Here is a 144,179-nt window from a genome sequence, read left to right as displayed (position 1 = left end):
CTAGATAAATCCTGTTCTTTTATTTTAAAACCTAAATCGGGATATTGAATCGGGCTACGTACTAAAAATTTTTCGTGGAAAATAAACCGCTATTGACCCCGAAGCCCTAGAGTCTTCAATTCTAAGAATCTTAAAACACGTGTTTACCTGCCGTTGTCTTTTTTAAACAAACGCTGTGTTTAATGCGGTATATACTTTTAATCTCAAAAATAACTCCACGTATTGAATTTCGCTTCGCAGTGACCCGAGTGTGTTAATAAAGTGAAGCGAACTGAACAAGCGCAGCATCTTTCATCATAACTCATTATTTATGAACAGCCCTTGCAGAGAGAGGGCAATGCCATTCAGCCAGATTAATAATACGGATTCAGGGGCCTACCACCTTCACTCGAGCTATATTACTCAAACTATTAATGTCGTTGAAGCGAGAAGACGCTCTACACTTTGTAGATTGTTTTCTCTCTTCCACAACGGCAGATGCTCGGCTCTGATAGATGACGGTAGGTCCACACTGTAAGGGACGTGCACAATATCAATACTATTCCCGTACTATTTATTAATTACTTTGCTCAATCAATTGTAACTTAAATTGGAACATTTCAGAACTTGATGTATCCTATAATTTGCATCAGACTTTTAAAACTATTTCAAAGCAAGGGCATTACATTTCCTACTGAATATGAATAATGTGATAATTATAATGTGTCAAAATACACAGAGAGATTAGAGGCTTTTCTTAATTTAGATCATTCGACATTTTTATTTGCAAATTGTCGCAAACTTAATTGTTTTTAAATAAAACGTGGAAAAATGTGGAAACTGAAACTGTTCAATTTCCATTGCTTTAAATAATTAATACACTAATTTAATTAAAAGATTTTCTCTACATTCTAAGTTAATTTTTTTTTGCTGTGTGAATTTTAATCGAATAAAGGGTGTTAATATCTTTACATATACTTATTATTGTATCATATAAGCTTTCTCAATAACTATAATAATTTACATGCTCAATTCTTATCAATGTGTGGTTCGAGGTCGGCTTCCTAACTCGCCATATTCATGATAACACGTCTGACTCATATAAGAGCATTATATTATACTAGCAGACCCGACACACGCTGTCCTGCATGATATTATGAGAGAGGAATAATGTAATAATATCATCACTATTTTTTCTATTAAACATATATTTTTTGTATACCTAAACCGACCGACCAGCTGTTTAAGAGGAGTTTTTAGTGAAATACACAAGTAGAATTATGTTTTTATAGCTAAGTCAGTAGATAAGTCCAATCATACTTAGGAATGAATTATTTCTTATTTTTCTTGTTCTCCTCTCTCAAAAGCGCCACCTACGACACCAACAACTGGCACAACGTCCAACGTTACCGGGAACACGATTTGTCTGCAGACATTGCTACCGGCGTTGTCACTCCCGTATAGGCCGTGTTAGCCATCAGGGCAAGTATGAAAATAAAAAAATACTAACATGGCTTCTAGTTCAAACATCTGTCATAGATGTTGAGGCCACTGATAATGATGATTCTCAAACGGAATGCTTTTCATCAGGATTATCAGGACCACGTCTCTTATTGTTTAACAAACTTCTCGAACAACTTATCTGAAATAATCTCATGTTTGGGAAATACCGTAAGTGGCTTTTTGGAACAGATTGTATCGCTAACTAGAAGTTCTTAGAGGCAACTTCGGTTTGTAATTACATTTGTAAGTTTGAAGTAGCAAAATGTAGACATTATTTGAATAAGTATCACTACACACAAATTTGCATTTTTACAAATTCAAAGTTCTTGTATTTTAATATTTTGCCTTGTTTCAATTACTTAACCAAGTACTGTAATGTGTCTTTTTGCGAAATATGAAAAACAATTAAAAAAGCTTCAAATAAATATAGGACCTATACTGAAGAATGAATGACTGATCGAACTGCCAGCGATATCTGGGTTGAAAGTGCTCTTCTTTCCGAATTTCATTCAAAGTTCTTACTTTTCTTAATGAGCTGTTCACTTAATGCGAGCTGTTTCCATCTGGTCTAATTATGGGGATCACTCGCGGAGGCCCTGACCAGCAGTGGATGACTTATCGCTGAGCTGATGATGATAATAGTGATGAGATAAATACAAACATTTATACAGGGTTTCGACTAAAAAACAACATTTCAGTATTGCCAAAGAATGGGCATTATATGCTGCGGTGATTAAGTTACTGAAAATATTTAGAATTGTATTATTATAATTGGCTTATTTTACACTAAATTGAAATTTACTAACACATTCAATGAGCCTAATTTTGGATCTGCTGCACGGCAATCATAATTTACAACATGTACGATGGCCGATTCATTAAAACTGTGTTTATGATATAAACGTTGAACAAACACAGTAAAATAGCCTTCGGGTATACAAATATTTAATAATGTGGTGATAAATGACATCTAGTTTGTTTGGCTTATCCAATTTTCGGGCGTTGTTAGCAACTAGCTATAATTCATATGCTGTTCATTATTATTTTGTTTACAACAATTGCTGGAGCGAAAATGCAGGATAAAGCTACGCCAAATGTTTTTGGCTGAAAATCATTGTGTGTGGTGCCAAACAGAACACGGTGATACGCCAGTTATAATATACGAGGTCCTCACAAAAGGTCAACGGAATACAAATAAATAAAGGTCTTTGCATTAGAACAGTTTTGGACACAATAAATCATAATTTTCCAAGTCTTTATAAACTCTATGAATGTAAGTCTTTACTTAGGTCATGAAACCTTTTAAGGTAACATTATATATACATTCCTAAAAACCTACTTTAAAATTAATAAATTTATTCGCACATTTACTTAATAATATCCTACTTCGGTTTAATGTAACAAGTCGCCGCATTAATACTTTCCAGAAAATTAATATGTTAATTTTATGGCGTATCAATTAATTACATGCAAAATAATAATATCTGTATCACTGTCCTCGTAGGCAGTTCATTGGGCGTAATTAAGTATATAATAATTAGCATTGTGCTGCGAATGGTTTATTCAGTGAGGGTTATTGCACGTTTTATTGTTTTCTTATTCCCGTTTCAATATTAACTTTTTAATTTAAATAAAGGCCCGTTGTTTTTTCATAATGGCCGATGACGTCCGGAGGAATACCTTTAATATTAATGGCTCGAGAAGTGGCCGAGCGCATGTTTCATGCATCATCACTACATATCATAAGTGAAGTCGCCGCCAGCTGTCTGTCGCTATAAGTAAATGTTTAGGTCTTTAGAATTATAATTATAATGGATTTTAATGAGAGTTTTTATGGATGAAATTATTCAATAGAAAGGTTTGGGGTTCCGTACTCAAAGGTTAAAGAGTTAGGTACAATAAGGCTCTGCAGTTTGTATGTCCATCTTCACTAAACTCAATGTCGCAAGTTCGAATAACAGCAGACGGGTTTATTTCTAACATGGTGTAAATCCATGTATGCTGAAGTTAGTGTTAGACCCGATGTAGAAAATCAAAATTTTGATTTTTCTAGTGCAACTTTAAACCAGTAGTTAAAAGAAAGAACAACTAACCATTTTTATTTAGATTTCAGATTGGGAGTTCCCATTTAAAAAATCCCACCACCCAGTATGCGTTTACGGAGGTCGACTACCTCTGGTCGTGCGCCTACGCCACTGTGACTACGGCGTAGCACCTGGCACTGATTTATTTCATTTTGTAGCGGCTGAGGACTGTCGATGCAAGGTAACAATTTTTCAATAATATAATTAAGTAAAGCTGCATGGCATTAATCCGGGCTTTGTAGCAGTCGGCTATCTTAAAGCTTAATTTTAAAATTCTGGCTCTCGTAAAATAAATCTATGAAGTTTATTTCCTCAAAAACGTTTTCGCTTTCTTCATATTTTATCAAATTAATAACTTACGAGACCATATCTTTATTTCTACCATTAACACTGGAAATAAACTCAATATGAAACCATTATTATTTTCCGAGCAAAAGTAGTTAAATAACAAAAAGTAGTAGATTACAAATGGCCTCTCGTACCGCCATCGTAGGTGCCATAAGAAGCGACTGAGTGCTCGTTTATAGTAACGACATGGTCGCCATAATGAGGTCTCGGAAACCTTCGCTCTGTTCAAGTAATGTCAATAGTTGCAAACCTTACACCTGAAAACCCTTGTCTGCATTGCGGCAACGCGAAAGAAACCTGCAAATAAACGCGAGCAAAAACTTCGAACATACCTAGATAAATTCAGATTTTCTATATTTAGAATCAGGATTGACGAATACGCTTTGTAAACAAAAATCGTAATTAACCTTAATTTTGATCCGCAAGCCGCGAGCGAACACATGTTACTGCCTAAACAACGTAAGCTTTTTATTGAGCTTTGATACATCGCGCGAACAAAAAAGTACTAAAATTAGCACATAAATCGTAAATTTGTCGAATAAAACAAAGACCATATAATTCAAACGGAAAAACATCGGTAAATTACCAATAAAATCCTCCTTTTGTCTCTGAATGGGCCGCGTTTTTACGTTGGCGTTTTACTGCATACAAATAGGCTGCTGAGGGAATTTTGCAAATAAACCTGTTTTATATGAAACAATCTTCCATTGAGAACATTCTGCAAAATCTTGCAAAATATATTACAAAATAAAAAGGTGTAAACGAAACTCGCATTAGATATAACAAAAAATATTTCTTATTCAAGAAATAAATATAACAAGAATTTAAAAATCGTTTTATTTTGTTCAAATGCTTCTTCACTTCGTAGTATAATACCAAACACACAGCGTACAAAATACACAGCGAGTATATTCTTACCTCAAAGAGCTTTTTAAATATAATCGACAAAGATTAAGGATAGGATTAAGGATATTTATTACGTCTGTTCAATATTGCTTTTTAAATTAATTTTAAATGACACGTAGCGTAAGGTTGCATTTGTTTTTTTTTTTAATAAGTATCCCACATAAAGGATTTTAATCCTCGTGTCTCGGCCCCTGACGATAAAAGGATTAACATACATTCAAGTCAAATCCAGACTCATTGTAAATTTTAATTTAATTCATTGAAGTTATTAATTTCATAGAATTTCTCCACGTTTTTCCACAAAATATACAAAATATCAAAACATGTACCCTTTAGTCACTTAGCATTAGAAAAAGATTAAAGATAGAGTTATATATTTAATGACTAGGTGCTCTACTACCATCCTAATGCGCATTCATTTCATAATGCATGGCACTCGTCGAAATGGACGGCGTGATCTTGACTCAAAAGCCAGATATGAATACGAAGGGAACTCAGGGTCACTGAATTTGAATAAAGAGATCGGCACAGGTCAAAGACGGTTTCGAAAAGCTGCAAAGCCAGTAAACAGAAACTGTGACATTTATTTGAAAAAAGCTTTTTAACATAAACATAATTATCAAACATATCGGGTATAGAGGGTTACCTAATAAAGGGACAATTGCGCTGGTGCGGTCACGTTGTCCGTATGGAGTCCTCCCGATTACCCAAAAACTTATTTTACTCCGAGATTAGTACCGGCAAACGTCAGTCTGGAGGGCAGTATTTACGATACAGAGACGTACTGAAGCGCAATCTTAAATCAGTGGGCTTGTCACCAACCTCTTGGGAGCAGCTATCTACTCAAAGACCTGAGTGGCGAAGAGCTGTTCATCAGAGCATACAAGACTTTGAACAGCGGCGTCTTGAAAACCTAGACGCCAAACGCAAGCTCCGAAAATCCCGTCCCAAGCCCTCATACAATTACACCTACAATGCGCAAGGACAACTCTACTACGCTACTTGTGACCGCGTGTTCAAGACCAAGTTTAGTTTCGCAAGTCATATACGAGCACATGATTGAAATCAAGCTGCCAGTATATGCTAGGGTGTCGCCGTCGACGGAAACGTCTAGGAGGACATCAACATCATCATCATCATCATATAAACATAAAGAAATGCTAATATAAACATAAGCATATGAAAGTTTACGTAAACAGATTTTGTTATGGTTCACCATTTTTACTTGGTAGCTACATATATACGTAGAAACTTGTAATTCTCAAAGAAAAAATGGCAGCTATTAAATTGAAAACGAAATCCAGGAATTTATTTTGCTTGTCAATATAATAAATACCTACCGAATAACTAATTTAATTTTGTTTATTCTGAGATTAGCCGGCGCCATTTCTAAACAAAGATACGGATTAAATTTTATTATACAATTTAGAGCCCAGAGAGGTTTAACGTTGCTTCATATAATTTCAAGTTACTGTTAAGTCTTCTCATAAAATTGGCGTCGCAAGATTATGACGAAAGTTTGTAATTGCTACCTCATAATAACATGTTACAACACATCGCTGGATGTCAGTAGACGCTTAGTTTCACCCTGTATGCATAACATCCATAGACGAAATTATGTAGTGTAAACAAAGATTGCTAATGTAGTACGACATGAATCATGCGGATGGAACGGTTCCATTTGCGTTAATCACTTTCATGTTAGAAGGAATGCAAAACTGGGAACAGATGCCTACCAATAATATTGAGGTAATAAGTTACTTTATAAACATAAACATTTTGAATCACTTGTTAACAACAAACGCCTTATACAGTTTAATTTGATTATCGTGTCTAATAATACTAAAATGTTGTCAAATACCAGCTGTACACAAGGTTGTAGGAAGTTAAGACGGTTTGTGTCTACGGCGAGTATTAAGTTCGGCTATCCGAGGGTAATGTCCTACGTTAAATTAATTTGTCTCAAGCCCGCAAATAATAGCTTGCTTTATATTTTGGCTGTTGGAATAAACTGGCGTTTAAGGCGCTGTTAGCTAAGGGATATTGATGACGGGGTGAGGGAGGCATAAACCCTGATTTGTCGTGCCTTGCAATAAATGGTCTAGACCTAGGAAAACAGACAGAGCTTCATGCTATATATCTTAATCGTCAGGATCTTCGATTTTTGGCTGTTTTCCACTTGGGAAGCGTCAGCGCTTTTATCAGACTCTTTAAGCCTGTCGAAGTATCATGACTTTAATGGTTAGAACGAAGTATTTAGTTTACAAAGTAGCTTTGCGGCACTAACAACAAACTTATAGTAAGTTTTACATACAGTACTTGTTTAGTATTAACATACTTCGATTATGATACTGAAAGGTGTAAGATTTCAAACGTGATGTAACAAACTCTACAAAAAAAAACATAAAAATAAAATTTTAAACCCTTTTTATAAGTTACAAACTCATGACCAAAATCTACGATAGATGAATTGTTTTAAAACGGACTTATATCCAGAACAACTGAAACGACGATGTTTGACTCAAAGCGCCATATTAATTACTGTTATCCATCATAGCTATTCAAATATCTTGATATTAAATCTGAGTGCAGCGCGGCTTGTACATAAAGCACCGAGATCTCAAAATGAGCCAATGTAGATAGCTTTGATGCATAGTTGAGTTATCATATCTGATTAATCCCACTGTTGTACAACAAATAATATATAATTAGGCGCAGTGATATATGAGGGGGATGACCGGAACCAACGACAAGATTAGACTGCTACGAACAATTACCAGCTACGCCTTTATGCCTAAATAGACCTCGTTGTTTTGTCATAAAAATTACGTTCTTTTTCAAAACATCCTAAATTTTACACTAATTTTTACACACTTTAAAAAAAAGACCTTATAAAAATTTAATGATTTCCTAATCGGCTTCAGAAGAAGGAAAATTCCGCTGAAGCCTGGCCTGGTGTAATAAAGGTAGTCCATCTGTCCGCTCATTCAAGATAACACTACAACTGGCTCGCACCCAACACATCAGGGAAGCTCACCTTTTGCGTGTAGGATCAAGGAAAGAATAAGTGCGTGCCTCTGCGAACTGCCCTGATATACTCAAGGTACTATAGGTACTAAAGACGCGAGGAAAACCAACATTTATGACTCCTAAGCCTCATAACAAAAGACAACCAACAGACTGCAGCGTGTAGCAATGATTAAGGCCATACGAACAACACACAAATAATTTATATTAACCTGTAATCTGGGCTAGATATGAACCGAAACTTGAGACTCCGCTTAACCTAATCCATAATCCTAATAATTTAGTATTGCAATTATGAAAGAGTGACTTTCTTAAGCTACATAGCGCAGGCATAAGTGAGAAGGTGAGTAAAGCATGTTACGTTAATATCATTAATTCATTTTAAAATTTCAATCTTAAAAAAAGACTAGCCCTCTCATATCAAATATTAAAAAAAATACATTCCTCAATGCGGGATTCTTTTTTAAAGTAAAAACTACATACATTAAATTATAGCTCTACCGATAAAAGCTGTATGAAATCGTTCTCTCATTTTGTAAGTTCATTTCTGCAGTATCGAAACTTGAGTCATTGTTAAACTTGTTAAAACTTTCCTTTAATTAATGTACGAACTTCAAGGTACTTCTTTAAATTTATTTCATTCTATTAAATAGAATAGTCATTTTTCCAAGACCTCGAAGTCCGAAGCTAGGTTTTACGTTAAAGACCTGTATGTGATTAGTGAATGCAAGCGTCTGTTCGTAATTCTTGCCGTATCCGGGGAAAATCTACATACCGTACGTCCGTACCTCGTTTGGCAACGCTGGATAGAATAAATGTCGCTCGTTGACCGAATAGAAATTCCTTTTTTAATGTTCAAAACACAGCGAACTGTTTAAACGGTTTAAAGCCAAGTAATAACACACCTAATAAAAATTTGTTGTTTACGCTTATGGCCAAAAGCCAGCTAAAAACCTCTTTAAAAAAATGAAACCACTTTTTTTAACAGCTAATTTCACAATATTACCCAGTATCCAAACATAAAAGAAGTCTTCCATCATCAAACTATATAAGGCATGTTAAATCACTCTGCGTTAACCCATGGCCACCTTTTGGGAAATGATTTATTTTATGCCTTTTTCCTCCAACGCCTCTTGTATGGACTACCGTGACTGATTGTTCATTGCCCAATATATCTTGTTGTTGACGAAATAAAAGATAGTAGAAGTAGCCCGTTGCGAAAACCATTGACTATGTACTTGAATTTGAAAAACATATTGAGATTTAATATGTTTTTATCTGTATAAATTAAGTGTAATGATGCAGTTACTCAAAAGGGGTTTCTTCCCTTTTGCAGTGATTCATTAGCATGCAAAGCTATGATTTAAAATTAATATTCCAGTGCGACGAAGAAACAAATTTATTCTATTCGCACACCGTTATGTCGGACATAAAATTTAGTATTTTATATCCTACGATGTCTTCTCTGTAAACTAAAAGTGCAGTAAAACTAGACACGCTCAAAATATTTTACTTTGCAAACTCCTATGACCGCGACTTTGTTACAGTATATGGCCGAGTTGCTTTAGGACTGACTTTTCATTGAATTATATTAAGGACTTATGAAATAAAACTTACAACGATACTGATTTTATTAACATAGTAATTGCATAAATTTTATAAAAATCTCTCTGTGGGAAGATTTGGATCTGATTTTTGAATACCGACTCTTTATTTTCTAACCCACTCCAAAGAAAAGTAGAATCACAATGGGGATATTTTACGCATATACATCGATTGGTCCGATATTTCTGATCCGATTTACGTGATTTTTTGTTGAATGCGGAGTAGCTGTAATTTGGTCCATAAAAGTGTCATTAAGTTCGGCCCAGTAGTTTTTAGGATTCTCTACCCCAAGGGTGAAAACAGAATCTTAATATTGACACCACTGTTTGTCACCAGGTTGTGCCACGTGAACCGTAATAACTAGAACGTTGAAATATTCTGTACTATATTAAAAAATATTTTTACGATCTTCAATTTGAGGTGGCCTATTTGGTTAAAAGATTCATTTCTCTTTGTCCTATGTGTACTAAATCCTATATGTGACTTGATCGGTTAATACTTTATGAGCATTATTAATGTGCGAGACAATCTTTTTCATTTAATGCAAACTTTTCGTCCATCTATCTCTTTTAAATTACGTTACGTTGGAATAATATTACAAGGCAAATTTAAAACATAAAAGTGGATTTTTTAAGAGGCTTTAATTTTTTTGTTAACAATAAAACATTTACTCAGTATAATAAGGATTCAAAAGTTAAACATTTTTAAAAATCAGTTTCTTTAAAAAGTTCACAAATGTCACATTTTCTTTCAATTATTAAAAGTTACCGTGCCTTACAAAGATCAAGCACATGGTTCATAATTACAAAATGATCTTTATGGTAAAATGAAGAATGAAAAATAACGTAGGTGGCGCCGGCACTGTAAGTATTTTTCTATTCGCCAAAGTAAACATGAACTAAATGTTTTATTCAATATTTTGATCCAAAAAAGTTATACGGACTTTTGTCGTTGTTACTCTGTTTTATCAGAGAATTTTTTGTATAGCATGGAGGAATATTGTGAAATACATATACGTCGTGGGGTTTGCTAGTGAATATCGTATATTTCGAGAGGGCTTAAAAAGTTATCTTATTAAATATTCGTTCAAATCCCCTTTTTATCGATAATGTTTTGTAAAACTAAGTGTCTTATCTCTACACAAAACTGTCGCCTTTATTACCATTTTTGATACAATTAACTGAATAAATATCCAAATATCTTTTACATTTATTCATACGTAGATACGAGCAATACATATTCTCGATAAACTTGCAAAGTATCGGCAAGTTTATACAGAAATAGTAGTTCTACTTTATTTCATCTGCACAAATCTCTTAGTTCCTAACTCTGTACCGTGAAATATTTTCCTGCAATCTATAAATTGTATCGTAAAGTTCCGTAAGCTACTAAAACAACAAACAAATTTACAAATTTTGTAGATACTCGTACATATGACAAAAGGATATACCATTTCTCGAACTGATTCATAAAGATCTGTTTAAAAAGATGTGTGTATTAAAATATTTAAAATGCGTATAATATCCAGAAACAAAGCCTTATCCGGACGCAACTAAGAGCTGAATATAAACATACTTTCAATTTTTTGATCACCCAGCCTTTCAGTACTTTTTAATAACACTCACGATTTGGCCTAAATGTAAAATACCTTTACTGCAATAAATAGATAAGTGTGTAGGTACATTCAACAGTGGGCACTACTGGATGGTTGATAAATCACGTCTGCGAGGTGAACCCATCGCCGGGCAAAACGTGACGTCACTAACGCCAATCCAATCTATATACATTTCGTATGCCAATATATGAATACTAGAAGACCTTAATAAAATTGTCGTATTAGAAGAAAAAAGATTAAATTTGAATAGTATTTCATTCCATCATTCATAAAATTTTCGACAAGTTGTCAGTTCTATGCATTTGAGCAATTCGTTGATGTTGGCATCATTCACTGGCCCTTATGTATAATGCAATAAGCCAAAGAAAGAAATGCTTAATAGTTCCATACCGTAAGGGTAATACAAAACCCTTTACTGAGTCCACACTGTTTGTCCATCATATTTATTTGTGACTTGGGCGATTTGATTTTCTTTAGCTTATTTGTACGGAACCTCAGTGTCGTTATTTCAAAACACACTGGAGAAAAAATAAAAAAACAAGTTATCTTTTAGAGTAAATTTATTAAATTGAGATAATCAAGGAAAACTATTCGATAACTTAATTATTTAATTTACAATCTATTTAAAAAAGAAGCGTAGGTAGGGCTCATTTATAAATAAACTTATTTTCACGATTACGAAAAAAAAGGAAACGTATAAATGGATTAATAGTACATAAACTTCAGAGAAATTAAACTGAAACAAAAAAAAATACAACTGACATTGTTCGAAATACACTGAACTGAATCCGATACGAGTGATAATATTTGCTACTATTAATCCAATAAAGCCTCAATTTATTAAAAATCCGAACGTAAAAGCATTAAAAAATCGCTGCCGAAAGCCTACTCATCGGGTTATAAATTCGACAACCATAAATCATCGGCGTCAATGAACGACTGAGCACAATTTCCGAGCGGCCGCCCGCGGTACACTTGCCCACTGGATTTAAGCTAATATTTATCCTTAATACCACAAGCTGTGATAACCAGCTGATTCCGGCTTTCAGTACTCCTGTTTACTTTAGAAAAATGAGTTTAATGAGTTTATTCTCTTGTGTACCTTGGCGTTTTATGTGTTGAGCTGAAGTTGGGAAAAAATAGGATCGGGGGACCAAGTATGGACTGTTTAACTGCTCGACTCTAGATTAAAAAAGGTGCAATACAGTTATTATAATAAAACTTGGTATATCGAGTAATAATCAAGTCTCAACAGTTTTTTAAGTATTACAACATATTATAACCGTATGTACAATATATTTTTGAAATGACCTCACTAATTTTATAAATAACATGTTCGTAGGTAGTAGAGCTGAGGAGTGCTAGAAACTTAAATACAATAGTAGCATTCCGGCTAGGAGCTCAGTACAAAGGTTATAATACAATGGAATGTGTCTTTCCAGGTATGTTCATCTCAATACACCAGCTGCGAGTGGCTTCCTCCAAACTCCACGCTTCTTGATGGAATTTACGACGATGTCGAAGGTCTCGGAAACTTCTAATTACATTGGGATTATCAACATAAAAATTTGGATATAAGTAATTATCTATTTCTGTACAGTTATTATTATCATAAAATTATTAAAACATTTACAAATTAATCAATGTATTACTTATTTTCTTTACTTTTTGAGCACACTCCAGCGACGGTAGGTAATCTGGACGAATGTTTTTTTATGAGCTTTTTTATTTATTTATGTTATTAAGTACTATTTTAAAGGTATGTATTTAAGTAACTACGTTTATGGCATTGATTCGAGTTGCAGGTTTGAGAGACTTTTTACTACTTTGTACTTTCTTCATTGTTCTAAAACAGTGAAAGAAAACATCGTAACGAAACCTGGTCTCCTAGTATTTGAGTCACAGTTAGTTGTCATCACACTGTGTTAAATAGTGATCGATGCCCTGCATGGGAAGAGGCTGTGTCAAGCAGTAGGCCACTTTTTACCCGACTGCCAAAGAAGGAGGGTAATGTTTTTCGAGTGTATGTAAGTATGTATGTATGTCTTTTTGGCGGGGACCACCTTGACCGCCACCAACGAAAATTCTGCTAAATGGTGCACAACCGAAATGACTATAAATAAGCCTCTGTTGGTCCCCGCCTGCGATGCTTTCCATCAACATTTATAAATTATATTCAGTAAATTTGTATTCAAAATAAGTTTCTGTTTATTTAACTATCGATTAAGAACACATATTGTAGTGTATTTTAATATAGGTATTGTTTAAACGGTATTACATAATTAGTTTTTAGCATTTGATTGATCAATATTATTGTGGGGCTTGTTTTACTCTTTTTTTAGTGTGCAGTCGGGTATTTTGTTTTTTTAATAATAATTTTTTTATTTCTTTATTAAAATTATATTTTCTTATTGGTACTTAAGATGTTGAAATTTCATACAGTCTCGATCTAATTTAACAAACTTGATTAAGTACCTACAAGTTTATAAAAAATAAACAATATATATTTTGGTTAAATATTATTTCATCAGTAAACCATGCTTACAATGAAACGTTGGCCATTTGTTTTAAAACTATTTCCCCTAGCCTTTTTAAATTCAAACAGTATCGGACTACATAAATACGGGGTTCCTTAAGTTACCACCATGCATCGGAATCGCGATCAACCGCAATGTTCCACAAAAGGATATATTTAAAGTCGTGAAAATGTTAAGGAGTTTCCTTTTACGGTAAAACCAGCTGTTTGAGGGCTGGATTAAGTTTGGCCGAAAAAGGAAAATATTTTTATAGTAATCCTCAACTTTTGTACATTCGGGATCGGGTTTGGAAGAACTGCGCATATTATATCGTGTAAGGTTATTCTAAAACTGCTTAACAATTTAATACTCTAGTTCCGTTTTAGTTGAACAAGTCAATAAATGAACCCGGTACTGTTTACTCGAATATAAATAGGAGATCTGATATACTTAGTTAAACATGTAGTTCAATTTCTTGCACTAAATGGGCTTAATTTCATTATGTACATGAATTGTCGGCCACGAGGACGTTCAAATCATAAATTAGGGTTACATAACGCAGTCCAATCCAAGTTGTTCTCTAACCTCGACATAACATTGTTGCACAATGGCACCTTCCGGATTTCGTTACCTAGCTCTCAAACATACACTACTAAACTACGCTGAACGCACCCAACTTAGTTGCATCACAACCACAGAACATGCTTCTCTAAATTGCCTTTGTTCTAAATGCAACATTCACGGGATTATATTTCAAGATGTTTAACACCTAACAATAGGATTCTCTTAAATTAGTTTGCGTTTTCGTAGTCTTGCTTTTATTAAACTTATGTATTGAAGGCAGGACTGTTGATGTTTCAGGTTAAGTTATTATGCTGACCTTTTGTATAGACACGTAAGTGTGTTGTGTTTTCAAAGTTGCTAGCCAGCTTTCAAATAATCGGTATAACACGTAATGCTCACGTCGACGAGTCCAGGCAGAATAGCCGGCAAGGTGCAGCTTCTGGGCACGTTGCCAGCCGTAATCCCATGTCTTCAATAACGGCCAATAAATAAACATGCCTTTGCAACGTTTTCCTACCAAGTTAAACGTTTAGGAAAAGGAAATAACAGATTTTATACCAATATTTGTTTGACTTTTAAAGGTCACAAGCGAGGGCTCCGACAGCTGCGTTAGTACGAATCGAATGTGTATGTTGCACTTAATATATTGTTTACATAAAATTTACCAGCTATTTAAAGGTCTAAATTAAGGTATAAAATGGAAAAAATGGGCAAATATTTTTTTGATTACTAATGACTATTAATTCCTTAATTTTTGAGAACAATGATACGAGTTTAAAATACTTCAATTTTATAAACGAAGACATAATAGATTGTAGCAAAATAATAAGTAATACATTACACAATCATCAAAACAGTCAAAAGATAAAGAAGTACTCACGCCCGTTCAGAACCCATAATAACAAATTCACTTCGTTCTTGACTTTTTCATGGAGGAAATGAAACACTTACGTTTCGTCTTCAATCAAATGAATGACATCAAATAAGTACAATTCAATCAAATAAGTTCTAATCTGGGATTGAGAAAAAAAGATTGTCTCCACGCGGAAATTTCTCGCGCAAATTGTGAGTTGACTGAAAGAAATGTCACTTTGATGTTTGTAGGTTAGGAGTAATTTGTCTTACTTTTTATGAGCTCTTTCTTCTTTTTGCTATTCACGATGAGCAAGTATGCGTAAACAGGAAGACATCAAATGGTAACAATGAAGGGAAGGCCGATAGATTATGAATTGAAAACGATCACAACTGAAGGGACATAATATCGTGAAAAGTTTTGCAATTGTGTTCAATTTCTGCTCTTCAGTTTCGGGGTTCTCTAGTGACAATTGACTACCCATAAGATAAGGTAGGTAAATTGTTTCGATCCTGGTTAATCTTGGAAGTAGTAACAAAACAACTCAAATTAATGCTTTTTTATTTGCTGACCAAATGCTGTGGTACAATGAATGATTTCCAGTTAAATTCTATTCTCTCGCGGCACACAAATAACATCGCATTTCACCAGCTGTTACGGTGTGATTAAGTAACAAACATCAATCGTAATTTTGCATTTGCCTTATTAGTGTATTTTACCGCAGCATTTACCGAAATTACAATTTTGCAAAGTTTTTCCAATTCCAGATGTCCGTCTGTACGGCCATCATAGCTAGGTATAATAAAATATCAAAATCAAAAGTTTTTATTTCAATCAGGCAATTTTAAAGCGTTACGATAAGCACTGTAGTCACGTCTTGAAAGTTGAAATTTTCTCAGATTTTGTATATCTGTCTGTTTTGGTACCTGCGGTCATAAGAGTAATTGGTGCTATGTTTCACAGAAAAATGGAACGTAACCCTCAGTGGCATGACTCCGAGACTCCGAGTCCGAATTTGAATTTGTTTTTTTACCTCATTTTTTTGATCGTATTTTGGATAAGCCCGAAATATGCAAATGCCCAAAAATTTACAATTGATGAAAACGTATGATAAGTTATAATGTATTATTCTTATTCATGCATAATTTATGCATTTTTTATTTCAAAAAGTAAGTAATCGGTTTAAACGTCACAATTGCACAATTTGCTCGAAAAGCGAAACAATTTTAATTAACACTATTATTAATTAATAGGTATCAAAAACGTAAATTAATAAAAACAATCTTTCAAATAATGAACATTTTCACTGTATTAAAACAAAGCACTTATCTTCCTTTTTTGGCGGACTAAATATATTTATTCTTTTCATGATAACTGTAAACATGTTCGTTCATCCGTATTAAAGTAGTTAAAACATATTTTCAGAGGCAAACAAGCCTTTGAAAATGAAATGTTGTTCTATATTTATCTCTCTCATTATTATTTACATATCTTTCTGAGCTTTTTCATTTTTGTACAGCCTATGTTTATCGATCTTTTTTATTAAAATGCATCACCATTTCATAATATTGAATAAAAATAATATAGACTGAAAATTTTAAAAAATGCCACTGTTATACACTACGGACTTTTTGCGTATTCTAATAGAAATTAATCCCTCGCAAATTGAATATAGCCAGGTTTTGACAACGGTGAAAACAACAACTCCATTCTCTGAAATTAATTATTTATTATATTTAGTCGTAAAGAATCCTTTTAAACAATAAAAAAAACTGCATACATTCCGCGAGGCTGAAATCTAGTTATTGCTATCATTAACGTTTTCGTCGAACGAGAGTTAAATTGAGAAATGTAATTATTCTTAAAACTTTTAGTGGAGGCCGTTTAAATTTAACATGTAGAAAAAAAATCAAAATAAGGCCAAAATTGCGTTATTCAGATTTTAAGTTAAGTTAAAAAAAATGCAACTCTCGGGCCATATGAAATACGTCTCATTTCTTATAAGATGTGCTAAGCATTTTTAAATTATGCAACGGTTTACTCACGCGTATTTATCGGGATTGCCCGACTAGTTTCGGACCCAATCGGAGCCCTTAATAATGAGCTGACGCAGCATCATTCAATAATGAATCAGTCTCAAGATAGTTACTATCAAAACATGTACTAAACATCCTAAAGAAATGTGTCCACGCCGTTTAAGTTGAACACTTTACTTTAGCAACATTTATTATCTCCTCCTTTTTCTGGAAAGGGCAGTCCTTTTATTTTCGATATCTATCTACTATCGTTTTGTAAAAAAAAGGTACGATACATTGTACGAGTATGGTCATTTTATTAAAAAGAACCTAGTATAGTAATTGTTTTCTTAAACTAAAAACGAATACTTAAAATTAACTTCGGCCGACCACAATCGATCTGTTCCTCGAAATATTTAATAAGCTCAGCCCAACTTCGGATCGCACTCACTTTTCACAACTTAAAAAGTTACAACTCTCACGAGACGTAATTTTTATACCAAATAGATTATAATTTAAACATAAGTGGAGGTATCTCATGTGGTGGAGTGGAGTTAACGTACGTACGGAATAAACACAAAAATGTTGAAGCAGAGAGCAAAGCAAACTCCATCTCATTACGGGCAAAGCGAACACACGTTGGATGCCGGGTGTCGGTCGCACGAATGATCACACGCCTCCAATTTAATTTCGTAGAGGTATAATGAGATCCGCTCTGAATTAATATAGGTTTTTGAATAAGGTATCTCGCGTACAAGCCTCGTTTACACGCCTCCTCTGAGCACGTTTTTCCCTTCACACAATCACGCATTATATATTAACTGCTATCGAAATGTTGCTAGGCAGTTGAAATTTCTTGAGGTGCTACTTTCGCTCGTTCTCGCAACCAAACTTCACCAGTATGTACGTAAATTCAAATGAGAAAATAACTTCGGCAATATAAGTATGCAAATTGTGTATCAAACAATGCCTGGCGCAGATCAGTAAGTATGTGATTATACTTTGTGCGACTTAAGTCATGACCTTAGGCGGGGCTCGAGAACAAACTCCTGGGAACAAATGGGTCCTAAAATAGCTTTGAGGTAATCTTCTTGAATGAATACTAATAAACAGTAACTAAAGTAGCATAATTATATAGTATCTGACGGGAAATATTATTTTTATGACAACTTGTTCGTGTTGTTTAAAAATATACGTCAACCGAACAAACAAGGAACTTATACTCGGAAAACGAAAGATTTCGTTCGGAAGTAAATTATTTCTTGGATCAGCACTTAGGTGCTTTTCATCTTGAGCATTAAGTATTTTTCTCGCAACCGTAGCCGCGGGTACATCGAGCTATTTACATTTACGCGGCTGGTTGCAAATGGCCATATATTTTATGGTATATTTTGTGACGTAAGGTTTTTATCGCTTTCTAAATACAGGGTTGAGCGTATGTGCATAAATATTAATGTTTTCAGAAAACAGACGGTTTATCTCTTGAGCCGTAATGAGTCATGGGAGTTTTCTTTATGCGTTAACTTGCTGGATGTTGGTACATATAATTATATAAAGAGGGCACTGTAGTATCGTAAGTATATTTTTTAAAGAGTTTTTTTTTCTGGGTTATTCTTAAAGCATTAAAGCCCGGGCAGACAGACTGATAGCCGAGGCTCAGGGTTCGGTTTTATCCTTTGAGTACGTAACCCCAAAAGTATTCATACTTTGTCTTAGGTGAGCAAACTATTCGTTCTTGCAACTAAAAATATATCTACAATAACAGTTTAAGGCAACATTTGGAACGTAATACGATGTATTACATTACTTTTATTCAAACAGACGTCGTAAACGTATGCAGTTTGAATAAATAAAATAGTACCCGCATAAACTTTAAACGTAGGTACGTTTAAAAAGTACGTAAAACAGATTATTTATATGCAAATGTTCTATAAACATTTACGTTACTGCTTGAAATGTACTACGAGGCAATTTGCTCAAAAGAACTTAAAGCTTTATGCTCTTTTTTTGTTATTTATTGATGTTTCTCAGTAGAGAATATAGGTTTATATTTTTTAAGTAATAATCACGGCACTAAGGGCTATCTACAAATAGGCTTAAAAACTCATCATCACCTCTGCCCTTATCCCAATTATTTTATTTGCGGTCGGCGCAACATGTCATCTTCTTCCATACTTTCCTATCGGCCGTCATCTCACAAGAAACACTCTTTACAGCCATATCGTCTTTCACACAATCCATCCATCGTTTCTTTGGTCGTCTTCTTCCCCTATATCCATCCACATCCATGCTTAACGCCTTCCTTACCACATGATTTTCATTCCTCCGCATAACATGCCCATACCATGACAGCCGGTTACCACGTAGTTTCTCTGTAACCGGTGCCACTTTTAAACTTCCCCTTATATACTCATAGGCTTAAAAACTAACTTGCAACAAAAATTGGTTTCCCATCAAAATTATGACCGTAAGTGTATTAAAGATATTAAAAAAGATTCTTCTTCTTTTTTAATATCTAGCTATCATAGTTGAGATGCAGGCTGGTGACAGACGGACTGACAGACAGCGACAGCCGCAGGGTAGTAGAGTAACACTAAAACAATAAAACCTAAATTATTGAAATCCTATGCAAAATTGTATAACAGGGTTGTAGTATACGAATATGCGATTTTCCTTCAAATGGAGAAAAACACGAAACAATTTATTTCAGTAACTTTTATTAGTAGCTATGGAGGTAAATGTATCGTTAGAAACAATGGGTCACAAAGCTTGCCTCATTGACCCGGCAATGTGCCATATAAGGTAACTCGCTGGTACCGCAACGTCACTAGGAAACTGTTTCGTGGTACCACAAGTTACTCAACTTTTGTTTTCTGGAGTTAGTCTCAACCTAAAATCTATATAATTACAAATTAATTGCCGATCGTTAGTCTCGCTAAAACTTGAGAACGACAGGACAGAACTGACTAATTTTGTTACGTGAGTAACGCAATTCGTATATTAGTTTTCATCGATTCGGAATTAATATAATTACAAAAAGGGCTCGTGCTGACATGGCACGTTTAGGAACTTAGTGTATATTTCAAATACAAGAGATACAACGGAGTCGATCATTTTGTTAGCCGTCACATACATTTCATTTGTACGATTTCCATAATCTCTCCATATCTTAAGAAACTCAGGGAGGCTCACATACAGAGGTTAACAAACACAATAAAGCTGAATTGCACCAGTCTCTATCGTACCGTGAGCTCCTTGAAGATAGGAACGATGTTTTGACACTTATGTATGCACAAATCCTATCTAAGTTTACAAGACGCCTAAAGAATATTATTAAGCTATCTAGGTTAGCAGCGCCGAGCTGATTGATGAAGTTCTTCAAGCGACCTGCATACTAGTGTCATAACAATAACTACTGCCTTATAGAGCCAGTAAAATGAATAGTCTTGAAGTATTTCCAGACAAAAATATATGACGGTCGCGTACCAGGGGATCATACATCACGTGAAAGTTGCCACACTCACAGGTAAAGTTGGAATATCACTACGACTCTCCCGTGACGTGCCATAATGTGACTTTCGTAAAGAACTTTTTGCGTTTTTTGTTAGACACGCGTAAAATGATGAACGGAACCATGTAATGTAATGCTGTTGTGTGATTATGTCGTAGAAGAAACAATGTAATAAATATATTCGTGATCTAATATATTTTTGCCCAAGTAAAACAGCAAAACGTGGTTTTTCCGTTCTTTTTCCCCGAGTTGCCCGGAACATTTGTCATTGTGGTATTCGTACGATACGTGTACCGTGGGCCGATAACTTGTTAAATATAACACGACTTAGCTGTGACTTTGCCTGCGTGGGCTTAGTTATAACACCAAGTCTATAACTTAGTCCTGTTGACTTTGGCTTCCAAACTTAGCGAAAATTGGTTTAACAGGTATGAATAAATGTCAAAATAATAGCATAATTATGCATTATAAATTCAATATTTTGTTGCGTAATGCTTATTATCTTATCATTTTTAGAATATGCTCACATATAAAAAATGAAATCTAGTTGTTGTTATAAAAGAGGTGGGTTCAAATAATGCACAAAGATCCGCAATCTCATATTTTACTTGGATGGGGTCTAACGATATATCTTCGCTTTGTGAAGCATTGGTTTTATTTCACGGCGTTGGGTTTACGCATTCTCTGTTCGGAATAAATATAGTTCAAAGCTCTACAGGATAGCGTGAGTGAGTGTTTATGGTTGTCAATAATGTAAGGGTGGTGACAGGTTCCTTCCCTAAGCACCATTAAGTAACCCGACCCAAGATGCCCGATTTTTATATATTGCATAGAACAAGGGCAAGAACAGCTGGGACATACAAAGGTGTTTTATTTCCGGGCGTGTTAACAATACATCAATCGGTTTGTTTTATTTAGAACTTTCAAGAAATTTTTATTGTGTCGCTCACTGACGTCTGACATGCGTTATAGATATAAGTTTAAAAATTTACGAATATCCCTTTCATTTTCATTTGAACTATTCAATATGTACATATTGCCTATACAATATCAACATAAATTACCTGTATCACACTCAACAGGCGAAATTCTTTTCAATACCTATCCAATTACGCTTTCACCAATAACCAAACAGTAATATATCCGGTGCGTATAAATTGACGATTAAGCTCGAAATCGATGGTTCCGAATCATATCTGTTGAAAGGCAAATTAATCATTACGTATTGACAAAACTAACTAAACACCACTTTGCACAGTAAATGTGGCGAACATCACTATATTTTGTAGCGATAAATTTTGAATCGATGTTTGTACGTTCAGTTTGTATGTTTGTTATCAATTCGTTATAGTAAAGTCGAATCAGCTAACTGAATCGGCTTTTCGAAATGCAATTGTATTTGTTATGAAATATTGACGGCGTCAACTAAACTGGTTTCTTTTTTTATTAAACAGTTTTGTTCAAAATGTGATATGATAAAGTATTGTCAATTAACATTATCTATTTATAAACTTACACCTTCTACCATTATAAGTATGCTTAAAAATTTCAAACAGTGAATATTCAAACTAGTTTTTATTTCGATATCTTTACATTTGCATAAACTTCAGAAATCATTATTCTGATTCAGTTTCTGTACTAAAATCTAAGACCGAATAGAAATGGGAAAGATCTAGCCCCGAATGTTAAAATAGTGATGTTTCGCAAGTAATGGGCCATTCACTAAATTGGCCCTCGTTTTCTTTCACTTGTATGCGTGTTATGGCCGCTTGTAATGGATAGAAAACTCTAGCAAGACTTTTTGAGACTGTTTTTATCTACTCTGTTGGAAATTATAAAAAGAACATAATAATAAAAGTTCAGTATAATTTAAAACATATCGTCAAACTTTAAACCAAAAATTGTTATGGGACGTCGTTGATTGCCCCACAGTCCGTGAACGTTAATACGAGAACCCAAAAACTTATTTTCCGACCAACAAACAGAGTAAATCCTAACACCAGGTGCTAGTTACTGCCAACTTGAATACAAGTGGACTTTTGGGGCACATAACGACATCTTTGAACTTTACATTTCTCTTCAGTTCAGTTTCGCAGTAAAAAGTGTCGCAAAAAGATTTAAGCAAAAATATAATAATAGCCTAATATTCCTATGCGGGTCGTTATGGTCCAGGAATCTGATGATTAAGCACATATTACAAAAACAAGGTAGGTTCGGACGAGGGCACATATCATTGACACTTTCATATTTTATCATTCCTAGCTTTGAAACTTTAATCTCATTATTAGGGAAATAAACACACTATTACTCCATGTAGATACATTTTTTTCTATAAAACTATTAACCAATGTAAATCAACAATAAAGCTTACAAAATCAAATATACCACTTTTTATTACTTAATAAAGAAAGGTTTGCATAAAACTACACAACATATTATTTCCTTTTTCTAAGTATCTAAACCAATTATTATTGATTATTCTAAATCGTTTGGTACTAAAATACCTTCTCAATTCGAACCACAGAACCTGTGGTGTATAGAACAGTAACGTCATCATTAAATCTAGCCCAACTGCACTTGAAACTTGGTTTTACTTAGCTCTGCAAAGTTTTATTGTTAAGTGGTGGCGCGAACTTGGCACCTAGCTGAGTTTACATCAACTCTCTGATAGTAAGGTCTTGTGAAAGAGGCTGTTAGAGTAACACAGCCTTATGAAAGCAGGCGTTAATCCTTGTATGTGCCTTTCTACATACAATGTATAATAGGTGGAGTCCGGATAATATATAATAACACAATTGTGCATGGATATAACAAGAAGCAAATCCAAAAAGAAAAACAGGTGAATAAAATTTATTGCGTGTATACCTAATGCACGAATAAAACAATACACAATTTATTTTTCTTTATTTAATTTCAAAAGAATTGCAATAGGTCATATAACCGTTGTTCTTCTCTTGATAATATTTGTGAAGTATAGTAAAATGACATCATAAAAATGTCTTTGCTCGTTTACAACCAAATTAAGCAAATAAATACAACGAAAATCAATTTGTCCGCTTTTACGATTCTTTTCCAATGTTTCTTACAACTTTACAGCTTTTCTCATTTCCTCATAAAAATCGTAAATCTATTTACATAACGACTGTCGTTATCTCTACAGTTGGAAGCTGAATTACCTAATTGAGTTTTATAAAGAAAAGTTGTTACCAAAGCATTGTTAAATAAATAAACTAGATATGACTGTATCGTTAATCTGTCCTCGTATATTTGAAAACTTTGAACATAGGTGTGTTCTAAGTTTCGGATTCGTTTTATACGATTTGGCTTGGAGGAATCTGACAACCTGGATTAAACTAGACTCCTTTTTGCAATTATACGCTAAATCTACGCGGACGAAGTACAGTCAAAAGCTAGTTTGATACATAGGGTTTTATATGAGAAACCTCGAAGTAATGCAACACATTTGTACTGTTTAAACAAAGATGTTGTTGGTATTAACTACAAAGCAAGGAGTAATTAAGCTAAACAGCAGGCATAATACACATTTACTTAGTATTGTGACTTAATGCATTATATTGTCACGATACCTGCTGTCTGGGATTAGCTATGTCAAGCCAGCTATATAATATTTTCATCATTTTATCTCATAATTTGTTTCATCATCAAGGATCATCAAGAAAAACTGTTACTTAATAAATATTGACATAGTGTTACCGTAAAAAAAAGCTGAATTACAGATGATTAACATCATAGAAATCTAAATAATTATTATTTAAATAATTCAAATTCTATGATTAACACCAATAACAAAAACTTAACACAAGCAAAGAAGCTAGATTTAATTAGGGTGACCTTATAATTGGCGATAGAAGCCATATAAGATGCACCGCGCGTAATGCCATAGACAATCCCCTTACAACCGTCGCAATATTTGGAAATCATTTATTTTCTTTGACGATATTGGGTTTTTTTAATATCTGGCAGGCGTCCTGTGACAGCTCACACCTTTTTTTGCTTAAGATTTCATTGACCTCTTAATGTTTCATATACTAGTTATCTACCTGAGCTAGGAGCTACTTATATCACATTAGTTACTTTGAGCAGAGAACGTTCGATAACTCAATCCCACGTAATGTTGAAGTTAGTTCGGCAGTAATTCGGGCGCTCACTGGCCGCAACTCGCAACGTAAATGGTATCTCATACATTTTCGACGTATAGTAACTAATGTGATTGTGCTGTTCAGTTCATTAGTCAAGCAAGAAGTTTTGCTAAAGGACGATGCAATAACTTTAATGGCTTTTGAACTTCACTGTACGAGTGATGCCCGTCTCCGCTCTGTTGAAAAGCGAGCGAGTCGAGTTCTTATATGCTCAAAGATTAGAGAATCTCTTAACACATGCCTTACTAGGCCTGATTCGTTCAGCTGACTACAAAGTTTGATAAATGTTAAATTAATAAAGTCGATTCATCAAAGCCTTTTAAAAAGTTGGCACCTAATTGATTTGAAATATTAGACTTTAAAAATCAATCAATCAATCATTGTTAGATTGAAATTTTGACAGACTGTTTAAATTTAATTAATTTATGGATCCTCCTGGTATATTGATACGGGTGGAGCTAATTATACTCGTAGGAGGCAATATCGCTGAACACGTACGATGTAATCGGTACAATGGAAGTGTAATCGAAGCACATCAAGGGCTCATATCCAAGCGCTCGGCTCTGCCTGCCTCGATCTATGCATGGTGAATATTGCATACGTAAACTACTAAGATGCTAAGGGGATTTCTCTCCAAGGATATTGTTGACAACGCACAAGACCACAGCGGGGGTGCGGGGTCCGGGAGCGCGGAGGCAGTGACGACAGCGCCGAACCAGACGGCCAGTACGAGTTTACTCACCGACGCGGTGACATTTCACGCGTCAAATAAATAAAAAATGTAATACAAGGCAAAAATGTAATACAAGGCAATAATAAAGACATTTTTGCAGTTTACTCGTTTTAACTTAATAACGTAGTAAACATTTGGTGACCCCGACGTGATCGCGAAGATATATCCGAGAAATCGACGAGTATTGTATCGTCGCGACGAAACGACGTCTCTGTTCGCTTGGCGGCCATTGCACCGCAAGCGCGACGGACAGTTATTGTGACGGTGTACAATATACCTGCGATCGCTGCATTGGAGCTCGTTCAAGGAAGTAGCCATTTTTTTCCTTATATTTCAATTTAAAATTCGTAAAATTTATTTTATAATTCCGAGTTCAACTTGCCTCGCTTTGCATGCGAATATAATGGTTTTGCACACAGATTTCAGGCTTGTCTGCACGTATTGTCTGTCTGCAAATATACCTTATATGTGTTATGGTTCTGCTCGATAATTCTTAGGAATTAGTTGAGTCATTTATCATACATAACCTGCATTCGTAGTCATATTGCTCGCTAGCTTGGGTTTGTTTATGCATCTATATACAGCTAGTGACAGCGTTAGCTATTCGAATTGCAGGCGGTTGCTTTGAATAATAAGGATATACGCACGAATGCGCTAAGCAGTTAGTTTAAAGGCATATGCCGACTATTTCAGCTGCCGGCACTGCGACAGCCACCAGAATCTACGAGCCACGAGACGGATCAGCCTGTCCGGTGCACAAGTACGCTGAGCTTCGCTACGTCATCGCGGCGCCGGGATCAGCTGGCGGGCAGTTTGCGGTCGTTGACCCGCTTTACATAGCTATAGCGGTGTGCACGGTTTGGCTTTTTTCATATTGCTGTGTTCTGCATAACGCGTTATTCGCTAGAAGTTACGTTAGGGTATTTAACTTATAACTATGGCAGACGATTTAAAGGCTTTAATTCATATTCGCGGTACGATTAAAGCGAGAATTACTACTTTTTCAAAATACTTGAATAATGTTCAAGTTATTGACCTTAAGGTCGTTAGTAAAATTCAAGTTGACGAACTTCAGTTGAAGTTAACTAGACTTCAATCGTTATTATCGCAATTTGACGAGGTTCAGGGCAATATAGAATCATTATCTTCCGATCCTGAACAACAGGTCAGCGAGAGAGAAGTAATAGAAGACAAATTTTGTTCATTAATTGCTCAAGCGCAGGACTATATTGAACGTTATTCGAAGGCGCATAAGGAGAATGAAAATAACTTTGAAGATAATAATTCTACCAAGTCGTCCAAATTATTCAATAATGTAAAATTGCCAACCATAGATTTGCCTCATTTCGATGGAGATGCATTAAAGTGGTTGGAATACCGCGATACGTTTAATTCATTAATAAATGAGAATGAGTGTATTCCCGACATAAATAAGTTCCATTATTTACGTTCGTCGTTGGAAGGGGGCGCCACTGTCGTTATTAAATCAATTTCCTTTTCGGCTCAAAACTATAAGGTAGCTTGGGAGCTTCTTTGCAACAGGTATAATAATACTAGACTTTTGATTAATAATCATTTAAAAGCGTTATTTTCGTTTCAATCTCTTGCAAAGGAATCTTACAAAGCATTGCGTTATATGATTGATTATTTCACTCGAAATTTACGAGCTCTTAGTACTCTAAATGAACCAACTGATGCGTGGGATACGTTGATTATTTTTATGATGACAAGTAAACTAGATGGCGCCACATGTCGCAAATGGGAAGAGCACAGGAATTCTCTGTATGAGTCGCCTACTCTTAATGATTTTTATACATTTCTACGTAATCGTGCGGATGTTTTGGAAACTGTAGAATTCAATAAGGTTGATACTTCTAAGTTTGAAAAAACTTCTCACGGCAAAGAACATAAAGTCACTAAATCTTTTGTTGCGTCAAATGAAAAGAAAGGCAGTAAGTCATGTGTTATATGTAATAAAGATCACTTCTTGCATGAGTGTGACAAGTTTAAAAATATGAGCCTGGAAACGAGATCGAGTGAAGTAGCCAGATTTAAACTGTGCTCGAACTGTCTCCGGCCAGGCCATCGTTCCACTCGCTGCTTTAAGAAGGGTTGTCAGCACTGTAATTCAAAGCATAATACACTATTACATGCACTGTCAGATAAAAATAATGAGTTCAGTAATTTACCAGGTAGCTCTCAAGGTGACAGTGACAATAAAAATGTGTCCCTGTCTGCCGTAATGCCTTGCCAAGTGTTACTGTGTACTGCTCAATTAGAAATCTTAGAACCAAAATCGAAGAAGTCTTATACCGTTAAGGCGCTACTAGATAGCGGGAGTCAATCATCTTTTGTATCAGAAACTCTAATAAGAAAATTGAGTTTGCCTGTCTCTGAGATTACTCCTATAAATATATTGGGTATTAACAAAAATGTAAATGCAACTGCACAGAAATGTAACTTTAGAATTAATTCTCGAATTAATTCGTTTCAGTTGACAGTGTCATGTCTTGTTATACCACAAATTACAGGTAAATTGCCTGGTGTTGAAATAAACACTTCGAAGCTAAATTTACCTGCTAATATTGAGCTGGCTGACCCGAGTTTCTTCAGTCCCTCCGATATTCATGTCTTACTGGGGGTAGATGTGTTCTGGGAGATCGTGCATGGTCGTCAGATAAGACTCGGGCGAAATAAGCCTACTCTTCAGGAATCTAAGTTAGGCTGGTTGATTTCCGGCCCGACTGGTAGGAGTTCTGGACCACATATTAAAGCTTGTCATTTTTCACAAAATATTGAAGCTTCGTTGTCTAGATTTTGGGACATTGAGGAACTACCTCCAGTTAAAAAATATTTCTCAAAGGTAGAACATTTCTGTGAAGGTCATTTTCTTGAAAATGCAAAACGTACTAAAGCAGGCCGTTTCTCAGTAAAAATTCCTTTGAGTGAATCACCTGAAGGGTCTTTGGGTGATTCTTATAATATAGCTAAACGTCGTTTCTTTACTATAGAGAAAAAACTTAATAAATCAACACTTCTTAAGGAAGAGTATAAGAATTTCATTCATGAATATGAACGGTTGGGTCATTTATCACCCATCAATCGTCCTGTCTTTGGTTATTATCTGCCGCATCATGCTGTGATACGTGAACATAGTGAGACAACACGTTTGCGCGTAGTTTTCGATGCGTCGTGTAAAACTACCAGTGGCAAGTCTTTTAATGACATTCAGCTCGTAGGGCCGGTGGTGCAGGATGATTTATTTTCAATTCTGTTGCGCTTCCGGCAAAATGCGTTTGTCGTTACTGGTGACATTGAGAAAATGTACCGGCAAATTGAAGTGGATGAATCACAGCGACACTTGCAGTTAATAGTTTGGAGGGACAATGTAGATCAACCACTAAAGGTTCTGCAACTGAATACAATAACTTATGGAACAGCCTCGGCTCCATTCCTAAGTACGCGATGTTTGCTAAAGTTGGCAGAAGAATGTAATAACCCGGATGTCGCGAATATTATTCAACACGATTTTTATGTAGATGACTTGAATACGGGTTCAAATTCTCGGAAGGAGTTACAGCAGAACTTGAAAGAAGTGATCTGTAAACTTTCGGAAGCTTGCTTGCCGTTGCGCAAATTTCGTACTAATGTACCGGATATTTTCGATGATATTCCAACAACTAATCAAAGCCAGGATTTCTGTAAAGAATCTACGGTCTTAGGGTTAAAATGGTCTCCTCAAACTGATACTCTAAGGTTTTGTTCCACACTTGAGAGTGTTCCAAAGGTGACCAAACGGAATATTCTGTCGACTTCGTCAAAATTATTTGATCCTCTTGGACTTTTGTCGGCCACTATAATCATTCCTAAAATGTTGATTCAGAAATTGTGGTTGCTAAAAAATGGCTGGGATGATCCTATTCCAAATAATATTTCTAACGAATGGCAGGAGTTTCTATCAAATCTGCATTTTTTATCAACTTTAGAGGTTCCTAGGCACGTTGTTGGTGAGGCTCCAATCAATATAGAAATACATTGTTTTTCAGATGCTTCGCAAGCAGCTTACGGTGCATGTTTATATCTTAGGTCTGTCAATAAGATAGAAAACGTTACAGTGCATCTTTTCTGTGCCAAGGCAAAGGTAGCCCCGTTGAAGCCAGAGCTAACAATACCTCGGCTGGAGCTAATGGGCGCTTTATTGGGAGCTCGCCTACTTACTAAGGTTATGCAGTCGTTACGTCTTAAAGGTTTCGATATTTCTCGTTGTATGCTGTGGACTGACTCGACTATAGTTTTAGGATGGATTAATTCAGAGCCAAAGACACTAAAAACTTTCGTGTGTAACCGCATAGGGGAGATTCGTGAACTTACCTCGAAATATGAGTGGCGGCATGTACCTACGAAGGACAATCCAGCTGACCTTGCGTCTCGAGGAGTTCAACCGCAACACCTAATAGGAAATAAATTGTGGTGGAATGGTGCGCCTTTTTTGACACAACCTGAGGAAGAATGGCCAGTACATAAGGTGTTACATACGATACTACCTGAAACAAAGGTTAGTTTGACTGTACAAAGCGAAGATAATTCTAGTTTCAATTTGTTTCTTACTTGTTCTAACCTTTATAAAATGCAAAGAGTTTTGGCGTACATATTACGGTTTAAAGAAAATTGTAAATGCAAAACAAATAGAATTAAAGGCAATTTAACAGTTAGTGAATTAAGGACGTCATTATCTATGTTGGGCAAGATGTCACAACGAGAATCGTTTAAAAACGAAATCCAATCTTTAGAGAAAATGGGATGTATTAATCGTAAATCGAGAATTTCGTCTTTAAATCCGTTTCTAGACGACAATAAGGTCTTACGTGTAGGAGGTCGCATTCAAAGGGCACTTGTATCCTATAGTAAGAAACATCCGATTATTATTGATTCCAAACATGCGTTTACGAAGCTTTTATTTAAGCATGAACACCTACGTCTTTTACACTGTGGACAAACACAATTATTGTCACTAATTCGCGAAGAATTTTGGCCCATCGGAGGTAGAGTTCTAGCAACACAAACTATACATAATTGTGTTCCGTGTACCAGGTTAAAGGGTAAAAATGTACAACCAATAATGGGTAACTTACCTATCTCGCGTGTCAATCCGGCTCCTCCATTTGAGACGTGTGGCACCGACTTCGCCGGTCCCTTTCTAATTTCAAGTCGCAAGGGTCGTGGTGCGAAAACAAGTAAATGTTACTTGTGTATTTTCGTTTGTTTTGCCACTAAAGCAGTGCATTTAGAGGTTGTAAGCGAATTGAGTACTAACGCATTCATTCTATGTTTACGTCGATTTATCTCTAGACGCGGTAAGCCACAAACAATACATTGCGATAATGGCAAAAATTTCGTAGGAGCGAATAACGAGTTAGGCAGAATGCTGCGGTCCGCCAACGGCTCCGTCACTGATTTCGGTGTCCGTGAGGGCATAGATTTTAAATTTAGTCCGGTCTATGCACCCAACTTTGGTGGCATCTGGGAGGCTGGCGTAAAGACGGCTAAATTTCATTTAAAACGTATAGCGGGAAATACAAGCCTAACTTTCGAAGAGCTCTGTACTCTTTTTGCGCAAATTGAGGCAATTTTGAACTCGCGTCCGTTGACACCTTTGTCATCGGACCCTTCAGATTTTACGCCGTTAACACCCGGGCACTTCCTTATCGGGCGTCCTTTATCGTCATTACCGTCTCCAACAACAACCAAGATCTCCATAAACCGATACCAGCAACTGGAGCGAATGAGACAACACTTCTGGTCTCGATGGTCAAAAGAATTCTTGTCTGAACTTCAGCAGCGAGTTAAATGGCATCGATCCTGTGGGAGCAATGTAAGAATTGGAGACATGGTCGTAGTCAAGGATGATCAATTACCGCCGATGAAATGGCTCCTGGGGCGCATAACCAAAATATACAATGGACCTGACGGAATCTGCAGAGTTGTTGACATTGCTACGTCAAAGGGCATCATCAAAAGAGCGTTGACAAAGGTCTGCGTTCTGCCCACCGGAGATTCCCGTGAGCTCCTTGGAACCTCAGCTTCCAAGGGGGGGGAGTATGTTGACAACGCACAAGACCACAGCGGGGGTGCGGGGTCCGGGAGCGCGGAGGCAGTGACGACAGCGCCGAACCAGACGGCCAGTACGAGTTTACTCACCGACGCGGTGACATTTCACGCGTCAAATAAATAAAAAATGTAATACAAGGCAAAAATGTAATACAAGGCAATAATAAAGACATTTTTGCAGTTTACTCGTTTTAACTTAATAACGTAGTAAACAGATATAGAACCTGACTATAGATACTATCTAGGTATTCGAATTCATGTGTTGGTATATCGCTATGACGTTTGATAAACATTCATTTGTTAGAATTGTAAAACGAATGATGAAGTGCGAATAACATTTTTTAAACGTGAGGAGAGGCTTAAATTTCCTTGTAACGGTTTTCTGTAATGGATGACATGTGTGTATGGAACAATTGACTACTTTATGACGTCCAGGGTTTGATTATGGCAAAAGGTGACGAAACATTATAAAGTCACGTGGCATGGAAATGAATTGAGAGAAGTCAATCAGTTTTGAGTATCCTTTAAGAATTTTCCATTAGTATATTTATTGAGTTGACAAACAGTTAACAATTGTTATATTATTATTGATAACAAATTTTCTTCTTCGATTTACCTAATAATCATTGTAAAATTTTAAATACATGATCAATTAACAAAATCGAAGGTCTCGTTTCATGAATATTTATTACGAACTTATTCTTGAATCAGCGATCTTTTTATAATCAAGACATTCAAGACTCATTAAAAACCGTTCAGTAGGACGAAAATTCAAAGGTTTTTTCTTTTCGGCTTGGATGTTGGATTGAACTGTTTTTAGAAGCGATATCTATTTACGGAAAACAGTTTATCCTACCTTACCATATCTTTATCTAATAAGTTTATGGTAATTATGGGGTTTTGTTTAGAGTTTAGAAATCAGGAAAATGTTGGTACTATTTTTGCAAAAAAAGGAAAGAAAAATAATCGCCTGTTTATACTGCAGGGTAACCCAATATACTCATACTGTTTTCCTTGTCGAATCCATACGACATCTTAGGGAAATATTTTTATATTACTGTTCGTTATAAAACTTTGGTACGAAAATAATAATTTCACCTATTGTGTTGTGTTTGAAATACAAATAATAGATTTTGCCGTTCAGAAAATAATGGTTGGCAGTAATTAAGCTCGCTGTTCATAAATAAGTAAGGGTGCGTCCACATTAACAAACGCGAGCGCGCGTGCTTATTTATGATGCATGTAAATTGCCTGTAAGCCTTGCGTGTGCAGCAAAATACAGCAAATACAGTCGCTGCGGCAGACTCGTGTGACGTTATGAAATCCTGTATCGCGCAAACGAAGTTGGCAGACACAATTGTACGAAACTGCAGATTTCACCTGCCCAATTTGTCTGAAAACTGTTGTTAATTGTCAAGTGTGCGAAAACTACAAAAATCAAAGAATGATATTGTATATTAACTTCTATTCTGACTCTACTGCCCTGATGTGTAAAGATTAACAATACATTATCTTAATATACAGAATTACGCGATGTATTATGTTACAGATGCGATAGGATACGTTTACCCAGAATTCCACCCTTTCAAGTATAAATACATTCAAAAAAACTGATAAAGTTGATCTATTATTATTCTGAAGCTAAGATTAATAAGTTTCTGGGCCATATTGCATTTGGATTCCAAGTGAAATTTTGACGAGCATTTTAAAACTGCTACCAAATTATCGCAAAAAAGCCACAGACGTAACATACGATAATCGTTTTCTTGTCAAACTCCGACACAAACGTGTCCATATATCGCAGAGGGACGAATATCTCGGATCAAATGGAGCAAAAAGGCTGAACACAACCGGCAGCCGAGGCATACTTTTTGTCCATTATCCTTCGTCGTAAAGGTGGTATAGTGCTGTGACACTATAGGACTATAAGTTATATAACAGGGCGATCCCAAGCTTAGAGGTTACGTGATGGGATTAGCACGGCAGCCTGTGTTCTAAAGCTCAACTAATACTGCGAAGTAGCGGGGATCGCTCAGAGTGTATTCAAGAGATTACGCCATGATCGGCCGATGTTATAATTTACGGCTCAAGGATTAATGTGTCCTTAATTATGATTAATAAATAATTTCCTTTGCTTTCTCGTGAGTAGAAAGATAGACGAAATCCGCATGAAATGTCGTATTTGTTATCGAAACTATTTGTATAGGTAATGGTCCATTTAAAAGTTAAATTACTCTTCATTTATCAAATTCAGCATTTGTTATAAGCCTCCAGCCATGTAAGTTGTGGGAAAGGAAAATAAATAAACAAACTAAGACACTTGTAAATTTTCTACAAAAAGCAACAAATATCACTTTTTATTGCGATAGGTAAATCATATTTTCTAACTCAAAACTAATTTTATCCATTTTTCAACATAGCGGAATTTCCCTAAGGGTGGCACAAAAATGGCTATAAGATTTCGATACCATCCCCTATGCATCCATAAAAAAACGCTGACTTTTAAAAACAAGATTAGGCCTTTTTTGTATCATTTCAATGGACTAAAATTATTATTACCGTTGTATCAAAACAAACACATTCAATGTAAAACAAAAGCGGGCACCAAAGAATCGCAGTCAAAATTAAGTCTTGATTGTTATCAAAAAGTTTTGCTTTGGTCAAATGTTTTGTTTTGCAACCCGATGAACAAAACTGACACCGCTACATACATAGATACGTTTTCTTAGAACTTTCAACTCACTCAATGAGGGTGAAAAAGAAAGCATTCTCAAGCTTCACCTCGTTACCCGTGTGTTTTGCCCTGCTTTTTGCACGAACGTGGAAACAGGATATTTTAAATTCTTTATTTAACTAACATCTGGAGCGCTTTATAAACTTTTGAAACTGTTATTTTTAAGTCGCATTTTTACTTTCTTACTTGCATGACTAATTATTGAGCCAAATTGGTTTTCAAATATTTATTTCAAAGTTTAAGAACTTCACTGGATTACCAAAACATTTGAAACAAAATTCCGCAGTTATTTCGAAATCGTTAACGAAGTGTGAACTCTTGCATAACCACATTTTAAGTAACTTTCCTTATAATTGAACGCCATAACTAAGTCTTGACTGTTATAGAAGCATATTTAACAGTTTTTCAATTTGATAGTTAACGAACTACTAACGAATTTGACTGTTACCAACGAAGTTGATTACATTACAGACAACAAAACAAATCTGTTTTGCTCTAGGTACTGTTATTCACCCTGAAGCAAGGGTATCAATATAATTAAAACCGGTCAACTGGTCAACCGGTGAACCCTCAGTGTCACGACTCAATCGTGACACTGAGGGTTCGGTACAAAAAGGTTAAATACACAATTAGCAAAAAAATGACCGTAGCAATCACCATCGTTTCTCCCCAATCTTTATTTTTTGTTACTTGTTACAGATGCAGCAGAATTATATTATATGCGAAAATCTATATCAACTTGTCCAGCTATTACCTATGATTGATCATATACTCCTGGGGACAGGCACACGAAAGGATGAACGTTTCTGTTTTAAACCTTTGGGTACGGAACCCTATCATGAAACCGCAAACAAATCGAAGTTCCTGCGTACTTAAGCGTTTATTTTATACATGAGCAGTCAAATTATTATTTTGACCCCTAACAAATCTTGATGCTAAGAACCACTTTGGCTAACAATATAGCCACTTCTAACTATAGTAATGGCTTCTTACGGAACTATTTCGGGTCCCGAAGTATTTTATCACATAGCTTGTTCTGTGCGAAACATATTTTGTTCCTTGCAGAAGGATATTTAGTTAAGGGGGAATTAAAGCAGACTTGTTATGTTTCTGCACAAGAATTCAGGTGAAATGGTACGTATATCTTAAGTCTTATGTGTAACTTCCTTCTAAATTCTAATATTCTGAGAATTCCAGAATTTTCCACAATTCTTATATTAAGTTTTTAAGCGTTTCACTCTTTATAAAATACACTGACGTTGTTCGAGGAAACTTAATAGATTGTAGTAATTATCTTCAAATAAAACATTATCGCCTACAATATTATAGTTACATGTTGAGGAATCCAGCATATGTGACGTTTTTAAGGGTCTGATAGTTTTTCAAGGGCAAAAAAAACCTCAAAGCCAGCGGGCATTAACACAACTCTGACACCTGACTAAATCAACAATACATAACGAAGCACAAGAATATTATTAATTAGATTATATTATTAAAAGTAATTAGTATCCCTAGATCATGGATATAATTATTTAATTAATAGTTCTAATCATCTCGAGTTCTTAGTAACTAACTCAACAAGCAGACAGAAATAAATATCGGTAGTTTGCTAGTAATTTAGGTCGCTCTCTAGGCAATAAAAATAAGTATCTGCTTTTCTTGCGAAAGAATAATTAGCAACAATAAATGCTACTGGTAAAGTCAATTATTTATTTAATTTGAGTACGCAGTGAATTCAATTTTCTCATCACACATTCGCCGACATACTTGTCTTATAAACAACTTTCCTTATTAATTAAATTAGTTATGACCATTAAAATTCAATAATATCTTTCACTGAAGACACAATATTGTAGTCAGCACTATAACAGATACAGCTTCGGAGTTTTTACTACTCCATGATATATGAGCAAGCGTCCCGATACATACAAAATTTGTCACGTGATGACACCCGTTGCGTACCAGTAGTAAAGTCGCGTTTTTATTAAAACAATCACACAAAATAAATTTCAGCACAAACAGTCACAGAATACTAATGTACTAAAGATAGGGGAAAGTAGAGTCAAATTCCAATACAGCAGGTTTTTATTGAGAAAAAATCATGCTGGCTGTGACAATACGTGTCTCAGGCCGCTTTTGATGCTGACTCTAGTCGCTGTCACAAATGCCAAGTGATATCCGCACGTGGAATGGATATTTGCTTTCTGTATAAGGTACTCACTCCTGCAGATCATAAATAATCTCAGATTTTTTTTACTTTGCCAGCTTGTTTCTTACATTTCTTTTCCGTGTTCTATAAGAATGAAACCAAAAAAAAAATACAAATTGCGGGGGTGAAAACTGAAACTCACAAATTAGCTTACAATAGTCAGGGCCACTGCCCACTAGACCAATAATTTTATAAAAAGAGAAAGAAAACTATCATAGTAATAGGCAAGTTTTCATGACCAGTACCGCTTATTTTGTCCCAAATTCCTGCCAACTGTATCCCTGTACGTGTTTCTTAATAGATCCTAAACAAAGATATACGAGGCAGAAGCGTGTCTGTGACTTAGTCAAAACATACCGAACAACAAAAACCTAATTATAATGTGCAACCTCGAACTACCCGCTGCCACCGCACACAAAGCTCACAAGACAAACTAATCTAACTTGAACTACTCCAAATTGTTACTGTCAACACGTGTCAACCGCGTCAGACAACATAACTAACCGGGGATATACGGAATGAGGAAGAAACACCCTGAAATATTATTTGACTCGCATATGACGTGAGGACAACAAGTTTCGTGGATGGTTAGTGGGATGTACTTTTTTTTTAAATCGTCTCCTGAATTGAAGAGAATGTTTGAGTCGCCAGGAGTAAATATATAAATCACGTGCACAAAGATATCCAGACGAAGTAAAAGCCTTCGTGGATCACACAAATCCTTGTCCTCCGCGGGAATCGAACCTGCGACACAACGCGCGCAGTGGGTTTGGCGTAATGGAGGCTATCCGAGCAGTCACAACTTTTTATTAAGTGTGTTATTACTAAACGAGTTTCTCAAGTGTGCGTGTCAGACCTGTGAGCGACATAAACTCTGAATTTAGGTTGTACATCAACAATACCAAAAAAAAAAGAAATGAGTAAACTAGTTCAGAAATCAAAAAAATTAAACATTAACTATAGCAATTAACGTGTCACTCAATAGGTTTCCCTATGACAGCAACAATTCGGTGAAAATAAAGCTCATGTAGACAAAGGCGTAGAAGGCAGCATTGCCAGTGTTGACATGGCAATGCGCTTTTTAATTAGTGATACTGTTTAGAAAACTAGGTTACGCGAAACGAACAAGTTGAGAGTTGTAAGGTACTGTGAAACTGGTTTGTTTACGCGACTCTTTCTAAACTTTGTTTTTTTTTTCCTTTCAATTTTATTGTTTGTACCTTTCAATTAACTCACATAAAAGAATAAAAGTCTACAGGTTAGGTTAACGTTAATTAGGTTTAAAAATAAATGGGAATGTTCTTAAAATTTTATCACAAATAAAAACAAAGATCCAACACCCAGCCCACGAAAACGATAACATTTATTAAAAACTGTGTAAAATACTTCAAAAAAAGGTACAAAATAGCCAGGTGTATTAGCGTTATCATAACAATTAGCTTTTTCACTCAATTTGCAGGTCTATATAAAAAAGGTTCCGAGCCAGGCGAAAAGAAATTAGGTGAATTTATTTCGACATGATTCAACTCCCAAATCACAATGGAGGTTGGCCTAGCAATTAAGCCAATTACCTCCATTGTACTTAACAACCAAAAAGAGGTTCCTTTATTGCGAGCTTTGGGAATAATAGTGAACTAATAACAAGCACACTAGTAGAATTTTTGACTTTTAATTAATTTAAGTGACGGGCACTTTATAAAATGTAAATTTGATTGCATGACCGCTTCAAATTTACGCACTGATAAAGGGTTATTGCGATCTACTTAAAATTTTAAATCAGTATCCCCAACCACAGAACATATCGCCAAAACTACCGACTAGTAAGTATTATTAGTATACAATTATATGCATCGTGAAAGTCGTTAAGTCTCATCTGCGCTAAGACTCAGTTGATCGATAGCGCCAAGGAAACTAAAAAAGAGTTCCGTGTTAAGCCCACTGAAACTCTATAACCCATTTTGCCTTTTTACAAAAACTGGCTGGCGCTCAGCCAAGATATTGCGAAGTGGAAAATCTTTTAGTGTTCATTTTCAAAAGATTATCGCAATTACTGCTAATCTATGGGAATCAATATGTAGCAACATCTGTGCACTATAAAAAAAAATGTAAAAGTAACACCTACGAGGAAATCATAAAAAAAACTGAAACTTATTTGCTTATTTGCAATCTCTGCTACGTGTCTTAATTGACTGGCACATAGCATATAATTTCAATGGCTTGAACTAAACGGCAACCGAGCAATTGATAAGGATGGTAACATGTTCGAGTGTCCGGCATCTCACTGCAATACATGTAGGTGCCTGGGAGAGCTCATTGAGCCTGCCATTCAGACTAGAATGGAAACCTGTACCATTGTGACATAAATCGATGGGCCTTTACTGGACAAAGCTGTGAAGCTTGTCAAATGTTAATAGGAAATTACCTCTACTGATTAATTTGCGTTCACGTGCAGACGACTGTCGATCCAATTTTGATTGCAGAATTATTTTTGTCAAGGGTTAGCGTTTGTTTTTATGTTATAACATTTTTTGCAGAAGTCATTTATTCATACAACCAAATTATTTAAAGTAATAATAAAAACTAACCTGAATGTATTGAAAAAAAAATGAACTTAAGTGTGGCGTAAAGTTTTCTAATTTTGTTCAGGTAGAAGTATTATGAAAGGAGAGAACAATCAAATTTTAAGCAAGGAAAAATATAAAAATTAATAGATTAAAAATCTACATACATACCCACGTTTTTAACAGTCACTCCATACAAAAACGTATCAAAATTCGTCCAGCCGTCTGTTAGTTGCAAATTTTATTGTCATCGGGTTTAAAGTCTGGAAGTTTCAGCTGGGGTTTATCGGGAAGTGCCCTAAAATTGAGTTGCAAAGCTCCAACCTTAACGACAAAATTTACACTGTCCAAATGATTGTACTTTATTTGAGAATAAATAATTATTACTACAAGTAAATTTAATATAAAATATTTTAATCAAATGGTAACTGTTTTTGCAAACGTGCGGCATGTTGGAGTAATTTGATAATAGAATATTTGTACCAATTCCAGTAATTAATTTTAATATGATAATACGTATGTAGCTATTTTGATAACATTATTTAAGCGTTTATGATCGTTTGAATAATTTTTAGGTATCAAATGACATCATGCGAGAGACCAGAATAAATTATATTTTATGTGAGTAATTTTCATTATATTATATTGGCTAAAAATTATTCTCTCTTGTTGCAGGTGCATGATATATAATATTATGTCATCATCAGGACATAATAAGTTTTCCCTTTGTTTATGCCATTCTCCTCTGTCTGTTGCCCTTCCCGGCCTAATATTCATTCTCTTTTCTATCGTCTGCCATCTCATCCTCAGCCAACAGAGATTTTGTCACACATAAGAGTACATATACGACACGACGGATTTCTATGTACATACAAAGTACACGTTTGGAAATAACGCAGGCAAAAACAAATATGACTTTAACTCATTTATATGTGTTACCTGAATTGTTTTAAGATACAGGATTCCAAACATTGAAATCTGAAATTATCAACCCGCAGACAACTATAGTGGTGATAAAGGTTTAAACCTTAAATGTTTCAAAAAACTAAGGGTGCGTGCGAAACAGTAGTTGTAATGTAGGCTGGTCTTACTAATTGGAAGTTAAACTATTGATAGGTAAAAAAATCATAAAGAAAAAATGTTACCGGTAAAATTACGAGTCAGGTTTGCGACATTGGGTTCCATAGCATGTAAGCAAACAAAATTGCAAAAGAAAATGATTACTGTTTAATTTTTTTGTTACAGCGTACAACTTGCCTTCTGCCTACAGATTTAAAGAATACGTTTATTTCGATATCAATTAAAATTAAAGAACGATACGAAGCGATAGGGTTGTTTTGATGTATTGTGGAGATCCTATGGCTACTAGGATTACAGACAAAGAACAGGAAAAATAAAGCTCGTAAACTTGCTATGTATTAACGACATTGTTCTATAATAATCCGCATATAAAATTTGTACAAAATAGTACTAAAACGTTTTTTCCCGCAGTAAAATTTATCAGATCATAAATAACACAATTCGAATAGAAAGGATCACATTTAAATGTGTCACACAATAGTAATTTACAAGAATTTAATTCACGAACACTTAGTAACATTTCGTAGTAAACTAGGAGCAGCTCACGCTTCAGTTCATCCAAAAAGTTCCAAGCCAGCGTCCGAGTTGGGTCATTATTACAAACAGTTTATCTCGTTGTTAGGAGTATTAAAGTTGCGGATATATTGGTTAAACAAAACAAAGTACTAAGCATTTCGCAGCTGGCTGCTTTTCCTCTTACAGTAATCAATGATTGGAGATACAGAATAGGATTAGCAAGTTTCGAAAAAGGCCTGAAGACCCACTTCTGATGAGGTTTGTTCGTACGAGAGCATTATCAGATAATTTTAGAAGGAAACTCTTGTTTGTTGTAATGAGTAATGTTTGAGCTGACTTTCTTACTTAAAGTTGCCTCTATCGAAATACTCTTAAATTGAAATAGAATTTTTCGACGTGTACTGGATTGGGTATTGCTGTTGGCGATGAAGTTTTAAGAAGCAGCAAGACTATAAGTCTTGACAAGTTTTGACAAGTTGATTAGTCTTCATGCTAGTTATTTATTTTTAGGGTTCCGCATCCAAAGGTTTATAGCGCAACCCTATCAATAAGATACTATTGTCACCAGGCTCTATTTCATCTTAAATATAGATCGAGGTTAAGCGAGTACGCAAGCTCAAGCAATTATCATCATGTATTTCCTATCTTGAACTTGAAGTTAAAATAAATCTTTTCATTTTAATAGTGTAAAAACCAAAAGAAAAGAACAAGTCTTTAAAAATAATAATTAATAAAGATAATTTCATGTTAATTTTTATGTAACAAGGTCAATAGATAGGTCAGCTAGATAGGGTGGGGTCCAGCCACTTTAGTTTTGAAGGGTGGCCACTTGAATGAGTTTCAAAATTCACGTTAATAGTGCGATAACTATCAAAAAGAAGAGTTGTTTGTGGCATGTCTATAACAATCTGAACGAACGCAAGGATTCATTTAAAAGTTTTGTAGAAAACCATTGAAAATCGAACAGTCCGAAAACCAAATATTAAATCTATTAGATTTCAGGATACCTACCTAGTTTTATGATGGAATATAAAAGAAATGAAACTCTCATCTGGCATTCTATCAAATTTCCCTACTCAAGGCACAATTAATCAATAAATTCGTTCTACCATATCGCTTACACCCTCCCCATTTCTTGACGTCAACTGTTTCCGCCATGAAATTCCTTCAGCCATTAATTTAACGTTAAAACGCTAATATTCCTACCTCGATTTCGCTCTGACGAAATAAATTCACTGATTTGCTATGAATTTTAGGAGCCTAATGAGATTTATTTCATTTACGTATGAGTGAACACTTAAACGTAATTAAATAGGTATATAAAGCATGTTAAAGTATTCCGTTTGGGTTCAATGACCCGATTAGTCTGTCTAGGTATTGAAGTGCGAGGTTCCGATTCCAGGTTTGTATCAAAATTGCTGCAACCTATATAAAACGTTCCAAAGTCATATTTCGATCTTCTTGCATACACTTTCAGAGACTTTCAATTAAAAATTTCGTAAATATTGATCAATAATTTTAAAATTTACATAAAGAATTTTTCTCAATGGGCCAGATCAGTTCCCTTTTACTTAATTGAAATTCCATTTCACCTTTTATGAAATGAAAAGATTAAATGGCTTGAAATTGTTTTAGGTACCTTTCAACATTTATAGTCAGGGTGAAAATAAATACTTTTAACATAGATAAAACATATTAAGTACATTGTTAACTACTTATGTATTTTGGAAAAGAGAATATTATCAGAATTTTGATTCATAAGTTTGTGATTTAAAAGATCATATGAATTAAATTCGAGTAACTTTAATAGATAAAACTTTTCTGTACGAGTGGATGCGCAAAATAACTAAAAGCAACAAGGAAACATGATTATAGAAATTCTAAAACAAAATGTAGTCTAGTTTTATATTCCAGCGTCTTTTTACAGCGAAAGTTTAATATTATAACTTGTTAACTCAATTCTGCACCTTGTTTTCGTAAAAAGGAATAAAAGTAAATATTAAAAGTATATTATAAGTTAGGCGTCAGAAACAAATTAAAAAAGGACGTTGATCCTTCATAAATATACAAAATTCCTTATTTTTCATAGCCCACATAAGGGTAAAAAACATATTTGAACAAAAAAGAAAAGGATTAAAACGAAACATGCTACAGATATTTACTAGTGATCTTTGAAAATTTGCCACAAGGTGTAGAGTTCTTATTATCGTTAAAATAGTTAAAAGGTTTCCGAAATTAGCAAACGAACGACTGTACTTATATTTGCAGTAGTAAATGATAAAGAATAGGGTTTTAGTCGACAAGACTTCACAAGTTACAATACTATCTACAGGCTAGTTGTAAAAGCAATACAGCCAACGAAAGTAGCCTTGTCGACAACCTGTAGTAAAACTATACTATTAGATGTTCTAAAGTTACGTTTGATATAGGCCTGGATTTACGTATGGCAAAGTAAATTCTGTGAATAATAGGTATACCTAATGTCACATACTTGAAAGTTGAAGGAACATATCTGAGACAAATTCCTTGACCCACTTGTGTAAGCGTGACGGTTTGTGATCGCGGAATAATGTGGAGTCACCGTCGTAAATAACTTTGCAAGCCTTCATAAACATAGGGACAGCAAAGGGTTTAATCTGTCACCCCTCAGTTTTACAACGAACACAACACAATTTTGATAATCATCGCGTTTTCTCTTATACAGTAGCGGCTAAGAAATTAATGTTTTATTATATTAATGCGGTCTTCGTAACCGAAATAAACAGACTGATAAACATTGTGTATAAATTTTCTTTGTCAGAGGTTTTTGAGCTTATCGCAAGGGTTTTTCTTCATAGGTTGCTTAATCACTTATTATTAATAATAAGAATTAATTGTTTTGTTTTGAAAGAATTGCGGATTCATGACATATACTCACCTTCATAATGATATGTTTTAATAATTTGGGCGTTGATTAATTCACACATATTTTCGCACACCACCGATGCCGACTTAACTCATGATTTAGAACTCTTTCAATGAGTCAGAAAGTAAAGATCATGAAATACTTAAAGAAATATGATTTATAACACGAGAAAAAGCTTTATTTTAATTTAGAGCCCCGTTTTTAACCCAATGTTTTTTCAAAGGTTTGAGTTAAAATACGGGGCTCTAAATGACAAAAATGTAGATTACATATTCCTTGATCGATATGTAAACTGTCAACTCTTTTATTTAGAAAGGACTTACAGATTAGATAGTATAGTTCTAAACAAATATTATGTAACTAAGATAGACCACGTCACCCTAGATTAAACTAGAACAACGCTTTACTCAGCTTCATTTAATCATAAAGCAAAAGCTCAAAGTAACTGCTATTAAATAAGATCGCCTGAAATTTTGGTACTGAATTAGTCAATGAAAATAAACTAACTATAACTTTTCTTCTGAATCTTTAAGCTTAATAGAACCTAACCTGAATAAACACCGCAAATCATTTATATAAAACTTATTTGAATAATAAACATCCAACATTTAAATACCCATTTATTTGTTAAACTTCACAAAGAAACGGGATGTACACCGCATCTAATTTTGAAATAATGTAATCCTTTGGTAAAACATTGTTGACCAAAGTTAAATTGAGTTTGACGGCAGTAGTTGTACAAAAGGGCCTTTCTCTAATTTGTAATCATTTGGCGCACAGAAAAACAATATGGTTCGTTAAGGGCTTCGTTGCTGTGGAAATCATAGCTATGCCGATTGAACAGAATATTATTAATCCAAGTTTTTAATTCGATGAACTTGTTTTGTCTGTGGTTATTTGTAAAGATAGATAATGATGATGGATGTTTTCTTGCTTAATCACATTTTTCAGTTTTAAGATTTTGAATTTGAGGCCCACCCAATGTAGTAGCAACATCGCGGCATCGGTGTGTTTTATTTTTGTTAAGTAAATGAATTTATTTCAGTAAACAAAACTGCAACATCGCTTAGTACCATTTGATGTTACCCAATAGTTCGGCAGCTAAATTCCAAATTTAATGTTTGGTATCTGGATGATGGGACCCTAGGAGGTGATGTAGATAAAGTTCTAAATGACTTCCTTTTTTAAAAAAATAAATTTAATTCCATTGGCCTTGACCTGAATATATCCAAATGCGAAATTTTCTTATGTGATGGTACAGACAGACAACAGACACTTTCAAAATTTAATGCCATAGCTCCCTCTATTAAAATCGTCGATGAAATTTCTCTCCGCCTCCTTGGGTCTCCAATCTATGATGATTCATTCCAAAATTTTGTTAACGAAAAAATCCAAAATTTCAAAAATATTTCAAATAGACTACTCCAAATTAATATGCATTCGGCCATTACACTGATTCGTTTTTGCTGTTTCGGTCCTAAATTGACTTACTACCTCCGTGCGTCTCCCCTATGGAAGTACCCTAATCTGTTAGACCAAATGGACGAAATTATTAAACACACTCTTTGTATGATTTTAAACATATCCATGGATGACCGGGCTTGGTCCCAAGCCACGCTCCCCATTCGGATGGGAGGGCTCGGTATCCGCAAAATTTCAAGTACTAGTTTACCAGCGTACCTATCCTCGGTCCACGGCACTGATAAATTAACCAGGAAAATTCTAGCTCCAATACCGGTTGATTTTGAAGTGCCGTGCTTCTCCGAGGCTGTGGATGCCTGGAGACTCGCCTGCCCTTGTGCAAATTTACCTGGTTGCCCATCATCTCAAAAGCTGTGGGACGAGCCGCTTTGCAGAGTAGTTCAGGACCATCTGATTTCTACTTCTGCCACTCCTGCGGAGCGGGCGCGCCTCCTGGCTGTGAGTGGCTTTACGCACTACCGTCGTCGAATATAGGCACCTTGTTCGACGACACAACTTTCCGTCTCGCTGCTGCCTTAAGACTAGGTGTTTCATCTTGTTCTCCGCATCGCTGCCACTGTGGTGAAGTAGTCAACAGCCTCGGACACCACGGTCTATCATGCAGCCGTAGTGCAGGTCGCATGGCTCGTCACGCGAATATTAATGACATTATCCGTCGAGGTCTTGTTGCCGTCGGCGTACCTGCTGTATTAGAACCTAATGGTTTGGTACGCGATGATGGCAAGAGACCGGACGGAATGTCTTTGTTCCCTTGGAAGATGGGTAGGCCTTTAGTGTGGGACGCCACTTGTGTCGATACTCTTGCGCCATCTCACCTTCCCGGTTCTTCGAGCTGCGCTGGCTCTGCTGCCGCGGCTGTTGAAAACCTCAAACGGCGAAAATATGGTAATCTAGTTGGTAGTTACTTCTTTGAGCCGTTTGGGGTTGAAACTTTTGGGCCGTGGGGGCCGAGTGCCAAAACGCTTTTTAAAGACCTAGCAAAGCGTCTCGTTGACACTTCTCGTGACCCAAAGGCTGGCTTTTACCTCGCTCAGAGGATTAGCATAGCCATTCAACGTGGCAATGCTGCCAGCCTTTTGGGCACACTCCCAGTCGGCAGCGACGCCGATGAATTTTTTGATGCTTTAATTTAATTTAATATTTTTTTGTTTTTTAACTTGTAAATATTTAACTCTGTAAAATTGTAAATAAATTTGATGTTGGATACATTTTACAGCTTTTTCAAATTAGCCTTAAGCGGGATGACATCAGATCTGCTATTGCATGTTTGATACAATTCTCATTCCACCGCAGCTTGAAAATAAACCGTTATTTTAATTCCTGTTTTTAATACCTACTATTGGTGGCATTATAAAGCAATTGGTAATTGGTATATCGAAGTAGATCACTAAATGAATAACTTAATAATTACAAAACACAACCAAATCTCTAATAAGCTGTCGATAAACTAAACTAACGAACCAACACTAAATACCCCCTTATAAACAACCCTTATCCAAACAAGTCAACAATGTTATTAAACATTGCGTTTACACGCTAGCTAACAGCACTTATGACCAACGAGAGTACTCAACAATCAACCGACAGATATACAAAATTCGTGCATCTTTACACGTATAATTGTACTGTATGTGTGTATGTCATCGACGCCTTCCTAAACGGCTGGACCGATTTAAATGTGTTTTGTGTGCCTCTAGATGGCATAGAATCAGAAATCAGCACGGGAAAATCAAGGCAGAATCAGCTAGCTATACATATTTTTATTCCGGCTTATAAACGTCACAGGATATGGCCTATTCTTATTTAGGGAAGATTCCGATTCTGATATTTGGAATATAGTAAATGTTTTTAATCGCCTCTTGACAGTTGTCAAGTGTCTTCGAGTAATTAAGGAAGAACATGCTTATTTTAAAAGTCATATTGGTACATGCTTGTGTTGGTATCTAATTGCAACGTAGTGCATGCAAATCGGGACATTATACTAATTCAAATTAATGATTTGGCTTGATATAAGTCAGGTCAAATTAAATACAACTTTCCTGCCAAATAGTTTGCTACAGTAAGTATAGTCTACAGTACATTCCAAGTTTCCCGAGTAACATCTTCACCCGGACAACTGTCGTATTGATTTAAAACTTAACGGATAGTAAAGTTTAATGACAGACAAACAGCGAAGTAGCGAAACTAATTTGTAACAAATATAGTTAGATGATGACCGAGAAACAGTTGTGAATTGTATATTTGAACTTCTGTAGATTTAACCTCCTTTGGGGCACCAAAGTAGGTTAACTCTACAGAAGTTTGATTGTCAAAAACTATGGTTTGATAAAGCTTCACGTTTAATTTTATCATTTAGCAATTTTGTCTAAGCTAACTAATTATTATCTAGAAAAAAAAAAAGCAGTGGATTTTTTTAAGTTTATAAGTGCCATAATCAGCGGAGATCCTTTGTTATTATTTTTTTTTTATCTGTTAGTATTATGCGCTATTATTATACTATTAGCATTATTTTTGCTCTGAAAATTAAATCGCGCCAAGCGCTTTGTCAGCTACTGGGGATGTCACTGATATCTAAAGTCTCAACTTGGTTATTGTATTGTGACTCGTTTTTTGGTAGACGTCAAGATATACTTTAAGCTTAAAAATTCACCTGTTTAATGCAGCTACAGCCAAAATATAAGGAAAAAAATAACAGAGGACATTTTCTGGAAAGGTAAAACTAGCATTTTATATATCCAGGATTTTATTACCAGCTTTAACAAAGCTTCCGGTAATGTCGCCTTTTGGCTTTGATGTAGAATTTACGCAATTCGTATTCCGACTACACAGCTCATGTGACATTCAAGGACGACTGGTGACCTCACCTCATTTATAATATAGGGCCGTCAATGAAACTCCTCTTGACCCATGTTAAAAACCTTTTTATATATTTTTGAAAGGAAGTTGTGCAAGTAGAATGTGTAAGGCGACCGGCAATTAATATGTGCGGACATCCCTACTGTATTATTCAAGAGTCGAGCAATTTGAATACTCTTGAAAAAATCGAGGGTTCATACGTAGAGTGGTATAAGTTATATGTAATCTTAATATACGTCATACGAATAAAAAGAAACCTATGAATCAGGAATCAACCAAGGTTCTGTTGTTCAGCAGTCACAGTCACGAACCCGTTAGCGATTAGAAAACGGAAACATTTAATGCGTTTTAGTTTGGGAAGTCCACGTGCTACGTTAGAAATTAGCAAGTCATCAGTTTCAAGGGAACTCACGCACTGCCTCAAGTGGGTCAACTGAGCACAACTCCTTAGTGACCTACATGCTTATTCCTATTGTTTTATAATGGCTAGCATGGTTTGCAAATTACAAGGTTCACAGACTTATATCAATAACTAGCTGTTGCCCGCGACTTCGTCCGCGTGGTTAGAAGATATACATATGTTAGGAAATTTTGAACGGAAGCCCTCGAAGATGAATAATTTTCCCTGTTTTTCCACATTTTCTATTGTATCTTCGCTATTAGTCACAGCGTGATGGTATATAGCCTAAAACCTTAACCTATTTTTTCAATTTTAACCAGTAGTTCCTGAGATTAGCGCGTTCAAACAAACAAACAAACTCTTCAGCTTTATATATTAGTATAGAAGTATACCTAGAAGTATAGAATATATTCCTTTTGAACACATTCATATTTGTATTCTTGTCGCTATGTCGGAAATATCAACTTATAAGTAGTATTGATCATACTTAATTCAAGTACTGAAATTGAAACAGGGCAGTGTATGTCTGTATTTTCCCCAAGGGGCGTCAGGTATACAAACATATAAAACGGTTTCAGAGACATCAAAGTTTTTCTCACGTTATGCCACGTAAATAGCTCATTAATAAGGGCTTTGGGTTAGTTCGAAACTAGCCTTACCCAAAATATAGGTAGATATAGGAACCCCATAACCCGGAAAATTAAAAACTTTTGCCGGGCATAGCGGTGAGAACTAGTTTGCAAATATACCTTTGATAGAAATAAATCTAATAACAAATTTGAGAACACTATAGAGTGTATTGAGAAAGATGTTATGATACAGATGGACCTGCTTTGTTGTTTAACAAAATTGTCGTAACTTATTTTGCGAAAGGAAATTGACGTTATATCATTTATATACTTTGAAAGGTATAGAAGTTTGACAGGCAGACTACTTAACGAAAATTGTTCACAAGACTTACGCTTATTTCGTAATTTTGTCATAAAGGCTACTTAGAACATTCGCTTTCTTCTGAATAAGATATTTTTTAAGAGAATATTGGAAATTTATCTGATGAACGAATTAGATGTTTTTAGTCCAAAACCCTGTAAGCAATTGTGAGGATTAAAACACAATAAGTCTTTAAAGCATGAAATGGAATACCACTGTAAATTGCCATAAGACGAAGTATGTAAGTGAAGTTATCACTGTTTGATTTGCTACCACTCTCATAAACCAAGGAAATAAGTGCTATATTCTTATGATTACCTTGTTGAATTTTAAGAATCGACTGTACTAAGAATCCTAAATGATGTTAGCGTAACAGATAAAAGCGCAAAATCTTTTTATTCTTATTTTCCACAATCCAATTAGCTTCCACCGCAAAAGTTTATAAAGCATCCATGTTTTGTTGTGCGTAGTAACAGAAGGAAAAACTATACAGCAAATTGCCTTTTGTTTTTATTTTGTAGCGTTTTGATTAACCAATGTTCTTTGTAGACGGCTCCGACAAATGTTGGTTAAACATGAAAAACCTTTATTTCCGTACCACAAGAATAGTCCTTAATTGTATATTATTTCACGTTTAAACGTAATTGTTTGCGTATAACTCATTTCTTTACTCATTTATGTTGTTTCAAGTGTTTCTTTTATTGCAATTAAATAGCTTTTAAGAAGGGATCACTTGGTTTCATTTTAACTTTCTCGTTTTTTTCGTAAAAACACTTTTCAATTGAATGCCGACAAACACATGCACAGGAAGCCTAGGTATTTAAAACAAACTGGAAGCAATGTAATTAGAAAATTATATTATACTTTAAATGAAACTGCGTCCTAAACTGGTAATTCTCTTACTTATAATCTGTGAAACGTTTGGCAAATCCTAACTAGGTTGTTATTTATGTAAAGCCACATTCGAGCTTTTGCTCAAAATAATATAAAACAGCTGAAACCGAATCGAAAGGATCTACCTACTCATAAGATACGCATTAAGAAAAATCTACTTTATATAACAAACTTTGTTTCAGACATAATCTTATTCATACATAAACAAGTAATTGAATTAATTTCCATATTCTTAAGACATGACAACAAATTACTCAGCAAACACCAAGAACTTTTCAAACTCGAACGTATTATAATAAGCCCTTCTTAATTTAATTTTTTGGCAAACATGTCGGTTTCGCGATGAAACGAAGGAATCCTCAAATTCCTTACAAAATGTAATTGAGTCAAATTTTGTTAATGAAATAGTAAGCAAGGCTTGCCACTGTTATCCGCGAGCATTTCCCTCTGAAGTTTAAACAAGAGTCAACCAACTTCACGGGGTATCGGCTTTGTGCCTGTCTCTACAAATTAAACTCTATAGACATAGCTTGTATAGTTCCAATACTAATTTACCCAAATTATTTTAATGTCGACTTTAAGCCCACAGCTTTAAAGCTCAAAATATTTTATTTGCTTATGTTTCTTGAAAAGGGTTAGTTTCCTGTTTTGGAGTGTGCGTTAATGGGGTAATGTAGGTAATTTTAATGACATTAATGTCTTAAAATCTTAGTTAGAGAGACACAAATGTAAGCACAGATTAGCTGGATCAGTGATAAGCCTCACCTTTCGTCGCGGTATTAATTTGCTTAATTATTCATCTTAAAACTTATTTTACAACTTCGATACAGTGCTAGTATGTTACCAAATAAAACTAAGACTTGGAAAACTGTACCAATATATTAAAAATAATACTTAGACGAGATCTACTATACTCAATTTCTAATGATCCTTGATGAATTCTTTCAAGCGTTCTATATTACAGAACAGACATTAGGATATTACGAAATATTTCAAACACGTCAATCAGATGTCTCATATTAAAGCCATATATTTGCTTTTTTTTTGGTTTAATTTTACTTTACATACAAAGAATGGACTTACGTTCTTTATACTTCAGTAATAACTTGTTTTATGAATTATTTGATATTTTTTTCGAGATTTGATATGAAAATTGAAAGATGTATTCGTGACTTTCGTAAAGCCGTATTATTTCACGAATTAATCGGCCAGTTTACTAGACTTCTCTCTAGTATGCATCATATTCTTCATTACACCATAGTATACGTGAATAGTGCGTAGTCTACGATCAGTAGAGTCCCACCACATACCTACTTACACTGAATAAATGCATAAAATTTCAGTTTTTGTTTTTGCGTCACGTCTCACCATAATATTTGCATTCGCCGAGCATTGGAGAAGGTTCAATTGCATAAATTATATGAATACTTTATTACATTAAATCGATTCCCGGACGAACCACTTAGCAGATATACACAGAAAAGTTAACGCAGACTAAAACTGGGATAGACTTATAGACACGGAAGAAAAATAGAAATTATTGATAACTCCATTTTCTAAAATGTAACATCTATCATGTCAAAATGTTTCAATCTGTTTTATACGATTACAAAAAGAGCATCCGAAAACAATAAAAACACATAATCTGAAACCTACATCATTACATTCAAAACATTCATACTAGTTTTGAATGTAATACAGAAAACAAAATTTTGTTTTTCTGTGCATACCATTTCTCATGTAACAAAGAATACCGGGGAGCCGGTAATCGATTCCCTGTTGACTATTTCTCAAGGATGGCTTCGAAAAATGAGCGTCACTCCTGGAAAGGATATTACAGTGATGGTTCGATCAAGAGCACGTCCTTTCATTCGACAAACGGAAATCATCTGACTATAGTTTGGAGCTTTTTAAACAAAAATACGTGTGGAGTATGTTACGCATAAATCTGAGTGATTTTACCACCTTTTATTTGGTTCATCCTGTTCCTTTGTTTATCAAATGAATATTTTTGAGAAGACTGTTTGTATCACTTGTAAGTGTCAGTATTAGTCTCAAACTCACAACAGAAAATTAAACTGAACCTTAAATAAAACATTTCATTTTATTTATTTATGTACACGCTACATTAGTTTTGACAGAAGTGTGTATAATTTGCAAAGAACTGTATGAAAGTTTATATCAACAATATGTATTTACTACTACACCTACTATCATAGATCCTGATGTAGGTTTCAGCCCATAAAGTTACATCTAAGATAATCTTCCATTCCATACCGCTACAGCCGTAAGTTTATTTCAATAGCACAGGTGACATGTCTGATTTCTATTTACGATCTGCAACGTAATTTCAATATTGCTATACCTAACCTAAATGACTATACGCAATATTTTTTTGATTAAAGACCAAACATTGGGGGAACAGCTTTCTTTAAACGATTTTCGAAAAAAATATTCTTTTTCCTATATACTCGAATATTTAAATCACAAGATAAATAAACAAAAGCTACTTAGATAATATTAAGACGCAACCAGCGTTTCGAAAGTAAAGCCATTATCAACCCTAAGTTGTTATTTTGTCATCCTTTTTGTAATTAGCTACGAGATACTTCCTTGATCTACGCAGTAAACGAAGATAAACGACAAACTAAGGACCAAGGCTCACAAAAACACTTCAGCCGGCACTTATTCCATTCAATCAAACTTGGCTAATTGCCGCCGAGCGAGCGGTCATTTTACTTTGCCGACCATCAGACATCACGCGATCGCATGATTAGAACCTTTGAACAAAATATTACTTTACTAAAAAAATCCCAAGCTAATGGACCTAATAGATTTAGAACAAAATGTTGTAAGATATCAATCTACGAGCACATAAAACCAATTACGTGGTACTTCGAGAATTGCTTTGTCGTGTTACGAATTTTATGGATTCAAAAACATTTTTGTTACTCTCGGTTACGTTTGCTTATTCATAATATTTCTGCAAATATCGAAGAGACATACCTGTATCTTAAAAAAGAGACGTATGCTATAGATGTACACAGCTACAGACACCATTTATTTGCATTTATTTATTTATTTAATAATCACACTAATCTACCATTACAGGTTACTTAACCTAATGCGGTAGCTAGGACTTAACAAAGGTTTTTTTAAAGGGTATTTATGTGAACTAGGGTTTCAAAGATTGAATTATTATGCACATAGTTGCAGGTCAACTATGAAACAATGAAACACTTTCCTTTTAACTATAAATATGCCATTTTTTTAAAAAGCCCACCTCGCGTATGCGTTTTTTATTGGCTTTTCCCAATTACAACTCCTGTAAACCAGGATCAACAATGATATTACTAATTACTGATTTGAAACCCTTAAAAATAATCAGAAGTTACATATAAAAGGCGTAGTAAGAAATATTTTGTACTCTCCTCTACTGCAAACAGGAGGCAAAAAGAAGAGAAATGCTTTCGTAGAAAAAAAGGCATTAGCAAGGTCAAAATTAATAATTATAAATTGAATTAAAATATATTTTGACATATCGTTTGACATATATGACAAAATCGTTTGAAAGAGCGAACATTTGTTCAGAGCGAAACAAGGTCCTCACAATAAATGACACCGGATATCGATTGCGAACTTAGTGCCATTGTAGCATTGTTTAGCTACTAGCATCTCGTCGAACCATTGTTCATAACAACCTATCATTAGACATCTCAATCACCCGGACCTAATCAATGCTGTGACATTAATTGACTTCGACTAATGCGGCATTATGCTAATGCATACAAAAGAATAATCTACATATAATGATGTACAAGCTAATAAATTCTAGGTTTAAAAAGGCTTTAGCGAGCACTTTAGTTTCCTCCGATAAATTTTCTTACAACATTTACGGGATTCAATGATAGAGCACTTTTTTTAAGAACATAACGTATCCTGTGTAAGTATCGTCCTAATGCAATACTCTTTGATAGCTCCAACAAAGTAGCTATCTCGTGTTAATGGACATGCGGGCGAGTGGCTACGGGCATGCTTGATTTCCGCTATATTAGACCGTAGGTGGAAAAAAAGGGTAACCGCGGCTATTCCGATAACCGCAGCGCCCGTTATTGGCTAACGAGTACCTTATATGAGTTTTTTTGGTTTCACAACTCATTTTAGTATGGAAATCAAGGATTTTAAAAAGATAATTATTTTCAAATCTTCTGGTACTCGTCTCCTAACTCAAAAAATGTAATAACAGTAAAAACATTTAGTAACTTGTTTCTCAGCCTTTTAATAGTTATGTTTTATTCGAAACATAAACGAATGGTAAATAACGTATTTTAAGAACATAATACGACATGATCTTGGCATCAAAACCGAAACCGTGATACGTTACTGCATAATATATCTTGCAGTGACATCATAAGTCACACTAGTCAGAAATGTTAATAACGCGTTATGACTAAAATCTATGAAAAGACATGTACATATGTGTAGTCTAGAAAAAGGAAACATCAATTTTTTTTAACTAACGCGACGAGCGAGCAAACTTAAAAATTACTTATCTAAACAGTCAAAACACAACTTGAGTCCAAAAGAATTCTATACAAAAAATTAAGATCCTTAAAACAACTTCGAGATATCAGAGAGGCCTTGGGGCCCGCACAATTTAGCCATAGAACTTGAACAAGCTACAAAACATAAGCCAGTCGGCTACACAATTGAACAATCGGACTAGCACTAATGAAACAAGATCAAAGTAAGAAACAACTGGGTATGAACATTTCGAAATTCACAAGAGCCTGTTATTTCAAAGACCCTAACAATATACACTAATATTTTACGAAGCAATTTTCTGTGCAGCACAAACGCTGAACACTGGGCAAAAGCTAAAAATAAAATACTACAAAAATATGACCACGTGAACGATAAACACAATAACAATGGCAAAGTATCAGCTATTATCATCATTAACGAGTCACAAAGGTCGAGAAAAGGAACGAAAGCTTTGACACGGTCCACAAGGCACTTGGCTTTGATTTCAAACGTCGACCCACAGTGAGATCACTCTGGTCTCGGCCAATATACCTACAGAATATATATCTTCCTTTTACACTCCAAAAAATCGGTCGAGGGTTACATGATACATAGTAGAATAGCGAGAGCAGTAGTCCTATAGTTTAAAAAAATACGGCGATATTATTTTGTTTCAGGTTCATAATAAGGAATCGGAATTCAGAATTGGTTTTAAAGAAGGATTATTAAAATAAATACATGAATAATTATTTATACAAAATTATGACTTACACTAGTACGTCTTTTTTTGTATTGCTTTTAGTTATTATATTTCTTTATAATTATTTATTCTATTACTATGTACATTTATTTTTAATCATTCTTGCACAAGCTGTATTTTAATCATGGTACATTTTAGTAAATCGATTCTTGTATTTTGGCTTCAACCTTCTGTCGTTTACTGCTATCAGCAACAGTTCCGGAGAGTACATTTTATTGCTTTTTTATCTTTGTACTTTGCCGGGTTAACATAAAACTTAGAAACTTCGTAGGTTAAAAACATTTAACTTGGGAGCGTAGTAAAATATTGGCCAATTAGCGTTTAGCTTTAGGAAAAGGGACGCGTAATTACTACATGAATATTTTAGTACAGGTCTGCAGGGAACAAAGCATGCTTACATAATTACCTACTTTATTTTTACAAAGTGTTTACTGAAGAATACATATTTTTTCGCTTATTCCGCTCATAAAATGCGTAAAGTTTTGTTTAATTATTTTTACAGCTGTTTGTAAGTATCAAATTTTAAAGGATATTCCTACTTTCAAGAGTACAAATTCTGTATAAAATACTCATGAAATCTTTATCGCCCCCCATATATGTTTGATTTGGAAGTATGATCTCACAATGTAAAGTGTTTCAGATCATTTTCCACATGAGCTGCCTGTTAACAGGGGGGTGCTGTGTTATCTTCCACTTTATCTGTCATCAGATAGTCTCGCTTTTACTCTACATTGTGGCTCATTTTGTTAATTAACGTTCTGGGACATCAAAACTGACCATCGTAATCTTGCTCACTTCAGGATCAATACAAAAAGAGTTCTAAGAAATAAGGCAGAATGACCGACTATTTCATAAAAAAATCAAGGGAGTGTTATTACTAAAAAGTATATAGTTGATAATTTTAATACAATTTTAACATTTGAGTAATATTTTTTACTGTGTGGAATTTGAAGTCCGAGTAGATCAATAGACAATTATTAACGAAATCCTTCAAAGGAAATCAGATTGTAACATCACCTTTTCCGACAACATAGAGAGCTTCGATCTAACTATATTGTCGAAGGTTTACAAAAGCTTTGAAGTAAATGGCTCGTGAGAAAAGGACGCAGCAAAAATGGACCCGAGCGGAGTTTCTTTATTAGATGTATACTTTTTGTTTCAAAGGTCGTATACTGATGATTTATTAACAGAATTCCTAAGAGATAGAATATTCACAATGTAATGTCTACAAAAATATATGTGAAGTGAAAGTACTCATAAAAAATATCCCCCATACATCTTATTAATTTTATGAGTATCAGTAATAATAGCAAGCGAACAATGAACTTATTAAAGCAATATTATTTGTCAATGTTTACCTGTCCAAAATATCTTCTGCAATATTTGCATGATAACCATGATTAATCATATGCTTAACCTGAGTAAAGTGATTACAAGAGTGGTAATCACCAACTTGGTAATCCAATATAAAGCTAATTCAAATGATTGCAATGATAAATATATTAAGTACGGTTACAACCCAATATTATGATACGCGCTATTTAATCTATTTACGTTTTTTAGTATTCTAACCTTTGAATGGTCTTCATACTTCTTAAGGGGCAAGATGCAGGTCGTGCGTTGACAAAAACCGCAAAGACAAAAATTTATTATGTATTGTATTAGTAAAAATATAATTTAGTAGTAATTTACACAAATTATAATAATTGCATGATACTTTATATTTATACTCATAAAATATGTGCATACATGATTATATAAACATTTGTATATCAAAATACTTACGAAAGAATGTGAATAAAAAAAGTGGGCGGATATAGTTACCAGAGGCTATGCCACATGAAAAGGTAATGATTTTAACTATACTCTTAAATATAAATTCCATTATTGTTTCAAAATTCCAAGACCATGTCTCAAACGTCACCTTAGAAGATGTTCTCCAGGGATACAAATCTATTATAGAACCTACAACTTTTTATACTGAACCCTTGGTACTAAGTGCTTCTGGTAAAAGCCTATGTCGTGGGTTCAAATCCCATGTTAGACATGCGTTTGTGAGATCTATGAATGAATGCTTGTCGTCTTTGTGTATATGATTTCAATGTTTCTCTATTCAATACGCCGCGACACAGGGGTTAAATTTCTTAGTCCAGGAGAAGTTTTCAAAATAAAGAAAATAAATCATAGAGAAACAATGCCTTACTTCTAACGCAGTTTGGTATTAATTTTCATGCATTAATAAATACGTGTGTCAGTGAACTTTTCACCTGCGTGTATCTACAAAAATGTATTAAAAAGCCAGCATTATTTGCACTTCATTCTCTGGTATTAATTAATACGCATAAACTCATGTTAACTTTCTGCATTGGCTTGTGAATAAATTCTCCGAAAAAAAAACCCTTTTATGCCTGGTATAATCAGAATTCATTATACTCATTTTCACATCATCATCACGTGAGAGTATCATGCGGTAATTTCCAGTTAATTATATTTCCATAATAAGCATTCAATCATATTGTCCATGTAAATTAAATCTTTGTTGTTTTGGGTTTATATTTAAAATCGTTGATTTCGATACGGTCTTAAATATTGGAATAGTATCTTAAGGTGTTTAAGAAATCCAAAGTGTATCGTGTGTATGTAGTGTATTTGTACATTAATAAACGCGGAATTACATTGCAAAATGTAATTAAGTGTTTCAGATTCTTTGTCAGGTGTAACCCACATCATCTCTTAATATCATTTAATCGTTTAATGGTTTTTATAAAACCGGTTACGTGTGAGTCGGACTCATGACACTGAGGATACTGAAAATAGGCTAAAGATAAACAAATCGGTTGGGTGACAAACTTTATCCTTTACAATCGTTGGTTACCACGATCTTTTTCATTCGTTATAGTAGCGGCAACAAAAATACATCATTCATGAAAAACAGCCTAATGTTGAACGGACGGTCAGGCAAACGGATAGCGAAGCCTCTAAACTCCAAAAAAGATAGGCATTTAAATTCAACAGCTTCAATAATGAAACATTAAATAATAACAGACTATAAATGTCCTACTGCGCAGCGAAGGATTTTTAAATAGTAAGATTATCAAAATCAATAATATCCTCATCTTTTTATTGGGTACTTTATCCAGTCACTCTTTATCACTGGACTCCATTCATCCCAGTCGTCTCACATTTAAGATATTGCATTTTGACTATTTATCGGAGTACAACTTAAGTTTCTGAGTCAAGTTACACAAGTAACTTGTCGAGGACAATTCGTTTAGTTTCAGTTAAGTACTTCAATAGAAAGTATTTAAACAGCTACCAAACCGGCAGAGTTGGACGAGATTTGTATGAAATTAAATTAATGAGATTAATAAACTACTTTGACAATTTAAGTTTTGTGAATTTATTCACTCTGCTTAACAATTAAGGTACGTATTTTGAAGTGTCTTATGTTATATTTTCATGAATCGTACTTGTTATGGTTTTATACTCAAAGGATAAAAAGGAAACCGGTACCTAAGGCTCCACTGTCTGTCCGTCCGTCCGGTCATCACATAAGGCTGTTTTTCACCATGATTGAACAATGATATGTAATTCACACTATGATGTATTTCTGCTATAACAACAAACACTAAAAAAAGATCTAGCTTAAGTAACAGTTGATACCGTCGTAAATTTGCTGGTGGTTGACAAATTAGCCGATTTGTTCATCCGTAGCTTCATTTGTCCAATTCATACTTGACGGATTTATGGCACAAACAATAGCATAAGCAAGCGCAAAATATTTCCCATTTATTTAACTTTCCTTTCATAGAATAATGTTATCGAACATAAAACACAGAATGAATGTCACCTATTACCTAGTCCTTGAAAAATTAAAGCCATTATCGTCTTGGTGCATTATCTATTCCACTTATAGAGTAGGCAGTTCCATTGTCTATCAGTGTATAAGACACCGGACACAACCTTAATTTAAAGCTACGTTAATTAACTTTACTCCTGGACATACTATTTTTTCCATTATGGGCCAACTAGGTCAGAGTCATTGGTTCATCCATCCTGTGAGTCAATGTTTCCGCTAACTCAACAACCTGTCTGTTACGCAATAATACAAATCAGTTGAAACTGGTACATTTTATATTCTTAAAACAGTTCAAGTAAGACGCTTTTGTCAGTAACACTATGAAAAAAATCATAGTATATATTCTTCTTTACTGCTGCTAATATACGAGTAGTTAACTACGTATTTTTGTTCAAGTCTGACTTTATCTCTTAAATGTTAATATTTTTTGAATAATTTATGTTCTATCCAGTATTCTTCCAATTGTTTTAATATTTAATAAGTAGTTGTGTAAATATTAAATTTTCTAAACCCAAAGTTAGCTAAAAGTACTGAAATATTTAATTAACATGGAACTCTAAAGCACAATAGATATACAATTCTTTAGACTAGTCTGCGGTGTGTTTTTTAGATAATAATCCCAATATTGCTTTAATAAGACAAACAATTGTTGAGCATAAATCTTTATTTTGCTTCAAAACGAATTTTGGCACAGAAGAAACGCAATTTTCCTCGAACAAAATAATGTAGAACATGTCTTTTGTCATAGAAATAGAAAGTGGCGTACCCTCCGTCGTTTTCATTTATTATGTCTGTATTCATGGCAAAATGAGTGTATGTAGGTCCTGCTATTGTGATTTATTTATCTATGGACCAGAACAAAGGATACTGTAGCGAGGGATGTAGGGAAATTGTTACCCGTCTGCGGGTTCAAGTAATATAACATTTTATTTTCCGGGCATTTCGGCGAGTTAATTAGTTCCTTAAAAATGTTGATGCAGTTATGAAGCCAATTTGAGCTCTTCGACGGTTCATTGTTACAGAACCCAAAAAGAATAAGGTGTCTCCCCATTTAAGTAGATAACAGAAATCTTGCTTTTAAACACAGTCAAAACCCGAAACAAAGAATAAATAAAACAACAACTAAAGTGAAACAACCAAAAAAATACGTTTAACTTCGTATTGACTGCCTTTTTGTGAAATATTGAATTTAACGATAACCATCCATAATACTACACGAGCTGACGACAAACCGTGAACCGCAGAATAATGATCGAAAAGGCTTAACCTACATCTTCCTTTTAAGCTTATTCTAAAAATCTTAACAACAGCCTTCCACAAAACTGATTAAGTCCGGATCCGGATGTTAGCCTTTTGTTAAATCGCTTTTCACCAGTACCAAGTAAAACGGTACACACATACCTACGTATGTATAAGCAGAGCATGTTTAAGCTCCATTTGCGTCATCGTATTTAAAGAATAAACTTTGAGCTAAAGCGCATTAGTGTAGCAGAGCTCAAAGCCATAAATAACCTTTCGCTCTGTGCATCAGGATGACCTATTTCCGTTCCTTCACAAGTATCGCGAAACAAACAACCGTTTCCAGAAGACCGACATCTGAAATATTATTGTTGAGACTGTGGAACATTTGTAATGTATGCAAATATAAGCTTTTATGTCTAAAGACAACTTAAGATTTTAAGGTCCCAGGTTAAGAAATACTTAATATTAACATCCATTTCCAATATTAATAGAAACCTACTCAGATTTCAGAAATACTTAAAATTGCCATTTACAACATACTTTTCTTAAAGGCTTTTTTTAGTATGCCTGGAATTGCCTCGGGTCTAAACTGCTTTAAACGGTTACTTAAGCAATTACAATCTAAAACAAAATTGTCTAATAAATAATTTAAATTGAACTTAATTCGCTTACACATAGAAGTGAAGGAGTTTGTATGTGCTCAATAATATTGAGAGGATTAAAAAAAACATGTACATAGTCGTTGATTCTGTGAAAATCATACTTCTCAATAAGATCCTCTTGAAGAGAAGTGGTAAAACACAATCAGTCTATACAGGTCCGGACAAAATTCGAAGGAGAAATCTATGCGACAGTTTCGGCTTCATCATCATCATCATCCACAGCCTTTATCCTCCCACTGCTGGGCATAGGCCTCCCCTTTTTCGTGTTTCGGCTTACCCTGACTGGATTAGGAGAAGTTTGTTCAAGTTTATCGATACAGAAACGGTTCTTAATGTTCTTAGCTATCTTAAAGTTGCGGTTACTATTTGTTGAAATTACGGTTTGCTACTCAATATTTGAAAGATTACGTGTACTAAGATAAGCAGGTAGGCTACCTCGAATCTCAAATTCAAGCAGACTGAAGTTTATGGAATCCGTTTCGAATGTTCTACATGCAGCAGTTGAATTTCTATAATTGATATTCTATTCTATTATTTCTATCATACGTTTAGTATGGTGTAGATTACTATAGATTATGCAATCCTTAAAAGAGAGTTTTACTCCTATTTTGCCTAAAAGCGATACTAAATGGGTGATATTATACCAACAACTTCGATATATGTATATCCGGAATTTTCGAAATAGCTGTAAAAAATTAAACATCATTCATTAAACATCATCATCAACACAAAAAATTCAAACATTTAGTATTCCTGATGGATGATTACGTACTTAATCCGTATTCAACCCACATAACGGGGCTACGAGGATTATCCTTCAAGGGCTTATTTCTAAGCAGGCCAACATACAATAAATACGTTTTCCTAAGATTGCTATATTTGTACCTCAATCATATGTTATTATTCAGTATCGGAGTGAAAGATTTAGACCCACACATACATTGTTAAGAATGCTGGCTATAAATATTAAAGCTTTTCGAATAATGGTAAGCCATTACCATAATAGGTACATATGTAGATGTGCAGACACACCTACATAGGAATTTATTCTCATAAATGAAACTAATTAGGTGAAAATTACTTAAACATAAATATAACGAGAATGTTTGGGAAGGGATAAGAAAACCTTTTGAAACCGGGAACAAATATCAAATAAAATACACGTGTCTAAATAAAGAATGTTCTACGCACACGTTTGCCATCTGCGGGTTGCGCCGAAATTCCCGTAAAAAAAAACTTGTATAAAACATAAGCTTTTCTTCGGATCCAAACAAAAAGTTGAAGATTTAGGTTGCACAAAACATGATGTGAATAGCAAAGGTTTTCGTAAAAATAGGAAATAGGAACAATCGTGTTAATTACACTGTATGTATAACGTTATATCGAGCTATTAAAATTAGTTGTTTATCCACTTTATTTTCGTTTAAATGATAAAACACATGACGATAGTTTTGACGTGGGTTACATCTTTACACGGAAATAGAATGTTTTAGCAATCGCTTTTGCTACTTTATTATAATTACTCAATTACGCTTTTAATAGCATTCTCTTTGTAGAAACATATTAATACCATTCCACCATTGATAATTATAACTCACTGCTGCGGTTTAATATACAATTTAAAGTAAAAAAAAAAGTTGAATTTGAGATTAGAATACATTTTCAAAATGAAAACTCTTCTGATTTTATGCTACAAGAATATATTCAGGAAGAAGTACGTTTCCATATAACAATACTATTTTATACGCATATTGATTCTAGTGCAATTAATGATTGCGGAAAGTCCTAGGAATACCGAATGGTATTCGATAAGAAATGCTCATATACGGTCGGCGTAGACTCGTCGGCATCTTAAGTATCGCGGGAATATCAGAAATGTTTGGCTTTATCATAGCGTGTGAAATTTATTGCGTGCCTACCGATCTTCTCTTCTAACTTGGTTATAAGTGAAATAAGTCAACAAATGGTCCACACGGTATCAGTAATTCAACGCTCTACAAATTAATGGGAAAACGAATGGCATTACAATGAGCATTAGCGATCGCATAATATTATTATTTGTAACTATTTCAGAGACTATGGGATTTTATAATATGTCGATGGATTTTTTTTTTGTTACCGGTCAAGTATGTTATAGCGGCATCGCAAATACATCAGCTGTAAAAAAAACCTTCAACTAGAAATCACGGTTCCAGCCTGGTGGCGGACGGACGTACAGAAAGACGGACTGACAGCGGTGTCTTACTGAGAGGAGTTTGTTTTTCTGCTTAAGGTGGAAAAAGCCTAAAAATAGAAGCAGACATAAAATAGAAGACGAACACTAAAACAACATAACAAAAATATGTTATGTTTTGCAATAAAACTGTGGAATCTTTCTCGCTGCATAACTCAAAGCTGAGTCAGTGTAAAGAAATGTGTATTCAAACCCGTATTTAAGCAACAAACATTAAAAGGAAAAGTGAAGGTAAGTGCGTCGAGAATTTGTTTGGAAATACGATAACTACATCCACGAGGCAATTATTATTTCTTGTTCAATGTTACAACTTCCTCAAACCTTCGCTTCCTTTATAGGTCAGAGGGGAAATTGAAAAAGGAATTTCAAGATAATATTTATTGTCACTATTTTTTCAAAAGAAGGTCCGTTTCTTGCTTTATTTTATTTTCTATTCTAATAATAAATAATTCAAGAAATAGCAAAAAAAATTAAAAAAAAAAAAATAATAATAATAAATTCAAGGCACTTCAAAGAAAACTCTGTAAAGATTATGCTGCTTCGCCACTTCATTGAGTGGCTACTTTATGAATGCACTTAAAGAATATCGATTAAGTGTTGAAAGCTCCTTGCACATATTTCTCCTTTACTAGTAATAAACAGGCAATAAGCCGATTCGGGAAGTCGGCTTCCAACTGTCTGCCGTAAGCCGCGAGGCGGTTAAGTGGCTAGTTAACGTGCATCGTGCGACCTACCGATTATACAGTAAGACATAGAAGATTTGGCTATAGTTTAACATGGTGATGAATTTTGGACACCGATAATATTGTTTTGAGAAAAATAAAGCTATCGAATTCAAATGAAAACCAGCTGAGTGAAACTTGATGATTTTATGGTACCAAATGTCAGCTATTTCACAAAATCGTTTTTTTCCAGTCCGAAATTCTGAAATTAACAATCATAAAAAAATACAGACGAATCGAGAACTTCCCTTTTAAAGTCGGTTGAAAAGCGAATACAAATGCGAACTTTATTTAATACGTGATATCCAAACCCATATTTCTGATATTCAGTTTCCTTTATATTCACACCCAGACCCATTTGCTAGCACAACCGAAACTGTTAACATTGTATACACATGCCCAGCCGGGTTAAACTAAATCCAGGTAAAACACGATAAAAGCCACGTGTATAGAGATTACGGGGTAGGCTCGAGTCCTCGCCTACCTATCGCATTCACTCTATTGAAGGGAGCTGGGTCAAGTGTTGCTCACAGCTGAACACTGCACCTGAATACGGACACATTTACAACGGAGCTCTAGGTATTAAAATGTCGTCTGTTACACGAGTTGCGTTAAACGTGGAGGGAGGTTCGGATTTTTGAGTCTGAATAAGAATTTCGGCAGAACCAAACAAAAAAAAATCCTATTGGAATATTAAACGTTTTCAGTTCGCGATATATGTTATGTATATTTTTATATGTGTGTGGGTCTTGGATTTAAGCATATGTACAAAATTAATTTCGCTTATCAACTGTTAAGAACAAAACTACTTACAGCTAATATGTGTGTTTAATTCGTTTAAACTCCACCGAATGTTTTCTTAGGCATTAAATCAGATTACCGAGCTTAAAACTTTCTTGGACAGTCATCGAACAAGTAAAACTAAATGCTTAACTTATACATATTTCTAAAACAAAACTTCTAAATTCTAGCTGATCCACTAGAGTTTGCTGAAGAGTAAACAAAAAGATAGAAGTTTAAGCTTGTGAGCGTGTATTTCGAAAGCGACTGTTTCTTTAGGTATCGTAAGTAACTCAGCATCTAGATTTTCCTATTCAATCTTTGCTTATAAAACAGGCTAAGTTTTTTACTTTCAATGAATTAGGTAAATAGTCGAATCTAAATGTGTTTCTTTATAGGAATCTCTAAAGCATACTTTTTCCCCCATTCTATTTTACTGTCAGTTTCTAGTATTGTTTTTTTTTTATAACAAAGTCGTTTCTTGTTACGATAATTGACAGTGAAAAATAGGTTCTAATCTAAAACATATTCCTAATGAAACAAAAGTAACGAACACTTCTTTGCTATAAACTACGTGTAATACTTACAACGCTTAGAAACTTAACAAGAGAATCCATCATTCATGTTCCTGCCAAGGACTTCACGTACCGCCATTTTACTTGAGAAAATATGGAAATTTTACACATGTAGATAATTAAGATTTCAGAAAATATGACTACGGAGCCGTAATAAATTCGTAATTGATTTCACGCGCCCTCCATAGATTCACATCAATAATATTAAACGTATTCTCTCATTTCCTTCCATTTCATAACCGAGAATGGCCTTTAAAGATTCAATTAAAATCAGGTACCTAAATTTTAAATGTATTTTACGAATGAATTATTTGGATTCGGGTCAAAATGGTCTTAGAAAGGAATTCACTTTTACCTCACATAATTCCTATTCTATTATCCATCGTTTTGTTATATATATTATCTACTTCAACGACAAATTACCTACAACGGAACTTCTTGGGTATTCAACTAGTTTTCGAATTTAGTTTACATATTGTAGAATATGTTGTTATTGCAATGTGGATAAAATATCAGTACTGCAATTCTAAAATAACTATATATTACAGAAACAATAACATTCTTAACAGAAGCCCGTAAATAGAAGATGGCGTAATGAAATGAGGCATCTATCAAAACTTTTAGTACTTACCTTGTTGTCGCTGATTCTATTTTTGCATCTGCCACTAATTAATAATAAACACACCAACACATCAAATAACACACTTTTTTAAATTAACACTTATAATTCGTTACCTAATTTAATTAGTAAATTTATCGAAACGAACAAAGCGTGTCACTACATTTGAATTAAGAATACATTTTTATTTTATTTTAGAAAAACCGGCCAAGCCCAAGTCGCGCTCGGATCAAACAAATTTTTGACAGCTTCGACTGTCAAAAATTTGTTTTAATTAAATGGAACCGATTCTAAATTTAAAACATTTTAAGTATACTCGACATGTTACTAAAAATGTGTTGAACATTGTTATTAAAATCAATTTAATATTTTCCTCATTAATATTTTTTCATTTTTATTGCATTCTTTTTAACATCATTTTATATTTCAGTTACAGAGAATGAAAACTTTTTTTCATTAGTTTATCATTCATGGATTGTTTAGGCCACTGAAGCGTATTAAATGGTTCGTCAGCGGAGTATAAAAAATGGCGTTACATTTGTTCGAACAACACTGACAAATGACCACTGCAGCAGCGTTTAATTGCATATCAATATAGACGTATACTCTAAAAATACTGTTTCTATTTTAATGTTGTTCTAATGTTTTACACAAATCTCAAAGCCAGAGAAATAAGTTGAGTATTGTTTTCTACAGTTGTGTTGACTGTAGATACTATTTTAAAGGAATCATTTTATTTAAGAATCATTAGTAATAAGATATTTGACAAAAGATCTGTAGATTTTCAGATTCTTTTTCTTTTATCTCGTAAACACAAAAATGAAGGGGTACAGCAAATTTCAAATCTAGTGTTTAGCCCCCACTGTATTTTTTATCTTTATTATCTACTTTTTAATGATGAGATAAAATGAAAAATACGTAGTTATCCAACATTTATTGGAAATCGTTTGACGGACTTAACAGATTTATATTATTAGATTTAGTCAAAAGCCCTCTTCTTATTTTACCTAGAATTATTTTTAATTAGGTAGGCGCAGTGAAGAAAAAACTGTTTATTAATTTTATTATAATTTAGCCTTGCTAATAAGGCAAACACTACGACCATGAGTAGGTAGCCATTGGAGCTTAGCTTGAGGTCTCGGTTAACATTTCCTAGTACGGCAAATGTTATTCAATTAAGCTATCAGGAAATTCGTTGCAGCTGCCTGTGGTTTAGTTTGATATCGATTTCGCTAGATACGATGCAAGGCTAATAAACCTTGAGACTTGCCACTTCCAAAATTTCAAATAAGTATATTTACATAAATGTAGTTCTATTGAATTAAAATATTCATGAAGGATAGCCTAACACACTGTTTACGAAAGTACTAAAGTTAAAACCTTAATTTGAATCAAGGAACTCATACAAAAGAAACTCACATTTAAATTGCCCTAAAACTTTAGTTTTCTATAAAAGCCTAAAAGCAACTTATTCCAAACTCTGAATACACATTACTTACGTACAATAAACAATGCCCGCAACAAGTAAAAGCACCTGACCAAAACTTTTCAATATAAACAGAGCATACATTTCGCGAGCCGTCAAATATTTCCATATTTCTCGAAATCCGAGTTTTATTCGTATCGAGAGAGTAACAATGCATCAAGAAAGTTTTGCAGATAAACAAAACATACTCGTAAGTCGTAAATACACGTCGCGTCGTCTCGGGGGCCCGGGGACGCTTACAGGCCCTTTCAATGAACTCTCAAGTCAACTGAACTTTTCTTTTTTTGCTGTTCAAATGGTGTTTTAGTTCATGTAAGCCAGTGCGGTCTCTGAGGTTTGCTGCCAAGAATGTTTTTTAAATTGTCATACAAAACCTCGTTTGTATGAAAATTGATTATACATTTTAAATACTTACGGACATAAAAGTTCCCATTCGTTTTCAGATTTAGCAGTCCCAAGTTTAATGCGTTTTTGTAGCGTAAAAAGCTGACAGTGGGTTTATGTAGTATTTAAGTTTTAAGTTATGTCTGTATTTTGTGTAAACCTGTACAATATTTATGAACAAAATAATATCGATCTTAGTTTTGTATAAATATGTCGTGACGATGTACATATATGCGTGTCCTTGTCTAAACGACAAAAGTTTTTTTGAAATCTTTTCCGGTTGAGATTGGAAACATTTCATCAATAATTCAAGCCGACTATACCTAACTACTACTAACTATACCGAAAAAAACTTCCTTATAAAAGCATGTCGGTAAATACTCTAAGAATAGAATTTATTCAAGGAAAAGATTTCACTTCTTATGTTCTGAAAATTGAGTATCAAAACATTTTAATTTCAAAAATTACTCCGCATAACATTGGAATTTTAAACAAAAATAAAATGTAAACTAGTTGTAAAGTTCGGTGAAGTTTTGCATTATTGAGCAAGGTAACAAGCTCTTGCTCGACTTAACTTTATAAAACTCTATAAATAGGGCTATAATGAGATGATCTTGTTTGTGATCGGGCCTGCGTCTATCGTAGGACCGATACGAAGTTGTGCCTTGGAATATTTCCTTTACATTTTCTTTTTGCATGGCTTTGCAACACTCACTTCTTTTTCGTGTCTGCATGCGGTTAATCATATAAAAGTCAAAGCAAGTAGGCTACACTTAAGGAGTTTTAGTATACTAATACAAAGTTTTCATAATCGCCATTATTAAAAGTAAAACAATGTTACGTGAAGCATTATATTTCTTATAAATTTATTTTTAAAAGCCCACGACGTCTTACCTTCTTCACGTAAGACATAATCATAATGCAAAAATAAAGCGAAGGATGCCAAATCCGGCTGGCAGATAAAAAAAAAAGTAAAACGGATTAACGATTTGTTTTAAAGCTGGTCTTTGAGTTTATGAAAAACGAAACGCTATCTACTTTCTTTTAGAAGAAGACATGCTAAGGAAAAGAGCAATACATTAATTTCTCGTATTTCTCTCGAAACAAAGAATTATAATTGACAATAGAAGTTACCCTATGTTAAATACCTTATTATTTATCTTTATTATTGCCATAAGATAATGTTTCTTGATTTATTTCTAAATTCGTGTTCGACTTTTTAAAACGAATTTAGAAATAACAAATTTAAAAACAATTATTAGCCAACAAGAAAAATACAATTGCAGTAACGTAGAAGGTTTCAACGTATTTATGAATTGAGGTTAATTTAAAACGTTTTAAACACCAAGTTGTCGTAACAATCAAAAGAACGTTGTATTTTAGAAAAACATTTGATTCAGCATTACACAAACTTAAGTTACAATAATTTGCTGTAGTTACAGCATTTCTAAATTTCCGTGTCTTAAGTGAATCGCGGCTGTCCTTTCCGGCATTTTCCCGTTCAAAGACTTCTGAGCCCGTTCTAAAGAAAAGAGATTAGTGTTTGTTCAAGCAAAATATATGGTCTGATATACGTTCTAGTTTTTATTTTCTTTTGCCTTTTTTGTCAGGAGTAATGATCAGAAATCCTGCGGATTCTTTTTCGTCAGGATCGACATTGTGAGCTGTTTAATTTGGTAGTTTCTTTTTTGTTGGTCATTTTGGGTTAAAGCCAAAAACACTTGCCTTTTTTGGGAAAAAACTGAGACACCACGTAACATGATTTATGCGGATATGCTGATTTGCCTACAATAATGAACTATAGCCAGACTTCGTTTAAAAAAAACCCCTGGCAATGTAAGTACTACTTGGTGTTTAAAAGACCAAAGCAATCCCAATAAAGTACCTACAACAGATTGACATTTCAAATTCTCCAAGACAAATTTCATATTGTTTAAGGGTATTATGGACAGTAACGTCCAACTTTGTTACTTTAACATCATCTACTGTATAAACTTGAGACCCTTAGAGAAAAGAAGACTTATGAACTTAGTCCGAGAGCATTTTATGAACATTTTATCCAACATCATGCCTTTTTATCATTACTTAGAACGAGCTGACACCGCTTAGGTAGTCTTTTAGGTAACGTAGGCGTGATTTATAAATTTCACTTACATTAATAAGACAGATTTGTAGGTCACACTAGATACTTACAAGAAACGTATTTTGTTAAAATAACTGCCCTTTGTATAATCATGCCGATATCTTGAGTAATTGAAATGTGTGGGTGGATGACAAATTGACAATATACATTTTGGGACATTTTTTAAATCGACTTTTCTGGATGTCCATCAGTGGGTAGATACCTCCTACATATATTAAAGATTATTAGAGAGTAGACAATAACTGGGAGAAAGCCTTGCCTGCCTGCCTGCCTTGATTCATATTTATCTATACAAAATCCTTCATAAAGCGTATCAAAACATAGAATTTGTAATTCTAATGCACAGTTTAAAACCAATCACCTTTGATCGAGACGAGAATATAGGAAAATATAAAGAAGAATATGAAATTAACAGCAACGCCTCCAGGCTTTTAATTAAACATCACAGTGCGTACGTTGGGTACTTACCCACGTGTTTCGCATCCTATTATAGGAAACCTAATTATTTTCACACAACGTACAAAATTTTAATACATTTTTCGGCTCACGAATTTCTGTAGACTTCATTAGGTATAGCTTCGTAAGTAATCAATAGATTTTTGTAATCGCGAGAATGTTGTTTTTTTATTAATACAATAATCATTAAAGTTCCTAAATAAAATAAGCTGTGCTTGGAAGAAAAAGATTAATCTTACTTACTTACCTTGTAATATTTCGCTTTTATATTTGGATTCGAATAACAGTGACAAATTTTATAAATGTTAGTGTGTCAGTGATCGAAACGTCGACGTATCATAGTCCTGCTAGGCCGGAAATTTGGGCCCAACTCGGCGTGCGGTGTATCCTGTCATCATTCACAGAGAGTGCCTTGTCAGTGAATGATTTGAACGAGTTCCAAACGAACCTGAATGTGCACGTCTAACTAATCTAGATGAATCGCCTCACGTTTTATACTCAATACCTTATTCATTACATTTTTGATGAAGGTTCGTTGCTACTACATTCTTTCATAGAACAATACCGGTCTGCTAACTCCCAGAGCTCCCCACTACGTCAAAACAAGTTGATGACGTACTTAACTAGCTACACAGGATAGCCGCACACAATCCCTGTCTTCTTTCGAGCTACCTTTAGGGGCCGTTAAAAAATTCAAAGTACGAGCGCGGCGAGATTAAAACTCTAGTTTCAAAGAGTAATAGCTCTGTATATTGTAACAATGAAGCTGTCAAGTTTCACATGAAAAGCAATAAATCTGTGCAAGCCTTAACATTTACCTTCCACGACGGCGCGAGAGAATGCTACGAATGAAAATAAATCGCCCCTAATTCAGAGCCAAATCGGCGAGATGAAATTGAAATTGAGATTGGGCTGTGTAATGGTGCTCTATAGTGATCCGAACGAGCTCCTGGCTCTCGGCAACTCCGCAGCGTAATTAATATTTTGAGAAAATTACCACACACCTGCACTTCCAATTTGTGCCATTACTTTGATCGAAACCCGACGTTGTAAGATTAGGTCGATCTGGCATGTCAAAATAATTTGTTAAGTTGGTGGATATTAAAAAAAATATACGCATGTGACTAACTGCCTACATACATGGGTAAGACTTGCCTACCTACACACAACCTACGTTGTACTGATATTCTGTAATAGGATACTTAAGGTTAATCCTCACTAAAAGACCAACAGCGCGTAGCGGCCGTTAGAGCAGTGACAGCAGCGCAAGGCACCGCGACTCTATAGAAGGCTCATGCAACCTCGCGGCGTGCCTTCAAATGACTGTGAACTTAACTCACGTTATAAATTCAAAATTATTTTTACTAAATATGAAGACGCCAGCAGCCGTTGCTCTCTCGGTATAAACTAAAACTTACATGTACCTTCCTAAAACTAATTAGATACCTAAAGTTACAAATAAAACTAAGGCTAACTCTTAAACAACGGACGCAAAAAAATCAAAGTCACTGAACAATAACAGCTCAACTGTGCGAAAGAACATTTTATTAATTTGAAGAAAAATCCAAGGTGAGATTATTTGATCCCAACAAAGCTGTTCGCGAACATGGCACGATATTTTAAAATGATTTTACTCAACGTTATTAGGTGAGCGATAAAGTATAATAGGACCATTATTTTGCTGTAGGTCAGCAGGTCAAACAATTATGTACTTTCTTGTTCGCCTGTTGCTTCGGTTTATAAGCAATGGCTCTTTTCAAAATAAGAGTCGAAGCTTTCTCCAAGTGAAGTGATGCATGCACGTTGCACATACATCATTTATATTTTTATTTGTATTTTAAATAATGCCAATTTTCAGTTTAAAGGCGGTTACTGAAATCCCGGGAAAGAGATAAATGGGAATCTTTACAGGAGACCTATGAGAAAGGACAAGCTAGAGAAAAAAGTACCATTCCATAATAAACAAGCAAGTAAAATGACCTCAGCCATACAAAGCTTACTTTATTTTATGTAAATCACGAATAAGAAGTCAAAAAATATATTCCTGAAAGATCGGCTTATCGCCCCAAAAACCGCTATTTACTAAAATTCATGAAAATCCTTGGAGCCGTTCCTGAGATGCAATATAATAAAATAAAATATAAAGGAATTGCTCGTTTAAAATGATAAGATTTATAAACATGAGATTTTTAGTTATTTGAAATAAATAAGTACAATATAAACTAATTTTGCAAGTCAAACGGAAAAGCTACTGCCATCTATAGGGTTTATGGATGAACCACAAGGCCGAGTGTGTGAGATAAACTTTAAATGTGTTTCAGTGATCTATATAACAATACGATTCGTCAATCGTCAATTTGAAATAATAAAAAAAAAATTGTAATGATCCTAGTTTTTTTTTTTGTTGTAATTCGGTGCAATTCGTATTCTAGTTTACAAAGACGAAATTAAAAAGAAAATATAACCTCAAAAAGTGACAGATAAGACAGATTGCATAAAGAGACAAATACAGATGTTTTGATTTTCCAAAGGTTATTTTTCTGTGAAAAATATACTTTTAGTTGCAACTGATAGCCTAAAATACTATTAACATGACTTCGGCACTGATAAGTGCTATCAAAAGGCTGCACATTTCAGTAGTGCCTCAAATTCGGGTATTTTCTTCAAATGCCGTTTCTGTGAGCTCTTTGGATCAAAACACCTTAAGTATTACAAAGAAGGATTGGGCTTTTAAACCTCAATACACAAAGCCCCGCGAGGTATGGATTGAAAACATAGATACGATCGAAGAACAAAAATTGGGGTTATTTGAGTTGCATCCATTGGTCTATGCTGCCTCGCCCAGAATTGACATTATTCATCAAAATGTTATATGGCAAAAGAAAATAAGGTTTGTATCTTGGGCTCACACGAAGACTAGAGCGGAAGTAAGGGGTGGTGGTAGAAAGCCGTGGCCACAGAAGGGCTTGGGTCGTGCTCGTCATGGTTCCATTCGCTCCCCACTATTCCGCGGCGGTGGTGTCGCCCACGGCCCTCGCTCCGGCAAAACCCACTTCTTCATGCTACCTTTTCACCTTCGCCTAAATGGACTAACCACAACATTATCAGCAAAACTAGCCCAAGATGATCTACATATAGTAAAGGACTTGATACTGCCCACAGATAACCCGGAATATTTAAATGATCTTATTGAGAAGAGAAATTGGGGCCCTTCAGTGTTGCTTGTTGATGAGTAAGTAATCACATTTAATATCTGGTCTTTTTCAATAACACTGCATTAATTAATGTATTATTCTCTATAATATTGTAACATATTTTTCTCTTTCTCGAGGGTTTGTTCTCTAAAACCCTTGGAGTCAATAATTTGATTCAATAAAAATGTCTTTTTTTCAGCACTGATTATGCACCAAGAAACATTACAGTGGCTACAGACAGCATACCTCATGTCAACATTATACCAGTCTATGGTCTGAATGTATTCTCCATGTTGAAACATGATACCCTTGTGCTAACTCAAGCAGCTGCCGAGAGAATTGAGGAAAGATTATTGAAATGGCTCAATGCCGATACAAGAAGACAGCAACAAGCTTACAAATTAAATCAAGTTTAGTAAAGAATGTATGGTTTCTGAAAGCTGTATTTGTAAGGCATTTGTAGACATGATGAACAGAACAAATGTAATTAACAAACCTATATTAATTTCTGTTTACCACTTTGTTCAATTATGAAGTGTAAGTCATTTTGTGGGCTTGTTTTATCCATAAGGCATCAGCTGTTATTGTATAGTAGTGTAAAAAATATAGCAAAATAATAAAATAATGTTTTTATTTATAATAACTATCAAAATGAAGCACATTTTACAAATTGATTCAGTAAAATAAAAGGTAAAGCAATGTCACTGTCAGGACTTGGCTGGTTCTTTGTTTCTGTGAGAATCAGGAACCTGAAATAAGAAAATCATTTTTTTTTTTAATTCATGAAAATTAAGAGCAAGTCGTAACAAATAAATATTTGTCATGGTCATCAGTTTTGAAGTCAGTAATGAATATGCTAATGAGCACACAAGTACAAATTGATAATGTACTCATAGCCAGTTTCACAATTAACATAGAAAAACAGTCTTAATGTATAGGAGGTATTAAAATTAAAAGCTAGGCTGATTACACAAACATAGTTCTTCCTTCCCGCCCTAAACAGATGTAACTCAAGTTAGTTTACACCCAAGCCGTATTATAATTACTCCATTTATTAAGATCTGAAAAACAGGAACACAATCTTGGTATCTAGTTTACAAAGATTTAGGCTAAAAATAAACCAACTATAAACAGACCTGTGAACAAATAAAGTATAGGTACTAAATATATGTATTACAAAATCCAACCTTATTAGACGACATCTGTTTAACAACATTTCCCGCCATTTTCTGCCTAATGTTCCACCTGAGGTCTGACCAGTCATTCTCTCCCGGTACATTTGACTTGTACTTACTCCATAAAGAAGTATAATAATGGTACAGAGAGACTGGATCACACTTCTTCTTAACAAGTTGTTTAGGAACTTTTATTACTGAAAATTGAAAGGTAAATAAGTTAATTATGAGATAGACTTTCACTAAGAACATGTTATTGAAGGTAATAGAAACTCGGTGTTCACTGTCTTCTTAAGGGATATAAAATAAATCTATGAGAGCAAAAACAGGTCAATTATAAAATTACTTTCTAAATTATGAAAGAGTAAAGAACATTCTAATCTAATCTAATTATGCAAGAAACTATCTAAACATCAAATTACCTTTTTACCAGTTTAGTAATTGGTTACAGTGCTATTATGCTATATACTAAAATGAAAATTGTTTAAAAATATAACAAAAATTATGTTCTAACAAATACTTACAATTGTTACTAGTACACATTGAACTTCTCTCCTTAACTAGTTCTGGTTTCTTTTCAACTCTAACACATGAGCAAGCTCTTCTGAGGGGCTTCTCCTCAACTTTGGGTGGACCCAAGTTAGGCGCAGAGTGGACATTCCTTACATTAACAGGTTTTCTAGTCTTTTGACATTCCCTTGTACATTTCATTGATGTTGAATCTTGACCTTTAGATCTGATGCGTGAAGAGAATGTGCTGGCACTGTGTAACCTTTCAGGCCCTTGTACTTCATGTTTTTCTACGTTACTAGGATCCCTGTTCTGGAGGTCGTATTTAATTAGTTTCTTTAAATCTGAAAATAGTATTAGTAGTTTAAGTTTAGAGTATAATTGGTAAAATAAACAGTGAACTTGACAAAGATTAATGCCATATTTTCACACTTCACAGGGTTTCTTACAGCGTCAATATTTTGATAGACAGCTGTCTTGAAAAATCCTATGTCAAAAAATACCACAATGATTCGAACCTTTTCAAAAACAGGTAATTTTGTAGCCGTTGGTTTCCCAATGTTGCATATTGTCCCTATTTAGATCGTTTTCCTAAATAATATAAGTATAAAACAATTAAAATGTAGGTTAACAAACCTGTAATAAAATACTTCAAAACTTCCCCGCTTACATTGTGAATACCAAGATTATTGAGGTATCTTAATATTTCTCTAGCATCTAATTCAGCCGTGACTTCATAATAATTATCATTCATCGTAAAATCTGAAACAATAATCCGAACCAACTAGACTTCAATTACCTACTTTTTGAACTATTCAAGTAACGTAACGTCTTTCCAAGTCAGTATTTACTAATAAATAATTATTTGACTTTTGTTTGAGCTGACAGACGAAGGTCAAGTGATGTGCCAATCGCCATAATCACTTTAGTAAGTCGTTCTGTTCATTATTTAGTAAATCGACTAAAGCATTTCATAGTACTGTTATTTTATTTGTTAGTGTAATTTTGACAAAACTTAACATCAATACTTCCCATTTGTTTATATATTAAGCCAGATTAGTTATTAGAGACTACCTACTCGACACATCAGCTGATACGAGTGCTGCCGGTTAATTTTATAAAAATAGCAATACAGCTCCATACACTCTGTGAACTCTGTCAAATCATGTAGCACTCAGGTGCTAGGATTTTCTTTGGTTAAATTTTTACCCTCGAATGCATTAAGAATATAACTAAATTTATGAAATGTGACAAAACTGTGCAGTATATATCAGTAAATTAATAGGTACCTAAGCATTATTATTATTATTAACTATACCCAACCGTTAACTAAATAACTTCGCACTGTGGGTTCTGTTTAGAAAATTGATTAAAAAGAAGCCGAGAATAAGTCAAAATAATTAACTACAATAACAATGTTATTCTTTGTTATATGGACGTTATCCTTTGATTTCTTACTATTAATTTCTAATCAGCTAATTGTTTTTCTGAAATAAAAATACGCACCGGTGTTTTCGTACAACTTCTCCAAGATAATCTCAAGGTGAAGTTACTGCTGAGGGATATCTGCATTTTCATTTCATGTTAATATCTTTTTCTATCTCTTTTATTGTCACCAACAATTTCAACAAAAACTTCTGTTTATTTTTGTGCCGAAGGCCCGAAGCAACCAATTGACCTTGACCAAAATGAACGAATGATTTTTCCAATGGAATCTTTTTATTGGCGGGAAAATTAAACCTTTATTTTCCTGAAAATAAAACCCAATGAAAAAAATGAGTGCATTATAAACTTTTAATATCGAAATGAGTTTTGAAACCACTCTTATACATTTTTGCCTGAAAAGGATAACAAAAAGTTTTTGCGTTCTAAATGTATTAAGCGGTTATTTATTTTTATATTTTTCCAAAACCTATTATTACAATAATAACTACTTGTAGGTGTACGATGTTAATGTTGTTCTTGAAACAGTACTAACTAATTGCTTGAAAACAAAAACAATCCATTAGCGAACATAACTTATAGCTTTATTTGTGTTAGTATAGAGTTTGATATCATCGTGCTTGCGGCTCACCGTCCGATGTGAGCGATCATTATTACTGCAGTGTTTGCTGCGAAACGTTCTTACCATGTCAACTAAATACGATAACAATGAAGCTGTGGCGAATTTCGTCGAGTATTTAAAAATACCAAGTGTGCAACCAAACATCAACTATGGTGAGTAGATGTTTTCTTTTAAAAATTAATTTAGTGGATATTCTATAAACTTTCCGCGTTTGTACCTATTTTTATAATTACTTTAGCAATAACACATATTTATAAACACATTTTTTCGCTGACGATATTTTTAGTTGCTTCACATAGGTAATTAATTATAATTTATTTAGGTATTATATTAAGTGGCGAATACATTAACATTGACCGATATAATTATTAGAAGCGCGGTTGTTGAAATGAGTATCTGGGATATTTAATTTCCATCTTATCTTATTAAAAACACAGTCGCCAGGGGAGTTTTTTTTACATAAATTAGATAATTTATTTATATTGTAAATACTTTAAATTGTATGAATGACTCAGAATGTGTAATAGGTATTTTAATTCCGTTAGAGATTAACACTCGTTATCCTTACCTGTAATAACATAAAGATATTTTTAAAGTCTGAGCTAGAGAGGCCTTAGTTTTCCATTCATGAAGAGGTGCATATATTGCATATGTATGTTTATAAAATATCTGTGTTCTCACACTTTTAGGTAGGTACCTAAGTAACCATCACTGCCGCAGCGTCACTAGATTTACTGATATCGAGCGGCATTTTTGTAATTAAGTATAAGGTTAAGCGTTTTAACAATTTATTGATCTTCGTTTAAATGAATAATGGTATAAATGTAGCGCAGAACAATTGTTTAATTATTTTTATTGCATACTTATCAGTATTGTTTACGTACTGTCTGTACTAAGATAGATTGTGTTTGCCTACTACTATTTGTCTACTTTATGACAATTATAGTATTATCAACAGAAGACTGCTTCATTTTCATGAAAGATAAGATACGTAATATGTATGCATAGGTAATATAGTTTTGTATATCTGTATGCATGTCCCTTGTACGGCATAATCAGGATACAGCGGATTGTATCATTGACGTATCTGTAACTCGCAATTGCCTACCCTACCCAGTGGAATTGGATAATATGGAACCTCAGCCCATGTACTAAAGTATGAATTGGCCTTGTTTCATCGCCGGTGGGGACAGGGGCATAGTGCCAGGCCTATCTTAGTACTTATAATATACCTTGGTTTTGTTACTGGACAAACTTTCCGCAGCTTAATAGTCAGAAATAAGGCATAGCAAATTGTACACAAGTAATAAATTGCAATTTATGTCTAATACTTGAGTATGTATTTATAAACATCACATTATTAGGTATACGCTAGAATGTCAAGGTTTCAGGGTCAAGCTCGTTTTTCTATACACGCTGTTTTAATACAACTTTAATGACGTTGCAGACGACTGCGTAGCATTCTTAAAGAAACAAGCTAATGGACTTGGCCTCGCCGTGAAAGTGTATGAAATGGTGCCACGCAAACCCATAGTGGTATTAACATGGCCTGGCAAAGATCAATCGCTACCTTCCATTCTTCTGAATTCCCATATGGACGTCGTGCCTGTTTTCGAAGTGAGTATTACAAACTGAGATAAAACAGCTCAAGCAAGTACAAAAGATTTGTTATCATGTCAAGATAAGTTAACGTCAATAATACTGTAAGATGATTGTCAGTCTGACTTATGTAATTCTAGTTCTTTAAGAACTAACACAATAATACCTACATGACTCTACATTTTATTTCCGAAGCACTAAATAAATTAGGCTAGTCCCGTGTCAGTAAATACTTAATTCTTGTAAAAGGATCGAGGTGCAGCTTGACACAATAGTAACGGCTAATGAATATTCAACACGGAACACTACTTCTTACTCGAAGTATTCTGTACTGGAGAATATAAATGAAAATGTATTTTACTGATGAAACTATTACATATAGAAACTTTTTGATTGATGCAAAACCAGCATAGAGTCAGTAAATGTTGTTACCGAGAGCATTTTACAGATTTTATTCACGATAAGAGATTCGAAAATAATTTTATCTTCTTGTATTTGATACGGACTGTTTACAAGTTTTACCCTAAATAGTACTTAAAGAATGGCTCGCTATAATGTCGTATAAATTTCAGAATAGTTGGACATATCCTCCATTCAGCGGTCATATCGACAAGGACGGCAAGATCTTTGCTCGAGGCTCCCAAGACATGAAATGCGTCGGTATTCAATATCTTGAGGCTATTAGGAAACTGAAAAACTCAGGAGTGCAGTTGAAGAGAACTTTACACGTTTGTTTTGTGCCTGGTAAAAAATAACGATATTACATCTATTATGAAAATCGAAGTTCAGTAAATCAAGCAAAACATTTTCTAAATTATGTTTTAATTGCAGACGAAGAAATTGGAGGCCATGATGGAATGGAAAAGTTTGTCCTCCACAAGGATTTTAAAGACCTAAACGTGGGTTTTGCGTTGGACGAAGGGATGGCAAGCCCGAATAAAGATTTTATTTTGTTCAACGGTGAACGAAGCATTTGGCGTGAGTTATAAAACTTTTCAATAAAAAATCTAGCCTTGCGCAGACTTTTGTTAAAGAGGTGGTTCTACATTTATGCAGCTCCTAGATTCGTTGTTTCCTTTTTTTACAGAAATTCATGTTCATTGTACTGGCCAACCCGGGCATGGTTCATTGTTATTCCCAAACACCGCTGGAGAAAAGGTAAAAACCAAACTGCGATTTAAAATGTAATCGATACTTAGTGGAATAATAGTAATTTACCGAAAACAAATATAGGATACCACTAAAACAAAAAACCGATCGATATTTCGTGGAGAAGAGATACCTAATGCCGCATTTTTGCATAGTTAATTATAAGCGGCCGTTGTAGTATTTTTCTTTTTAAAGCTCATAATACGGCAACACACTTATACTTTACAGTAATAAAAAACTTTCTCCGTCTCTTGCGCAACATTTTCCTTAAAGCCCGTTATGTGAAACGACGCTAATTTATACGAATCGGTCATTGAATTCCGAAATTGATTCCGATTATTTCCAAGTCCATTGTCAATGAAAAAATTAATATTTAGACCTGGGCCCCAGTTCAGCAAATTACAATTGCCGATGAATGAATGGAAGTTGGATTAAATTGATAACATTCGTTTTTTATAGCATTTTGACAACACAATAATTGCAAAATTCATTGTAGTGGCAGTGAGTGTTTCTGAATTTGCAATTATTGTGTTGGCAAAATGCTTAAGAGAATAAGAATGCTGTCAATTCAATCCAATTTCCATTCATTCATCGACCATTGCGTATATTTTAACTGCCTACCTCTTGCTATATCTGCATCACCCTAAGTTTAGCAACCCATACATTTGTCAAAAATAAATAAGTAATGCACACCTGCAAACTGATCAAAATACATTCTTATTGTATGTTTAGTTGCGGTATATCATCGATAAATTCATGGACATGAGAGCTGAACAAAAGAAGATTTTGGACAGTAATCCAAAATTGACTATTGGTGACGTCACAACTATCAACTTGACCCAAGTATACGTAAGTATTTGGATCAGAAGGTGAAATGACAATAAGTTAACAGTCATTTAATTTATTTTTATTTTCCTAATTATTACAAGTACATATTATGTAAATTATATGCATTAATTATTATTTATTTAGCCTTATTTTATTTCCAAGCTGTCCACTAAATATGACTTTTGTGGTAAGTGGACTTTTTTTATCGAAGATAGTAGAAAAAATCTACCAACGCGGCTTTTATAAATTCCTCAATATCAATATATATGACTGTAATATTAATATAAACTTTTTATTCAATAATTGTAATTTTTCTGCAGGGTGGAGTCCAATCTAACGTTGTTCCTGAGAAATTGACTGTTGTCTTTGATATACGTTTAGCAGTTTCTGTAAACCATGAAGAGTTTGAGAAGAAGGTAACTATGTATATAAATACTGATCATTATACCGGATGCTCTACAACACTTCAACTTTGATTTTTTTAAATCCTTCTTTTATTCGTAGATCAACGCATTGTGCAAAGAAGCTGGTGACGGAGTCACATTTGAATTTGAACAAAAGAACGCATTTGTAGAAGTGACTAAACTGGATAGTACCAACCCATTTTGGGAAGCGTTCAAAGCTGCAGCCGACGAGTTGTAAGTGTTTTAAGAGAAAATTCAATAAATTTAAACATTTTAAAGGCGGCCGAATGCTCACCTCCCATTGTCTGTTTCAGAAAATTGAAACTTGACTGCAGAATATTCCCGGGTGGTACTGATAGCAGATATGTTCGCCAAGTTGGCATTCCAGCCCTGGGCTTTTCTCCAATGAACGATACCCCTGTTCTTCTCCACGACCACGACGAATTCCTAAGCGCTGATATATTTTTGAAAGGAATTGATATTTACGTAAAACTACTGACAGCCGTTGCTAATGTATAAAGCTTTTTATGATACTCTTGGTATAATCATTTTAATAGTATTTATATAATCGTTCATGCTTACTCCAAGAGTAGAATACTGAATATACTACAATATAATTATGTAGCAACCTACCACCTGTGCCTTCGTGTAAATTTAGGCAGGTAATTCTTGCATTTATTTTCAGTACGTATAATTTTCAATGATTTTATTTTGTAACTGTATTTTAGGGTGCCTGAATGGTACGGTACTAATAAACGTAAACATATCGATGTTGTAAGAATCAAAGTGTTAATATTAACTATTTATTAATCCGACCTGCTAATTATTACCTGTATGTAAACTGTTGACAGTTATTTTTTGCCTAAATTATGTGAAAGTTAATATTTTTGTTGTTTTTTTTTGCCATTATTTACTGCTAAAAAGCATACGATTTATTATTAATTGCCTTTATACCTACTCGTAATTTATTGCAATATTTGCTATGTATACATGATTAAATACATAAATCGAAATACAATGCGTAGTTTTAATTTTTATTCGACCTAAAAATTTTATCAAACAGATAATGGTTCTATTGCAAGGCTATTCAACAGATTTTATGAACTTACTAATACGTTGACAGTCAAAATATGTGTCTTCCTTTTTAGGACATTTACAAGACCCTCACTTAAAAGTTTCTTCGATTTGCAGAGTAGACTATATAGTAATAGGATTCGACCGCTCTGTTTTAAACACGCGACCACATTTTAATCAAAAACATTTGAAGTGTTTTATGAAAAGGTCAAAAATAAAAATATAAAACGTCTCCTTTTAAAAATTGCGAATAAGAATAGTGCTCGACTATGAATGTTCAGTTCAATGTATATTCCGATAATAAACTAACTTGTATAAGGTAGTAAGAATAATCTGAAGACGAATGAACTAAATGAATGTTTTTTATAATCTGTAAAATGTTTTAGGTAAATAAATAATCCGTGAACGTTTAAATCGTAAAGTTCGTAAAATCTCATCGAATACTCCAAAATTGTGATTATATATTTTATCAATCCTGCAATTTTTATTATTTTACTCCTTTTTCAAAATATATTAGTGCTTTTTTAAATATTGTGTTGTTATTTTTACAGTGGGTTGGGTTCTTGAAGAAATAAATTGAGTCCGAGTTGACAGGAAATTTTCATTTATTGAACATTGCTTCTAAAATACCTCTTGAACCTTACAAATTGCACATATTCTTACAAACAATACTTCCGCAAGACAATCGCCGGATTGTTGCGCAATACTAAACAGAAATAACAATTTTAAAGCCTTTTATAGTCGCTTCTACTTTTATTTTATTTTTACTGACATACGAATAAAAAACATGACAACTAAAGAACAATTTCAAATTTACAAACTTAAAACTAAACTACAAAAATGAGGTTCAATATAATGAGGTTGAGTATGCTGTCAATTGATCAATTTCAACACTCCTCCTTGATCAATTTACAGCGAAGCATCTCAAATGTTCTTCTGCTAAGTGGTTTCGTCAGGATATCTGCAATCTGTTGACTGCTTTCAACATGTTGCAGTGTCACTGTGGTGCCAATGTGTTGCTGAATGTACTTCCTGGGTATTTCGATGTGTTTCTTTCCTCTGGTCGTCTTTCCTTCATGAGCATTCTGTAGCATGTGTATGGCGGACATGTTGTCGACTTTCAGATTGATTGGATGATCACTTTCCAGAATTCCAAGTTCAACAGCTATTCTCTTTATCCAGCACACATCGTCAATTACAGACACCGCAGCTCGATACTCAGCTTCTGCAGTAGAGGTAGCCACCAGACGCTGCTTCTGAGAGTACCAGATGATCGGTCCTCCTCTCAACACTAGCACACCACTCGTCGATTGTCCTGTCTCAGCGTCTCCTCCAAAGTCTGAGTCAGTATAAGCCACTAACTCCTTGTCTCCTCCGAAGTAGATTCCAGCAGTTGCAGTTCCTCGCAGATACTGGAAAACTCGTTTTACCATTGCTTGATGACTCTTCATTGGTTTGTTGCAGAATCGACTGAGATAATTTACGGCGAAACTGATGTCAGGCCTGGTTATTGTAGCGAGATACAATAAACTCCCTATCGCTTCGCGATAGTTATTGTTCGCCGGAAGTGCCTCATCATTCTTGAAGTTTGCCTTCTGCGAAACCATTCCTTGTTCAATTGGTGTAGATACTGGGTTGCATTCGTCGAGTTTCATCTTTCTCAGTATCTTTGCCGTGTAGCGTGGCTGGCTCACAAAGATACCATTGCTGTCGATTTTGATCTCCATGCCTAAGTATGACAGTTTGTCCAGAGCTCTCTCGCTGAAGGTGATCTGAAACTCCTTGCTGATCTCACTCAGCAGTCTGTATATTTCTTTTTCATTTTTCCCAGCTACCAAACCATCATCCACGAACAGAGAAAGCATTAAACTCTTGTCTTTGTTGTAGTAAATGCATGGGTCGTCATCGGTGTTGACAAGTCCCAACTGTTGTTCAAAGTACTTGCTGACCCTCTCGTTCCACATTCGTGGAGCTTGTTTTAGCCCATACAGGCTCTTCTTCAGCTTACAAACTTTCTGGGTTCCATCGTTGAATCCTTCGGGTTGATTCATATAGATGTCCTGCTCCAGGTTGCCATACAGAAAAGCTGTCTTCACGTCGAAAGAAACTAACTTCATTTTCTCCGATGCTGCATGACTTAGAAGTAAACGAATTGACGCATGTCGAGCCACTGGGCTGAACGTCTCTGCATAGTCTACTCCCTCTTTCTGCTCAAATCCTCTGGCTACTAGTCTAGCTTTGTATCTTCCATCCGCTTTCTCTCGCAGTACCCAACGACATGTTATTGGTTTCACTGCTTCAGGACAGTTGACTAGTTTCCAAGTTTGCATTTCCAATAACGAATCGTACTCCTCCTGCATTGCTTGCCTCCACTTCTCATCTTTCAGTGCCTCACTCACCGGGATGTTCTCAGTTTCGCCTAACATGGCGACTTGTGCGCTCGTTCCTCCACGCCGGGATTCAAGTACACAGTCTCTTAATCTCGGTGGTGGTTGTAGGGTTCGACGATCTCGTAGAATCCTCCTTTCCGGTTCTTCTTCTGTCTGTCTTGTCCTTCTTTCGTTGTCGCTACATTCCTCTGCACTTTCTCCTGTTGTCCAATCTTCTTTTTCGTCTGACTCGCTGCTGCTTTCTTCATTCTGTTCAGTTGCTTCTTCTGTCGATATCTCAAGTTCAGTGCCTTGTCTCAGTCTCAATTCCTCTTCATTGAAGATTACATTGTCGGAGCTCACAACTTCTCTCTTTTCCTTCAGATAGACTCTGTAGCATGGTGAGTCTATGTCATAGCCTACCAATATACCCTTTTCTGACTTCTTATCAATCTTGCCTCTCTTTTGTCCTTGTACGAGCACGTAACATTCGCATCCAAAAGGTCGCAGCTTTTCAATCTTCATTTTCCTGCCGAACCACAATTCTGCAGGACTGCTCCCTGGTACATTGCTAGTTCCGGTTTGGTTTATTGTGAAGATTGCATGATTCATAGCCTCTGCCCACAGTCTTTCGTCCAATTCATTTGCATGTATGCCTGCTCTTGCTGCCTCGACAATCGTTCTCATTTCTCTCTCCACCCTTCCATTCTGTTCTGGTGTATACACGTTTGTGAAGGTGTGAAAGATTCCCAGTTTATCCATCAACTCTTTGGTCGTTTTATTCTTCAGTTCGGTGCCATTGTCAGATCTTAGACTCTTCACTCTCCTTCCCAGCTGATTTTCAACTAGTCTCAAGTAGCTTGCTATCTTCTCTGGAGCTTCACCTTTCGTCTTCATAAAGTAACAGCTTCGGTAGTGAGTAAAATCGTCCTTGAACATTAGCCAGTACTTTGATCCTCCTAGCGATGGAATATTCATTTCACCGGTGTCGATGTGCACAAGTTCCAATGGCTGCTCAGCTGTCTTTGGGTTGATTGGGTGTGAGATACGATGTTGTTTACCATATGTGCACCCTGTGCATACATAATCGTCCCAGTCGTCGACATATTTTATTCCTTTCCTCTTCAGAATGTCCCTCACGTACTTGACATTTTGATGAGCGAGTCTCTCATGCCACACTCTGATTGACTGAACCATCAGACTAGTCTGTTCTTCTCTCCTGAGCATCATTTGGTAGAGATTTCCTTTGCGTTTTGCGATAGCAACTATGTCCCTGCCATCCTGACTATAGAATGTTGATTCATTTCCATTTGCTTTCTGAACGTGTCCTTTGTCTAGCATCTGGCTTACTGAAAATAAATTAAAGTTGAGATTTGGTACGTAAATCACATCTTCGAGAACCACTGGGTACCACTTTTGACCATCAAAAGCTTCCATCTCAATGTTTCCTACTGCAACGCCATCTAGTTTGGTCGAGTCTCCTATTACAATTGGAATGGGCTCATCCAGTTCAACAAGTTGAACAAACCACTCTCGGTGAGACGTCATATGTTGGCTGGCTCCACAGTCTTGGTACCATGAGTTATTATCCTTGGAGAGGTCGTTGTCCACTGTCGAAAGTGCCGTAGTTAGGAAGGCTTTTCTGCGTGGCTTTTCATTGGCTGGCTTGCTTCCTTCATTTCGAGCATCACATTCCTTTGCAAAGTGCCCCGTTTTCTTACAAATGTTGCATGAATACTTTTCTTTGCAGTACTCGATGTACTTTTGGCACGGTCTTCCTCTGCATTCTTTGATCACGTGACCCTTCTTGCCACACTTGTAACATCCGGTCTGAGACTTGTCCTGTTTGTTGCTTGTCGACTGTCCATGTTTTTCTTTTCTTGATATGAGAGCATTGTTGGTGCTGCCCTCTGTATTCGACGTTTCTTTGAGTCGTTCATCTTCAAGCCTCAAACGTTCCATCAAAGTTTCTACATTTCTGTTGGCTCCTGTCACGTTGTCCCAAGATGTTCTGAAATGTGCCAGTTTCGGTGGTAGGACACTCATGATCCTGGTCATGATCCAGCTTTCTTTCATAGGATCTTTTTCAGTGGAGATCTCTTCGGCAAGATCCAGAATCTCCATGCAGTTCTCAATTGCTGACTTCTTTTCATCGTATTCAAATGTAAAAAATTTAATGCGGGATGTTTCAAGGGTTACTTCAGTTTTGGTACCATACAAACTAACTAACTTATCTATCATATCTTTGGCAGTTTTGCAATTTGCTATTTTGTTTGCAATTTTACTACTTACATTTAACCCTATTAATGTTTGAGCTTCGATATCTTTCTTAGTCCAAGCTGAGACGGTTGCTTCAGACGCTGAACCTGCTGGTCTTGACTTCACACTTGATACGATATCATAAAGATCTCTGTTTTTAAGAGCCAAATTTAACTTGAAACGCCATGAAACAAAATTTACATTTCCTTGACTATCTTCGCTCAACATTTCTAATTGTGACTTTACAGTATCCATTTTGTTTTAAATTGTGACAATTCGAGAAATTTCTGACAATTTACGAATTTAAAAACTTTCGTGGCGATTTACAGACTAAGCGACTTGCATATTCTTTGCCGTAACGTTGACTGACTTGCTGTGCACTGACTGCTCCAATACTGACTTGAGGTTGTGTTGACCACGTTGGTCCTGACGATTTTTCTGCTTGACTCGTCCTCAAATCCACTCGAAAGAACCTTCACTGCTGTCCTGGGCCCATAACCTGTTGTTATTTTTACAGTGGGTTGGGTTCTTGAAGAAATAAATTGAGTCCGAGTTGACAGGAAATTTTCATTTATTGAACATTGCTTCTAAAATACCTCTTGAACCTTACAAATTGCACATATTCTTACAAACAATACTTCCGCAAGACAATCGCCGGATTGTTGCGCAATACTAAACAGAAATAACAATTTTAAAGCCTTTTATAGTCGCTTCTACTTTTATTTTATTTTTACTGACATACGAATAAAAAACATGACAACTAAAGAACAATTTCAAATTTACAAACTTAAAACTAAACTACAAAAATGAGGTTCAATATAATGAGGTTGAGTATGCTGTCAATTGATCAATTTCAACATATTGTCATTGGCCAACACTAACCAATCTGTCTGACATTTCAGACAACAGACAACAACAACGGTTCAAGTCAACGTTGATTGGAAATTGAAATGTTTACTATCCAATTTTATGAAAGTCGATTTGAATACGATAAATGGATAAATAAATAAGTCTTCAAAAAGTTACTTATTTTAATATTGTGTCTGCAGTATTCAGTCGGACCAAACTAGCTTAAATAAATTATAAGATACCTATTATACTTAAATTCACACAATAAAAACTCAACGAAATACAAAACCACAACGTCGCTCATTTCCAATTTTTATTATGAATAAAATATGTAGGATATGTTTAGAAGAAGGTGTACTATCTTCAGTTTTTACAAAGAACTACAATATATCATTATGTGACATGATAGAATATTGCTGTAACATAAAGGTATACTTTTGGACATCAAACCTATTATTTTTAAATGTATAAGATGAAAAGACTAGTTTAATATTTTACAGATTAGTAAAGATGATGGATTACCTGAACAAATGTGTAGTAACTGTATCTACAAATTAGGAATAGCTTATCATTTCAAACAAACCTGTGAGAGTGCTGATATAAGACTGAGACAATACTTAGGATTGAGAATTCCAAGCAAGTAAGTTGTTAAAATCATTAATAATTAATATTGTAAATGGTTGGTACAATTATATTTACTTAAAGAAAAAACTTTTTACAGGTATAATGATGCCTGCATAGCCACTGATCCTATTGTAAGTGATTCCTAATAAGTACTGCATGTAGAAAATAAATACCTAATTTATTTATTTGATATACCTAGCTAGAATAAGCTGTTGATTTAAATAAAAAAATGTTTTCAGGCACCTACACATGCAACAATAATAAAGAAATGGTGAGTTACGAAATTAATAATATTCTTCTGTTACACTTATTTTATTTATCAGTTCATAGACGTTATGCCTTTGAATATTTTTATTTCCAGCAAATGTAAACAGCCAGAGCCAAAACGGAATACAAATTATAAAAAGAAACCAGAATCAGAGAAAAGGAAGCGAGGCCCAAAGCCAAAGCCTAAACAGAACCACACCTGTTACCAGTGTGACAAACAATTTAGATGTCAGGCACAATTAGAAATGCATGTGAGGTAAGCTACATCAAATGCCTTGCTTACTGTGTAAAGGCCTGTCCTAAATCTTTCCATAATTCTCTATCCTGAGCCACTTGGAATCAGCCCATGCCTTGAGATCATGGATTTCTAGACCAACCATGGCAGCATCATCCATAATGATCATGTACAAGTACTGTATAGTATATCCCCTACATTTTTTTTGTACTCTATGCTGTTCCACAGGCTATAGAAGCTTCAAGTTCTTCCTTAAAACTATTCTTTATGTTTTCAGATAGAATGAAAACTCCTCAACAATATTACTATAGTAGTACAAGATATTGACTGTTATTTTTTATTTATTGCAGAACACATACAGGTGACAAACCATTTGTTTGTATGTACTGCCCAAGGCAATTTACTCAGAAGCACAACCTTACTATACATTTGCGAATACATACTGGAGAAAAACCTTTTCAGTGTGAAGTCTGCAGGTAATTTACATCTGTTTAACTTGATGATTCTTTGAATATTTCTTATCAGCATTGGTAGTACTTTGACATGTAGACTCCCAAAACTTGTTTATTTTGGACTGCCCCAAGACAGTCTTTATTTAGAAGATAATATGTAAAAAAAAATTAAATACAAAGGCAGTATGCTGCTTTGAAATATATTATGCCATTTTATCTCCACAGGAGAATAGAATACTCTTTATTTGTACACCATAAGGAAAAACAAATTAGGACAATACAAACAAATATGATGAGTATAAAAGGTGGTCTTATTGCTAAAAAGCAAACTCTTTCAGACAACCTTTACAGAATACTGAGGTAGCAGTAAAGATTGATTAAGTTACTGTTCTGCCCAATTATCTCGATTAAAAGTAGGCAATTTGGAATAAATATAACTTTTAGTTTTGAGTGCAAGAATTACTAAATTTCATAAATAAATTGTTGAACATGCCGTATACTATTCATCATGTCGATTTCAGAAAAAATAATTTGGTGAATCTCAATTTTAATGTTTTTTGATGATTCCAGCAAAAGGTTTTCAGCTCAAGGAAATCTCCATGCTCATCTCAAAATTCACACAGGCCAAAGAGATCATGTAAGTAAACATATTTAGTAAATAAAGATGTTTACAAGAAGGTGGAGTTCATATGTTATACTTGGTGTGTTGTAGAATTGAAGTAAAGAGAGTCATTGAATATACTTATTCTATTTAATTTTCAGGTCTGCTCATTATGTAACAAATCATTTATAACTTCAAGCGAATTAACACGCCATATGAGTAAGCATAGAGGAATAAAGAATTTCAAATGTGATTTATGTGGAGCTGCGTATGTACACTCTAGGGACCTAGTGAGTATGAAAAAGATGTTTTTGGACCTTAGCAAACATTTAAATTAACCTTTTACAGACTGTCTATATGTGGATATGTTTAAATAGATATAATATGAGACACATGAAATAAAGCGTTCTTGTTTCAGAAACTACATAAACTAAAAAAACATCAGATAGTTGCTCAGAACCCAAAGGATCAAAATGAAGGATTTAACAACAGTAGTAATATAGATATTATTGGTATAGATGTTGGGAAGGATCCCCCAATGCCTATGAAAGATGTAAATCATCTTATACCACATATCATTGGTGAGAAACCACAACATAGCCTCCCAGTCATTACGGAAAGTAGTTCTATGATGCCATATGAACAGAAACATGTGAAAGACATGTTCCACCAGTATTCAAGTAAGGTATTTGAGGTACACAACTGTGCCATCTGTGGAGAAGGGTTTGACTATGTGACAGCTTTAGCACAGCATTATGTGCTTAGACATAAAGACCATGAAAGTCTCCAATCTAAAGGGTACGGATTGCAGCAATAACTTGTATTTGATAGCAGTAATGTAACAAAAGATTGTAAGGGAAGAAAGAAAGAACTGCTAAGTTGAACCACAGTAGGATTTGTTTTATTTATTGAATTTTACAACATCAATGCTAATGTTCCTACAGTACAATATTACTGTAAAACAATGTTTCTCAGGCATAAATTATTTATTAAAACAAATGTTTGTTGTTTCATTAACATTTTCTAATTAATATAAACTAAATTAGTATGTCTAGCAAATTTAACGAATTGGGATCCATGGCTCTAAAAGGTCTCCAATCTTCTTGGGCTCTGTAAAACAAACACATATTTAAGAAAATAAAGGTCAAAATTAGTAAGTCATATTAAGGCCCTAGACAGATAGACTGCATTTCAATTGCAAATTGTAGTCTGCATACAGTTGGACTGCACATTTGGTTTGCAGTTCAAGAACGATATATTGCAATTGTGTCAACTGCATTCAAACTGATCTAGGTCTACAAGCAGAACCAGCAAACTGACATTCTGCTGGACTGAGAATATAAACCATATTCATTATCTAAATTCTGATATTGGTGTAGGTATTTCAATTACCTGGTTCTTCGAATTCCTCAGGATGTAATTCAATGTAGTGTCTGTAAACGGCGTCTTTTTCAGCAAAATATGCGTCACGCTTGTTGTTTAGTAAGGTTAGAGCTGTTACAAAGCCGGCGGATAGGATGACGTGTTGGTGAATCCCTGTAAACATAAAACAATTTGGTAATTTAAGATAAACAAACTATTCATTTATTGTCACTCATAACCCTACCAACATTGTACCATATTCGTAGTTGACTATAAAACTCGGTTAATAACATAAAACAGGAGATAACAATGAAAATACATTTGTAAAAAAACTGTCAACTAAGTTCAGCTTCAGTCCATTTCCAATGTTATTGTTATGTAATTTACACACTTACCACTGAAGACGGGTCGTCGTGTTTGGAAGTTAATGAATATCCCAGTACATACTCCAAATATAGATCCTATTATACTGGGCCAGTGTTGATTTAGCAAAGGCCTCTTTCGTCCCTCGTCTCCTAATTCAAGAAGTTCAATTGCCGTCATTTGCGAAGACATTTTGATGAAATGTCGAGCACAATACAAATTAGAAAAGTCAAAAGAGTAGCAAATGTTCTATTGACGTTTGACCTATGTCATATATTAGAACTGTCAAACACCGTTCCAGTCTAAGATGTTCCAGTCTTGTTCCAGTAGTGTTCTCCATATGCAAAATAGACAACTTCGAAACATCAATCACTATGAAAACTTTTTAACAAAATTGAATCATAAATTGTTAGATCAATTTTTCGCATCGCAACTTGTATTGAATTAATCCATCGATTTCCTTCAGTAATACAAGTATCGTAGCGTAAATAGACTAGATGTCTAACGCAAGCAGATTTTAGTCATAAATGATAAAATATGTAGGCCAACACTATTCATTGGGAAATATTTAGTCTGTAATATGAATGTCTGTGGATACTCTGTTATTTTGCTAGGAATCTGTGAAAATCTGTCAAACTCTTACAATAAGTCAATAACGAAAACAACTTCATAACCTCATTGTAATATTATAGGTTATTGTGATTTATTCGTAAAAATATTATATATTGAAATAACAAAAGTAAAGTTTTTAGACATATACTGCCGGTTAATTATAATAATGGTAAGTTTCACTTTCAGCTAGCAATCATCGATACTGTTACTATTTAAGTTACTGTTATTTTTAATGCATGTTTATAAAATAAAACTATTAATTTTAAAGGGTAAACAACGAAAAACAAGGAAGATTGTCGAGAGGAAGTTTGCAAAAATGAAAAAGCTCATAAGCCTCACAGATAATAGGATCAAACCAACCGAAAGACTTGAGCCAAAAAAGAAAAAAATTGACCCAAATGAGTTGAAAATACGTGAAGCTCCACAAGCAAGTTCGGCATTATTCTTTCAATACAACACGCAGCTGGGCCCGCCGTACCACATACTAATCGATACCAACTTCGTTAATTTTTCAATTAAAAACAAATTAGATATTGTTCAGGGTATGATGGATTGTTTATATGCCAAATGTATTCCATACATAACAGACTGTGTTTTGGCCGAGTTGGAGAAGCTCGGCCGCAAGTACCGTGTTGCACTAAGGATAATAAAAGACCCACGCTTTGAGAGGATTACTTGCCTTCATAAAGGAACTTATGCTGATGACTGCATCGTGCAAAGGGTAACACAGCACAAGTCTTATATTGTGGCCACTAATGACAAAGATTTGAAGAGGAGAATAAGAAAAATACCAGGAGTCCCAATAATGTATGTTGCTGAACACAAGTACACCATAGAGAGAATGCCTGATGCTTATGGAGCTCCCAAAGGAGCTATTTAGTGTGATAAGTTAAATAAAGTTAATACATTTAAAATTATTTTATTTTTGTGCTAGTAATACCTTATTTAAAACATTTTTTCTATTGTTTAAACTTTACATAAATAACACTACTAGATAAATTTAACACAGTTTCTGGCCAGTATGCATAAAGGACACGTATATTATAGAGCATAGTCAATAACACTGCTACGAATAATTACTAAGGTTTTTAAGAGCAATTAACATTTCAAGCAAAGGATTACACATACTTTTAGCAGATTGTTTGCTGCTCACAAAATGTTTACCACATACATAAAAGTTAATTTTTATTTTTATAACTAAATAGATCAAAGCTCAAGTTTGCACCTGCACAAGCTTCTAATCATTAACAGGAGAACTTGGACGACTCTCTTCTGTTACAATTACGTAATACTAGATGGTTGAGTTCAATGCACTTGGAGACCCAACTACATCAATGATTTCACCAACTGGCTTTGTTTCATTGTCACCCACCATGTTGCTAATTAATGGTGGGATAGTGAGTGTCTGAAATGAAACAAGGAATATAAGATAACAAATTTATAATATTTTAATGATAAAACGATATATTAAGCATTTTCTCTAGAACAGAGTCTCGCCTGAACCTTATAAATGATGAAACGGGAAAGGCGCTATTGACAAGATGCATATGAAGTCGTAGATGGACAATTTGAACTCAATCCTTAATGAATTCCAGAGTTATGCGATTAGTAAATAATATGAAAAGGCAATGTTATATTACTACCTTTCCAGGATTCAGAGCTTCATATTGATGCCTCAAAGCCTGTAGTTCAAACTCGCACGAATCTAAAGCATTTTTCAAGTCTAATGCTAGAGCCAGATCTGAACGCAGCTCATTGAAATGTTTGCAAATGGCTTCCGTCGGGGTTGGAGCTATATCTGTAAAAATAAGTTTATAGTGAAAAACCGGTCAAGTGCGACTCTGACTCGCAACACCGGGGGTTCGGAGAAATATGCTAAATGTAAAAAAATGGGTGATAAACTCATGAGCAATTGACCAGAATTATCTAAATAAAATTGAAAGTTAGCTAATAGTTTATACAGTAGACAAGATTTTTTCACACATGAGTATTTTCTATCTTTGCGAAATAGAACACAGTTTATCTGATGGTGGTCAATTAATATTTATGTAATGGTAAAAGGAACTCTTTAGATTGATGAATGTTTACAATCCAACAAAATATACATACCAATATTCAAAAGCCTTAACTCCTGTTCTAAAGCCTTAGTTTTTCTTTGCCCAACTCCAGCTGGCAGTTTCATGCGTTGCGATCGCAACCAAACGCCAGTACCGCGCGCTTCAGGGAACTTTATGCCAGACCATTCTACAGTCTGCAATAAAGAAAACACATTTAAAATGTACCTAAACTTAACATATGGCTAAATATTAAACTATTATGATAATATGTCTAAACAAATTGTAAATGGTAGCTAACGAACAATCTTATTATCTTTCAACAAAAAACTTATTTAGGGACCAAGGGCAAGTAGTCCTGAAAATATCAAAAAACTGAATTTTGAGCAACCAAACAGTCATCATTTAAAGCCACTCAACTCACTTAAATACCACCCTTACAATTAGATGCAAACTTTTGAAACAACAGCTTGAAATTGACTTACAACACTCTCCACAGCCCTGACAGGACGTTGTTGAGTTGTGATCTTCTTCTTGTGCAGCTTTCTATCATGACGCCTGGCTATACTGGAAGCCGTGTTGGAAGGTGTGCTGGTACCCTCGTTATTATTGTTCACTTGACTCAAAGGCGGCAAGTTACCGCTGTCGGCTCTGGATATTAACTTCTGTAAGTCTTGTGTCTTTCTTTCCCTTTCACGTTTTCTGGCGTCAATTTTTTTGAGCTCTGCCAATAGCATTTGCTCCTCATCAATCTACAAATAAATAGTTGTTTTGTAAGAATATTAAATGTTAAGATATCACTACATCACTACATAGTATAAAACAAAGTCGCTTTTTCTGTCATCATGTTGTATGTCCCTATGAACGCTTAAATCTTTAAAACTACGCAACGGATTTTGATGCGGTTTTCAACAATAGATAGAGCAATTCTTGAGGAAGGTTTTAGTGTATGATAAGTTTAGGTTTTGTGTAAACTGACAATATTACAACGATATTAGTTAAACATGTCGGAAAAAATTAAGCCATTCGAGAGCTTTCCTCGAGAACGCTGCCAAAACATTTTGAGTTACAACAAAACTATGTATGGCGGGTTTGTACCTCTTTAATAAATCTACAAAAAAGTCCGCGGTGGTATATGTCTATCTTCCAAGGATAACCCACAATAACCATTTTTATGTGTTTTCTTAATACAGTAAAATTATGGGTTATTTACGAACCTATTTTTAACAATACAGTATTAATCCTTATCCAAATAAATAAGTTAGATATATTATGCATGTAATATAGAACAAAATTGCCTTTTACACTACACCAAAAAAGTGAATAGGTAATGAGTTATCGTAATATTAAAATCTCCGCGCGAGAAATTAAAAATCAATGAAACGTAGCGAAGATATCGTTGGCATCTATATACTAATATACTTATACTAATATATAAAGCTGAAGAGTTTGTTTGTTTGTTTGTTTGTTTGAACGCGCTAATCTCAGGAACTACTGGTTCAAATTGAAAAAATATTTTTGTGTTGAATAGACCATTCATCGAGAGAGGCTATATATCATCACGCTGCGACCAATAGGAGCGAAGAAAAAGTCATAACTTATATCTTCTAACCACGCAGACGAAGTCGCGGGCAACAGCTAGTGTTCAATAAACTTGAAAATGTAACATAATAGTCAATAGTTACATGCACATAAATAATTACTGTATAAGTAAGATTAGTAAATAAAATAATTTCATACCTGATCCTGTGTCCTATCAAACAATCTTCTGAGTTGTTCTTTCCTTTTGCGTTCATGTTCTGCATCATAATGATAAATGCGTTTCTCACCGTTCACCATTGTAACTGTATTAGACCATGGATTTGTTTTTACCTAGAAATAATCAATATTCATTGTAATAATTGATATTCATGAATCCAAACAATATTATCTACTATCATCATACTTACTTTGCTCAATGTAGTACATATCCCATAGTATCTCTCTTTTAAATCCTCTACACTTCGGTCTCTGAAAGCAGCTCTGTCCCATCTGTCATGAATGACTATAAAACGCAAGTCAAATCTTTGGCACAAATCAATCAGGTGATCAGTTTCAGCTTGACTCCAGTCTTCCGATTTCAGATACTGATTATATTCTGATTCTGAATAGGAGGGTATTGCTACTTGCTGAAAGGTTGTTCATAAGAAGTTTAATTTAAATTTAAAAATATGGAAATATTCAATATTCCATCTCTATTTTTATAAATGGTAAATTACCTTATTGAATTGAGCAAAGGGATACTCTTTGGCCTCATCGGAGGCTCGTTTCCAATGGTGGAAGACGGCATTGTCCTTGCGGGCAGGATTAGTGAATGGTGCCCAAACCCATTTTCTGACTTTTCTCATACCCAACTTAGCCTTTGTTTGTTTGTAGGCTTTACCTGAAATTTAAAAATGTGTTTATAGCTTGTGAATATTAAATCCCACTTATATTAGTAAGAAAAATTTGCAGTCACAACTAACAAATAATTCAAAATTCTGCCTAAAACAACTATTATGATTAACCACAGCAACAATACCTTTTAAATTAAATAGAGTCAGGTTATTAGGCATTCTTCGAGGATAACTTAGCTAACTTAAGACGTGCGTTAAATTTAGTATTTACCTGTATCGGTAGGCAGCAGTGGCGGTAAATCCTTGTTGTCATGATATAACAACGCAAACACTTCCCTGTGCATACCCTCAGGGCGTTTCACAGCCTTTGCCGTCACATACTTCTTCTTCACCTTATCACCGTGTATTATACTGTCCCTACTGATTTCAGCGGAAGGCTGTTCCAACTCCAATATATCAAGTATATCAGCCATATTACTTAATTAATTTAACAATACTCTGGGACACTTAAATAGGAAATTGGCACAAAAACTTTTGAAGCAATTAAAGGAAACTAACTATTAACGCTGGTCGATTAGACGTATTGTGTATTATTAATTTTTGTAGTTATAATAACGATGAGAAATAAAATAAAACAAAGCTTCTATTGCCATTTGACAGTCTGAGAAAGCCAATTTGACATTGACAAAATCTTGTGAATGAAAAAATAGAATGACTGTTGCATTTTGGGAATAGACAATAATATGACACAGATGATATAAATCTGGCATTTGTCGCTCCTTCAATGCGGTGGTCATCAGATTTTCTAGGAGTATTGAATATTATAAATATATTGTATGCATGGTATAGTAATAGGGGTGCTACCTATGCATTGTACTCAAATATATATACCCATTCTCTTCCGTAAGTTAAACATTTAAACGTTTAGAAATGACCCGTGTCATTCAATTTATATAATTTAAGTATGCAGCCTCCTCATAAATTTAACATAAAATATTTAATTATTTCAAATATATTAAATTACCACACTATTCTAAATAAAAACGAACATGTATATTTAATTTATTTATTAATGCATTAATCGTTAGTTGGCTGTTATCCTTCCCAGGACTACATTAATAGCTGAAGGGCTGTCGAGTGGTACCTGTAAATTAAATATTGATTGAAATACAGTAAGCACATGGTTTTTAACACTGTACCTACTTTACTAAATATGATTTAGAGGCTAATAAATGTAAAATAAATCATTGTGTTTATTTTAATTAGTTTGTTTACCGATTGACCCGCGGCGTTCATCCAGTAGAATTTAAGTCTTGGTGTTTCCCGGAAGTAGCCTTCCACAAGGCTGTTGACAATAAGCGTTCCTCTTAAAGTCTTTTTAAAATCGTCTTGACCGGACCACTTAAGATTATTGATCCATTCTAACTGGCCTGGAAATATAAAAAATATCACTGTTCAATTATTCGATTAACCTCATAATAAATTTCAAAATCCCGAATATGTTTCTTAATTTCAAAACATAACTATGTAGGCAGCAGAAGACACAAAGGATAATATAGAAGCGTGTTTTCTGCAAATAACCCTTTATTATTGAAAATATAGGTACCTATTATCTTTTATATTGCAATAACATTATATTTAAATCATTTCAGCTGGTGAGGTGCATTATTATTATAGGTCGGTAGAGGGCCCACGATTTAATTAAATACAGACATGATTGCAAAATTGTATGTTCAGGCGTTATTAAGTGTTTCTACTATGACTCACGTTCGAATAAGTCATAAACTATATAGCTACTATAACAGTAAAAAAAAATGTCTAAGTACTGGCTGGTTAAAAAACCGAATACGTTAGATAGAAAATAATTTCATTAAAAAATAAAAATAAGTTAAGAATGAAAAGAAACAAAAATGTACGAATAACAGTGTTAATAAAATTATACGTAAGGGTTTGTTATTATAATGGGTTTTATATATTATTTAAGCAGTTAATTACTAAATACCTGGTGTGTTTGACACTGCGTCTAAATTACCGTTATAAATGGAAACGGCGACATCTGTGTTTTGGAGAATATATTCAACTGAAAAAAAAATATTTTGAGGTTACAATACAAATTCGACAGTTTATGTTATGAAATAAATAAGATTAAATTAATTTCGTTTACTTTTTTCCGTAGCTGGGATCATGAAGGTGCTTTTAAAGATATCAATAACATCGTCACGATTGGCGTCAAAAGTAACATTTGGTGGTATACCCAAGGCTGAAGCAACGACGCTGTTCATAATGTCAACATCTGCTTTGGAGACTTGCCGTAAGTACTCGTATTGGCCAAAATAATCTAGAAAGTACAAAAAAAGTAATAAGTAGAGATAAATAGTAAATGGGTACTAGATATTGCTATTGTTGTCTGTGACGAGGCTATATCTCATGAACTGTGATAAGTTTACATTTATACGCCTGACATTAACAGTTACATTAACAATTACAGTTGGCACCATAATTACAAAATAATAGAGGATCAACAAATGAATTTGTGACTTGGTTGGTTTATTGTATTCAAGTTTATTTGTCACCCAACAAAATAGTAATCGTAACGCCCGCTACGCGTAACTTGACAAAAAATCTGAAAAAACCTCGTACAGCCCCACGTTTCCTGGATACAATCAGCGTCTGACTGCAGTAACACCATTGGTTTGAACGCGCCCTTACTGTTCAGTGTTCACACCTGTAATATTATGTCTCTACCTATGTGTGTGACACGATATGATTTATACTTTGATATAGGTGTGTATATATAGGTATACTTAGTAAGTTCCTACATAAGTGTAAAGCGCCACCTTTTTCGAAATCATTTTTCTTAGTTACCCACGTTTTCCTGAAAGTAGGTACCTACCCCGTGAATTCGGAGTCTCTTGAGTTTTCTTCTCAACAATATAAGCGAGATTGACAGCTATAGCACCAGCCTTTTCATTTACAAACTCTCCTAAAGAAGTAAATTCGTCGAATGCATTTCTATAATTTCCAGCGGTTACTAAATCAGATACGTCTTTAGCTAAAGTTTCTATAGCTGGGCGGCCATTGTCAGCAATATAACCTAGTTCTTCAAGATAAAAACCGAGTTTCGACATTACAAGGGCTGGTGATATGATGCCGTTGGCAATAACCACACCGCGAGGGTTAAGGCGTCTATGATTCTGAAAAAGTAGTAATAGCGATCATTATAAATTTCAGATTGAGTCAATATTTGCTTATAATGATTGTTTTTGACTGCCTCATGCCTGGGGTCTAATATCTCCCTGTTAGGGTAAGATTTACAGGTATGGGTGTAATGGTATTGCGACAGTTCATACCTGCAGTTCAATTGCCAGTGCCAAAGCTAGTTGAGCACCATACCCTTGTCCAAAAATGTATAATGGTGCATTACGGTAAGACCCATGAACGCTGTAGAACGATTTCAACGTGGTCGCGAGATGTTCAGCTGTAAACAGAAAGCTGTCGTTAATTTTAATGCTACATACACTGGCCAGCAAATAAACCGGGCCAACCGTTACCTTGTCACTTTTGTTTTTATTCAATGCGGATATTGTTTACATCACTATTAGAAAGTGTAAACCTTACCATTTTCTTCTATAGTCTTTGGTATTTCATCCTTAGACAGGGGGGTACTAAAACCAGTACCCAAAGGAGCATCTATAAAAAGTAAATTATATTGTTCAACCTGAAAATAAACAAAACTGAAATCGTAACATTTTTACTCCGATGTTAAAGTTCTTATAATTTAGTTCATAAATCTATTCTAAAACAGCATCGTTCATGCTAACTCAAGCTCTTAGTTTCAGAACTTTTCCTTTAATGTGAGCTGTAGTAATATTATACTCTATGTAATATCTATAGCAATAGGCGAACTTACCCATGAGTTTTCCCTCTTATTAAAATTAATATCGTAGGGTCCGAACATCCCTAAATTGGCTGACAGACTGGGTGGAACGCCAGTCACGCCATCTAACCACAATATTAAAGGTCGACTGGTTCCGGAAGCCGCGACTGTGGGGTAGAACCACCAGAACATGTCACCATGGTCGTGGATCCTGGTGAGAGCTGCTGTATAGCTCGAATCACCGATGCCTTCACCTGATAGTCCTGAAAACAACATTATGTCTGTTTAGAATACCTCGAATATTTTGAGTGCTTTCAGTGTTTTTACAGTCGCAAAAACCTGGTGAATGCATGGCATAAAATCAACAGATAATTAATATGTCGAATGAAGTTTGCTATGACATGTTATACCTAATATTCATGGATATTCATTCAAGGTTGCTATGCCAGTGATATGGTTGTTTTTTTTATACATTTAAATAATGACTGCGGACCCAACGAGGTGTTTAACAGCCTGTCAAATAAAGTGCCGCCGTGGTAACATTATGTGACAGGAAATGTGTTGTGTCTAAGTAAATAGAATAATAATATAATTTCTGCTCTTTTGTTTAATGGTGATGTGGATGTCAGATTTAATAACATCTTCATTGGTACGCTACACAAGAAACATTAACGGATACTTTTCGCTTACTCATTGTATCTTATGATCGCGTTTGTTCTGTCATTTTTACTTAAGTAGTTATGTTTTTATCTGTAATTTAAATTATGTTTTATCGGTTTAGTAATTTACTCTCTACAACTAAAAAAATGATATTAAATATACAGTCTATTTATTCAATTATGATTGATTTATAGAAGTGATTTTATCATCGTTGGGTAACTGTAAATTCCAAGTGATAATAAATAATAATATGAGTATAATCATAGTTATATCAATTTTTCTTAGATAACGAGTAGGTAATTAGAACATTTACTTTCTAAGATAATATGTAGATGTTGAAAAAAAAATTAGGCATTACATGCATATTATGGCTTAGCTTTATGCCGTCAGAAAATATATATTTCTTTGATGATATCAAGTTCTTGCTAGTGTCCAGTCCATTTCTTAAGTTTAAAGACAGTTTTTCTAATATGATGGTGGTTTTCAAATTAGGCAGGTATAATGTTGTCAGATTTTTATCTCAGTTTAATATTACACATTATATGCCCCCCGTGGTTACTGGTTATAGTTAAAAAATCATAACCCTCTTTAAAGCGGTCGGATAAATTGTTATTTATAATCCTATGTGTTATTGCAAGGTGTCAGATACCTTAATATCAAATTTCATCGATTTTTGTCCAGAATTTTGATCGCGAAGAGGTAACAAACACACTCACATATTTTGACTTCTACTATTTTACAGCTTTTTTATTTCTCATGTTTGTTGTTTATAGAGTCATTTTACTCACGGATTACAGTGTAGCTATTGTCCCTAGTTACAAGCCACCATATGAGAACACCAAGTCCTGCAGCCACAATTGCTGCTGACACCGCACATATTAATATTATAACAGTTCTTTTTCTCATTTTTAAAAACAAATATTTCCTTAAATGTCAATACGTTCAGTACTTTCAACACAAGCAGTGATATTGCTACAATATAATTAATCAATATTACGAGCTGATTACAGTCCTATTTCTTTGAGATAATCAAAAATATCGACGTCATATTTGATAGGTTAGGATTAGGATATCGTCTTGATCCAGTACTGTACCTAGTGTACCTACTTATTTAATTTTATTTATATTTCTTTTCAGGCGAATTCTTTCTTTCCCTCTCTAGCTAAAAGAATGGAATGGGCAAAAGTTGCGAATTTTAATTGAATAGCCGAGTATTTGAGGTCATCACGCGAAAGCCCTGTCTAGGTGTCTTTGTTATTGTGACTTGAATGTTTGTAAAACCCCCGCAACACAAGGATTAAACTATGTACTTAGAGCGGTAGTACCTAGTTATAAAAAAAAACAAATTTACGTTCTGTTTGTAATAATTTATTTGTAATTTTAAAACATATTGAGTGCATTACCCCGTTTAGTGTCGCTTTGTGATCATTTGGCGAAAACGCATCGTATAGGCATTCAGTCTTAATCTTTGACTTCCGTTCAAAGTTTAAGGAAACTTTGACGCTGAGAAAAATCTCTACGCTTATGGGAAAAAAGTACCTACAAAACGCCGTTTTTCTTGGAATGCTACTAAGTATACTGCAGTAAGATGCCACAAGTTTGTTTTGTATCACTGTCACAAGTTTCTGACCGTGGTGTGAATTACTTTATCATTAAACTATTCTTTTTGACATTCATTTGAGGTAGTTTCGTTCATTTAATAATTAAGGGAAAATTAAAAAGACGACTAAATTTTGAAATAGCTTTTAATTATTTTTTCATAAAAGTCAACCGAACGATGTCATGTCGCGAAGAAATGCGTTACTTCCAGCTGGGTTGTCCCTTGGTACCTGAAAAAACACAAATGAGATATTAAAAGTGTAAACTAAATTTATTTTCTCGTTTGATTATCGCGAGTTTACTTACACTGTGACCCGCTACATTTATCCAGAAAAATCTGAAGTTTTCATAAGCTTTGTAGTACCCTTCTAATTTACCGTTTTCCCAGATAGGAAGACGTGGGGCTTGTTTGTAGGCTTCAGCACCATGCCATTTCAGACGATCGACCCACAGTAATTGGCCTGAAATTAGAAAATAACTTACTATGGCTCCATTTTGTAGAGGCCATTAGTTCAAAATACTTAAAGTGCTAGTTATAAGACACTTAGTCCTTTTTTTTTTCTAAATTAAAATTAATTATTTAAAATTTCGACAACATGGACAGCCGAGTGGCTGGGGTCACCACGCAAAACCCTCTATGGGTGATGTGTCGCAGGTTCCATCCCCGCGAAAGACAAGCTGACAAGCTTTTTGATTTTATGATACCACCCCCGTGTATTTGTCACAGTCGTAGTACTTTCAATTGTTAGATGTATGTTAAACATAAAAAAATTAAAATTAATTGAGATCGGAAACAATTTATTAAAATGTATGCAATCGATAACCTTTTGTAATTTGTCCTGATTGTGTTAAGCATTTATCTATTTTATCTTAGGATTAGAATTAATTACACCTTCTCAATCAAAGTTGCTTTCATTGCTACGCTAAATTAATGACAGAAATCATTACCCAATTTGTTTGGTATCAGTGATAACTAAATTATGTTATCAACATTAGTTTAAGCTTATCGAGTACAGAAGTACGATAATCAACTATTTGAAACTTATTAACGTGACTGTCATACCATACAGGAAAAAAGGAATAGGATGGGATGGGATACAATTTAAGACCAACGCAAAAGGGAGTGAATCTCGCAATCTCTCAGTATCTATAGTATAATTTTTATAGCTGTTGTTAATTTTTCCTGGAATTTATGGTCATTTCTTTATAGTCAGGTTTATGGTCAGTTCTTCATCAGTTCTAAATATTCTTTTTAAAAGTTGCGTGAAATTAGGATCCGAAGTGTGGTTATCTCTTAATCCTTAATAACCCTTTGTGAGGTTTTATATGTATACCCCGTTACTTAATGTGACGATTCACAACAACTAAGCAAAAAATGTTAGTAAGCCCGCGGCTTCGCCCCCGAGGTCGGTTATATCGCGTTTCCAAGAGTACTCTTGAAAAGTCCGGGATAAAAAACTATCATATGTTGTTTCTCAAGGTCAACTCTATCTCTATACCAAATTTCATTAAAATTAGTTCAGTGGTTAAGCTGTGAAAGCGTAACAGACAGACTGACTGACAGACAGAGTTACTTTCACATTTATAATATTAGTAAGGATAATTATATTAATAAGAGCAGCTTTAGTTGGTGCAAAACAAGCTCAAATCCTTTACGCTTTTCCTAGCGGAATAGAAGATTTTGTGGGAGGCTTCCCCAAAATTATGCATTTTTTATTCTAGCATTGTTAAAAAATAACCTCAAGTAACCTTTAGAATTCAGTATTGATGTTTTACCTGGGGTGTCGCAAATTAAATCGAGATTTCCATTATATTTCGTCAGTATAATGTCCGTTTCGTTCAGCAGTTTCTCAACTGAAAAAATAAACACTAATTAGAACCGATGCTTCGAAATTCTGCTCTTTTTATCAGCCAGGTACAGAACTGTTTCTGACTTTGATATTTTGAAATATTTGTCAGCTTTTTATCGAATTAATTTTCAACTGTTATGAACTAAATAAAACTTACTGCCATCAGTAACAGGCTTCATGAAGTCTCCCCTTAAATAATGAAACACGGCATTAGATTGAGAGCCCCAAATCACGTGTTCCGGAATGTTGAGCGCAGTTTTCACATCAGTGTTCATGAAATGAGTCAGGTTAAAAGCATCTTGCCTCGAATTTTCAATCCCGTATGGCACATTGTTAATCAACATGTCTCTTGAAAGTTCTGAAAGCAGAAATAGCTCCAATTGATTTTGTAATCTTTCATTCTCAGATTCATTGCTACAGGTATCTTACCATTTCACTGAAGCAGCGTTTAATCATATGTACGTCCACCTGAGCCAGTTTTAACAGGCTGTATTAAAGCCAAATTTTGTCAGTACTAGAATCTATGTGTTCTTACCATAAGCACTTTTAGTGGTGTCACTCATTCTAACTTGCATTTTTGTTAGGATGTTATAAAAATCGACGCTTGTTGTATGGCGAAACACTGTGCTCTGGGTATTTGACCATGCGGATGTAGAACCAGCATAGTCGCCCTCATTGAACAATCGTTCCGACTCCTTGGCTGCAGCCTGAATAGCCTCGTACCCTTCTTGGTCAACTAGACCCGCTGCCAATAATAGAGGGCCCCAAGTAAGAGTCGCATCAACTGGAGATATCCAAGCATTGCCCATCGCCACTCCCCTCAAATTTGAACCAATTGTACCCTCTTGCTCCGCCTGAGTAATAAAAATAATTAGCACCGAAACTCTTTTCTAAATAAACAATATTTTTTGTTTTACATCATTGTATCACATGTTTTTCATTTGCAAGGAACAACTAATTAGCACTTACATGTATTTCCATGTCACATGAGTTCCGTACAAATTCTGACTGTGTTTGACGTATGTGAACTACGTTAGGTGCCTTCGTCACATGTTTTACTTACCTCACGCATTCGTATGGCCATGTCGATAGCCATCTTCCCTCCATACGACTGCCCATAGATGTAAAGTGGTACTGAATTGAACTCTGGATGATCTTTATAAAATCCTCGCATGAGCTCGACGAAATCTAGAGCTGTTTAAATATCTTTATTTAATAACTTAATCAATAATTATATTTAAAAATATCGTTGTGTTACTGCCTATGCCTACGCCTTACCTATTTCATCGTTTGTAACAGTCAGAAATTTAAAATCTTCTACATAACTGTAGCCCGTTCCTACTGGATTATCCACAAAGAGCACGTTGAAGTTATTTACCTGTCAAATAACAAAAGAAAATAGCTCATTCATTACCCTACATAATTTTTGGTCACCAGGAATAAAACTACTCAATCTCAATGTAGTTGGTGTTGTGTGCTGTCCTTTAAACAGCTCTTTTTGAAAAAGCTATATATATATAAAGCTATGTATAAACTTCTAGACTTGAACTCTTATGATTTGACTCTAGATTTGAACTTAATGAGCTTTTACTCCGATGACCGATGTATCATTTTAGTGACTTAGTTTGATTTATATTTATTTTTTCAGTTCTCTATCTATCAACATATCATATCATTAAATCATAAAAATATATACAAACAAAAAGGTAAATTATAATATTTGAACTAAAAATCAAAATCTTAAGAAACTTTTGCATACCCAAGTGTAGTTTCTATCTTGCAAGTACTCATCTTGAGGACCTAATATTTCAAAATTACCAATGCCAGTAGAGGAGCCGCCTGGACCTCCTTGTAGCCATACTATAAGGGGTCTTTCAGTGTAGTTTTCAGTAGCTGTTGTGTAGAATAACCAGTAAAACATATGAGCTCCCTCTCTTACGTTCACATAGTTGGAGGCTTGTTTATACGGACCAAATTGACCTACAACAATGATTATCAGATATTAGTATTGGGTTAGTATCTTGTTATAAATTTTAAATAGAATTGGTGTCATTGCCGTGCAAAATCATTGAAGAATAATGTAGTATATATTTTTAAGTAATTTATATAATAAACATTTTGGTCTAAAAGATACTTGGCGAACATTTACAAAACTATCAATTTTCCTACTTGTTTCTTGAAGTGCAGTAACAGCCTTGTGATATTAACAAAGTATTACATTAATTCAGGCTAAAATTATGATAACAACAACCCTTATAAAAGTATCTTGTATCACTAGTATATCGCCTGTCCCCGGTTCTCAAGACACCCTGATATGGATAGCTAGGTTTGATAAAACATGGTGATTAGTTAGCATAAATTAAATGCAAGCTATCAGTTTATTGACTCTCTTTTCCATCAACTAACCATACTGAAATGACTAAATTCAAGATCGGTTAATAATATAGTTTTGTATCAAAACACTAACTTACCGACTACATATTGACTTGATAACGTTAAAATAAATATTGAATAAAACCACATTCTGATGAAGGAGTTTATTTTGTACTGAAATTGGATCGATATAATATAAATTAGTGATATAGCTTATCACTGTTTAGCGTGTTTCGTGAGAGATTAGCGTCTATCTATATTAACTTGAATGCGTAACAAATTCTTATCAGTTGTAAAGAAATTAGCATTATCTTGGTTCTACATCTGTGAATTTACCTAAATTTCTTAATCGTATAGCTTGCAATAAGATATAAGCGTTGACTAAAAAAACTAAGTGCTTAGCTGATAAATTTTCGAGTGCTAGTTCTAAAACTAGCAGTTCCGTCAATCATGGTTCTTATTAGATCAAGTCTTATACAGTTGACTTTTAGTTGAAAAATACTTAAATTCTTACTAGCCTAAGGAGCGCTATATTGAAATCCTAAATTTTTTCTAGGTCTGATTGTTTCAATAAATCCTCTACGGGGTATCAGGAATACAAGGAGGTTTTACTTGATTTTAATACAAAAAGTCTCATTCTAGAAAAAGAAAACCTGTAGCATATACCAAATGCTGAATATATCGCGACGTAAACACTTCTGTGTAGAGCTAAGGAATATGGTAGATACGTTATTAGAAAAAAAAGCCAAAAAAATTGCATAATATAGGGTTCAGCCCATTAAAAAAATCGGGATAGAACAAGTTAAATGTGTCGAAGCAATAACACACACACATATCGTGGCTATTCAATGATGTAATTTATTTTTATAAACATGAGTATACAGACTTGTTTGTTTTACGGATCTACTAGTGTCGATACACAGGTGTAGTATAACACAACATCCGAGCTTGACCTGTGTATGTATGATATTCATTGTAGTATTCAATTGCTTAAGTGTTCGTCACAATACTGCATGTTATCAATGGCGGTTGAGGCGAATAATGAACACGATCGTTGCAAGATTAAAATATAGATAACTGTTTTAAAGAAGTTCAGGATTATGACTTCGGTCAATTAAATAGCAGTTATTTATAATTCTTTAGTATCGTGTTTATAATATTTATTACTCAAAACCTCAGCTAAATCGAACCACTTTACAAAAAGTGACTACCTATTAGGGATAGATTTTCGTCTTACCTTTTGTAGTGCCCTGATAGCGCAGTTTTGCCGGGGCACTCAAGACCAGATTGTCCTAAATGGTCGATCGACCCCCAATCTCCAGTACTCATTATCTAGGCTATTCATCAGTACCTGCCTACTCTTTTTGATAAATAGATGAGACAGGTGGCTCGTTCGATAAGTATCTAACAAGCTGATTAGATCTTATCTTATGTTCTCTACAAGTAACCCAATGTACGTCACTGAAAACTACAAAGATTCCTTTATAGATTAAGCTGGAAGTGTTTGTCAAATCTGCCTATAAATCACGTGAACTTATCCATTATCATGACAGGTGATTTGACCCTTATTTGGAAAAAGTCGAACTCCAATTACAAACCAGGTACCTATCAGTGGTCTGGTTACAGTAAAATTGTTATCGCAGTGGTGGATTTAGAGCCCACGAGCGAGGTACTCCATAGATTTTCCTTATGCACTGCGTAAATTATAAATTAAATGCTGCTGTATCTAAGGGAAAATCAAAACGCACGACAACAGAATACATATTTAGATTGTCAAAAGAGAGTCTTTTTAGAGAGAACGATCAACTATATGTCCTACTCTTCTAAATACTTATTAATGGAATTGTAAGATCAAGATGTTTCTATAATTTACACTATTATTGATTTTTCATCAAGATTTATATCATACATCAAAATCCTGGTCACGTCCTGTAAATGTCCATTGCAGTGGGCACTCGTGATAAACTAATCATGACACTTTAATCTCTCGGCTGTCGATATAAACATTTGATCTGATGATCATGCTTTTATTTCTTCTTGAAAACGAAGACGAATCTTTTATTATCAATTTAACTTTATTCTAGACTGGACTTACATTAAACGATGTGTTTTGAAATAGTTGGTTAAAAAACTACTTTATTTCAAGTGTTCAAGTGCCTTCAATTTTTACTCAAGTTGCTGTTTTTGTTAATGTATTCAGAATAACAACAATAATGTGCCAAAGTGCTGTGTGACATAGAAATCATCTGACATACAATAGATGCAAACCGTCATTACTATTTGCGACAAAACTGAACACTAATTGCAATTACACAAAAGGGGGACCCTGAATGGCCAAATTAGACAATGTTTGGAATTTTACGGGCAAAAATAGGCATGATGATTTAATGTACCTATAACCTACTTGTTAAAACTGGTTTTAAGGCCTCAGTTTAAAGCTGCAAAAGCAGCATCCAGGTTACTTACTCTTATTTTTTTAATTTAGTTTTTATAGAGGTACCTAGAAAATATATTATTTCATGGAGTTTGACACCTGAAAAAATTGGCCTTTATTTATACAGTTTTTTTTTATCCTTTACTTTATATCTTGCGTAATTTACTGTACTGTTTTAAGAATAGCGTAAAAACTAATGACAATAACTTTGTTTAGCTTCAGTTATTTTAGTTACAGTTTATCGTTTTGTGATTTAAATATTTTTTGGAAGAGTTTTATAATTAAATATAATCGAAAAATCGAATGGCGAAGAAGCAAAGCAAAGAAGCGTTTTGAAAAACGAGTTTGTTGTCTCGTGACAGGACATGTCGTTGATGACCAAACAAAAACCTCGTGTCTTGTTGTTTCTTCTTATGAGCGTTTGTTGAACAATCACATGACGCCAATTAATATCAGCACCTTTACATATTGTTAATAAATGTAGTAACTAACAAAGGTATCATAAGGCTGTAGTGGTATAAAATACTTCCTACCATGAAAGAACCCTATTCAACGATTGGACACAATGTATAGTCTAAAAGTTTTTTTGCCGCATTTCTGTATGTTTTTTCCTAGTTAATTTAGTGTTAATTTGTTAGTAAACTGGTTTTGTAACATAAAATGTAAGTATACAAATTCGCTTATCGATCAGTTTACCAATAAAGATAGATTAAATTTTAAATTAAAGCCCAATCATGGAGTATTAGTAGAGTTTTTGCTTTTCGAATAAAACTAAACGTGCAATGTGCGTATTTATTAGCTTTGATAATTTGATTTCTGATTTTAAACAAAGGCCTCACTACAGTACCTGTTACGTTTATTAGGTAAACCTCTTCTAAGTTCCAGTTGGATCTAATATATTTTAGTTATAACACTGGGTTAGTGTAGATAATTAAAAGGTAATGAAGATTCTAATTTACAGGAAATTTCATTCGCAGGATTTACTCCCGTAAAAAAATAACTGTGCTGCTTACTCAACCCATTCCGATTTTTTTTCACGCGAAAGTTGGAATTATTTATATGTTTATTTATTAGACACTGATATTATTTAGCAGGTTGTGTAGTGAGATATTTTTGGCATGTTATAACTAATTGTTTATTAGAAGTTCATAAATTTAATGCTTTATATTTATACGGGTAGTTATTTCCTCAAAAGATCGCAACTGCAATAATTTTCTTCACTAATAAATCTAGTGTTGTTGCTAGTGCATGAGCTGCATATGATAAATAGGGATGTTAGTAAATAAGCTTACACCAATTAGAGTAGCTGTACAAATTTCACGTTTTCGCCAGGTCACATGAAATTTGTTAGTCTGATGTTTTTCAAAATTTCCTAATGTCGAGGTTATCATATCGAGGCTATCGAGCCGGTAGAAGTTCATCTCACATGACCAGGCGTTGGCGCAGATTGTACACAAAACAGGTGGTAGGAGGCTGGCATCGTCGCAGTCTTTCTTGACGGCCAAGAGGAGACGGTCGTCGGTACTTTATACAAGTATATGTAAATTGTGCGCTTATGTGGACCAACACAAACAGTGCCCAAAATTAAACAGTGGGTGTATAGTACCTAAATATTGAAATTACTATTTAGGGGTACACTTCATAATTACGATGACTAAAATTTCGCCTGCGCTTCTGAAGCAGGTATGTCTAAAGATTTTGTTTTTTTACAAGTTTAGCTAACACGCCGTTATGAATTAAGCAATCCTAGCAAAATCGCTTAGCATTTAAATTAATATTCACTTAGTCGAGCTTAAAGAATCAAGTGTTTATGCAGTGTTGGACATTTATTTCTAATTTATTTAATTCATCGTACTTGCATAATTTATATGATAAAGCGAGAGACAAATTATTTTTAAAGTGAGACTACGTCAGTGTTTTCTCCTCGCACAATGATTACTAATTAGTAGATATTATTGCTCACGAGAAAAGAACTAGTACTTAATATTAACATTTTGGTCGACGGACCAAAATCGTTTATTTGGTAACAGTTAACTCAGGCGTATTTATCGGGATATCCCGGCTAGTTTAGGACCCAACTATACCTTTATAGTTTTGAAATAATTAAGACTAGATCCATCTGTATTTAGCTTTGAATTAATGAATTATTGGATTTATGTTATCTGAAAGCAACGTCTCGCATCAGCGGACACAGTAATTTGTTTTCTCTGTATTATTGTATCGGTATTGTTATTGTAACGTTGAATTGTTGATCTGGCGATTTGGGCACCTAAGCTGCAGGCATGCTGTTGCAGAATCAAATTTATAGGAACTAAATATCATCCATTAATACTTCGCAGGGGCTCTTGAAATATTGAAGTCCTTGCCCATAGTAAGGAAAAAAATTGACAGAAGAATTTCAGTTAAGTATTAAGTAGGAGTATAGAAGCTAAAGGTAAATGACTTGTGAGGAGAAAAAGTCATTTCTAAATGTTCTAAGTTATGAATTACTTACATAGCTCTTCAGTTAATTATGCAGAGTCAAGTAATTTATTTTTATACCAGCAGTCAAAGATCGTATCTATGACCTCAACAATTTAGACTCCTATTATTATGTATTGATAGCAATGTGCTGTTCGATTTACAATGTGAATTGTTCCGTTTTGGTACGGTAGATATATTGTCAAGTCCACAAAATAATATACTTTGATCGTACAATCGCTTATGCGACAGTACCAAGGGACACAAAGAAAACAGCTGTAAAAATGTTAAATATAAATCAACATATTTTGAATTTATTTCAAAGGATTTAAAACTAGGAAAATACTTTTCTTAGAATCTTATTAAAAAACCTGCTACAGCATTTAAACAGGTTCTGATAAATAAATTGATTACCATGTTAATTCACTTGACGGCTGAGCTACTTCAGGATAAGAGCTCTCAGTGTGACTTACTTCAATTAAACAAGGGCGATAACCGATCAGGTCTTAAAGACCTCAAGGTAAGGTCATTGTGTATATATAGGTATAAATCATGTGAAAAACACTTATCGGTTACTTATAGAAAGTGATTTCATTTTTATCGGATGATTCATGTTGATAGCTAATCAAAAATCTCCTGACAGTATTCATTCACTCAATATTTAATCTACACAACATACCGAGATCCCTCTCTAAATATCCAAAACAGTGGCTACTAGTAATGCTCCAAGGCGGCGCGCGGCGTGTTGTCATCTCCGGGCTGTATTTGAAAACATACACCTTTTGTTTCTTTAACCGTCTCGCTGCTTGTATTCTTTTGTTTCAGTATGTATTAGCAAATTTCTTATCCTTGACCATGTTTATGATAATACATTAAAACTGCCTTTACATTCTTTATCTCCCAATAGATGCTTATCAGATTATCGCTTTTCAGATAATTCATAGATAATGTTTGCGAAAATCGATGACATCTATGATACTGAGATTTCTAATACCTACGTTAGACACGTTTTTAAATATGATAGATTAGTTTGTCTTAGTGTATCGATTGATAAATTAATACCAAGAAGAGAGATGTCGGATAAACAGATTACAATGATTCCTTGGCGTTCTCGCATAATAGGTACTAATTATTGTTTCAATGACACGTATGATTATACGAACATTTAAGAAATGAAAATTGATTAGCAGTGTCGTCGGCTAGAAAACAGAATACATTTATCCAAAATAGTAGCTACAAGTGAGTTTAAAATATATATGTCGGCGTAGCTCTCTTTTGGGTGTCAGGATAGCCGACATCGGGATAGGGTATTCAATAAAACACACATTCACGCCTCATTATCTCATTATCGTTTAATCCTAACCCTATCTGGACATATTCCCAACAACGCCCGCCCGTCACCGCTTGCTAAGCGCGCTGGAGAGAACAAACGGCGCAACAAACTCGCCAGCCTTGCGCTGTCCAATCATTACACATTATTTAGTTACTTTACACAATCTATATTCACAATATTAACAACACAATCATCAATTACGCCTCAACAATTACTAACTTTAATATTACGCAATAATCACTTAGTAACACGACCATCTTCAAACTTATAATCCACTATTCTAAATTCAAATATACCCGCGCTTCTATTTTACAACCAGCCAGTATTGGCGCGAACAGTAACTATATAGGTTTTATGAATGAGGTTGCGAACTATTTTTCACCAATGAGGTTTTAATTATGATTTAGTTATTTATTCTCATGCTCATCTCCGACATATATATTGTTCTTGAGATGCCTATACTACTAGTTTAGTGGAAAATCCAAAAAAGATTTAACGTAATGCAGTCCGTTTTCATACATTGGGTTTGTAATTCAGTCAGGTCATACGCAGACAATAACTACGGTTCGTCAGTAACGTACCGCTCTGCCGGGAGAAATCAATTTGCCGTAATTTGATGTACGGTTTAGTATTTTGATTGTTAGGGGTCAACAATGTGTCGTTGGCAACAGACTAGATTATTTTGTAATATTGCTTTGAACCGAATAGGTTTGGCATTCCGATCATTTAGTCCCAAACAGATTTCCAGTCTTGTAAAAATATCTGAGGTTATGTTAAAAGGAAATAAACAAGTTCCTGCTTTGTTTTTAAAGTATTGTTTTATTAAAACGAATAGACAAACAATCGTCTATATTAAAACCTATAAATGCATAATTCCTAATTATCCCTAACTGAATTTGATTTGCCAATCTAGGAAATAATGGTTACCTACTTCCTTCTTTCAGGTGATTACTTCAAACACTTCCCTATAAAAAGTGTTCTCTTCTTACTTATGTTGAAAGAACCTTCTCTTTTTACTTATGTTGAAAGAACCTTCCTCCCCTTAAAATGTAGTTTAAATAAGAGCCAAAATGTAAAAATAACAAATTTTGAAAATAAAAAACAATATAGGTCCCTATAATATGCACTGATGCACTCACTCGATGTCATGATATTGCAGATTTCTAAATATTAACATAACTAGTATTTTAATGCAACGAGTTTTAACCCAAAAGCCAACAATCGGATTGATACCAGCATACCTGCCTACCTAAAATCTTATTTCAGATTTTAGACAACAAAACTGAACTACTGTAGAGGAATTAAAGAATTTTGTAATTGACAATCGAATTTGATTCTTGTCTTAATCGTCTCTTCCCCGTTAATAGTTTCTAAAAATCAAAATCATTTAATGCAAATTGTTTAGAATTTATTAGGCTAATTTACCAGCGATCGGCAGTTAATCATTTCCGCAATCTCACGCCGACTATGCTTTGTGATTTTTTCTGTGATCGTTGTAGGAAGTATTAGGACTAATTGTAGTTTCGACACATGCTTATCAGAACAACTTGTACGACCATTTGTTTAGTATTGTTGCGTTGCCTTTTTGCACGGTACCTATTTTATACGGGGATACTGTTACAATGACTTTATTGTTGTTTTTTACTCTATCCGTGTCGTAAAGAAACCAGTTTTTGATTGCCTTCGTGGGGCATAGTTTTTGAACTTTTTGCCCGGTAATCTGTTCATTATAATGTTTGCGAATGTTATTTATATTGCTTCAAATGAGATAAACAAAACATTGCCACTTCCATTGTTGGGTGTGGAGTTTGAGTAATATTTTAACTGAAAAGGTGACCTTTTTAATCATGATATAATTTTATTATGCTGATTTCTTTTCTCTATAAGATCTATCCTTGTTGTTACGAATCATGTTTGGGCTAACAGAATTCTTTCATAAAACAATATTTGAAAGGAATATTCGGAAACCTGTGCAAATAATGTCACGCGAGGTTCATGTGTGAGCATGATACGCACGTGAACAGCTCTGGACTTGCAGTCACGTGGGCTTGATAGCTCTCTTCCGCCAGTCACGCCAGGGCCAGGTGCACCCAATTGTATATAATACTAAAATAGCGACATGAATGGCAAATGGATCAATTTATAAAACAAGTTATGTAATTTGTCGGCCATTATTTTGACTGGCAGTCGTCGCGCCGCGTAGTCTAGCGATGCGTTGGCGGTAAATTGTGCAGGATTCTCTTTTTGACTTACTAGTGTTTGGACAATGCTGGCTCTAATTGGAGAGGGTCGTTATGAGTAGTTAACGTGAATGTTGCGGTAAGTGTAAAATATGAATATAAAACATGATTGACGTATGTATATTATGAGTTCAGAGTGAATAAGAAATTAAATATATGATAAAATACCTATTTAAAAAAATACCTCATTCATAACAGCTATTTAATTTTAGTTAGTAAATGGGATATGGTAACTTTAAAACGAGAATTGAATAGATTTAAGATTGTGAAGAATATTAAAACAAAAACTACAAGTCATCCAATTAAAATTGATTATGTAAATATCGGTATTCGTATAACCAGAAAAACGTGAAACATTTAAAAAAGGCACAATTGATTGCCTATTTAGACTAAAAATACAATACATATGTAGTTCTCATATGCAAAAAAGCACTGAAGTAGGAGGGACGGCTGAGATAGGTAGACAGTTAACTGTTTAGTACTAAACTATTCTACTGACTATTCTAAAGACTGAATCACGGATCTATTGCCGCGCTGAACAAACATTTGTGTAGCCTACTTATGCTTATTAGAGATGGAATATCATATCAATAGTGACCCTGTCCTACCTTGGTATTAGTGTAGGTGAATTTGCGGATGAGAATAAAAATAAGCTTTTTGTACGTTAGTTTCGATTACTTGCATGATCGTTGAAGACGGTTAATCGTAAAATGAGGCGTGATGATCGTTTGTTAGTGTAAACACTTTGTGCAAAATTCACGGGAGTGTTGAGTTTTTAAAGGTTCATGCAAACATGCTGAATATTTACCAGATTTTCAGTAGCAACGGCTATTGAAAGTTTGGTTCCTTAGTTTAAAGCTGATCTAATTGGATAAGAAATTCAGGCTAGCCAAACGCTTTATAATCGGATGGACTTCTGTAAGAAATTCAACCACTGGTTGTATACATGTAAAACATCGCTCGTAGCAATAAGGCCTTGTGGCACTTATTTGTGGTAACTTTTTATCTTTGCTGCATCCTGTACTTATATGGTGTGTAATAAAGAATATTCTATGCTATTCTCTACATCACACTAAACGTTCATCCTTGTTACAGCTATGGCTGACGTTTGGCGCATCGCTGTCATTCTTAATCATTGGCCTGGTGAGGGGCTACTCCGCTTCTGCAATCCCCTCCATCGAGGCCATCGATCCAGAAATAATACAGAGCAGTGAACAGAAGTCATGGATAGGTAAGTTCCGTTATTAACTTAAAATAATAAATCAAAATACTCGTAATAAATAAAAAGAATGAGCAATATTGTTATCACATTATAAATGTATTGATAGTTTTTAATTGGATCAAGTACCGTCTGCTTCCAAGTAAGTGTTTGTTTTTTTACAAAATGACCTATTTTTTAAATTGTGGTTTAAGTCTGGATGTACTTTACGAGTTTATCTTTAATTCTGGAAATATCAAAATAGCCTGGATAATAAGGGATATCTTAGACTGATTGATAGTTACGCAGGAGAAAATATACAATTTTAGTAGAGACGGAAGTACCACAATAGTGTAGGCGTCGGGTTGTAAACCAGAGCAGAGCACATCGCCAATTACGTTTAGTGGGAGGACACTTTAAATTTCACTCACAATTTGGTGGCTATTTTTATTACGATGTTGTCAAGTGTATGAGTACAATGGTGACTAGTACGAAAATATACTACAATGGTCCAAATTACGAGTAAAGTCCTCAGAAAAAGCCTAAACTTTTTTCTCAAGATTACGCGTCAGTTGTAATGCTGTTCGGTAACTACATATGTGATATTTTGATAATATAACAAAAAAAAATCTTTTGAATTAATTTACATAATCTACAATACACTAATTGTTTCATTGTACTTGATCTCATAAGTCTTTGTGGTTTACTATTCAATGTTTGCCATAAGAGTTTGATCGTGATTAGTGATGAAGCGTGAAAATGTAGGAAAAGACACGCTTATTCATTTAGGTAGATTCATAGAATTTTCAAAGTGGGGAAGTGTCGCTGAACATATAATATACAAAGTTGTTTGCACAATAATTTGATGTGTAGCGTGTTAATTAACAAGACATTATCAATGTTTGAGTACTTTACCGACAATGACCAGTTAAATCAATATATTATGAGTGTTTTAGTTATTGACAGTGTTTACCTTGATTCGATATTATAGTTTAATATTAGATAGAAGGAGTAATTTGGGACTTCCGAGTCGACTTGAGTAAAAGTGACTTATTTTTACAATTAAGTACATCAGTAGCCAGTACTTTGGTCAAATTGTTGCGATAGCATCTTACACTTTGGTTTGTTTTAGGTGCTATTCCTCCACTGGGCGCTTTCCTTGGCAGCATGATCTCTGGAACGTTGATGCAGCGTCTGGGTCGCAAGCGCACGTTACAACTCACCTCTCCCATCTGGGTCGCCTCCTGGCTGATCTTGGGTTTCGCCAAGTATTACCCGTTACTGCTTGTCGGCAGAATGATCACCGGCGTCGGAGTCGGCTTTGTATTAGCTACAGCACAAGTCTATGTAAGTTTTATGTAACTAGTCACCTTTTACCTACGTATAGTCGTACGAAGGCTGAAGGTATAGAAAACCAATTATTCAGTTAGAAGATATAGGAGCGAGGTCACCTAGGATGTACCGGATGATCACACTACGCCAATTGTGAAATTTTCCACACCGTAACGAATACTAGAAGTATTGCTAAGATTGTTTGTACACCGGATGAGGTATAACTCTCCAGAGGTATTATCTCAACTGAGATTTATTGCGGTCTATTATCGAAAAGGCAGCTTTGTCATTGGATTGCTGTGTAAATATGGTTGTTAATTACATATATCTACTATTTGCACAGTATTGTCAATATTGATCTCATTTAAAATGACGCCAATCTACTTATCCGTGATAATGTGAAGATTAATATAGAACATACGGAGCTCATTGGTTTCACCGTTTGAAGTTAATCATGCGTGGATATTTAAAAAACGTGTTTTTAATCTTAAGTCATATATGTTCTCCAAGATTGTTGAATGTAATGTATAGTATGTACAACTACAACTTTACAATAAAACAGTTGTTGCATTTGTCCCGCAAAACTGCTTGGTAGTAGTTTTATTGATCATAGATTTCTAACTGACACTGTAATTTAATTAAATAATCATATAACCTACCACATATATTCCTGTATTTGTCAATACTTTTCTTAATCGTAATATCCGTTTCAATCATATTACAAAACACATATATTATATTTATTCAATATATATTTTACCCAACAATGTAGAGTGTTTATAGCTATAAAATTACTCCAAAATATCTAATAATGACATGGTTTTGTAATAGATTGATAGAAATACTTTACGTAAGTACAGGTTTAGGTGTTTCATTTTGTATTTTGATTTGTATTTAAGGTGAGTGAGTGCTGTGACCCCGAGATTCGCGGCCGCTTGGGGTCACTGCCGACCCTTTCCATGTCCTTGGGGATCCTGATATCATACGTGGCCGGGAGCTGGCTGTACTGGAGATACCTCGCTTTCCTTTCTGCCGTGTTTTGTGGTAAATATGCTTTTTCATAATATTCCAAAAAAAGTAATAAGTTGACAGTTAGCAAACTGTCAACTTATTACTTTTTTTGGACTAAACCGCATTCGGGTAAAATAAAACCAACCAAGTTGTGGCAGTACTGCTTTAGGTGGAACATAAAGATGAAAAGAAAGAAAAATGTGTCTGTCATTAAAAATATGTATGTTCTTATTATACCATTTATTTTGTTGACTATTTTTTGTTAGGAGCGTAAAGTAACGGATATTGAATATGAGAGAGTAGCATATACTTGTAGAGTCAAATTCAAATCTTTCGTTAATTTAAATGTAACAACGTAACAACAAACGTAAACATAACAACATTACATACAGTTTGTTCCCATACTGACCAAAAGCAGGGACATGCTTTCTCATTTTTTTTACTATTTTTTTTAAACGTTTTATTATAAAATGGACTGAATTTCCAGTGGCATTGTTCGTGGTTCTCCTGCCACTCCCGGAGTCTCCCGTGTGGTTGCAATCCAAAGGCCTGGACGCTTCGGAGTCCATCAAATGGCTGCATCTATCAGCTCGAGCCACTGCGGTCGTCAAGGAAGACAACCAGGAGTGAGTACATTGAACTATCTTTAAACAAAAAAATAATTGACAAAACCAACAAATTGATGATTGATTTTAAACGGTAAATATTTTTTTATTAAAAAAGAAGACAATCCGATTAGCATAAAACAGACAAATTTTGCATGATAGTTTCTTATACCCACGATTTTCTTAGACCGGAACGTGCAGTGTCATACTGGTCAAGCCATAACTGTTTGTCATAAATTATATAAGTTATTGCCTTTTGTTTTATTTGTGAACAAATGAGGATATCGGTTTCCTTTTATTTCACAATTACTAAACATGTTTTCATAATTATAGATGAGTTTAATTTGCGCTTTGAGTTAAACACCAAGGATTTCTACTTCATAGATAAGTATAGCTTGATTAAGGCACGTATCAAGATAAATACAGAGAACCTAATGGAAATCTGTAACTGGGCATAAGTACCATCAGAAATGTGAAGATCCATCGAAATATTTGAAACAGAAATATAACACAAGCGTATGATTTAAAAGAACCGTAGTTTACATTCATATACAATATATTGCACGTAATAATATGTTCGTGCAACGAATTTAACAAAAAGCGTTTCATCATAACTTATCAACACGTCTTGCATAATGTATTCTGTTGCCAAATTAAAGGTCAAGGCTTCGTGTTACCTAAATAAACATAGAAGCTTAACGCTTTAAGTAACTTACGGAAGATCATGAGACTATATTTTATTAGGAAAACAATTATTGCTCTCTCTCATAGGTTTTAAAATTATCATGTCAGGCTGGATTAACTCATTGCTGGGTTTAGACGATTTTTCTTTCCTGCTACAATTTTTTCCTATTTCTTGTATCGTTATTTTAACTGTGAGCGACAACCGGTTTCGTGATTCTCGGAAAAAAATATGAGATGACAGTGACGAGGCATTTTTTTAAATAATTGCCATTTGCGTGTTGTATGTCTATTAACCATTATTGCCTAATTGCTAAAATACTACATAAACACGTTAAATAAGTCATGTTTCTTAATTACATAATTTAGCGATGAGTAATGCAGCTTCTTTATATTTCCAGTACTTTATTACTTTGATATTTTAAAATGTAATTTACTGACAACAATTTAACTTTGTGTAACCGCACAAAAACACTGTTAAGATACCTAAGTATTTTTTACTAAGGCATACTTCCCAGAGTTAATAATCTTAACAGGATTTATTTATTTAAAATATTTGGGGAGCTCTATGCCTAGCAGTGGGTGAAAGCAGGATAGATAACAAAATATAGGTTATATAGCTAAATGCTAATGTAATCAACATTTTGGCACACACTTGACACGCATTAGCGTACTTTCGCTTTTACTCACGTGGGTATTTGTTTGTGCAGTTACGTAATAGCCTAGACAGGACATGTTCTGCAATGAGACAGTCGTGGATCATTCTTGAACGTATTAAAAAAACAGAATTGTTAGTTAAACCTTTTGCTATAATTTACAATTTTTGTAATGTGTGCGGTGGTCATCTAGTTGTCACCTGCCCGCATTGTGCGCGAAAGTTTAACAATAAGGTCGGCTATGTAAGCCGTGCACTTGTTAACCAACCACTGGCAGAATGTAAAATATGGCCGAAATTGGTTGAGTATTACAAACGACACACATTATTTATTTATAAATGCATCGGCACGTGAACACATAAAAGCTGACGGGTTAAATCTTTGAATACTATTTTACGTATCGCACAATATGATGACTTAGAAATTATAAATCATTTTGTTATTATTATATTAGGTCTGGAACTCTTTTGCGCATTATTAGATACGACTGGATAATACGAATCAGATTTCTCTATTACTTTTCTTATTTTTATCTGACCAAGTATATGGAAATATTGAAAACAAATTAGTCCAAAATCCTCATACGCTGACATTTTGATAACACTGACAGAGATAAAGCAATAGTCGAAAAAAAATACCGTTTAAGAATGTAAACTTCTACAAAAGTAGAGTACCTGAGCATTTTTACGGAATCTGGATCGGGTCGGATGTAGTTCAAACTTCACTGAAAACGTTTGCTAAACGGTTACAATTTCAGTTATGCATCTCCGGTCGAAGACGACACTGGAAAGTTTTGAAGAAACTTATGAATTTCTAACATCTATGTATACGTCGATTTACGAACTAGTTATTTTTGTTCTTCAGGAAAGCAGAAGACTCTGCCAGTCCTCCGAACCTGTTCTCCCGCAAGGTGATGTTTTCGCCGGTGGTGCTAAAGCCCATGATCATCGGATTCGCCTTGCTGTTGTTCCAGCAGTACAGCGGTATCGACGCCGTCATATTCTTCACTGTAGAAATCTTCAGAAAAGCAGGTCAGTTACTGTAGTTAACAGTCCCATGAAAGTTGAGAAATTCAAAAATAATGTATTCAAACTCGGCCAGCTCCAGCGCTTTCTTAACTTTATATTGCTCCCTAAGTGTTCTTGAGAAAATTCAAAAGCAGAACACTATTTTTCGGATCCAAAGGATAGAAACGGAACCCTATTGTTACTTTACAAAAACGTGTCATGAAGCGTGAAGGTACTTTTTGACAGATATTTATTCCTATAATAATATATTTGTACGGCACCCTCAGTGTCGCGACTACGACTCGCACCTAACCGGTTTTTTATGAAATATGAGACAACTAAGCCAGATAAACAAGCATTTCATTTCGATACATATCACTATTAAAAGTGTTAACGATTGAGTCCAAGGTCGTCCCATCGACCACTCACTGCGCCCATTTCTTCATCTTTTCGAGTCGCCGACAGATATACATAGTCAGAAATCTTCCCAAGTAGCATTGGAATTACCACCATGTATGTAGGATTAGGTCATTTTATGTGTACAGCTGAAGCGAGTTAGGCCACAGTTTGGATCATATACCAAACTCATCACTTCTCTCCCTAAAAAAGTCCCGGCATTTACCACCTGGATCTATAGCTCCTTTTAGAAATTCTCCAATTTACACAGTTTCTCATATGTTGCACTGCAGGTAGCACGCTGGACGCGATGACGGCCACTATAATAATCGGCGCGGTGCAGCTGGTGAGTAACGGCGTGAGCACGCTGCTGGTGGACCGCGCGGGGCGCCGCCCGCTGCTGCTCGTGTCCTCCGCCGTCATGTGCGCCTCCATGGCCTCCATGGGCGCCTCCTTCTACTTCCAGCTCAAGGAAGCCGCCTGGCTCGGGTATGACATACACAACACACTTCACACTATCAATAAAATTTACTGAAAAGCGAAAGTTTGAGCAAGTTATGTATGTTTGTTACTATAAGTTCACAATCAAACGGCTATAAAAGTTTTGATAAAATGAGGGAGGTCGCTGATACCCTGGTTTGACGCAGAGGACTTCTTTTAGCGGTCTTGGGTTGGTCAAAGATGGATAACGTTTTTACAGCCATAAACAAGATCCACGCGGTAAATGGCGAGTTTAATTTACCTACAGTTAGATAGGAAACAGTCAGACTAGATAATAATAAGATGAAAGCCATTATAGACGTCTTCTCCTGCTTCCTGCTCAAGGCTGCTGCCAGGCTCTAGTATTGTACGCACGGTGTCATAATTTTTCAGATAGATACGATAACGAACAGTAAATATGTTATTAGAATAAATTACTAACTGTGGGTTCAGGGTTAACCAATACCGGTTTAATTAGAGACGAAATATTAATAATACAGCTACAAATCGAATCTTGTACATATATCTTCACGTTAGAACGCTTATTTATTTTAAAAATGAAGCCAATGTCGTATCGCACTACAAAGAATATAAATCATGACAATAAGAAAACCAATAAAATATAGCTCTTGTGACAATTAATTGTGAAAAGAAAACTCGTTAAGAAACCGTAATACTGCACAATGGGAAGCGATACAATGCGAAACGTTATTGTATTTACATTATTTTGTAAGGAAAACAATAAAATTTATGTTCACGTACATTTAACATTTACGTTTCAGAAGAAGCTATCCATTTTAATTCATGGGTCTTACTGATTCTATTCTCTTCAAATTAATGTTCATATTTTTTCAACGACGCATTGACTTCGTTTTCTTGTGATCTTAGTTTACTCGGGTCACATGATTGTAATAAGGAAATTGCCATAATTACCGTACTTGTTGGTTATGAGCTAACAACGGGACGGTACTGATGTTCAGTGTTGTCACGATCATTGAGTACAGAAACTTGGATAAGTGTTTCCATTTAAACCCGGAACAGGATATGTTTAGCGCTTAAGTGAATCTGCAACTATTATTTTATGTTTCATCTGTCCCATAGTCTGTTGACTGGAAGTCTACCCAAAAAAAGTTCGCATAAGACCAGGCAGATGATGATGGTTTATTCCGAAAACTTTTAGGACAGTTGCATAAAATATTTTAACTTGAACGGAAAACAACCTAAAATATCATTCCGACACTCGTTAGCGCTAGTGGAATAAGCGCCTATTTTTGCAAATGATAGGTTATGTATTCGATATAAAATGACATGCCCACACAATTGACTGTTTCTACTAAATCGCAGATTGGCTGAAAATTTGGTAGGGAGCAAACTTTTTGTTTTTGTTGTTGATAGAATTAATATTTCAACCTATGTGTGTATGCAACGTGTTGAGGGTTCGACCCCCGCGTAGGTCAATCATTTGATTTTATCCATGAATGTTTGGCCTGAGTCTGAGTGTCTTTGTGCATGTGACTTGAATGTCTGTGAAGCGCCCTGCGACACAAGGATTAAATGGCTCAGCGCGAGTCCTTTTTTTAGTTCACTGTAGTGATTGTCTTCAGCAAGTCCGCCGTTGTACATTGTTCATGTCATAAATAAGTGAATTTCCTTGCAGCTACCTGCCCATAATCTCGCTGGTGGTGTTCATGCTGGGCTTCTCGCTGGGTTTCGGCGGGCTGCCGTTCCTGCTGCTGGGCGAGCTGTTCCCGGCGCAGTACCGCTCGCAGCTCTCCGCCATGGCCAGCGCCGTCAACCTCATGTCCATGTTCTCCGTCATCAAGTCTTATCACGCTCTCGATGTGAGTATACCTACTACACTTTAATTCATTTATTTATGCTCATACACAACGTACCAAAAATTAACACATTATTAAAAAAAAAGTGGGTAAAAAGGAGTTATTTATTTTTTGTGTAATTTCTTGTAGTAGACCTGCGACAGGCAATATTAAAACGATACACAGTCAAAGTGTGTTCAATTTTTGTTTATATATATTGTTTTCACTTATACAATTTTTTTCGTCCAACTTTCTGACCAATTCCGACCGTTCAATTCCAACGTTTCAACGTTTTGAGGATCGACCACTGCCTCCTAACATGAAACAGCTGCAGTCAGTACACGGTGTGGAACCCGACTCTACATTATTATCTAGGATTTTTTTATGTATATCAAGATATCAAACAACAAAGTTTCGTCGTCAAAAGTGAATCTATAACACAAACCTGTCCGGTCTAATTGATTTTTTTTCCTTAAGTTAAAAAAGGAATCTGACAGTAATTAGTATTTTGCACGCATTCGTTGTCAACGGGAATATAATTACTTACTGTGAGCAGAATCTCTTTGTGATTATAATTGTTCCACAGTTATCTCGGCAATATTATTCAATTTTGCAGCAGTATGTTAATTTCAACGAATATATGCATGAAATATGTTGTTTGATATTAATTAATACTAATTCCCGAGTTTATTTGACGCAATAAGTAGATTATATTTAATACCGTTAGTCATTAGCGAAAACAAAGAATTTTTGATATGCCGACCATAAATTCTAGCATTATTTGTCGAACTTTTCCGATTCATACTTTGTTCACTCATACCACTCGGCTTTCCTTGCTGTTACAAAAAACATGTTTATGCAAAGCCGGGCAATGTGTTCTTAAGAATAAGAATAAATTGTATTTTCCAGTAAAATTTTAATTAACCTTTAACCTTTAAATTAACAAACCATTTTCGTCCCCAGCATGTGTTGACATCAGCGGGAACATTCTGGCTGTACTCATGTTTCTGCGCGCTCGCTTTCTTCTTCGTTTTGTTCATGGTACCGGAGACTAAAGGTAAGTCGTTGGCTGAGATAGAAGAGCACTTCCGCGGCAAGAAGACCACGAGCGAGAAGGAGAAAGTAGAGAAAATAGAGGTCGTCAATATGCAGACGGTATTGTAAATTTAGCATTACAAGTTATATTAATTAAATGGTGAGATTGTGTTTCATACTTCGATTGGAAAGATACGAAGACGGAGCAAAGGTCATAAAGCACTCAATATATCAATGTGGATATATTTGTGATGTTGTTCAAATAGATTGTCTAGTTTTGATTAGAACCTTTTATTTCTGATCTAAAGGAAGCTTGAATTTTACCGTTTACCAGTTGATGAAAAAAAAAATTTTCAGTAATTTAGCTTCTGTTGTAATGGTGAAAACATTAGTCTAGATTCGTCTAGAACATTTAGATCACTTGATACATGAAATGGTTTTATTCGACCTTATGCGTAGAGCGCCACCTTCAGAAACAAATTTAGCAATCATTATTTCAATGTATTGCTCTCTCAGTTTGAAAGAAACATTGAGAATATTATCTCTTTAGGTAATCCTCCAAAACTAATAGAAGTTCGTTTGTTAAGTAGATAACGAACTAGCCAAACGGTACCATAAATAGATTACAAAGCCAATTTTGCTAGCGCATGCTTCTATCGGATGAGAGCCCAAAAGGGTCTCCGCTTCGTTATTAGCAACAGATGCACGAATCCTAGTTTTATTAACAACCAATAAAATACTCGCAGCCGGTCGAGCCTTCATTGAACGTTCGAATCCGTTAAATTACAAAATTTAATGAACCAAAATGTTATAGCAAAAAATATTGGAATTTAGAATTATTTTGATTCAACTAAAATATAGGTTTGTATTTTTAATAGTTTCAGCTTGCTTCAGTTAATAATATTCCACGAAGCGTACTGTTGATATTAAAAAAACCAGCCTGTTGAAAGGCTTTTAAAATTCGTGGTAACTTCCCACAGCCTCCGTGCTCACACAGAGAGCTCTGTGAGTAAGTCTGGAACAAGTTTTGTTTATATAACCCGTATTACTCTACCTCTTATAGTTTAGTTAAACCAAACAGCCATATTAGTTTCAGTTGTTTTGCAAAGTTCAATAGTGCAGTTCCGCATTATCATTAGAGTCTAATTAAACCTGGCAAATAAGCCTAAGCTAACTGCTTCAGAAACGTTCAGACTAAAGGCTCTGTCTAAGAAACCCTTTGAATAGGCAATTTGTTGCCGTACAATTACCTACCCCGGGGCTTTTCACGACTTTTTATGAAAGAATGTAGAGTCTAGAGAGTTTGATATAATATTACCGTCGACAGACAATTTATTCAGTGCAATGAATTAGCGAATATAAACCTGTAAATAGATGGAAGTAATGTAGCTTGTAGATATTTATATCTGTGATAGATAAGGTAGCTGTAAGAAATAATAGAACAAAATAGTTATAGATAAATGTTGCAGTGTAAGTAGAGACATGTGTTTTTTTTTTAAATATTAAAATAATTTAATTATTATATTGTGAAAAGTATTTCAGTTGCATTTATATGAATATCTTTTGTATTTAACTCTTTTTTATAGTAAGACATATTTATATGTTTCTTCTATTCTTTATCATGTTGAACTTTATTGTATCCAACGATTCAAGTTAAAGACAAAATATCACATGCGACATATTATAATAATCAGGAATTGTTAATAAAGAAAACTGTGTAATATTAATATAATCAAATAAATAACCTAAGCCTCGTTTCAAAAGTCCTAGAGGTCTGCCGCCACCTCTTTAAGTTATATTATGGTAGGTGTGGAAGAGAGAGACCGCTCTACCCCGTGTATCTGTCAAGCTTCCACAACCATAATACTTTGTATCTTGGTGGTAGATCTTGTGATGTCATAATTTGCATGGTTTGCATTTGTGTTGTCAGTTGGTCTATACCTTTACAATAGATTTATTTTCTATAGATATTTTTGTGTGTATTTATTTTTGTTATTTATGTTTCGTTATTCTTTCATTTTACTCAGTAAACTATTGTACTGTTGATGTTTCCCTTAAAACATTTCTTCTACCTACAGAAATAAATGAATGAAATTATATTAGTTGTTTTTTTTATTAATTTATTTATCTAGCGTTTAAAACGTGAGTTAACGCTACGATAGCGCTTAAGTTAAAGGTACAATAAAGATAGATAATCTTGCTCTGGGATTCGGTTTTCTTAAAGTTTTCAGTTTTACATGTTTCCATTTACTTGGTACCCAAAAACGTGTGAACAACTGTCATACCCACAAGATGAATTCATTTCGTAATGTTTTCTAAGTAATGCTACTTGATGACTAAGCTTTTTGCCTCTTAATCCGCAACAGACCAGCAGAGTAGAAGTAAATAGAAGTAAAGCTATTTATTTATAGTAAACCCCTCCAAATTAATTGAAAAGTCGCTACGTAAGACGCCCTGAAGCTATACCCTATTCAATTTATTAAAGTGTACATAGAGTTGGGCCGTACGTACATACAATTGACAAAGGGTCGACGGGTACGAGCGATGTGCCAGCATACGTCATCAATCTGTCTCGCTGACCCACTTTCGAGTATTGACACAGAGTGCAACACAATTGTACCAGAGTCGGGTATAACGACGGAGGATTTATGCATTACGAATAGCTGATAATGATGAACAATGAGGACCATCGATTCTCGGTAAGTCTACTAGTAACGCACGAAGCGTATTAGGGAGTTTATTAGGCAATGGCCGAAGGCAGCTCTTGTTATTTCGTTAAACTAATATGGCGCATGTTTGTCGGATCTGTTTTGTTTGCCTTCTAAAGCCGAGCCTATTATAGTGTCTTTATTAGGTTTTAAATAACATGCTACGCCAGATATCCCAGCGACGCGGCGACGTGCAGTTTCTGAATCAGTTTTACATTGACTGATTTATAATGATTGAATCATTTTACAGTTTATTGAAAGCTCTTTAACGAATTAATTTAAAAAAATAGAGATTAACGTTTTCTACGCATAATAAGTATGAAACTAAAAAAGTCTACTTACTTATGAAAGAGAGAAAATCATTTTACTCGATAATGGAACTACCCACTAACAATATCTACCTGACCACCCAATTTTTCAAACGTTAGCACTGAAGGAGATCTAAGTTAATATTCCCAAATATGACTTCATTATTTCTATAAAATTTATATGGTTTTAAATTCTAGAAATATACCCTTCTTATTTGGCTGTAAGAGATGTCCTTTGTAATTTCTGAAAAAATGAAAACACTAAACCTATTTTGATTCTTTAAAGGGGTTCACAGCTTTATTTAAATACGGACGAGAGTAATGAAGGCTCTATAATGGGTATAAATATAGTGTTATGAGGTGCTCGACACAATAATAACGGCTCCAAAAATCGTGAACTCATAAGCCTCATTATAGGCGTATAGGTTTCGCAGTAAGTTATCAACGCGTCGCAGCAGTGAGGGGCGACTCGGCTCTGTTGCAACGCTCACACTCACGACTCGCTAACTAGCGAGGATGACACAGATCAGTGCACGGCCCGACATCACGGATACAATGTTCCATTTATAAACAACCGTATTTATTAGCAATAATCACCAAAGCGCCCGACTTTGCCTAGAATTTAGGGTTTCGTTTCAACAGCGCCTGCAATCACTGTCAAAGACTTGACGAAAACAAGATGGTTTTAAAAAGCGTTTTAAAAGTTCACAGAAGAAATGAACTTGGTGTGTCATGTTGCTAAATAATGAGCTCCATTCGTTTTTAGAACAAAAATCATGGCTATGATCCTTTGAATCCTATATCTATATTTTATTAATATTGTGCACCGATTAATTGATTTGTCATCGAAAAATTGAAAAAAATCCTTTTGACGCGGGATGTTAACAATCACATGCACAAAGACACTCAGACTCAGTCAAAGAAATGCTTGTTTTACACAGGGATCGAACCCACGACACGTCGCGTACATTGGGTTTCTCCTGTTGCACACAACAATTCGACCATCCATGTCGTCTTATTTATGTTGCGTTTTTTTCCTTTTTTGTTATAAGTACATAGATTATTAAATAAATAAATACATTCAAAGAGCAAAAACCTCTTAAGATAGGGTCGTAGCGCTTCAGCTATTAAGTTGTATTCAAAGAATCCACGTAATGATATCGTTAAAGTAAGGTTAAAATCAGATCTAATTAAATCCTTGTTAAAACTGTAAACGCACGCAATTAAATTGTTAAAATAAAAATAAACTGTTTTAAAGTGGTGTTAGGTTCTTTTATTACTGTTTATAAAATTAATCGAAGTGTATTTTTATATTTCCCTGTTGGAAATATTTTTGTACATGTTAGCTTTAATACATGTAGTCTAGTCAGCAGGATATTCTTGTACTTACCGAAGTATGTGAAGTTTAATGTGTTATTTTTAGTGCAATAGCTATAATACTTTTAATTGACACCAAAATATAGGTTTTAAAATCCATTTGTATATCTCTCTATGGGTTCAGGTGTGGATTTGCGAATTACAATGAAAAAGTATAATCAGTTATTACAATTCGCCTTTAATTATTTGATACACTTGTCTATAATCTGTTTTGTGTAAGTATGTATTATAATGTGAATCTAATAAATAAATAAAATAAAACAATAAAAAAAAAACAATGAGAGGATTTCTTCTAGGTGCAACCTGACCTTCAAAAGTGCTACTTAGTAGCCTAGACGTAATTTGAATAAATGAATTTTGATTTTGATTTTGCGGTTATTTTAACAGTAAAGAGTATCCAACGCTATCTGAATCGTAATAAATTGTTGAACATCCTAGTAATGTTACCTTACTCAATTTTACTTTATATCCATGTATGGCAACAAGCTTGAAGCTTTCTGGTACATGTGAGCTCTGTCCCCGCTCCTGTGACCTTCGTTTAGCAAAAATTTATCGCGTCCTCTCTACATCCTAGAGACATTATTATAGTTTTCATCACTGCCTTTAAACTAGTCTTAAAGAATTATTCTCTACGTACTTATACGCCATACTCGTATCCTATATGTTAACTCACGATTTTATTGCGAAAGCTTTTAGTCAACAGATCACTCTTTAATTAATGACATATTGGAGTGAGGACCTTTGGAATAGATTTGATTGAACTCGTCTGCCCTGCGCTATCTTAGTTTATCTTCGAGTTTAATATTTTATTACGATAGATTTAGATTAAGATAATTAGTTTCAAAAACATTTTCATGCGGCATTTGGACAAGTACCTGCTTTATAAATGGAAGTTGAACGATATAACTCTATCGATGTCTAAAGTACAGATGTCAAACAATGCGTTGATTTTACTAATTCGCGATATTGATTTATATTATAGAACTGATGTTACCATGGAATTATGTTAGCACACAAAACATTGCGTGCCAATTAATTACAATCAAGCATGGTGTTTCCTGTACATAATAATATATGTCTATACGTTGTTTATACGACAACCTCTGATGTTTTCTACTAGACCTTTGCACATATAGGTAGTCGGTTAACCGAGATTCATAGTTTTTTTTTATAATATACATATTTTTATATCACAAGGTAGGTAGGTACCTACTATCACGTACGAGAATTTTATCATAATACTTATTTTGATTCTTTAGAAGTGATCGCGATCTAAAAATGCATGTAAAGACGCTTAAACATTATTGTTAACTTAACATTGACAAAGTACTAAGTTTAAAATTACCGAACAAATCAATCTATATCCTCCCGATCTTAGTTATTTATCTTCGGCGATTTTATAAACAAATCTACATCGTGACCAATGAATTACAATAATGTTGAATATCACACGTTGAGGTATAAATACTGCTCTGACAGCTACACTTACAGAAGAACATTTATTTAAAATAAATGACGGCATTTTGCCGATATTAATTGTATGTGTTCGTCACGTAACGGTGTCATTATTTCTCGTTGCATGCGCCCGCGCCGCCGGGAGTCCCACGGGTGACGCGTCGCGGGCGCCGCGCGGCAGATGCACGAAACTAGACGTAAACTCACGCGTGCGCTCTTGCATCGTATCGGTATCACGCTCACCGGTTCCAACTTTCCTATATAAACACCGACTATTCAAATTTGATGTATTCAAAAGCTAAAACTTTGTACAGTAACACATCTTCAGAGCTTAGTTTACTTTAAAGTTTCATGAAAGCTCTTCCGTGATGATTTTAGTAAGTCTTGTGTTTGTTTTGTTTGGATTTCATGACATGGCTATATATTTTTGAATGTAAATAAAATGTTTGTGTGAATTAAATTATTTGGTAGTATTGAGTGAAAATAAAAAAAGTATCGTATTTTTTAAAAATATTTCCCTCTATTGCAAGTGAAAAGAACCTTAAAACATTTTTTTAAGATAGTTAGCTATATTTATTTTAGAAAAGATTTTCAGTCGTCTGATAGTCCATAAGGGCTTATGATCTAAAAACCTAGGTAAAATACAACCCCTTTTTGTTATATTTTTCAGTACGTTATATTACTGTGCGCACTTGCGTGGCCGACGAGTAGATGCGAACCTCCAGTAAACAGCTACCTCCCACCGTCTGGATCCGGTGGCCGACCGTCCTCGCAGTATGGACCGCCTGGAAGTAGTGGTGGCTCGTCAGGGGGCTCCCAGCCCGGAGGAGGGCCTCAGGACTCCTACTCAAACGGCCAGACCGGCCCGTCAGTTGACACACAGTATGGTCCACCTTCATCAAGGGGCAATGGACAAGGTTCTCAAGGCTTTGGGTCTCCGTCACAAGGTCAAGGCGGATTCAATCAAGGGCGAGGCAACACACCCAGCTCACAATACGGTGCACCGGGTCAGGGCATCGGTCAGGGACCTAACGGAAGAGGACCAGGCGGGTCGAGTGGACGGGGCGGGCCTGGTGGTAGAGGCAGACCCCAATCCTCATACGGCCCACCGAGTCAGGGAGGTGGCTTTAACGGAGCAGGTTCCGGGTTCGGTCAAACACCGGACAGTTCGTATGGCCCGCCACCCTCAGGTGGGTTTTCACCTGATGGTCAATCAGCCAACCAGCGGCTAGGTTCCCAATCACCTGACTCCAGCTACTTGGCACCTGGTGCCGGTTCTCAAGGACCTGGTCAATCTCAAGGTGGATTTGGTGGTCCTGGTGGTCAACCGTCATCATCTTATGGAGCTCCTGGCTTTGGCGGCGGATCTAGTGGTGGTTCTGGTGGAAGAGGCAATGGCCGTGGACCTAGCTATGACGATGGAGAGTCTAATGTAAGAATTGCACAGATTGTTTTTTACTTTTATTACTCTAATAACATCAGAAAAAAATGTGTACGAATATTGTAACTACAACTTCCCAGAAAAAAACATTTTAATGTTTAATCAGTTTTAGGTAAACTAAAGAAAAGTATTAGTAGTACAGGGACAAATGTTTGTCTGAAACTAAGCTACGGGTATAGAGGTACATTTATAAAGACTTATAAAGGTATTGAATTCTTATAGTTATAGTTTATCGGTAGAACTTTCACTTTCTAATGAATCAAACCTTAGTTCATGATGTTTCATTCACACAATACACAACAATTGATATTAGACATCAAGCCCGAACATTTCAGTGTTGGAACAGAGAGTTGATACTGATATGGTTGATTGAACGTAGTTTGCTTAGAATTTATACACGGAAATCCTAGTATATATAACAATAGGGTATTTCAGTGGCATACAAGTATTATGTTTGAAGTATTATTGTTTCAGGAGCCAGCAAAATACGAGTTTAGTTATGACGTGGACGACTCGCAGACAGGTACTAAATTTGGTCATTCTGAGAAGCGCGATGGCGACCTGGCCACTGGGGAGTATAACGTAGTGCTGCCCGATGGCAGGCGTCAGGTTGTCGAGTACGAAGCGGGCCTGCAGGGATACATGCCCCAGATACGATACGAGGGTTGGTTCATTCACACCTCAACACAGCTTTTAGGTTACACCTGACTTAAACAGCACATACAATCACTCAGTAGCATGGTACTGCTGAATATAGGGTATAAGAGATGGTTCCTTGTTTGAACAAAAGAAAGAAAGAAACTTAATATTTTTTTGATTCAAGAAAAATTGACTGAAAGAAATTCTAATCCATGAGCACTTTAATACTCACTGTATCCCACAATTTTACCGGGAATTAAATAATTATCGAATTAGCCGAATTCGGTGTAAAGTAAACTACAAAATGTATATAATCTGTCGTTATTTGTAGTTAAACCGTGCTTCTATCGGGAAAGTGGCGGTTGCATCGTGTCAGCAGTTTCCAACATACCTAAAACAGATTGGAATTAATCCACGTATTTACTAAACAAAGCTGTTTGTGATTGGAGTTTACTTGCTGTTTCGATTTTGTGTTTAATTAGTGATCTGTTTATAATATACATTCATACTTCTCTCGATCAGGTGGCGCTAATGGTGGTTCGGGATCAGGTTTTGGCCGTGGTAATGATGTCTTAATTTTTTAATATTATATTAACAGCAACAAAAAAGTTAAACTAATTTAAAACTTTAATTAAATTGTCCAACATATATATTTCTTAAGCAAATAGTATTTGTAATTTACAAAAAAACGCTATACAGGTAATGGCGGTTCACAAGGCGGTGGCAGCCAAGGCTATCCTCAAGGCGGTCCAGGTGGTAACTTCCCTGGTGGTGACAGTGGATATCCAGGCGGCGACCAAGACCAGTCAGGGCCACAACGTTACCAAGCCCCGGGCGGTTCCGGTCAAGGAGATGCTGGTGGCCAAGGATTTATGGGATATCCGAGCGGTAGGCCTGGTGGCAGAAATGGTCAAGGGTCTCGCGGTCCCGGACAAGGCGGACAGCCAGGATCAGGAGCCGAAGATTTAAATGGTGGTTCTAATGGTTACCCAAGTGGAGGCCCTCAGGGTAATGGTGGTTATTCTAATGGCGGTCCTAGAGGAGGCAATGGAGGTAATGGCGGTAATGGAGGCTATCCCAGCGGGGGTCCAGGAGGCAATGGAGGATACTCTGATGGAAACGGTGGTAACGGGAACGGCGGTGGATACCCGAGCGGAGGGCCCAACGGTTCTCAAGGCGGTAGAGGTCAGAACGGAGGAAGAGGGCGGCCCGGCTCTCAGAATGGAGGCAACGGTGGCGACGAAGGCTACCCCAGCGGTGGGCCAAACGGTCCGCGGGGCTCTGGCTATTGACGAAGATGACAACGAATACGGCTACTTAATGAAATTAACGAAACGCTTCAGTGAGTTTTACAAAACTTACAAACCTAAATTAATTTTATAGCATTGTAAATAAATTATGTAAAAAGAAACCATTTGTATATTTTAACTCTTTAAATTTATTTATTTATAATAAGTATAATTGGTATACATGCAAAGCAGGCATAGCACTATCACAACCTTTCTAATTAGTACGGAACCACATTCACGCTAAATTAAAGAAAACATAAACGTGTAAATGCATAGAAAACAATATATTTATTACATTCGAATGCATCAAAATATCACGAAAATAACAATGTAGAAATAAAATGGGAACTATGTGTGCGAGTTCAAGAGTCGGGGTAGAGTAAAATAATATACTTAAAGATATTGTGTTACTTAACATTACAATTGTATAATATTCCGACTGTCTATTTTTTTTTTATATCGGTTACAAAGTCTTAAAATTCTTTTGACCTGTAGTTTTTTCGCACACTTCTGAATTATAGTTATTAACTTATGTTTACAAGAATAAAAGTTCTTATTATTTATTATAATGCTATTACAACCTCACTGAATGATCGTAAAAGATACTCCCAAACACCGTTTTTAGCTGTGATAATGCCTATTTTTTATACGCAATATTCATGTTAATTTATAAGTATGTTTTTAAATCTACATCAAAAAATAACTTACAACTTTGGGTAAAAGATACATTTTTTTTTCTATAATAGGTACAACTCGTTCACGGGCTTACGATAATAAAAAAATTGTTTGCACAAAAATGTTAATTATGGACAAATGAAATAAGTTTTTACTTGTTACGCTTTTGTAATACTTAGGTTTCTTAGCAGCATTTATCACTAGACTGCATTGAGTAATAACAAATGTAACCTGTTTTAATTTTCAAATAAACTTTCAGAATTTTAAATCAATGTAATTTTGTACAGTCGCTTTCCTAGCTCAATTGTTAAAAGCTAATGTAATGTCTGACATGAAAATGATGGAACCGCATGGCTTTTGAACAATTCTAACTAATTACCCGTAGTAACTCTAACTGTGACGTCTCCGCCAGCTTCTGGGCCGGCTCTCGACGAGCGTGTACAGAGCGATTCTCCGCCGAATGTACTGGAAAGCAGTATAATTGTTACGTTCCCAAACGACACACTATTCAAGATTGCGTCGCTTTGCTTGGGTGCAGGACCAACTTCCCTAGTTAGTTGCTTACATATGTACAACTGAACTACACGTACGTACATTTCTTGATGTTCAAGTTTGTGAACTTCTAAAGAATTGTTTAACCGTATCTAAAATGCTCTACACTGTATTCGCCACGTTTCGCCACAAAACACTTGAAATATGAACCGTGAAAGATTTGTTGGACCAATATATTTAAACATTTTTGTGCAAATTCTTGACCACCTATGTTTAAATACAATATCACGAAGTTTACACTAATATTAAAAAAATAATTGGTATTAATAAAGCTGCTAAAGAATCCTGGACCGATGCAGCATGATCTGAAAATTGACACAAAAATAGCAATTAGGTGTTATCTTGACGGCTTGACGACAACTTTTGTTTTTTTTCATTATAACACTATAGAATATTTTTATTTCACGCCAAAAATTAAAGTGTTGTCATTATCATCATTATCATCATGAATGTATCTGTATCTGTATCGAAAGGATCAAAGGTTTGCAACTGAACGCAATATGAGTGTGATTGTAGCATCAAGCCCTGGGTCACGTTTTTGGAACCCCGTAAAAAATAATACAATTTTGGGGTAATCTTTTGATAAAGTAAAAGATTTATTAGAATTCTTGTGTCGTTAAGTGTCTCATCCTGTCAAGCTGAAGCTAATATTTATTACAATAAATCTTCTAAACATAATTTTTATGTTAAAGTTTGTCTAGGGGCTAGTGGTAACGTCATACCTTTGATTTCCTCTGCATCTGGTGGTTCTGTGATGGTAAAAGGGAAGGCGATGTAGTGGGTAGATTCTGTTTCTCGTTGGTAGAGCGGCGCTATCGTCGCTTGGCACTAGAAATTCGACAATATTTTATAAGAGCAGTAAATTGTAGATTTAACGTGTGGATGCTTCAGAATGTTTATTAGATTAGTTGAATTTTAAAGACGGTACATTTTTATAAAGTGGAGGAGAGATGATCTCAAATTATTTCGTAAGTATTGAATTGTTAATGTTTGATTATTACACCAACTAAAATACGCTGTATATAATTTCTGAGGGAGAATTGACACTCTGACCCTCAACGGCGATCGTACGAGGTTATATCTGTCCGGTAATAAAAGATAATGAGTATATTTCGGCGGCCAGCGACACATAATGGATAAAATACTCGTATTTGTACGATTTTAATTCGCCCGGAAATATTAAGCTTACACTGTAACGTACTGAGAAATTTTAAATTGAATGACTGGAAATTGTATATTGTATTGCACCACAATTCGAATTCCAAAAATTTAAAAGTTATTAGCATTTGTTGTTAATCCTCTCTAGTATGCGCTGCCGTAGATATCATTATCTGAATGCCAAGGTTTCTTTTATTCCAACTAATAAAGCCCGTATTGACTGTTAACGGTCAAAGTTACTTACTTTTAGTTTCACAGCTCCATTAACAAAATCAGCTGTTGTCGCGTAGAAGCTCAGCTGTAGTATAGTTTCAGCGGCATCAGGTCTGTCTGTGGACACCCGGTACCAGGGGCCCAGCACGTACTCTGACGGTGCTGGCCTGTCGTTCACGAGCCATTTCAGATGAGCCTTCGGTCTGGACGGAGGCAGCGAACAGTTGGCGAGGACTGTTTCATCAAGTCTGTAATGTTCACGGAGTCCCATTACGCGGGGCCCGCCTTTTGGAAGTACTGGCAAACAATAACAAAATTAGTTGGGTTTTTGTAGGTTATTTTATGCAGTAAACATTATCTGAGTCAATAAATGAAAAAGCAGCCCAGAATAGTATTGTGTATAATATGTAGCTGGCAAAATCCATAACTAAATCGATTATTGCTTCTTTACTTATTAAAAGCAGTAGATGTGTTGAATAATTAATTGAATGTTTTATTACCGTTATCGACTTTTTAATTTAAAATTACATATTAGCAAAGGTCGTTAAGTCAATGTCAGAACCTGGAAAATATGTACGTTAATTAATGTGGTGATTAGACTCACAATGTATGTTAATATATTTTTGCCTGAAAACGGTGGTGAAGTGCGGTGCTTCCCCGGACACTTCGCATCGGTAGTGGCCAGCCGATTCCTGCGTCAGGTTCATAAGTGCCACCACTGTGTTCGACGACCTGGCTACCTGCAGAAAACATGGATAAGAAGAATTGGTACCTTAACAGGTAAGTAACTAGATACATGATGATGTATTATGTGCCCATTTTTGTTACAAAAATGCAAATAAAAACAAACTCCAACTCCAATTATTTAGCAGATGGATATATGTATGTACGTATAATAAATTTATAAGTACTATGAGAAAGAAATAAGATTAAGTGTAGAAAATCAAAGCTACTGAAATAACATTAATTGGATAGGAAATTTTGTACGTAACCTAAGTTTGCATCATAAACGCATTATCAATTTTCAGGTTTTAATGCCCACTCAATTTACTAAATAAGGGAAAATTCATCATGTATGTGCGAAATGTACGAATATTCCAGTACGAATTAGGTTCCATGCTCTGACCATAATTTCCGCGTATCCGCATTCCCTTGTTCGTTAATAACATCATATTACGACCAGCATTATCGTCGTTGTGAATAATGATCAACTAACCCGAACAACATGCATTTGATGCCATGAAATAATAAAAAAAGTAATCGTAATTTGACAGATGGTGATGAACTCATTTCAAAAGTCGAATAAGTCATTAAACCGTAGCCGTCTCAAACACTGATCATCTTATTATTGTATTCATTTTATTTCTTATTTCTGTGTTATGTAAGTTTATGTATACGTTTGCATGTTTTTAACAATAGTGCACCATCTACCTCTGTATATACTGATAATTTTCCTGTCCATCCAAAGGTTGTCTGGAAGATATCGCTTTTAGCGATAAGATCGCCTTTGTACCCTAACATTGTATGTATCACTGAGAGTCACTGCTATAATTCCATGGTGTACAATTAAGAATATTCTACTCTAATCTAATCGCTTTTAAAGTAATTTTTGCTTACAAGCAATTTATGTTTTTCACGAAACATATATGACAGGTTTCCTATGAGCATAAAAAGCTAAAAGTCCTTTTAAGGATTGGCGATACACAGAATAGTTGCTTCAAAGTAATAGATACATTTGTCCATGTCGACAATTTTACAGTTAAATTTTATTTTGACACTCTTGGAAATGGCCGAAATGGGCAGACGATAAAAACAATTACGCAGAGGAAAATGCAAAGACAAAGAATGGCCTAGGCTTAGCAGTTTTTCAGCAGTTATTCAAATCTGATGAAATTGTTTGCAAACAAAATAATATGATTTTTTAATATTCGAGTCGAACAAAAGTATAATTAGACGTCCAGACTTCTGATGTCACATTACTAAACCGTAACCATATGTTATTGTTTTTATAATAACCCAATTTCTACGCAATCGCTGACACTGGGAATATTTATATCAATTGTATTACCCGACGCTACGGAAAGATGACGCAAAAGTAGTAAAATTATGAGAAGCGTTAGTAACGGCTGGTCTTTCTTTTATAGTTTCAGCTGTGTTTGACTTTGTCCCGTGACTGTCATACTCATATATTGTAGAGTCGTTTTTAAAAACTCATATGTAGTCTAGGGCGTAGTCAAAGCTGTACGAGGAAAATCAGTTGTACGAGGATGTTAAGTTGTGCTAAAAAATGTGAGGGGAGGGGGTCCACCAAAGCATGGTAGTGTAAATGCACATTATTTTTCACAGGCTCGTAGTACAGTAGTAATTATTTATATTTGGCAAATCTCGCAAAGCACATTCCTCGCTTGTTTTGTTTGCGCATTAATTTAGTTTCCACTAGAGCTGTGCTGACCAAAGCGAGGTAATTAGGCATTTGAGTGATTTTTCCTCAAATACATTTAAGTTGGGTCGCATCCTTATATCTACACATACTAGTATCCCTCCTAACAAAACTTAGGTTCACTCCGTTGCAGTAACTAAACGTCAATCATATTTCTATGTCTTTGCATCTTGAACACCGTGATGGGAAAGTCTTGAGGCGAGAATTAGTTACAATGTAACAAATTACGTGCAATAATATTTCCTTTCATAGACGCTGTTACTACCTAACATTATTTGGTATTTATTACATAAATCTAGTGTCTCTCCTAAACATTGTTTGCATTATTCATAGAATAACATTACCATTTACCATTTTCTATTAAACTATGTAGGAAGGTGTCTTTGAGCATCTTTCACCGATTAACCTTACGTTGTTTTAGTAAACATTCCTCGCTCGTTGTTTGATGCAAACACTACCCGCGTAAGTATGGCCCGCAGCAGTAATTTGTCATGTATACGGTATACCGAACAGCTCAATAAACTGTAATTGTATAATTGACTTAAGTTCTTCCTATAACCAAATCGTTTAATGAAAGGGAAATTATGTTCGCGTAGTCACATAAATGGGGAAATAGTTTTGTTTTAGTTACTAGTTGGCATTTTGTCCCGTCCGTATTGTTTTACAATATTTTGTTTTAAACCGTTCTTAGTATGGCACTCGATTGCATTAATAAGAGCGGATCAAATCAATGCGATGGGGATAAGCGATGGGTATGATGGAAATCATATCATTTTTTTGTGTTGGTTTTCATGTACGCTATGCGATTTCTGCGCATCTGCGTTCAAAATGGTCATTTTAATTTCTACATCTTCATTCCTTTAACTAAGGTTTTTTTGTTTCTGATAGAGTGATCGCTCTTTATCAAGAACAATATATATAATATTATTTATTACATTATTAACAAAAATTTTATATGACCATTTACTATTACTTACATCCACATTAACTCCTGGCGTTTCAAAGTAGTACACAGGGGGTTCATTCTTGGGCACGAAGCGGTAGAACTCCCTGCCGTCCTTGTACCACTTGACGGAGTACAGGGTGTCTCCCTCCATGTCGTACTGGCAGCCCAGCAGGGCCATGCCGCCTTCCGGCTCATGTGTAGGCACCCGGAGTTCCACTAAGCGAACACTCCTCACTGAATCTGAAATTTTGTGGTAATTTATTGATATTGTAAACATATTGACTATTTTCCTCAAGAATGCGATTGCAAATATCATGCTGCGTTCACTTTTTTTCCTGTGTTTAACTAAAATGAATTACAGAAACTACTACTCAGTTTTAGGTAAAAAAAAAAGCTTCAAAAAATTACACTGACTAGAGATATTTTTTTTAAATTGTTGCTATATTTAACTTATTAATTCTCAGTCTTGTTCTATTAAACCAACAATGACTTAACTCATCAAAATCAGTGAAGCCGATTAGGCGGCGTGTCTAACAAACGTCAAAATGTCAAACATGTTTAAAGTTTTAAATTGACACAGCTAACTTTATAATTAGGAAAATAGGAATGCATTATACCTAGACGTTAGCAAAAAGTTTCGTTTTATTTAATAATTAATGCAGTGTTTCACCTCTATTTTTATTATTCAAAAGCGGAGTAATGATTTAGTCATAGTTTATACGCTTGAATGACAAAAACTTCATTAACTTTATGAGTCTATCATCACTCTACTTTGATCAGATATGTCACACGTGGACCGGCCTCTTTTAGCTTTACAACTGACCGTGACTCATTCATCTCCACAGAACTAGAACTGTCAAGCTTAACCTATGTGCATACATATGGCTACGTCTATCGTAGTAACGTACTACCGGGCACGCAACACCAGACTAAGTACACAGTACTCTGTAATCACCGCACTTAACTAAATTACCTTGTTTCCACAACAACAATAACACTAAGATCGTTCTCCCAAACATCTTCATATAGTTTCAAGAAGTCCACATAACCACGCTTTTCACAGTGCTCTGGATACACACGGTACTTCTTCACTTCACATCACACGGGCCCGTCGCGGATAAATCACTGACTCGAATAATCTTACTGATCATCAATAACAATTGTACCTTTGAATTCAGTTAAAATCTGTCGTTTGCGGAGTCGAAATAGGACAGCGAAATTCCGGCGACTCGAATCTAAATTTAAAACTGGTCACTAGTGAACTGTGTGGCGCATGCGCTGTGCTAACGTACTACTGCCAATTCAAGATTGCGTGAGTGTGATTAGTGTTTGCAATTTTAATAAATCTAAAGCGTGCACTTTTTTCACGGGTACCTACGCACTCATTGGGGTCGTTTGCGTGAGTTCAGCGAATAATGTTCGGGTGCACGTGTGAGTCAGGGATAATGTATGCATTTTGTCGTTAATTACGTGTTGTCAACTAGCAATATTGATGTTTACGATAAAAAGCTTTACAAAGCTAATAGTTTGTTGGATCACAATCTAATTACTTTGTTAAGGGCTGTCAAGCGGAGAGCACCTATTTAACTCAATGCTGTGCGCCGTGGAACTGTATTGTTTTCCATTGTATTGTTTGCCGTACTGTGTCCCTTTTGTCGGCAATAGGTAAAATAATTGATTTTTCTGGAGTTTATAATAGCCTGTTAAAGACTATTTTGAATAAACGTGGTGAACGCCGAGTGAAGCAAGTTTGTTCAAACTATTTTAATATGACTTGAAACAGGCGTGTAGATTCAATGATTCTATAGGTGTACATCTAAATGTGCATTGCGCAATGTACTAACACTACATTCATTTTTAGGTTTCATGGAACTTGTGACGCGTTCGACACGCGTGCGCGTCGTAAGATGTAGGGCTTTCGTTTTCATCATTGTCTATTACTTTGCGTGAAATTTGATTAAAAACAGAAGAATTCAATAATTTAAATTTGTAGAAAAATAGGTTACAATCGTATTGTAACCACTGCGATATAAGGTCAAGACTGTTTTATCAGTTAGGTAACCGAATGTTTGGTTTATCTACCAATTGTGTAATAAAAACATTTAAAATGATACGGACCAGTTTAATATTACTTTTTTATTGATGTGCCCGTTCCTTACCTAACCTTTTTTTGGGTGTAATTGTTTAAAAACAAACAATAACTAATGCAAAACATAGAAAAGTTTTATCCCACCACCATTTTAGAATCTTAACATTGATTTACCTTCAACGCAAGTTTAAAGGTATAGAAAGTTCGTAGTCTAATTGAAACGAGATCCAGTTATGACGTCACGCTTTATACCAGGACTTTGTTTAGCTAACTAAAGTTCTACCGCACACATCCTGGCGTGAGGCGCTCAAGTTATTTCCGTTGACAACTTCTCGCACTCGGCCTTAGTACTAAGAATATTCGCTAGATGTCGCACATTGACTGTTTAGTTTGTTTACCGAGTTGTGTAGACAATTTCACAAAGTTACTTTTGCTCAGTTTTGCTCTTTGTTGGTTGTAAATATTGGCTTTGATAGTTTAAATGATTTTGCTTATTGTTACGCAGTTCACGGTTTTTCTTGTTAACTGAATTATTTCTTTATGTTTTTGTACGTGACTTTTCTGACACTTAAACTACCGATCTAATCTGAGAATCTTTTGGTGTTTGTAGAATTTTCAATTTAATGCATTATGAATTTAGAGTATTTTAATTACAAATAACTAATTAAAGGAATGAATCATTTTTTACAATACCATAGAACACATAAGATCCTCGATTTCGCATTCTGTTAACTTTAGAATGTCTGTACTTAGTGATCAAGACACACACGCCAATACTAAGGAGGTTTCTTATCTATCCCATAGTACCGCAAATTGCGAACAAACACCGAAAGATTGGTCGTTACGCTCCAAACCTTAACTCTTATGGCCAAGTAGATACTAAAAC

The 144,179-nt window shown here is 34.8% G+C and overlaps 13 protein-coding genes across 14 annotated transcripts in view; 7 read left to right on the top strand and 6 right to left on the bottom strand.

The window, feature by feature from the left end:
• The window catches only part of LOC113497601 (thyrostimulin beta-5 subunit-like), a 17,042-nt gene extending 4,432 nt beyond the window's left edge, over positions 1 to 12,610 (top strand). The window contains exons 4-5 of the mRNA XM_026877193.1: positions 3,589 to 3,747; positions 12,510 to 12,610. Coding sequence (XP_026732994.1) covers positions 3,589 to 3,747; positions 12,510 to 12,608 — 258 coding nt within the window. The 3' untranslated portion in view covers positions 12,609 to 12,610. The remainder of the gene's footprint in view (positions 1 to 3,588; positions 3,748 to 12,509) is intronic.
• A 60,390-nt stretch (positions 12,611 to 73,000) lies between these two features.
• Positions 73,001 to 74,355, top strand: LOC113497612 (39S ribosomal protein L4, mitochondrial). The gene is made up of 2 exons (XM_026877209.1): positions 73,001 to 73,771; positions 73,933 to 74,355. The coding sequence occupies exons 1-2, from the start codon at positions 73,131 to 73,133 to the stop codon at positions 74,147 to 74,149; spliced, it is 858 nt and encodes a 285-aa protein (XP_026733010.1). The 5' UTR covers positions 73,001 to 73,130; the 3' UTR covers positions 74,150 to 74,355.
• On the bottom strand, positions 74,348 to 76,300 carry LOC113497613. The gene is made up of 4 exons (XM_026877210.1): positions 76,055 to 76,300; positions 75,433 to 75,762; positions 74,921 to 75,105; positions 74,348 to 74,482 (listed from the first exon to the last, which is right to left on the bottom strand). The coding sequence occupies exons 1-4, from the start codon at positions 76,170 to 76,172 to the stop codon at positions 74,441 to 74,443; spliced, it is 675 nt and encodes a 224-aa protein (XP_026733011.1). The 5' UTR covers positions 76,173 to 76,300; the 3' UTR covers positions 74,348 to 74,440.
• A 285-nt stretch (positions 76,301 to 76,585) lies between these two features.
• LOC113497610 (aminoacylase-1-like) lies at positions 76,586 to 82,262 on the top strand. Of its 2 annotated transcripts, none has more exons than XM_026877205.1 (10): positions 76,586 to 76,703; positions 77,459 to 77,635; positions 78,931 to 79,100; positions 79,655 to 79,826; positions 79,914 to 80,060; positions 80,170 to 80,240; positions 80,964 to 81,080; positions 81,380 to 81,475; positions 81,564 to 81,697; positions 81,778 to 82,262. In XM_026877205.1, exons 2-10 carry the CDS (start codon positions 77,548 to 77,550, stop codon positions 81,980 to 81,982), a joined length of 1,200 nt encoding a protein of 399 aa, XP_026733006.1. In that variant the 5' UTR covers positions 76,586 to 76,703; positions 77,459 to 77,547; the 3' UTR covers positions 81,983 to 82,262. The 2 variants fall into 2 exon arrangements, with proteins under 2 accessions (XP_026733006.1, XP_026733008.1); XM_026877207.1 differs by having other exon boundaries at positions 77,464 to 77,635; positions 81,778 to 81,982.
• A 713-nt stretch (positions 82,263 to 82,975) lies between these two features.
• On the top strand, positions 82,976 to 91,192 carry LOC113497611 (zinc finger protein 26-like). Its single transcript, XM_026877208.1, has 10 exons — positions 82,976 to 82,990; positions 88,068 to 88,443; positions 88,515 to 88,654; positions 88,736 to 88,769; positions 88,878 to 88,909; positions 89,000 to 89,161; positions 89,491 to 89,616; positions 90,163 to 90,229; positions 90,355 to 90,483; positions 90,612 to 91,192. The coding sequence occupies exons 2-10, from the start codon at positions 88,333 to 88,335 to the stop codon at positions 91,008 to 91,010; spliced, it is 1,200 nt and encodes a 399-aa protein (XP_026733009.1). The 5' UTR covers positions 82,976 to 82,990; positions 88,068 to 88,332; the 3' UTR covers positions 91,011 to 91,192.
• On the bottom strand, positions 91,073 to 92,178 carry LOC113497614 (NADH dehydrogenase [ubiquinone] 1 subunit C2). Its single transcript, XM_026877211.1, has 3 exons — positions 91,951 to 92,178; positions 91,586 to 91,729; positions 91,073 to 91,303 (listed from the first exon to the last, which is right to left on the bottom strand). The coding sequence occupies exons 1-3, from the start codon at positions 92,108 to 92,110 to the stop codon at positions 91,254 to 91,256; spliced, it is 354 nt and encodes a 117-aa protein (XP_026733012.1). The 5' UTR covers positions 92,111 to 92,178; the 3' UTR covers positions 91,073 to 91,253.
• Positions 92,179 to 92,530: 352 nt separating this feature from the next.
• Positions 92,531 to 93,444, top strand: LOC113497609 (rRNA-processing protein FCF1 homolog). Its single transcript, XM_026877204.1, has 2 exons — positions 92,531 to 92,699; positions 92,799 to 93,444. The coding sequence occupies exons 1-2, from the start codon at positions 92,697 to 92,699 to the stop codon at positions 93,408 to 93,410; spliced, it is 615 nt and encodes a 204-aa protein (XP_026733005.1). The 5' UTR covers positions 92,531 to 92,696; the 3' UTR covers positions 93,411 to 93,444.
• Positions 93,445 to 93,465: 21 nt separating this feature from the next.
• On the bottom strand, positions 93,466 to 97,926 carry LOC113497608 (DNA methyltransferase 1-associated protein 1). Its single transcript, XM_026877203.1, has 8 exons — positions 97,231 to 97,926; positions 96,843 to 97,006; positions 96,534 to 96,752; positions 96,325 to 96,456; positions 95,070 to 95,336; positions 94,640 to 94,781; positions 94,174 to 94,328; positions 93,466 to 93,935 (listed from the first exon to the last, which is right to left on the bottom strand). The coding sequence occupies exons 1-8, from the start codon at positions 97,430 to 97,432 to the stop codon at positions 93,822 to 93,824; spliced, it is 1,395 nt and encodes a 464-aa protein (XP_026733004.1). The 5' UTR covers positions 97,433 to 97,926; the 3' UTR covers positions 93,466 to 93,821.
• An 85-nt stretch (positions 97,927 to 98,011) lies between these two features.
• LOC113497605 (serine carboxypeptidase-like 51) lies at positions 98,012 to 102,479 on the bottom strand. Its single transcript, XM_026877201.1, has 9 exons — positions 102,285 to 102,479; positions 100,870 to 101,099; positions 100,578 to 100,677; positions 100,310 to 100,437; positions 99,853 to 100,153; positions 99,124 to 99,297; positions 98,962 to 99,039; positions 98,235 to 98,389; positions 98,012 to 98,103 (listed from the first exon to the last, which is right to left on the bottom strand). The coding sequence occupies exons 1-9, from the start codon at positions 102,400 to 102,402 to the stop codon at positions 98,044 to 98,046; spliced, it is 1,344 nt and encodes a 447-aa protein (XP_026733002.1). The 5' UTR covers positions 102,403 to 102,479; the 3' UTR covers positions 98,012 to 98,043.
• Positions 102,480 to 103,223: 744 nt separating this feature from the next.
• Positions 103,224 to 107,511, bottom strand: LOC113497606 (retinoid-inducible serine carboxypeptidase-like). The gene is made up of 9 exons (XM_026877202.1): positions 107,417 to 107,511; positions 106,705 to 106,925; positions 106,224 to 106,323; positions 106,009 to 106,139; positions 105,481 to 105,799; positions 105,103 to 105,303; positions 104,872 to 104,949; positions 103,402 to 103,556; positions 103,224 to 103,325 (listed from the first exon to the last, which is right to left on the bottom strand). Exons 1-9 carry the CDS (start codon positions 107,466 to 107,468, stop codon positions 103,263 to 103,265), a joined length of 1,320 nt encoding a protein of 439 aa, XP_026733003.1. The 5' UTR covers positions 107,469 to 107,511; the 3' UTR covers positions 103,224 to 103,262.
• Positions 107,512 to 111,199: 3,688 nt separating this feature from the next.
• LOC113497330 (facilitated trehalose transporter Tret1-like) lies at positions 111,200 to 126,582 on the top strand. Its single transcript, XM_026876840.1, has 9 exons — positions 111,200 to 111,435; positions 116,881 to 117,016; positions 118,116 to 118,330; positions 119,215 to 119,359; positions 119,814 to 119,952; positions 122,133 to 122,299; positions 122,965 to 123,160; positions 124,809 to 124,992; positions 125,932 to 126,582. The coding sequence occupies exons 1-9, from the start codon at positions 111,403 to 111,405 to the stop codon at positions 126,130 to 126,132; spliced, it is 1,416 nt and encodes a 471-aa protein (XP_026732641.1). The 5' UTR covers positions 111,200 to 111,402; the 3' UTR covers positions 126,133 to 126,582.
• Positions 126,583 to 128,438: 1,856 nt separating this feature from the next.
• On the top strand, positions 128,439 to 135,342 carry LOC113497329 (pro-resilin). Its single transcript, XM_026876839.1, has 5 exons — positions 128,439 to 128,702; positions 132,522 to 133,283; positions 133,767 to 133,956; positions 134,454 to 134,492; positions 134,631 to 135,342. The coding sequence occupies exons 1-5, from the start codon at positions 128,673 to 128,675 to the stop codon at positions 135,221 to 135,223; spliced, it is 1,614 nt and encodes a 537-aa protein (XP_026732640.1). The 5' UTR covers positions 128,439 to 128,672; the 3' UTR covers positions 135,224 to 135,342.
• Positions 135,343 to 135,351: 9 nt separating this feature from the next.
• Positions 135,352 to 142,938, bottom strand: LOC113497331. Its single transcript, XM_026876841.1, has 6 exons — positions 142,178 to 142,938; positions 141,236 to 141,444; positions 138,423 to 138,558; positions 137,850 to 138,115; positions 137,170 to 137,275; positions 135,352 to 136,752 (listed from the first exon to the last, which is right to left on the bottom strand). The coding sequence occupies exons 1-6, from the start codon at positions 142,227 to 142,229 to the stop codon at positions 136,682 to 136,684; spliced, it is 840 nt and encodes a 279-aa protein (XP_026732642.1). The 5' UTR covers positions 142,230 to 142,938; the 3' UTR covers positions 135,352 to 136,681.
• Positions 142,939 to 144,179: the final 1,241 nt, after the last annotated feature.

Source organism: Trichoplusia ni, chromosome 9, assembly GCF_003590095.1.
Source record: "Trichoplusia ni isolate ovarian cell line Hi5 chromosome 9, tn1, whole genome shotgun sequence".
NCBI classification, from domain to species: Eukaryota; Metazoa; Arthropoda; class Insecta; order Lepidoptera; family Noctuidae; genus Trichoplusia; species Trichoplusia ni.
The sequence above is the reverse complement of the archived record's forward strand: the minus strand, read 5'-3'. Positions and strand labels throughout refer to the sequence as shown.

What these genes read in the sequence shown, in the direction of transcription:
- LOC113497605 (XM_026877201.1), bottom strand. Translation starts at nt 102,402, where the DNA reads ATGAGAAAAAGAACTGTTATAATATTAATATGTGCGGTGTCAGCAGCA. An exon ending in AAAGACTATAGAAGAAAATG is followed by an intron (nt 100,438 to 100,577) that starts GTAAGGTTTACA and finishes TTCTGTTTACAG; the next exon opens with CTGAACATCTCGCGACCACG. An exon ending in CACTGGCAATTGAACTGCAG is followed by an intron (nt 100,154 to 100,309) that starts GTATGAACTGTC and finishes CTACTTTTTCAG; the next exon opens with AATCATAGACGCCTTAACCC.
- LOC113497606 (XM_026877202.1), bottom strand. Translation starts at nt 107,468, where the DNA reads ATGTGGTTTTATTCAATATTTATTTTAACGTTATCAAGTCAATATGTA. An exon ending in TGTTACAAACGATGAAATAG is followed by an intron (nt 106,140 to 106,223) that starts GTAAGGCGTAGG and finishes ATATTTAAACAG; the next exon opens with CTCTAGATTTCGTCGAGCTC. An exon ending in CACCACTAAAAGTGCTTATG is followed by an intron (nt 105,304 to 105,480) that starts GTAAGAACACAT and finishes TTCTGCTTTCAG; the next exon opens with AACTTTCAAGAGACATGTTG.
- LOC113497329 (XM_026876839.1), top strand. Translation starts at nt 128,673, where the DNA reads ATGATGAACAATGAGGACCATCGATTCTCG. An exon ending in ATGAGGACCATCGATTCTCG is followed by an intron (nt 128,703 to 132,521) that starts GTAAGTCTACTA and finishes TATATTTTTCAG; the next exon opens with TACGTTATATTACTGTGCGC. An exon ending in GCCCCAGATACGATACGAGG is followed by an intron (nt 133,957 to 134,453) that starts GTTGGTTCATTC and finishes TCTCTCGATCAG; the next exon opens with GTGGCGCTAATGGTGGTTCG.
- LOC113497612 (XM_026877209.1), top strand. Translation starts at nt 73,131, where the DNA reads ATGACTTCGGCACTGATAAGTGCTATCAAAAGGCTGCACATTTCAGTA. An exon ending in TCAGTGTTGCTTGTTGATGA is followed by an intron (nt 73,772 to 73,932) that starts GTAAGTAATCAC and finishes TCTTTTTTTCAG; the next exon opens with CACTGATTATGCACCAAGAA.
- LOC113497331 (XM_026876841.1), bottom strand. Translation starts at nt 142,229, where the DNA reads ATGAAGATGTTTGGGAGAACGATCTTAGTGTTATTGTTGTTGTGGAAA. An exon ending in ATTGTTGTTGTGGAAACAAG is followed by an intron (nt 141,445 to 142,177) that starts GTAATTTAGTTA and finishes ACAAAATTTCAG; the next exon opens with ATTCAGTGAGGAGTGTTCGC. An exon ending in AAAATATATTAACATACATT is followed by an intron (nt 138,116 to 138,422) that starts GTGAGTCTAATC and finishes ATTGTTTGCCAG; the next exon opens with TACTTCCAAAAGGCGGGCCC.
- LOC113497611 (XM_026877208.1), top strand. Translation starts at nt 88,333, where the DNA reads ATGAATAAAATATGTAGGATATGTTTAGAAGAAGGTGTACTATCTTCA. An exon ending in GCATAGCCACTGATCCTATT is followed by an intron (nt 88,770 to 88,877) that starts GTAAGTGATTCC and finishes AAATGTTTTCAG; the next exon opens with GCACCTACACATGCAACAAT. An exon ending in GCAACAATAATAAAGAAATG is followed by an intron (nt 88,910 to 88,999) that starts GTGAGTTACGAA and finishes TTTTATTTCCAG; the next exon opens with CAAATGTAAACAGCCAGAGC.
- LOC113497610 (XM_026877205.1), top strand. Translation starts at nt 77,548, where the DNA reads ATGTCAACTAAATACGATAACAATGAAGCTGTGGCGAATTTCGTCGAG. An exon ending in CGGTGAACGAAGCATTTGGC is followed by an intron (nt 80,061 to 80,169) that starts GTGAGTTATAAA and finishes CTTTTTTTACAG; the next exon opens with AAATTCATGTTCATTGTACT. An exon ending in TCAACTTGACCCAAGTATAC is followed by an intron (nt 81,081 to 81,379) that starts GTAAGTATTTGG and finishes ATTTTTCTGCAG; the next exon opens with GGTGGAGTCCAATCTAACGT.
- LOC113497613 (XM_026877210.1), bottom strand. Translation starts at nt 76,172, where the DNA reads ATGAATGATAATTATTATGAAGTCACGGCTGAATTAGATGCTAGAGAA. An exon ending in TTTGAAGTATTTTATTACAG is followed by an intron (nt 75,763 to 76,054) that starts GTTTGTTAACCT and finishes TACTATTTTCAG; the next exon opens with ATTTAAAGAAACTAATTAAA. An exon ending in AATGTGTACTAGTAACAATT is followed by an intron (nt 75,106 to 75,432) that starts GTAAGTATTTGT and finishes TTCAATTTTCAG; the next exon opens with TAATAAAAGTTCCTAAACAA.
- LOC113497330 (XM_026876840.1), top strand. Translation starts at nt 111,403, where the DNA reads ATGACTAAAATTTCGCCTGCGCTTCTGAAGCAG. An exon ending in CGCCTGCGCTTCTGAAGCAG is followed by an intron (nt 111,436 to 116,880) that starts GTATGTCTAAAG and finishes TCCTTGTTACAG; the next exon opens with CTATGGCTGACGTTTGGCGC. An exon ending in GTCAAGGAAGACAACCAGGA is followed by an intron (nt 119,953 to 122,132) that starts GTGAGTACATTG and finishes TTTGTTCTTCAG; the next exon opens with GAAAGCAGAAGACTCTGCCA.
- LOC113497608 (XM_026877203.1), bottom strand. Translation starts at nt 97,432, where the DNA reads ATGGCTGATATACTTGATATATTGGAGTTGGAACAGCCTTCCGCTGAA. An exon ending in TTGATAGGACACAGGATCAG is followed by an intron (nt 95,337 to 96,324) that starts GTATGAAATTAT and finishes ATTTATTTGTAG; the next exon opens with ATTGATGAGGAGCAAATGCT. An exon ending in TCAGGGCTGTGGAGAGTGTT is followed by an intron (nt 94,782 to 95,069) that starts GTAAGTCAATTT and finishes TCTTTATTGCAG; the next exon opens with ACTGTAGAATGGTCTGGCAT.
- LOC113497614 (XM_026877211.1), bottom strand. Translation starts at nt 92,110, where the DNA reads ATGTCTTCGCAAATGACGGCAATTGAACTTCTTGAATTAGGAGACGAG. An exon ending in ACGACGACCCGTCTTCAGTG is followed by an intron (nt 91,730 to 91,950) that starts GTAAGTGTGTAA and finishes TTATGTTTACAG; the next exon opens with GGATTCACCAACACGTCATC. An exon ending in TGAGGAATTCGAAGAACCAG is followed by an intron (nt 91,304 to 91,585) that starts GTAATTGAAATA and finishes TTTGTTTTACAG; the next exon opens with AGCCCAAGAAGATTGGAGAC.